The sequence below is a fragment of the Diadema antillarum genome, unplaced genomic scaffold (genome assembly GCF_040938485.1).
Source record: "Diadema antillarum isolate AM-2024a unplaced genomic scaffold, OU_Dant_1.0 scf00000030, whole genome shotgun sequence".
Lineage (NCBI taxonomy): Eukaryota > Metazoa > Echinodermata > Echinoidea > Diadematoida > Diadematidae > Diadema > Diadema antillarum.
This window is the reverse complement of record NW_027270919.1, coordinates 2012785-2137500: the sequence shown is the minus strand read 5'-3', so window position 1 is coordinate 2137500 and position 124716 is coordinate 2012785. Positions and strand designations below refer to the sequence as shown.

General features: G+C 38.5%; 1 protein-coding gene and 1 long non-coding RNA gene across 2 annotated transcripts in view; both read left to right on the top strand.

Annotated features, from left to right (window-relative positions):
- The first annotated feature begins 13193 nt into the window (after positions 1–13193).
- Positions 13194–91010, top strand: LOC139740786 (uncharacterized). Its single transcript, XR_011711588.1, has 4 exons — positions 13194–13439; positions 66647–66960; positions 79030–79214; positions 89728–91010. It is a non-coding gene; the product is annotated as an uncharacterized lncRNA (long non-coding RNA).
- A 27742-nt stretch (positions 91011–118752) lies between these two features.
- LOC139740776 (ficolin-1-like) overlaps positions 118753–124716 on the top strand; it is an 8267-nt gene continuing 2303 nt past the window's right edge. The window contains exons 1-2 of the mRNA XM_071651352.1: positions 118753–118884; positions 120127–120388. Of these exons, the coding sequence (XP_071507453.1) occupies positions 118858–118884; positions 120127–120388 (289 nt within the window). The 5' untranslated portion in view covers positions 118753–118857. The remainder of the gene's footprint in view (positions 118885–120126; positions 120389–124716) is intronic.

The following is a 124716-nucleotide window of genomic DNA, read 5'->3' as shown; positions in this document are numbered from 1 at the left end:
TCACAGGAGGTTGAACCTTTCTTCACATTTTTCTTATTGTCGTCACAGAAATCATCGTTGACGTCTTAAAGTAATGTCACAAATCACTATGCACTAAGCGACAATTGGTGTCCATGTCAAGATGAATATCCTTGTAATGACAACGCTCACACATTCACACCATGCACCATGTACACAGACGCAGACATACACACAAGATGAGAAATGAGGGGTTCAATCAGACTCAACATTAAAAATCTTGATTTATACTTTGTTTTCATTGTGAGTTCCGTTTAGAAAACAGGACTCTCTCTCTCAAACACTCTCGGAGATACCAAGGCTGATAGGACAGAGGCCTCCTCTCATAGTCAGCGTCATCAGTGGGGAGCTGTTGGCGTTTAGTTACCAAGGCGTATATAGGCCTAAATATGTTTTATACTTTCTCTCTATGGACATCTGCTTGAGATGTAGAATGATAAGGCACCTGCCCACAGACACTGACAGAACAAAGCAAACGAGGAACCCTCCTAAATGTGGCTCGTTTTTCTGAAAACAAAAGGAGTGGTGTCATGAAAAAACAACAACAAACAAAACAGAGAGGTTGAAGACATCAATGCTATTATCAAGTGTTTGAGTCTGCCTAATCGCGCCCTGAACAAAACAAACATGGAAACATTATGTAATTTAGAGGTCGCTCACAATTTTACAAGGGTCTCTTCTAGTTGATATGCATTTATAAATTCTGGTTATGCAGAGTTACATACGAAATCTTTCAATTTATCAAATGGATGATAAGATGCATTCCTTTTAAGTTCCACAAACCAAGATGTTTCTTCGATCGTTTATAAAAGCAACTATGGGGCAGATAATAATCATGCTGTAGCTTGTTTCAGAGAACTTGCAAAGTTATGTTTGATATACATATGTCATGCAAGTTCTATAGATACAAGTTTGTGACACAGTTGAGAAAGTGGGGCCCCAATTTTGGTCACCTTATCCACTTCCTCTCTTGTTCGATTTTTTTTTTAATGACGATGTTACCGACCTCTATATTACCCATTAATTTCATGCCCAGAAAGTGTTCATTTCTCGTGAGAGACATTATAATATATTTGTAGAGTTTGCCGGAATTACTGGATCATTTCTGTCAAGCTTTGAGGCGGGCGCCGAATTAGAGCGAGCAAAACTCTAAGATGTTTGGCGTGAAAAGGGTTCCCTTTATAGCGTCAAAAATAATCAAAAGTGTCATGCGGAGACCTTAACGAGGGACCATTTTTCCACTTCAGTTATAATACTTTGATTGGGAAGAGCAAGAAAAAAACAAAAGCAACAACGTAGGATCATGATACACAGCTTAAATGGTTAATGACGTAGAATTTGAGAGTATTCATAAGGACAAAAACCTAAAGACGGCAGGCGAGTAACCTTTGTATTATCGAATACGTGCGGCGCCTCACACGTCTAGGCGAGAGTTCAACGTCACTATAAAATGATTCATGATACCAATGCTCTTAACGTCTACTTAAAGCGGACCTTCATATTATACCTAATACTCACTGCCTATGTTTGGAGTTGAATCATATAAACTCACGTGATTGAAATGCACTGTTGTTTGAACAGGCTTCAAACTAAACGTCACCGCGACGACGCTTGAACAAGCACATTTTCATTCAACCAACAGCTGATCAACAACAGAAAAACAGTTACTCGTAATGTCAGTTTTATCTTAGATTTGCTGTGGCTTTAAAAACTAAACCATCTTAACTTCACTTACACTGGATATTTGGGACATGTGTTTCGTACCGATACTATAAGGTTCATTGTTTCATGGAGATTCATGAAAGGCCTAGATATATAATTTTTCTCGATTTGACTTTTTTTTTCCAAGCACCGGAAGAAATAAAAGTAAATATATTTTTGTTCAGGTATGCTTAAGGGAACGGTCATATTTGGGCGACCTATGACATTTTCAACCTGCCCTCATGATTTTGATGCACTGTGTTATCACAGTGAGACAGCCTCCCTTCTGTCCAGCTCTCCCCTCCCCACCCACCCTCTCCCTCTCCCTCTCTTTCTAAATAGTCAAATTTGCAGGTAGATTGGACACGGAGAAGAAATTGAATAATGTATATATATGAATAATGTCAGTCAGTAAAAAAGAACAAAGAAATAAGCACTTTTCAAACATACATTACTGATGATGTTTCTGAAATGTAGACTAAGAGAGAAAAGAAATGCGCTATGAAAAAGCATTGAAGCAAAGCGCCAAAAATCAAAACTTAGCATCTAATTTTTTTACTTGCCTCCGCTCTCTCTACAGGCGAGCAAGAGGAAAATTATTGCTCATATTCATCAGTCTCGTCCATGAAATGAAATCCCCATCTCTTGCGTCCTGCATCACTTTTTTTTTCTCTATCGGTCGACCAGACACCGGATGCCGGTGAAATGGGGACTTTAATGGGTAGAAGCGGATGCGTTCATTGTGGTCAAGAAATTGTTAGCTCGGGTACAGGGGTAAAAATGAAAATACAGAAAGGCGGGGGGGGGGGGGTTGGCGTGGGTAAGTTTGAAAGGAAGGGGAGGGGGATGGGAAGGAGCATTATTACCACTTTAACAAGAAAGCATATTTTCAATTTCATTTTCGATGCAACATCTTGTATTTTTATATAATTTTTTACATTATTCTTTGTTATTTAAGAAAGTGAAGTTTATGCCGCAAATCTTTAGGTTTAAATGGAAAAATAACATAGAATTTAATGGAAATTGAAATTGGAATTGTACAATGCTCTACTTTCTCCGTGTTCGCAATACTAGCAAAAGTGTTGATGACGTTTTACAAAACATGGGCAGCTTATCAAGATGAGAATGCCTCCTTGAAGAAATTGTATAATTCAGCGCCGCATGAGTTGTAAATATGGGTATGAACGATTTGTTAAATAGGCGATTACAGCAGATTCTGCACCGGACGATTTTAGATCTGAGCTTGCGAAATATTCCGCTTGTAGTTTTTTTTTTTAGATTCATGGAATCTGCACCTTTATATCTTTATATACTTTATTTCATTTGATTTTATTCTTTTTTGTGTTTGTGTGAATGGTTTGCCTTGAAACCAACACATTGTGCTTATGTGGGTGGATTAAGCTGCTTAAACACGTAGAAAAGAATAAGTCGAATTCAACCGATCATGCTGAAACAAATAGTAAAACAGCCCACGATGAATTCAAGTGGTACAAACTGTCTCATTTGTAATATCCGACCACCCTTTTTTATTCCATGCTCCCAAGAACAATGTGGTTTATTTCACTTTTCAAAGATACTCCAATGATCTACAGAAGAGCAGGAAGTAAATGTTGCATTCGGAAAACAAAAATATCTTCATTGATTTTTCTATGAGTGAGTCATTTGCAAGATGTTACCAGCACTCAAACTAGGACCTGTGAAAATTTTCCATCCTTTTGGTTCACTGAAATAAAGAAAGAAAAGCCGAAAATGCAATGATTAGCGAGAAAGTGACTTGTATAAGTGCGATGTTATGAATAGGTTTAAGCGAGATACATGGTTAAGCCGTTCTTATAAAGGGGAATATCAGTCTGTTCCAGAAGTCAAGACGTAATGTGCTATAGTCTTTCATGCGGCTTTTGGACGATATATTATGGAGTGTAAACCATGATATACGACTTACAATAACGATGAGCGGGGACTGTCCATGAATTATTTCCGGTCTCTTTTTCTTTGGGGTGAGGGGGGGGGGGGGGGGAGCAGTCAATGGCTACTAGTGCCCCGAACCCATCATGCGTCCAATCGCCTCAATGATGTTTTATGGTCCAATCAGTTCGGATCGCATGTTGCAACAAGCGCGCTCACCTCGCCAAAAACTGAGATGCTTTTTCGCTATAACTTACAATTTACGTTTTAATTAGCCATGATTCATCAGCCAAAGAAAATCCCTTACCATCCCCCAACCTTTTACAGAGCAAATTGAAACTCAGGATCAGTTTCGCAGTGGCGGATGGAGGGGGGGGGGGAAGGACCGCCCTTTTTTTATTTTTTCAAATGAAAGGGGGCTGCGCCCCCCTCAATTTTCGATTGCAGTGGCACCAAAAAACGAAAACAAAAATGCACGCACTTACCCGAAAGTGGCACCAGAAATACTCACCCCCTCCCCTTTACGGAATTCCTGGATCCGCCCCACTTTTCCCTTTTTTTTTAAATCTTTGAAGAAGCAGTCACAGGTTTTTAGACGAAAGCGATGAAATCCTAATTTGTGAAATGACAATGTTTCTAGGAAGGAAAAATAAAGTCCTTTTTCTACTTTCTCCCTTCCCCCACCTCCTTTCCCTGCTCTCCTATTTCCTACGCTCCTTCCGTCGTGCATATGTTTTTTCGTTTTTTTCTCTTTTTTTTTTGGTTATTTTTGACGATGTTATTGGGAGTCTTTCTGATGAAGTCTTATTTCTCGCTTATGCTCTTCAAATTTTTTAAAGTATGTTTTCCTTATTTGTTTGTTTGTGTGTGTGTGTGTGTGTGTGTGTGTGTGTGTGTGTGTGTGTTTGTGTGTTTTGCCAGATTTAGCTCAACTACAACAGTCTGGTCCTTATTTCCGAAACATTTGAAGAAAGCGAAATATGTATGAATGACGAAGAAATGAAATAATTAAAATCAATGAAACTGTTTAGGCTATCAATAGATAAACACACGACATATTAATGTTTAAATGAAGAACTAAGTTCAATTTGCATGCTCTGATGTCACTAATGATTAGCAGATTCAATGAATAGACCTATTTGTATTTCATTTTTCGTGGCCTTTCATAACTGGAATGAGTGTAAGGAATTATTCCATTTGATACTTACTCATATAAGTAATGTCGTGCAGAATTGAGCCATTTTCTTTTCTTTTTGAATTGTTGAAACAGTCTCATCTAATGTATTATTTTGTTTATAAATGTTTTATACATTCCTTTGTCCTTTTCACTTGTGGTGAAACAGTGCATTGTATATCCTTGTACTTGCACAAGTAATGGCCGAGAATTATACGTTTACATTATTTGATCTATGAAGAAATTAAGTATGTTATGTAAAAACTACAGATAATACTGATTATAAAAGACACTGAAGGTGAGCATTCAAGTGTATGCTCTGTCTAGGGGAAGGTGCGTTCTAGTGTCTCTTGTTAATCGTCTTAGAACGTGCGCAAAGATTCAATTCGATTCAATTCAATTCAATCATAGTTTATTTCCAATCTACGAAAATCAAAACATAGTGCAAAGTGTACAGGTCATGAAATGATATTATTCAAACACTTACAAAAGATTCATGTAATATACGAGATAAATTATTGACAGATGATATAAAGGACAGAATCTTATTTGGAAGTTTTGTTTTCTTTGTCGAGGTAATCTGAAGAAAAGAAATAGTAGAAATGTTTTTTTTATAAGATATGTGACACATTTTAAGATATTCTTTTGGCCACATGTGTGATGATCAGGATATATGAATAAATGCAAGTCAGCATGCATGTGCACTGCATAGTTCCCTTAACTTGACGAAAAGCTGTTAAAGGAACCAAGTCCTAAAATTCTTGATACATGTAGACCTACATGTCCGAGAAAAAAAGAACAACAACAACAATTACATGCCATTTTTTTCTTGCTCGCAATATCTAATGAGAACGACGTAAAGGAAAGAATGGAATTAATCGCCATTTTTTTTTTTTTTTTGTCGATTAGCATTGTAAGAAGCCCAATCAAATTTCGACTGCCTTTGTAATGCGGATTACGCGCATGATATATAGGACATCGCTAGTTAGCATCAATCACCTGCACTATGTGTTTGTATCTTTTTCACTTTTCAAAAGTAGTTTATTAGGTCATCTGTTTGAATTCATTCCCCAGAGTGATGGATCGGCTGATGTAAGTGCTAATCAGGAAGGTGGCTAATACGCGGTGAAAAACCCTATGTTTACTCTCCTGGCATTCCGTTATTGAAAGATGGCAAAATATATGCACAGAGGAGAGCATTCATTTGCCTTGTAGATGAAAACATTTATTAAAATATAAAAATAAAACAGATAGAGGGAAGACAGAAGAGGAGAGAGAGGGGGGGGGGGAGAAATGGGGTCCCCTTGGGTATAACTATGTTTGTGTGCTTGCATGACTCTCCTGCACAGAAAGGTGAGACCTCCTTTCACAGTGCTTCGTTTGGAAAGAGCCACGATTGAAAGAAACACACAAGTTACTGGATCAAAAAGGTTTCAAGTTCATTTTTGGAAAGAAAGAATGCACTCTCTATGACAAACATATGCACGTTCCCATTTTCCTTACATTCTGTTCTTTTATATTTTGGTGTATATTTCTGTGACAACGGTGTTTTTTATATACTTTGTTTAATGCTCTGTCATTTCCAACATCGTATGTAATTACCCACGGCAGACTCTATATAAAGTTTACTGCCATAGCATTAATTTTCACTTGCAGATGGGAATATCTGAAACACAATGCATTCAGACACACGTTGTGTATGACTGTGCAAAAAATGTTTTGCTGAAAATGGAAAAATAAATGAAATTGAATGATGATAACAATTATTTTGTTATAAAATACAGAAACTATGTCTAAATAGTATACTACGCTGCAAGAACTCTTGGTGTATATTTTACAGCACTGTTCTAAATAATTTGAATAGACATATAATAATAATAATAATAATAATAATAATAATAATAATAATGATAATGATGATGATAATAATAATGATAATAATAATAACAATAATAATAATAATAATAATAATGATAATGATAATGATGATGATAATAATAATGATAATAATAATAACAATAATAATAATAATAATAATAATAATGATAATAATAATAGTGATAATGATAATAATAATTATAATAATAATAATGATAATAATTACAATAATAAGGTCTTATTTACCCAGGGTAGCCTCTTCAGTGTTGCCACTGCTCTACCAGAGGGCCCAGCCATTATTATTACCCTAGCGTTGCCAGGTACCCATTTATCCACTTGGGTCGAGAGGGACATGGTGGGCAAAACATCTTGTCCAAGGACGTCAGCACTGGGCGGGATTCGAACTCGGGTCCTCCGATCGGGAGTCGAGAGTTTTATCCACTATGCCACAGAGCCCCCACTGCCACGGAGCCCCCTTGAATTAATCCACCGCACTAATTTTGCTCAACAGCATAAATAAATGAAAACGAAATGAACCTTACTATAATAAAGCGACAACGTAAGGGGAAATAAATGTAGGAGGCCTTATGAATACATGTAGTTTGGAATTTACCGAGGACAGGTGCCTTATCTTACCTCCCTGTTCACCAACAGTTTAAGGAAATTGCCAATAGGGCACTCCCAGAAGGCTCATTGCTCACAAGGGCTTAAATATCTCCATCTTAATCAATCAAACATACTCAATCCGTCTTAATAACATCTTAATCTAATAAATCATGCAGACTATGTTTTTATTCGTTTATGATTTTCTTCCACGTAAAACGGAAAACATAAATAACTCCACATTAGAAAAGATATATTTTCATTTTGATTTGAAGGTTTCTGATGACTGAGATTTCCAAATATCCAGTGGTAATTTATTCCATAATCTAGGGGGATGTACAAAAAAGAAAGCAATCGATCACATAATGTTTCTTTTGCTTCATGCGGGGAATCTGTAATACCATTGATTCTTGTGTGCTGCGAAGATTATGACCATGCGTTTGCGGCTTTATGTTCAAATAATACAATCATGTCTTCAGGAGCAATACAACTTTACTTTGTAGAAAATATGATTTTGTTAGATTCAAAAGTGAAATAAATATGTTAATGATCAAATTCGTTAATTTTGTTACCGTCACATAGTAATACCGAATCATGTTATTGCCTTACGTATTGATTGAATGGATTGAATTGATTGATTTAGGGGAAAAAAGGAATACTGGAAAAGTGCATGTGTGGCGAATATGCGTGTGTGTACGTGTGTGTGTGGGGGGGGGGGGGGGGGCTATTGTTCTCTGTTCTTCGTCTTTGCTGCGATTAATCTACGAGGTCGTTTTAACACTCATGCTTATTATGTCTTCTTGATGGTTTGCGTTCGCCTTCGCACGTTGACATAAAACACAAGGAAGAGAGGATTTCAACCTAAGTATGTCATTGGCAGATGTTTCATAATGGTTTCTGCATTGGGCTTACATGATGGTCCCATGCATGTATTTTTCTTCATGTTACAATGCTGGTTTGTCATTTGTTACTTTGCAATTATGACTCGGGTACGGAAACGTTATACGTAAACTGTATTAGGGCTCGACAGTTAGTGGTGGCCCGGTGTCACTAAGAATTAATGTCGGGCCACCAAACTTCAAAATAGGTAATCTTCGGGTGGCTGAGATAGGGCATCTCAAATGAAAAATAAATGTGTACAATCCCTCTTATTCCTGGGCGTGGCCACATCATTTCGTTTTTTTGGGTCATCAAAATTTCAAATTCAGAGGTTATTTTTCTTTAACTTAAAGTCAAGCCCTACATATATTGCTAGGCAAAAACAATAGAGTTATTCAAATCGAGACGATTGTCTGAAATTGAGTAACAAGAAGGGAGAATTGCTGTGAAAGTAGAAAACATGCTTAATTATGAAACTGTCATTTTAGAATTCATGAACGTTTTTTTTCAATAATTTTACATAATCCAGTTACCTATCTAAGATTCTTATGTCTGTTTTATTGTAATATTCGTGTTGATTTTGATAACAATGCTAATAACAATAATGCTAATGCTAATGCTAATAATGCTAATGCTAATAATGCTAATAATGCTAATAATAATAATGATAACAATACTAATAATAATGATATTAATAATACATTACATTTGTAATGCACTTAAGTTAATGTTTCTAAGCGCTAGGGGTAAAGACGAAGAAATGAAAAATGAGAGACAATAAACAATTTTTTGTAATGCAGGACTTGACATTTTTAATGATAGGAGCTATTTACTGATACAACTCTACAAAATGTCGTCTCATTTAGTCAAAGTATATCAGAAATGACTCTTACAATTATGGTTTACTGGCAAATTTCCGATGCTTGCGGTAACATCGAAAAAAATATCGTGTATGCTCGATTTCGTCAGAACTTTGTCAGAAAATATATGCATAGGAAAATATGTATTCTGTTCTGTCATTTATGATTACATGAAATAAAACAAAGCAACTGTGGCCTAAGCTGTGTCCATTTGAAATGTTCTGTTTTCATCTGTAATAATCTTCTTTGTGGTGGACGGTCCTTTAAAATGACAAACAAGGGGCAAACTTTGCTTTTTTGTTGTTTCTCAAAGACAATCCTTACATAATGCTCTCTTCATCCATAAATAGAGTTTTAATGCGCCCAGTGAGATGAGAAAACGTGATAATCTACCTTCTATATCTCTACTACTCCATTCTCAATACCCTCAGGGACACCTAATTCCCACTATGCGACACGGAGCTTATTTGAGTTAAACTTCAAAACTGTTTGCTCTGCGCAGTAGTGGTGATTCCAAACACCGTTCATTTCCGATGGTCGACACATATACACTTGTATCCACTCATGTCCCTATTTGTCGTGTACGCAAAACTGTCACGTGGTCTGCTTGTCCGATGATTGGCTGGTCCTCTGTCAAAGCGACGAGACGCTGACGGCAATGAGGGATACACAGCAACCACTCCGTGCAAATCACTGCTCCTTATCTGTGTGTGTGTGTGTGTTTGCGTTGTGTGTAGATTTGCGTGTCAATGCCTACCCCTCTTTCATCTTCTACCTCCCTCTCTCTCCCTCTCTCTCTCTCTTTCTCTCTCTGTCTATCTGTTAAGTGGTTAATACAATACAATATAATACAATATAATTTAGTGTAATATGATATAATGTAATATGATATAATTTAATAGAGTATAGTATAATATAATATAACATAATATAATATAATACAATATAATATAATATAATATAATATAATATAATATAATATAATATAATATAATATAATATAATATAATATAATATAATGTAATATAATAAAATGTAATATAATTTAATAATAAAACATATATATAATTTAATACATGTATAGACAGAAATACATAACCGTGTACATGTATATCAAATGTTAAGAAAGAGATAGAGCGAGGGATATATTATAGAGAGACTAAGGCAGTTAGCCCATAGAAGTGTTTATGCTAATGAGTGCAAATCAATCACTATGCAACAAGAAAGCAAGAACACAAACACACAATCACACGCCAGAAAATACCATGGAATAATTTCTCATGTTCAATTCCACGCCATCCCCTCTGGAGTTCTGGATAGAAGTGCATGACTCTCTCTCTCTCTCTCTCTCTCTCTCTCTCTCTCTCTCTCTCTCTCTGTTTGTTATTTTCTCTATCTCTTTTACTCATTTTTCCCCTCAATGCCCTCCTCCTAAATAAACTCGACGCATGAACCAAACATCCGTTATTTTTGTTATCTATGGACCTTTAGGAAGTGAAGAGGAACGAGGAATGGGGGAGGAATGGGGAAACTGGCGTATTTCAGTTTCTGGCACTTTGACTTTCGCTGCTTTGTATTTGCAATAATGGCAATTTTCCGTTTTATTTTCCTATTCATCATTGCGGAACACTAGTACTTCTTTGAATTGTACCCTTGTATGACGTCATCAGTCGTTGATGGTAGGGGCTGAGGATACAAGCCCCCGACTCATCGGCGTGTACAAAGGGTTTGTTTGTGCCAGCGCAAAGCAGTGGAAGGAGATCAGACGAGAAATAAACTGATACCGACTCAATCTCGAATGGGGGAGGTCAAGCTCAGCGATGCTCTTTCCAAATATAGTCAAATCTCAATAAACGCTTATCGATGTATTTCCGATTACACTTCTGGTCTCACTGCCCCCCTCCCCTTTCTCTCTGTACATGGAACAATAATTTTTCTTTCTGTCATCTCAATGATTGGGTTGGTGTGGGTATCACTGTAGTAGTATGCACGCCACATTCCTCTCTGTCGTTTCCAGCTTTAACTATCGCGTTCTCGCTATTCTCAGTAATCGTAATTGTATTGTTATTGCAATCGTTTGCAATGTGGGTTTAATCATATCGGAATTGCTTGACAAAAATTAAGCGTGACTAAAGAAACACCAGGAATTTCATCCGGAATCCCATTCGGTTCTGACAATGCTAGCTAAAATCATAAAGTTTTTCTCAGAATTTGAACCGCTCTCCTTTTTTTCATAATTTTTCCCCGATTTGTGAGGTTTATGGCATTTATGATATGCAATACATAGCTGTAAGAACATTGCGGCATATCAAGTTCCTAAAACGACTGGAATTTGAAAATGGCCTTTTTTTTAATATGGTTCGTCACCATATAAGAATAGCGTGGAAATGAAAATAATGACTTTCTTTGCATTTATAGCTGTTTTATCATTTTATTTTTGACAATGTTTTTTTCTTGTCATTTCGGTCAGAAAGAGAAGAAAGAAATAGAAAGAACGTCTTTGTACGGAGAAATCAGGAATTAAAAACAAAACAAAACAAAACATTACAGCCATAGAAAGACACGACAGTCTGCTCATCTCAGAAATTGGAGTGAAAAACAATGAATGTACAGACAAAGTTTCTCGGGTTAGAACATGAGGTACCCCTTTATCTTTGTTTCATGGGATACATGGTGCAGGGTTGGCGGAACGTCTTTTTGTTTTCTTGGTTGTCTTTTTTCAGTTGTGTCATTCTCTTCTTTGAGTGTGTGTGTGTAAGTGAGTGTAGGAGGCGGGATGGGGTGAGATAGGAGTGTCCTGCCAGGGAGAAGTGGAGGGGGGTGGGGGATGCTCGTGGGTGGGTTGGTTGGGTCAGGGGTCAATGCTCCCCCACCCCCCCCCCCCCCCCTTTATACGTTTACTATACTTATTTCGTTACTTCAGAAAACAGTGCGCTGCGTGACATAAATCTCACACACAAACACACACACACACACACACACATACGCACACACGCACACACACACACACACACAAACACGCACTCACAAACAAACACACAAGCATACAAACACACAAACGCACATGTTACCGGTATCACTCCTGGTTGATTGCGTCATGCATTGGTAAATTTCTCTCACAGGCAAATACGGTGATGTATACACAAAGAATCGTGTCTGTTGTCATAATGGGAGTGACGCCGCACCAAGCAATTGAGCATTCAGAACACCACTGGCAACAAACACCCTATGTATGAAGCCCCTTGGAAAACGAGTGGAAACCATTTCATTTCACTGTAAGCTTCTAATCTATCTATATCACTGTCTGATTCAATTTCTAGTGTTGTTGGGTTTTCTTTCTCTCTCTCCCTCTCTGACCTCACTTTGTGTTGGTCGGTCAGTGGGGTGCGAGATACAACTTTGAAGAAAACAATATACAAGATTTGTTTACCTGTGATTTAATTTCTCAGTCATGTGAGTGTGTGTACAAATAGTTATTAGTGTAGAGTTGAACCTTTACGTAACGGACAACTTTCAGTTACACGGGAGGATACTATGTGGTGTATGAGCTAACTCGAACGCAGCATTATCAGTCAAATAGTAATCTCATGAATGAATAGACATGTACAATTTACTTTGCATTAAGTTGCTTTCAATTTCAATTCAGTTTTTTGACACACAAAAATAGAGGTATTAGGCGATATAAAGAACAAAGTTGCTTTCTCATGCACAGTCATCACATTCACTATCGCGTAAATCAATGATATCCAAGAAGCGGTGTGATTGGAGTAGTATTTTGGACACATTCCAGTAAGCTGTTTCAAGTACTTCTGACAGCAGTGAAAATGTGATATGATTATTTTTCTTTTCTTTTCAATTTCATGTTTAAGTCTTCTGTGTTTCTCGCGCTGCAATAGCCATGCTTATCGCGGATTTATCATGTTCGTGTCGCTGTCAATCAAAGTAAATCGGAGCTTGTTATCTCGAGAGCATGTCTACCTATTGACGGATACAGTCATTGTCTCAGCTAACAACTCCTTTCCATAAAGCTGTAAACTATATCGTGGGTTCGTGCTTCTGATTGGTCACTTCGTTAGCCAATGATACTTCATCGCGCAGTACAGCCGCACATATGTCGGGAACACGGGATCGTCGCCAGCACAACTAGAAGAGAAAACGAGTACTGCGATGGTTAAAGCATATTAAAAGACAGCGGTCCGCCTGCAAGAAGTCGCAGAGGAGAAACCGAGCTGAATAGGGCAGAAAACGGCCAAAAAATCCCGGGAGAATACGAGAGAATCCTAACATCGTTGAGACTGAGACACATCTCTGTTTTTTTCACCTCATTACAAAAGACCCACAGAGAAGTATTCTCGCGAATGACGGACCTGTGCAATTTTCATCGCAAACTTCGTGGCATATAATCAAGACTGGAGTAAACGGTGAGAAGGAAAAAAAATCTTTCGATCAATTTGTGTGTGTGTGTGTGTGTGCTCTTGTGATTTATCGATACTTCACCCTTAAAATTCAGTCTTTGCATGTCTCTAGACTAAAATCAACTTTTAGGCGTTATTTGCTATGATCATAGTGCATGGATATGGAACTACCGGGTGAATCTTGTGAGCGTCTGTTTCGCTCTGACTGCCTCGAAATGATTGTGCTGCGATTTTATGATGAAGAAAAAGAAAGGTTGCATAAGTTTCTCTGAAATATACTTGCTTGATCAGCATCTTCAAAGATGACTTCAGTATAGGAATAACCAGACGAATTAAAAAAAAAAAAGGTCTTACGCCGTCGGTTTATTGACACATAGGCCAATCCATCGTACTGGTTAAGGGAAAAGATAGATGTACTAGACTTATGCTTATGACTGAAATGATTGAAGAGAAAAGGAAAAAAAAAACAGCCCATGAATTTATTTTCGATTCTTGTCGTTCATATAACTATGATGAGGATCAAATGTCCTTGAATCATACCTTTTCTTAACTTGTATACGAGCTGTACTTGGCAAGTGTGGATTTCAGACTGACCTATATTGGATGCTTAATGACGTACGAGTTTGTGGGGATTCATTTCTTTTCCTTTCTTTCTTTTAATCACCCTGTATCGTGCCTGTCCCGGAGATGATTAATTTTGATTAAGGAGGAGGAATTTGTTATGTCAAGCCATATTCATCTTGATATGTATTCTGATTGGTTAAATCGATACAACAAACGTATTGATGTTTGTGTGGTGGTTCGCTGTGTTCCCCTTCTCTCCCCTCTCTCCCTCTCTCCTTCTTTTTCTCTCTATCTCTATTTCCCCATCCTGTCTCTAAATCTCTCTTCTATTTCTCTCCCCTCCTACGTAATGAGCATCTGTCAAAAGTTATTAAAGGAATAGGCTCTTCCATGTCTTCTTGCTTCTTGAATAATACCCTATGGCTATTTCTCAACGATTCGCACTTGCTGATTTTGGATGTTGTAAAGATGAAAAGGATGTCGTCTGGTCCTTGCAAGTGAAGTGAACTGCAAAATGACATTGAAATTGCCGTATCAACAGCATTTTAAGGCTGACTACTTTGCACAATGAGAGCTTCTCAGACTTTGTTTGTTTCATTTTGTTTGTCTGTTTTTTTTTTGTTCCCAAGCTTTTTCAGGAATCTAATTGCAAGTTATCTACGCAAGGTAGCTACGAACTCGCTTCCTCCAGTGTCTCAGTCATATCCCTTTTCAGTCTTTGTATGTATTTCTCGTTTCATTATGTGTCATCCTTTTCAGCTCCAATTTTGAAAGTCCAATACCTCACGCCCTTTTTTCATGTATGAACAACCTTCTGTTTTCCCCTCTCGATATCTCCCTGTCCGAAGACAGAAAAAAAAACACACGAGAAAGATATTGAATAAGAGGGATATATTGGGCGGAAATCCTGCGCTGCAAGTTGTACAACCGTCATATTATCACAGAGACATGCTTGGAGCTTTTAAAGAAGCGAAGTGAGGATTCTGTCACGATAGCTTTCTGTTGTGTCCCTTTAAACTCGTAAGAGCGAAAAGTCTGAAGCTCCTGACGTGTTCATAATTTTTGATAGAAATTGCTTCTTCTCAACCACACAGACGCAATGTTGTATATTCACAAGAACATTAATCACGTAGTCATTTTTTTTCATTACTGCAGCCCTAATCTCTCTGGAAGGCTCTTCCACTAAGGATCCAATCAGCAGAATCACTAGAAAATTTTCAAAGCATCTGAAGTCATATATCTTCGCATCTTGTTTTGGTTGAATATTTGTTGGATTTGTTTCTATATTTTCATAATCTCTCCCTGTCCTTCAAGTCCTTTCTACTTTAATATGTATACAACTGCATGTGATTCGCTCTATTTGTTCCTCTGCACCTCATAATAAGTCACTAGATCGCATTACATGTGCAGTATCTATTATCATCACTATTAGCAGTCATGGCGAATACATGAACTCTCTGGAAATACACCCTGCTGACCCTGCTGAAAAGAGCATCACCCCACAGTGTGACACGCAATGTGGAAGACAGTCAGTCAGTATGAACACGTGTGAATTCTTTTCACACTGTGGAATTCGAGCGTTTTTACATTGTGCACACACTGTGACTCATCAATCCATAGTGTGATACAGAATATTACTATGTGAACACTTTGTGAAAATCACACCACAGTATGAAATCACCTTCACACTGTTGAATTCGAGCATTTTCACAATACAGCAGTCAACTATGTGAACACACTGTGGACACTCTGTGGAACACTGTGTTCTTTTCAGCAGGGGAGAAGCAACGGAACTAATTGTAATACACATCTCATATATCATTCATTAATCCTTGTAGAAGGAAGAGTTATGAAGGAGCAGTGTCGTGCTGTCATCATGAAAAAGAGATGAAATTAAAAGAAGAAGAAGAAGAATGCAAGCCGAGATTGGAAAATGTCAATCCTGTCTACGTCGGCTTCAAGTTTGATTAACCAGTAATCGGGCTAGATTTGTATGACTTAGCATGCATTCAAATTGCATGCATTTGTTTTCAAATGACACATGCACATGGATTAAGAAAGGCATAAAATACTTGTGTTATTTACTGCTGTTTACAGCTATTCTCTGTCGGACAAACGGTCCTCACTAGTATCAGCAGTCTAGGCGGACATGCATGATAAAGTTATTAACTAAGCTGTCGAGAAAAAAAAATGTTAAAAGACCTGAAGCAAGGCTAACAAGAGCTCAACTTACTAAGAAGCAAGGGTCATATGTGATACTGACATCGCTCAAGCAAATGATACGTCGTCTGCTCGGTTTTTTTTTCTCTTTCTCAATCTTGTTTTCTTTCAACGAGTAATCTCACTCTTTCTCTTATCAGTCTCTGATTTTCCGAGGGGGGGGGGGGTAAATTGTCGTTGTTTTTGTGTGCTGTCTTTCTGTTATGCCTCCCCCTTCGTGATTCAATATTATCCTATTCTTATAGTCATCTTTTTATTACAAAATTGTGTGACTATGGCAACGCATTCCACAAGAAAGGTGTGACATTTGCAGAGAATCGTCGACCTTGTCACTCTTGTCTTCCAGACTGCCGGAGCTACTTGATTTTTTTTTTCCAGAGGCAGCAGTAGCCTTTTACATCTTGCAAATATCCAACAAAATAATAGATACGGTATCGACATGTTTGGCAATGATAAAACTCCTCATATTGAGTATCGAATACAAAATCTAACACTTATTCATTTCATTTTCAATAACCATGCGTAATGTCATTGCCACGAATGTTGTAGCTGTTTGTGCTACTGATGGGCACACTTATTGTAATCTTTTCCCACCCGTTAGAATTTCTCTTTCAAGATATCAATGCCACAAAAATATCTACAAGCTTTTAGCAACGCTGGGCACTCCCCCTTTTCCATAAATATCCTCTTTATAATCTGTATCATCTGAACTATTGAAATCTGTGCTTTGGTGAAAGGTTCTCGGCTGCCTCAGCGAAATCATCAAATATTGTGACTGTAGGCTCAGAGTATGTAAACGAAGATTCTATGGCATCCACTCATTTTGATTGCTGTTTGTGACAAGATTTGGTATAGGTTGATAGTTAAGGTTGAGCTTGTTTGCAATGGGTTTCCGAGTGTTTTTGGCGTACGCTCTGAGAGTAGGTTACCATACGAGTAAACTCATCATGTTTCATGGCTTTTGAAGGTTATTGAAAACACGAGTACTCTCACGTGATATTCAAACGAGATTTCGTTGTCGCATGTATACTACCAAAATGACGCTCATGGGCTTTGATTTCAGTGAAAATCACACTGTCCTTCTAGCTGTGTCAGTGTTAGTCCAGGCCGAACAAGGACTAGACCGAATGCGGTCCGAAGTCGGAGTAAACCCACATGACTCCATTTACCCTGCCCGAGAGTTCTGCCCTGATCCTTACCTTACGCTGAGCCAGTCCCTCACAGTTTGCACTATATGACCAGGCTACAGTCTTACTATGGTAATGAACAAGAAAGCGGTAGAACAAACTAATGACTTAATCTTATCTAAGTTGTGTATGCTGTAACTATTGCAAACGTCTTTGATGAAACTGGATCGGGACAAACACGGATTTTGAAAAAAAAAAATCGGTTTTGGTGTTTCGATGCAGACAACCACTAGTAATGTATAGTTTGGAATTCTAAGACTATTAGGTTTTGACAGGAAAAATAGCTATAATATTAACCTATGATTTTTGAAAAGACGAAAAGCCTTTTATTTTTCCAAAACACAAACCAACCAACCAACAAACAAACCCTCATTCGGCACTTTTCTGTGATACTTTATGAAAGTAATTAGGGTGATCGGTCACCATCAGAACTGCTCATGGTAGGCCGTTTCAAATATCATAACGACATTGAAATGGTCAGGGCTGATATTTCACATAATTGCACTATTTTCATTCATTAAATATGCGTTTTATTTTACTGCCTTTCACCGACCCTGTACAGTTGTACCTGCTCTGACTTGACTCAGCCGCTAAATGAGAATATGCACACAAAGTTTAAAATGAAACCGATGTTAAATTCGATCGTGTTACGTTATAACTCACTGAATCCTTATATTGGTATGGAATCTGATATTTGATTATGATCTGTTATGATCCAAGAACACGTTGTGTTGAAATCACGTTGCTTTTTTCTAGACATGGCAAAAAAAAAGAGAGAGTAACCGCATAAAATGGTAAGCCCCGCCCCGTCCCCCCAAAAGACCAATAAAAAACAAACAAACAAACAGCAGCAACAACAAAAACCAGAGTGAATGACAGCAATAAAGCTATAGCTTAAAGCTCGAAGTAACAGATGCGGTACTTGTAGTTCTAGAATTCATTACCCTACATAATAATTTGAACGTAGTTATTACAGCATATTGAGTAAGATTTGTGGCAACATCGTTAAATCTGTTTCTGTGAGCGACAGTTTTGTCGAGCAAGCGAAATTTCGATAGAATCATTTTGGTGAAGCTTACCTTTCTTGAATAAAAGCTAGTCCAGTAAAGTGTGGGAAAAAATCCTATCCAAAGTTTTTGTCTTTTATTCCGCAGTAGCTAATCAGACAGCAGCCCGTTATGACGCACGGAGAAAGCAAGGCTACTTTGTTTTGAGGAATGTCTTCGCATATAAGCCCATCTATCTCTCCCTTATTGTCTATTTGTCTGTCTGTCTATGTTTCTGTCTCTCTTTCTGTGTGTGTGTGTGTGTGTGTGTGTGTGTGTTTCATTTCGCTATGTCTGACGGCTTATTATTCCTCTCTTCACCTATCCCTTTGATAGTCCTGATTAGCATCTCGCTGTATCATTAGTCATCTCACTTTGGCTAATTTTCTCTGAAACTTCCTGTTTTCCATTTTGTATCTCAATTATCCTTCATCTCTCTCTCTCTCTCTCTTTCTCTCTCTCTCTTTCTCATCCTTGAACATATTGTTTATTAGTCTTTCACATTCACTTCAAGGGATGGCATAGTTTTGGTTGAGATAGGGTTTCAGGTTTCCAACTTTTTTATAAGATAATGAGCAGCCTCTCCTGAAATATGAAAGAGCATGTAATTCTGAGAGGAATTTAAAGTTTATTTGATTAAGATTGGTTTTGAAATGGCTGAGATATACAAAAATCAAAACCATCCTAATAAACGATGTGACCCAGCTTGTATTAGGAACGCTTCGTTTTACTTTGTTTTTGGATATCTCAGTCATTTCAAAGCTGATTTTTAACAAATAAACTTTCATTTCCTTTTAGAATTGTATGCTCTTTAACGTTTCATAAAGTGGTTTCTAAGTATCTTGTAAAAATTAACAGCTGAATCGTCACCTCAAGCAATACTATACTATTCCTTTAAGTTCCCTTCACTCATCTATTTATCTGTCGAGACGCCTATGTATATCTCACATCGTCTCTGATTCGTTTTTAGAAATGTTCATGTATCATAATAAAATATATACATAATTATACAAACATGATAGTATAAAGATACGTATATGTATATATCAAGTATATTGCATAATATAGGTTCCATATCTTTCTTCTTTGCCCCCTTCCTCTATGTCACAATCCACGAATATCTTTTTTTCCCAATCAGACATGATGGAGTTGTGTCGTACTCTTGCTTGATCCAACGTCAGTCAGGCTACTTCGAGGTTAAGCGAAGGTAGATTGCATATTTCGTTGTATCGCAAAAGAAGAACAGATACAGAAGGAATAATGCAAAAATAAATCTTTCCTCGGGTGTCAAAAGAGTGCACCAGAAGACGTTGATCAATATGTCAATCATATTATATATATGTAATATATATTTTCAATCATAATTGTACCTCAATGAAGCGCGTCCGTGTAGCTTGTCATGAGACATTCATAAGACTTATAAGTTCAGGAATCTTTTGATTCAATTCTGTTAAAGTTATTGTAGGTAAGAATAGTTTTCTGATAAAAGTATAATGTGAGAAGATGAAGACAATGGCAACCGTCGTTTCAAAAAAAAAAATCTAATTTGCCTACATGGTCATAATGGTTATGACGAATAGAACGGTTTTGTGCGAAAAAAAATCCACACCTTTCCCATAACTTTCCATAGATTACCCAACTCTCTATCATTTTTTTTATTGAGTTTCGTTGTCTTATCTTCCGTCTTCTGTTCGTAACAATGTTTCAGAGACTTATTTCAGACCATACTTGAAACCACTTGATTATGGACAGTGTGAGGATTACATATTAGCAATTGTGACAAGAGGAATGGTAATAATAATGATGATTATTCAATGATAATGAAAATTTTTTGATTTATTTGATTTGATTTCATTGGTTCCTGCATTATATCATTCCTCATGCAGATACATACACATATATCATATACATTGATGGTACCATACATATAAATGGATATACATAAACATTAAATGCTAACAAAGTAAGTTTCTTCATTACCTTTAGAATAATTATACAACAATACAGTTTCTTCATTGCCTTTACTATGTACAAAAGAACATAATATGTTCTTTTGTTGATATTAACTGATATTATCAGTGATGCAATGAATAACGCAGAAGGGCTACAGCTTAAGCAATGCTTGATTTGCATGCAGCCCTCGAACATAATACATAACATATAGGAAAATAGGGGAGGGATGACTTGCGTAGAGATAGTATAGGAGAAAGGAGAGGGGATGGGTCTGTAAATGGTAATGATAAAAATGATAATGATAATCGTAACTGAGATAATGATACTACAATTAATATCAATGACAGTGATACTATAGTGATAGTTTTGAAAGTATTAGTAAAAACCAATAGCTGCAGAATTAGAAGACTATGGGCTGGAACGTTCCTTTAAATAAATCAAAGAAGGCCGGTTACATATCACATACTCAGCTTACCTAGCAATATGCAGGTCGGGTCATCTTAAAAGCACCAGAGGTTAATGATTTTATGTTTCTTTTTGAAATCCTAATTGCAAACACGAGGGAGGAGTTCTACTTACACCGATATTTTTTTACTATAAACCTGTCTTGTCTGCTTCCGTCTAATCAAAGCGGAAAATGTGCTCATTACAGTGACAAAATGCAGTCTCCGATGAATTGGAGTGTTTTCACGATTGTAGTAATAAGCGGCCGAGAATGAGTACACTGGCTGTATTTCCGAGCCCGCATCGCAAGATATTGCGTCTCTCGAGTATCGCAATTAGGATCTCATTTCTATCTCACATTTCTATGCTCATTAAGAAGAATGTATTAAAGTGCGGAAACAGCAAGATTAACTGATAGAAAAAAGACATATATATTATATGGATGAATGAAATAAAGGCAGTTGCATTGATTGATCGTCACAAGAGAATGTGAATCCAAGACAGACAAGTCAGACAGGTGGGTTTTTTTTTTCCTTCTCTTGTAAGGGTAAAACTTCTGTTCCCCACTAAGATGCAGATATACGCTTAAAGCGCGATATAGCCAGTCTCTCGGACATGTACGAAAGCTGTATAAATCGTTCATCTGTCAAAATTTTGTGCAATTTTAGACCGTCAACTTAAGCTACAACTTAAATCCGTTGGCTTCTTAAATTGACAGGGAATTGTATGTCTGAGTTCTAAAGATGTAATATGTTTTCTTTCATACTTTGCATATAAATGCATTAGCGGGTACTTCCTTTGGGACGTAAACCCGTAGATATTGCAGATATTATATGCTCAAGAAATACACACATATCCTAGAAACATCATACTTTCGGCCCTGGGTAGCATGTTGTTTTATGAGGAAATGTGCCTTTATGGGTATGGTTCATTACATTTATATAGTGTCATATATCAAAACACTTTCCAGGTAGCTCGCTACGATATGTCCGCGTATCGCATATACGACACTTGATGGCCGGGTTTACCCTGTGGTGTTGTAGTGTTCGTCTGCAATCTTGCTGATAACTTAGTTAACTGTACCGAAACACGATTATTGGCCACGTAAATGTGTGTTTGATATTTATGTGCGTGTGTGCATGTGTGTGTGGCTGTCTGTCGCTTGTCAGCCTGTCAGTATGTGCATGTGGGGATGTGTCTGTCTGTTTGTCTGTGAATATTTGTCCATATAAACGTTGTGTTTGTTTGTGTTGTGTGTGTTTTTGTGTGCACGAGTGCCACTCTTTGCCAGTGTGCTTCCGCTAAAATTCATAGTCAGACTGATGTAGTGGTATTCAAAATAATGCGCATTTCACAGGCATTATTGCAAGTTTTTTTTTCATCCAACAGTAAAGCCCCTGTTCCACTATGCCGTTCTCGCCACGATTTGACAATTTTCTCAGATCGGGAAGGATCGGGTAAAACATGAGCCGATCTGAACACAGTACGATGTTAGAACGCTCTAAGAACGCTGTATTTACGACTAACATGTGCTTGCTACGCTCTTACTACGATGATCGGGAAAGAGACATTACAATCTTTGGCGCTGCAGTTACGCTTTAGAACGATGTAACTACGCTGTCAGTGCAATGTTGCCGATGTTATCAGTTCTATTATTTGCACGCTGTATTTACGCTCTGAACGATCTATACGATCTCATCACGCTGTCCTCCTGTCCAGAGAGCTGAAAAGTGTGCGATGTGCCGCGATGTACCCCGATTCGACTGCCGATCCTCAGTCAGTCAACTTATTAGCATGCAGTACAGTCGGAAACACATGTCTGTCGGCTTCGTCTCGTGTGTTTTGGACTGTTCAAAATTCATGGTGGGAGGAAAATTCTATGAGTGCCCAACTAAATAAAGTGCATTGTTTGTTTTATAAGATGGTGACATGATTTAAATTCCGTGGCGTCCATTTTTCCAAGATTCCCAGGATTCCCAAATTTACCGGGTACAAGCTAACTGAACGGCACAAACAAATAATTACAACGCATTTGTAATGCTGCATTGGTAATGTAGCTGAGCTCAGGTGACCGTGCAGTCAATTGATATTACTCTTTAAGCCCGGTAAAAAGTAAAGTTGGGCATTCAAGAGAAATAAAAGACTGGTCACGTGATAGCTCTCAGCTAATCATTTGAATAGAATTTGAATTTAGTCCAGGGACGACACGAATGATCAATACCCCTCCTTGAGGATAGTTTAAAGGATCGACAATGAGATAAGACAATTTCTGAGAGTGTTAGTAGAGTGTACATGACAATCCCACACCTCCTGTAGGTGTAGGGTCCAAATCACATCGATGGGCCTGACGACCATCTGCATGTGTGTGAACATTCCACACAACTCGTAGGCATTCTGTGGCGTTCAATTTTACTTTCCGAGTCAAAAGAGTGATACTTAATAGTGTTATCACAGTAGTCTTTTCTGTTGTATCTCAATGGATAAGACAACTTGGACTCTCACTTTTGAGATGGCTGATTCGAATCTCCGCAGCACTTTTACTCCTAGGCAAGGCACTTTATATCCTCATTGCCCAGTCTCTCGGAGTCACCTTATCGCCGTCATCGGTTAATCAGTTGCTTAGCTAATAAATGAATCTTTGTTGTAGGTCCGTGGATAGCCTAGCATTCGTTGCTTCTTTGGCGGCTACGTAAAAACAAAATACTGATTCGGCGATTATCTTCCAGAGTCTTACCTTGTATTTTAGTTGCAGATATCAGAAATCTTTTGCGGCTGATCTCCAGACTATACTGGCATATTTTATCGAAGCAGTATACTTCCTATGTTGCTGAAAGAAAATACGATGCCTAAAGGGGAAGACAGTCCATTGTCGTCATCAGAGCCATGTGAATGCTCGGGATTGAAAAGGAATGCATGATGAATTTAAAAGGATTCCAAATACACATCTCGTAATAAAGTATATTTCTTTATGAAGCTCACAGAAGGAAGCAGAGGTTGATTTATGGGAATTTTTTCAATCAATAAATAAATAAATCAATCAATCAATCAATCAATCAATCAATCAATCAATCAATCAATCTATCTATCCATCTAGCTATCTAGCTATCTAGCTATCTAGCTATCTAGCTATCAATCAATCAATCAATCAATCAATCAATCAATCAACCAACCAACCAACCAATCAACCAATCAGTTAGCGTCCCTATTGGTAGACTGGTTCTCTAACGAATCTAAATTCATGGGCGTTTCGCCTCTCAGAACCTAGAAACAATTCAGTCTCCCAGATGTACCTTTTCTATGCATTCTGAACAACTTTTCATAGATCAACAAATAAGAGAATGGCTAAAATTTGGCAATAATACTATTTGTATGTTATAAAGCAATTGGTCGGGCATGTCATCATTCACCTCTCTACCGGGTACTGGATAAACCTAGCATCTCATTTGTCTATTCAACAAGCGTGATGTGTCAAGCAACTTTGAAAGCAATGCAGTCAGCATTATCTTCACAAGCCCGTCACCGCAGCCATCCCATCAAGTCCGAGGATAATTTTCCTCGAGATATGATTATTTTCATCTTACCCTTTAAAAACTCGCACCTCTAGATTTCGCTGCACATGTTTTATTCTGGAAAGATGGATCTAGCGCAAATTTCCAATATAACACAAAACAACAGCAAAAAAAAAAAAAAAAAAAAACACACACACACACACACACAAAATATGGTGCCAATTTAAACGAGGTCTGAGTTTCAATCCTCTTAAATGTGTTTTCCAAGTAAAGAATCATTGATAAACATAGCAATTAAGAAATAAAGGTACATAACAATAACAAATAAAGGTACATAAACGAGTAAACAGATAAATCTTTATATAATTATGTACTCTACCCTATCAAAGCTCACAATGGATGCCATAATTTCTGTTAAACAGATTTAGACCAGACCACAGAAATGGCGTTTTGGAACTTGTCGTGTTAAAAAGACCCGGTAGCGTGATGGGATACCATGCAATGGGCATGATGAAAAGGCTGGCTCGACTCGGATAGACTTCGGGATAAATCGGGAATATCCGTTACGAACTGGGTACAGCTTTATCCCTAATATTTATCGTCAAGTATACACTCAGCCGAAGAATGTCGACTGGAGCCGAACGTTACCGAGGAGCGTACGCTTCGATGCACATTAACTCGCTGAAGGGCAACTCTATTCTAGCAGGTCTGCGTTTAATTGTCGTGGCTTTCGAATGCACTCCGATGGGCAGCAACTGGAGATCGATTCTATCGGACTAACCTTCTCTTCCCTGCCCACGCTGTCGGGTCTTTAAGTAGTCAGCTAGTACCTCCATGGCTGAGGCAACGATACGTTTATATAAAATATGTATTCATGATTTAAGACCTGCTGCAAAGTTTTGAGACTCTATTGTAGTATACATGCTCGGCACATCTTCACTATAGCCTTGTTTGCGATCGAGAAGCTTACACAGTGTTGAAACCTTGGAAGTTGACAAGTCAACAAGTTGATTGCCTTCGTGGCATTTTCTTTCTTTTTTTCTTTCATTCTTTTTTCTTTCTTTCTTTCTTTTTTTTTTGCTATCACGCATATCTCCTGTGAATACATTTTTTCCTCCTTTCTGTGAAGATGTATCGATCATTTCTTTCTTTCTTTCTTTCTTTCTTTTTTTTTTTGCTATCACGCTTATCTCCTATGAATACATTTTTTGCCTTCTTTCTGTGAAGATGTATCGATCATTAAGAGCAGATCAGATTCAATAAGCGTGATACTGGCTAAATGATTTCTGAAACCTTGAGTGAAAAACCTTGAAAAAAAAATCCGCTCCTAAGAAGTGGGATAAATCATGTTACCGGAAAGTATGCAGCACGAAGCGCACTTCACTCATTATAAGGGGGAGAATGATTGGGCATTGCCTGTTGAATAACAGCGTGATACATCAGATCAATCGCGTCACAAAGAGAAAAATGATGTTATTCAATCACAGCAAGCATTTCTTCGAGGCAAGGAAAAAAAAAACTAGAAAAATATGCGTAACCATAGCTGTAGAGCTGGAGCAATAAATATAAAAGAAAGGATGAAATAGTGAGCGGAGAAAATGTGCTTCCCTATTGTCAGGGTAGATCTTGAAAACAGGAGAAAGAGCGCTGCCCACAGCGTTTCGAGTTTTCCGTATTGTCAGCCCGTGCACATACGCCATTACCCGATCTGACTGCCGACACCCACACTCCCGACATCAATGTCGTAGCAGCGGCGAAATATTGTTTACCAAGAGTCATACAATCTATAGTGAAAGTGTAAACAGCGAGGAGATGGTAACGTTCCACAGGAGATACACTCTACAAGAATGAGAGAGGGGGGAGGGGGAGGTGTATATAAAGGGAGAGAAGGGGTGGGTGATATACAGAGGGAGGGAGCTGTCCCACACTACCCCACTCATTTCCTTTTTGGAAAAAAAAAATGCCCAAATTTTGTTAATATACAGTTTGTTTGTGTATTAAACATTATAATGATCTTTGCGCCCACTATATTCATAAAGCAATATACATGTTTCACACTCCCTAATCAAGAATATGCCGGCAACTTGCGTTTATTATACCCACTCAATTACCTGGTTAAATGAAGAAAGGGGTATGTGGGGTAGATGAAGATGACAGGGAGAAAGTTTATCCATCATCGCATGTTCAACATCGTTCATTGCCCCAGAAAACCCGGCTTCCAGAGATCCCTGTTCTATCACAGCATTACCCAGGGTGACAACACACATGAGACACGAAACGAAGTGACAACAAAGGAGTAACACAAACAGAAATACATAAACTCCAGAAAGCAAGTGACAAAAGCAATTATTGGCAAACAAAATGATGGGGGAATGTATTTTTGGCTCGTTATAACAGGTGAAACTCGCAGGTCAGTTGCAACCGGTCATACGATCTTTATAAAAAAGAACAAAACAAAACAAAACAAATCGTGTAATTATCTAGATACGGGCATTGATTAACTCGTTGACATCGAGCTTCTGACAGCTTTTAACGCTATCGTCGACGCGATCTTCCGCGTCAGGGGAAGTCGTCGACGATCACGGATCCGCTTTGGAAACCGTCATCGCCCCAGGCTCGACAATCGCCCTCCAAGTCGCTGTCAAACCAGCGAAGTTGATTGATGGCAGAATCAATAATTCACGTACTGGAGGGTTCCTTCGGAAGTTTCCACGCTTGTAAGACACGTGAGACTGCGTTTTATAAAGAGCACTACAAAATAAATGGGAAGTGATAACTACACGTGCATGGTGGCAAAGCTTATGTCTCAGCTCTCCCGCAAAATAGATGGGCAAAATTTGCCTTTTTCATTTCGATGCAGGCAAGCATTTTAACATAATATACGAGCAGAAGACATCCGTTATTTATGGCTTAATGACCATGTGACATTATAACACTAAAGAAAATAAGACAACATATACATGATATGAAATGTTATAGATGTTCTAAACATAAGCAGAACGCAAGCAGAAATTAGATCTTCCCTTTTATCAGTCACCTTTTGAAACTTATTACAGTATTAATCTATTTCCAATGAACTTTACGTTATTACTGTTTTCTAAACAGACAGAAAATTTTGATGACACTTTCCTTTAAAAAAAAGAGCAACAGTGATGTCATCGCCCATTTCTTTTCTGTTTTTGTTATTTTTTTCTCACTTTGTAACCTCTTAGTTTCAGCTGTTCAGCGTCACCGAGATTATTATTTGTTGTAAAAAGTAGCGAAAAATTAAGCACTCGTCGTTGTGGGTGAGGCACTTTTACAACACAAACATTACCGATTTACATTAAACTGGTAGTGTTGTCAAACAGCTATGTGACTGTAATTGGTGTCATTAATGATCATTATAGTGCCATTATTGATCATGATAATGTAATATCTTCTCTCAGTGGAATATAGGCGTACAGACTAAATTGGCAAGTAAGGATCGTCGTTTCCGATCCCAACTGGTGGCGCACAGGTAACCGCGATTTGTACCGGGAGAGAGCAAGGACTTTATGGGGCAAAATACATGAAATGGATCGCTCATTCGTCTTACTCATTTTCTGTTTACGTTCTTCTTTAATCACCGCCCAATCGACCTCGCTTGCCTAATCGCTAGAGTGCATTGCAGTCTCCCCTCTTTGCTGATTACGACTTCAGAAGAAAGCTATTCGTATTAATGTCAGCATTTTTTGAGTTTTTTTCTTTTATTGCTGGTGTCCGTTGAAAGTCGATGTCGCCATGCTGTTTGACTAATTTACCGCGCACAATCTATCGATTATTGGTCAATTAGTCTTTGAGAAAAGCGGTGGAAGACTACGTCAATGGCTCCACCTTCTGCCGGTGTCCTTACGTACGCTGTGGCGGGAAATATTATTGTTTGTGTGCTCATTCAAATATTGATGGATTGATTGTTCGGTTTGGCGTTTGTGATATTGGTAATACTTGGTGTTGGGAAAAGATCTGAAGGTTACACACTAGGGAACGAATGAAATGAAAATGCAAAATAAACATAATCACAAGAGTGAATGATGAAGAAACTTATTTACAGTAAACATAAATGTTGGTCCCAAAAAGGCAAAGCGAATACGCAACTAAGTACCTTTTGTTTAATGAGTTCGAATTGTTTAGCATTATCCTTTATTTTTCTGTGTATTCATGATAAATCGCAAGAGAAATGGGACATGTATTTGGTTGATTTATCGATTATGATGTTAACATGAAGATAAGATATCATGTATAACTCGAAGTGTTTAGCATTATCCTTTATCGTATATATATATATATTCATAATATATCGTAAGAAAAATGGGACACGTTTTTGGTTGATTTGTCGATTGTGATGTTTACATTAAGATAAGATATCATGTACAACATTGGAAAACAGCTAAAACGAATGATTGCATCAATCTACAATGCTCTAGTCATCTCGGAGTCCTTGAGGTGCGTGGAACGATTAAAGCGTTTTTCCGTCACAACGCCTCTTTTGGACAAAAGTGTGAGCTTGGTGTTCGAGGTTCTTCCACTCGCATGAATCTTGCGTCAGAGCGCTCCGCGGCCTTGAACACTATACCGGCGTCGACTGTAGCCCAAGCAATCTCGTATTACGTCACAACAATTTAGTGCCGCTCCTTCACAAAGAAACAGACTTGAACGCGGCAAGCAGGCAAGGAAATCAATAGACTTACGATTTTAGCTCCGCTAAATGGATCCGAGTTGGATGTGAAATGCCATAAAGGTTTCATATTTCTCTCTAACCCTTTTTCTACTTCAGCGAACGGCGTTTTATGGAGAATAACAGCGGGGAACGAAGGCGGGATTGCCATTGGAAAAAAAAACAGCGACAAAGATGGCTAAAGGGTTCGATTAAAACTGGTATTGATCTGCCGTCTTTTGTTGCTTCAGAGCAAAAAATAAAACAACAACTAAAGACCCTAACACCGCATCACAACAAGAGATATTGCCGGTATTCTAGACTCGCCTTTTTCCGTTTAGCATCTCGCTACTTTTCTTGAAAACAATGTAAAGTTGAAAGATAAAGAGTTAAAAGCCCGGATAAAACAGGAGGAGGAGGAGGTTGTGGTGGTGGGCATTAGAACGATCATTGTCTGACAAGGATTTCAATCTAAAAAAAAAAAATGTATCTACATCGGCACTATATCCTCCTTCAAAATGCTATGAGGCGATAGTTAAACATTTAATTTTATTCATTTTGTTCATTCATTTAAGCACGGCAACATTCTTCAGTCCAGAGACTGTTCTTCCGCAGGTCCGTGCAGATAAAATACAACATAAACATACATGTATCAGAAATGAAAAACAATGTCATTGTTAGTTGGTTAAAGTACACAATCTAATTTACATGTATATCTATTACAATTATCATTTCCAAGGCAGAATGATGGAAAAAAAGGAAAGGATCATGATATCAAATCAATGACTGCATTTAGTGCAATGACCTATCCGTTAGTGTAGAAATCTGCTTCCTGCTTATGAAATTAGCTTATAATTGAGGTCACTAACACAGCTGCACTTTTGTTGGGTAACAATCGCCCATTGCCAATGTCGTTTGGAAGTAAGGACGAATTCTGTTTGTACAGACATGAAAGAGAGAGAGAGAGAGAGAGTTAGATAGTATTATCTCTGTTGATATAACTTCACAACACATATCGCGTAATGATTGTTGAGAAATGGTGGTTAGCTAGAACTGAGGCACTCGATGTCACAGTTAACCTCTACTCGTAATTTGTGTGTTTGGTTGTTTGCTTCTTTTTGTTTTCATTTTCCATCTGAGAGGATGGTTTGATAGCCCATATTCAGCGGAACTAGTTGGCTCTCCATTGGGTCTAGTTGTATGTAGGGAGGGGGGGGGTGAGGTGACCACTTCAACGGGTTATGCACCCTGCTTTCTGCGATGACTGAATGAAGCGGAAACTTTTACGTGCGTAATGATGCACAAGGAACCTCCATTTAATGTCCCATCCGAGAAACAGTGTGTTTGACTCTTACTATAGGAGATATCATGATAACACACAGCATCACTCAGTTAGACTCCTTTGGATTCGAGCTCAAGCCTTTCATTTCGATTGAAAGTCCTGGCGGATATGCTACGAACAGCGAACTGAGCTACCACTCTGCCCATTGATATGCATGATGTGTGCGTAAACGTGTGTATAAAATGGCGTTTATGTATGCTTGTATGAGTGCGTGCGATTAATTACACCACTCTCTGAGTGTTTGTCACGAAGGAACATAGAATTCCTGCGTTCGAATCGCTCCTAATGCGATCGTCCAGCCTTGCACAAGGTGTTTCTCTCTCAAAATTTCCCTTCAGACACGAATGTGAACAGTTAACGCTCAAAGCGTGAGGTAATTGGAGTGGTTAGGGCTTTCTTGGGAGCTACTTCGACAATCACTTATTCATTAATTATCGGATAGGTAATTAATTATTATCAAGAATTAGGACTATCAAGTCATTATTATAATAATGTAATAATAATCTACTAGCATTCCCTGATGTGTTAATGCAACAAAGCTAAAATTCAATATCACCACCTATGGCACCTTCCCCTCATCCTCCTCCTCCTCTTCCTCTTCCTCTTCCTTCTGCTACCTCCCCCTCACCCCTTTGAATTACATTTTGCTTTGCACGGCACAAGAGAAAAGGAAAAAAAAAAGCAAGTCAACATGAGACACTGTTGAAACATTCATCGGAGCAGCAGATAACCGTTGTGTCCACCAGAATGTAACGCGAGTCCGCCTCCCCAGTTCTCTGATGGATCACGGCCATCCCGGCGAGACTTCACATTAAACAATGTTAAACTTCGTTCTTCTTCAATTGCCGGTTGTAACGAATACCGCGGCTGGATTGCGTTTCCAACAAATGAACGATAAAGATGAAAAAAAGAAGCCAAATTCTTCCCTCAGAATCCCAGTACCGTCTGCTAAGGTCAAAATACTCCTTGGCAATACCTGTAAAAGAGCTATTCAAATTGGTGACGAATTAGCTAGGCTGAGCTTACTGCATGGCAATCTACGCAAGCGGAGAGTTCGCAGAGAAACCATGACTAAGTGCATGCTTCTGTTATTCCAGTGACTTGCCTATCATGGCTCTCAATGTTAGAGCGGAGATCATGGTGACATTTGCCAATATTGAAAATTATGGTTATGTAATTACATTTTGGAAATTTAGGTGAAGATAAATGGGGTTGAACACCTCTTTTCGGCGAATCATTTAATATTTTGGTTGTGATCTTTAAATAAAGCACCATTCGAAAACAGTACAAATTACGCAATGAATATCAACGGAACTGATGAGTGCGTCTCTTTGTGTGTGAATGACATTTATATTCGTTTTATTGCTAATTTGGATGCTGATATCCAGCGAAATTCAAATAAAGAACATCATATTTTTTTTAATGTATGCTCCTGTGGATATGTTTGTGCCTGCGTGAGTGTGCTAATGTTCTTTCCTAAAGTGTATGGTGAGCGGTGATATAGATCCCTGTAGATGAGTACTATGATCGTTGAACAACGCGATCTCAATTTAGAATTTCCCCATCATTACTGTCAAACAAGCCTGAGGGTTGATCGGCATCCAGTTTATTCCAGCGTCCCTCCTATTCATTAATCAATTCCACTCCCGCATCATTCAATTGTTTAGATGGTACGCCATCGGCAATCCTTTCTACCCCAAACTCCCTGCCTCTCGATCTCTCTACTTTTTCTTTGATATATCTCTAAAAAGTATGCTACTCAAAAAAATAAAGACTTCTTTTCATATTTCCCAAGGTTTAGGAAAGAAAATTACACTTGTTATCTTCTTGTAAAAGCCCACGAGTTTCACCCTTCTCTCGATATGGGTCTCGCTAAACAGCCCCGAGTTAGTGTCCTCATTTTCCTGAAGACGTTGAGCACTGGAAGTGTCTATACAGTCCAGAAGGCATTTGGTTAGTTTCGGATTACCTCATGTTCATCGTAAGCCAGTTGGTTCTTTCTAGTTTCTTGGCATCCTCGGATGTTCCATTTTCTTTTTCTGCCCACCCATTCATGCAAAATTTTGCTTTGTTTCATTTATTCAAGAAATGGCTCTTTCTCTAGCCCGAGGATGTTATGTAATATTAACAAAACGACCATGAACGTCTCTCTTTTAGCTACACTTGTAATTCCACGCGGCTTTGGTGTACCATGTTCATACTTGGTGTAAGTCTTTGGTATCAACAATACCGACCTCGTGACATACTTCCTGTTTTCTTACGGAAGACGAAGAAAGGCCGTGAGTTTTAAGCCGGAACGAACTTGGGGGATGTCCAGCGGCATGGCACTGGCGAGAAGGTGTGCGGAGCGGCTCTCCCTCGGGCGTTGTTCTGTGCAGAGCGTGCCTAACGACGTGTAGACATGCGATCCGACTGCAAACCCAGATCATACGCTTCAGATTTCGCCTCCTGTTCTTGTACGTAAGTGCTTGGTGTAATCAACAGCACGCCGCGATATTGAGGCCTATGACGTGCGGCAGGGAATGGGTAAACATTTCCTCAGTCATCGGATCCGCGATGTGTTTGCCTAAATGAAGAGCAAAACGGTCTGCCTCTTTACTGCTTAAGGAGACTTTAAGCCGCTTCTTTTTTTTTTCATTCCCTCACCCCCACCACCTTCACATCTACCCAAGATTACACTTAAAAACAGAGAACCGTATTGTCTTCTTTGGACTATTGCTAATGACCAGAATATCTTTGTCTATGTCATATCCTAAAAGATGTCATCAGATGAATATCGCCAGATATTTCAGCACACGATCTTTGAATTGTCCTTACAATTAACATCGCTTAGAATTAGTATGACCCTGAACACCGTTTCAACAAATTTACCAATATCACAGCAGATGAACGTAGATTATTCTTCTCATGAGAGCGGTGTGGTGAACCACCTCTTTTATTTGAAATACGGAGAAGATTAATCATGATGGCTTGTTATAGCACTATTGTATAATTATCTTGTACCGTGGCACAGTGGCTAAATTCTCCTTGTTCATAGTTACACTCGCGTTACTGTGTCTGAATCTAATTTTTCAGACATTTAACAGTTTTTCCCTTCAACCTTTTTCGACCAACCTTCCTTTCAAACTTCTTTTCTATTTTCGAACATTGACAAGGGCTGTAAGATGGAAGGATAACAAAGCACGTCATTGTTTAAACTTTTATGTGTTTTGTAACAACTGATCCATAATAATCTAGTGGCTGTCTTCAGATAACAGAAATTTAGTCTTTGTTATTACCTTTTTTTTTTGGGGGGGGGGGGGGAGAGGGGAGTGGGTGCCCCAGCCAAACAAGCAACTAAATTACGAATGAACAGAACATTGCGCTAAATGAGAGAAAGTTATAAAGCCGTACCCACTTACATATGAATAATAATGCATATACCTAGAATTCGCACCACGTATTCATTGAACTTCTTTCTCTTTTCAGTAAAAGCATTATAATAAATGTCACGGTACAAATCAGGAGGGTTAAAATCTTAAACCCGAAGCTCTTCAAAAGTAACACTACTAGAAAGTGGACAGGGAAAAAAACTGTTACAAAAATAGTAGGCCAACAGCACTTATACATCACTGAGACCCCATCTGCACTTTTTTTTTTAAATCCGTGTATGTCAGGATACTGATAATTGCTCACACGCACATCCGAATCATCATGAGGATTACTCATTTACTCTTTTTTTTAAGTGTGAAGGAATCCTGTAAAATGAAATATTAGAAAGCGGCGTGCAACCATCTCTCCAAGAGTACAGTCTCAAGCCACTGCATCTTTATACTGTGACCCCTTGAAGAGAGAGGGAGAGAGATGCAAGAAAAAAAAATCAGACAGGCACAGTCAAACAAGCCAAACAGATAGAAATAAATGATACATAGATAAATAACTTCACTGGACAGATTGATGGATAGAGAATAAATGAAGAAGAAAAGAAAGGAGGAATGAAAGAAGGAGCGAACGAACGAAAGAGAGAGAAATATCTTTCTTCTGAGGTTTGGCTGTCACCCGTACACCTCCGCCGAGATTATTCACCACGATTCAGCCACAATGTACCCGAGTTGCTACTTGATTTATCGCTTATAAAAGTCAAAAAGAATCCACTGTTTACATATGTTATTTGCCAAAGATGCTTAAGTGCATTTTCCGACGGTGTCAACATCCTGATGCTGTTCCGGGCGCCCTTGGATCAACAGATTTATAGCATCTTTTGACTCTCATCTTAGTGGGCTAAGTGCGAGAGTATTTCTGTCAAGTCTCGTATAATTTTCCGTGTTTAAGACCTTGAGGTATTGTCGGAATATTGATGTTTCCAATGTGTACTGTCGCCGCCGTACATAATGTGTTTGGACAAAGATATTATGGACTAAATATAGTCTTCGGAATATCTTATCAATAGCGCAAATGGTTCGTATCATTCGTTTGCCCTGTAATATTTTGGGTATGTGTTAATAGAGACGATGCAGTTGATTGTTGAGATTATACAAGATTTGTTTGCTTGTTTGTATTTTTTTCAAAATGCATTGTTGTTATGTCGCTTTAACTTGTCAATTTGGCTTCGTTGTTTGCTAAGAGAGTTCTGTACTTCTCACCTTTGCGAAGATTGTCCTCCATTGCCCTGCCTTGCCATGAGCGGGTTGACAATACAAAAGACATTATCTTTTGGTGCCGCTAGGGAGGGCCAGTCCCCCGTCAATGAGGGGTTTCTATGGTGAAAATCGACGTCCGATCTGTCACTCTCACCAGCGTTCTCAAGGGCAACAGAAGGCTTCCCTACGTCTCTGGGTGCCGGGCAGCTGACCTTTTGCGCACCAATCGCACTGATTCCGCGGGAAGATTAGAAGCTGTGAAAATTCTAATCGCCCGCAGATCTCTGGCGAAATGAAAACCAAATCGTTCTGAAGGAGAAACACAGCGGATATCTCTGATCGACCTCTCTTCACGTAGTACAAGTTTTCCTTGACTTGATCCAGGAGACGAGAGTACAGCGACGCGTCTTCTTGCGATCCGACTGGCGTCGACGTCCGAGGTCATCGATGAAGGTGAACGCCATGCGTGCAGCGAGCATTTCTTTATTCAGTATAGACATTGTTTCATCCGGTATCAATCTATAGAAGTTATGTGAGGGAAAAGGACGGTTAGGATAAAGATGAGAACTTGTGATGATAAAAACAAACATCTATATCTAATTACCGTCATAGAAGGAAGAACAGCACAATGAAATATCATAAAGCGAGATGGGAGAGTACTCATGATAATGATCGATCAATGCCATTAATATCACATATCGCGAAGGAAATCGTTGGGAGAAGTAGATGAAAATGATTTTGTGAATGTTCTTAGGCATTAGACTGATCAAGATAAGTGGCTTAAATGGATGTACCATTACGGCAGGTTTATAATTTCTCTTTCTTAAGACCTCAGGTGCCCTATCAATATCACAATGCGTGTACTATCCAGCGTTTCTTTGGATTTCTTCAACGTCGGATAATTTTCACAAGCCCTGAAGGATATTTCTGGGGTTTGGGATATGGTTCCATATTTGCATCGATTACAGAGAGGCTAAAAACTCTCTCATTGTGCTTTACGGTATAAAATTACAATATTAAGTGGCTGCATTAACACAGATCACTGTCAGTTGTTATCGAAACGGTATACAAAACGTTTGACGTTGTCATATCACATGCGTGGGTGATAAAGCTGATAATTCGCTACTTCTTTTAGCAGGCTAGCCTTCTACCTTCTACCAGTAAAGGTATGTCATGCAACGTGATTGAGGAAGATTAACTGCGTGGTCATCATGTCAACGTACTAGCATGTAAAAAGATACTCATCTCCTTTCTTTTTTAAAGAAAATGTTACGAAAGTGATGGAAAATACAGAGGTGACTATTGGCTTTTTTTGGCAATTTCATCTTTTTTTGTATCAATATATTTCTATCAATATTTACACAGCACACTCTCTTAAAAGCAGTCGAGCTCTCACATTCAGAAACCGATCGCTCTACTTTCCTTTCCTCAAAAGCAAAGTCGCGCATTTGAAATAAACTTCCAATTGCGAGCATAAGATATTTTATGTGTTATGATGAGCCTATTTGGGGCATTCAACTCTATTTTTATGTGATCGATTTCCTATTTCTTGCGCTCAATTTAGTGGAGAATATAAAATAGATTCATGAAGAGGATGTTTTGAGGGGGAGATGGGGACGAGCGTTGCCTTTTTCTGATCAAACAAGCACACATGAACAATCATCCAGCGCTACTCCCACGCGCAAAAATCTCAATTTTATATGTTTTTATGTATGTTATATATTAATGCTTTTATCAAAGGTTCTGTATAGTATACAGTATATGCATGTATTCTTCAATACTAAGATATTCATTTTTTAAATAAATTCGAAATGATAAAGGTTAGTAAACAATGCCGCCAAGCAACATACCATATTTGTAACATATATAATAGCCCCTTGGTGAGGACATGTATTAAAAAGACAATAGCTTGTGAGTTACCATACAATGCGTCCATTCAAACACCGATTAAAAACTACATAGTCATACAATCTCAAATATGTAACGCAATAAGGTATCAATAAAAGACAAAAAAGATGTTCATAATGTTTGTCCTGTGGTAATCCTCCTCAACATGCTCAAAAACCTTCGAGGCTGACAGAATTTCTTCGAAGATACAAGCACTTCAGTCATCTCACTTTAAAAAAAGGAGTGATTACAGTTCAAAGTTTCAAATGATCCGGTACTTTTATTTATTGTTCTGTTAATTTACGATCTCCAGCCGAGCGAGACAATAATATAGACTTGAGCCTGACGGTATTTGACATTGAACACTCTTCTCCTGGGAGATGATGTTGGTCCACCCTACTTCCACCCTACTGCACGAGGTCTCACCTCCATCAGTGTAGGTTCATCCCTGCCTGTCGAGCGGATTCCAGGGTCACCGACTCCACGTTTCCATTCTGGACCGGCAAAAACCCCTGAGTGTAGATTCAAATGCCACATGGACCGTTTCGGTACGTTGAAGTCAGAATTTGCTGAAGGCAAATATGATGACATGAACCCAAGTTGGATCCGAGGGTTGGTACCTTCAGGAAACTGATGACGTGCGAACGAGCCTTATCATAAGATCAGGAAGACTGAATCGTCTGGTGGGAATAACTGCTCGTACTGACGAGCTGTTTCCCCTAGGGAAGTCCCGAATCTATCCTTTGTCACAGTCTTGTTCGATATGGGATGGTGTACGAGACCGATATCTTCAAACACCATGAGGGTCATGTTACAGTTTCTCCCACGCTGTCCATGTACCACACACCTCTCTGGAATGCCACGGAGTGCTCCGCCAAAAGATCGTCGGGTCCAGATGTGCTCATGGGTGGTTTCTGGGACAAAGATGCTACGGAATCTGCATTCAGCTGCTGTTGAGTCATCAGGGCAGTGAGCTCTAAAACATGCTGCAGACGGTTTCTGATGCTGTTCCGATTTGTGATGTTTATCCCCTCCCTTTTCCAGCTTGTCAAGTCGACCATTCCTCAGACAGGTTCCTCCAATTTACTTGCTCGATTTATTCCGAGGGTGTCTTCCAAGTCAATGCAGTTAAGATTATTGTTCTCGAATGTGCTAGTCAACTTCTATGTGTTGTAACACACCTGTAGCCTACGCGTTGAGTTGACATTTTATCCTTATGCGGTTACAACTGAGAATGAACTGGTAGACCCAAGGCAAATATCGTGATAATAGAGCCAAATTTAGTGAAAAGATTCATACCAACCCCAAGGTAACTAAGTATTTTAATTCCTTTAAGTTGAATGCACTTATTCGGAACAGCGTTGCCTTGTTAGGGATATGTATTACCGACGGGATCCCGTTGTCAGCTTGATGTGAATGGAATGCTCATAGCTCATAATGCATTCGACTATTTTAGATTTTAATGACGATAATTATGTACAATTGATTGCTGAGATATTGAATCTGAACTTTGAATTTGAAAGCTGATTCACTGTTGCAGGCGTGAAATGCATGAAACCGAATGCTTTAAGTGCAAAAATAAATGGCAACATGAAAATTGACCGGGAAAACTTAGAAAAGAAACACCTGCCAAGCTGCCTTGTCTGTCCTATCTTTTTAGTTTTATGCCTCTTTGTCGCCGCTTCTCTCTTCGATAAGTTGACATCAGAGCCTTTTTCTTTCTGTTTCTTTTGAACGTTGCACATTTCACCATGCAGTCCCTGAAAAAGTGTGACTTTAGGTATGAACGTCTGGATTCAGAGTGCAGTTAATGCGGCAACCTTGAAAGCAGGGCGATAAGGACTCCATGTTTCATTGGAAAAAAAAACCCTCAGTATTGAAGTGTTTAAAGAAATGTAATGGAGAAAATGCAAGAATGTGAGACTAGAAACTGTAACAGGAAAGTGGCACTTAAATGGAACCAGTGGCCACCGTGGAGCACGATATGTCAGTCAAGGACACAAGGATACTGCATCTACTGTCTTTTGCAATCTCGTCGAGGTGTAGGGTTGCCTACTGACATTGGCTGACAGTATGTCAAAATCAAATCACACCTTTCCCTACCGTTTGAGGCTGAAACAGTCCAATCGAATCTCTAAGGTTTGAATAAAGAGAAAGGTTGAGAACCTCGCGAAGAACGATGCCAACCGCTACCGATGAAATCGCTACCGGATAAAAAAAAGAGAAACCAACCCCAAAACAGAATCGTACACGAAAAATGAGAAGATGAAAATTTTGGAAAACAATCTTCCTACGCTGGGTGTAAATTGGACGGACAAAAGTTGTTCGACGGAGTAGCATTTTAAGGTGACGGAATGAAATTAAGAAAATCAGAAATCTCGAAAGTATCCCTTCCACGCTTTTTAAATCCCTTGTGTACTGGAATTACGTTTGAACGCGATGAAGTTTATCAGAGGTCGGTGACAAAAGTACAAGCATACACAAACACACGCACACGCACACACATACACACAAAATGTCAGATATGTGAAACATTTAAAGGGGCATCCCAGATGATTTTCATAATTTCCCACCATGTAGTACATAAATCGACCACTCCGTGTATCGATTTGTGGAATTCATTGTGGTCCTAATGTGGTCCAAAGTCTGAAAATAAATTACACCGAACAGCGTTGATGACATAGGAGCTTCACATATTTCAGAAATGTAGCTGTGCAATTGCATTACAATACCATTTGCTTAACAAGTTCACTTGTGTAGAATGTATGCATACCTTCTTCTTTTGTTCTGCTTCCTCGAGCCCCAACTCATGCTTTCTTGTGGTGAGGCTGCCATGTCATCATCCTTGTTCATTGCAATTTCTCGTAAATTTTGGAAACATTATTATTCCTCAACCCAATCACTACAAATTCTGATACTCTGAACTCGGTGTAACTAATTTATAGTTGTTCAAATGTAAAAGTCTGAAAATCATCCTTAGGTTTCCTTTAAGGATTTAAGGAGAAAGGAAAGGTTACGACTAACACACAGAAACACAAACACACACAGCCATACACGCGCACACACCTGATTATAAGCTCCACTGTGTAGAAATTAGGGCAATCCCTGCTATAACAAGAAAACAAAAACTTTATCTCTCAGACCTATCCCTATAGTGTAGCCTTCGTGAACCCGATGTCATTAGAGGTCTCTCATTTGTTCGAAATTGGCATCGTGAGTACGTGGGAATGGATTTGAAGGGAAGTTGTCTGTAATCATAGCGTAAAATATACCTCTGTCCAAAACGAGGTCACTGCCGCAAGACAGTATTTTGCTTTATTCCTGCTGTTTTAATCGCACATCAACCGTGGCCGTCATGACGCACATTGATGTAATAAAAAAATCGTCTGGCCTGGTCTGGTGGACTGCACGTTGTTACACAAGTTTGTAAACAGTGATATTGCCAGCACAAACAAAACGCACTAGCAAAGTAATTATCCTGAACAGTACCAATTATCTTAAATGAGAAATAGGACTATATCGTATAATCTTTATAGGTCAAATATGTATCTCCTTCCATCGACCATCTTTTCAGTGGTTTGCGCTTTGCTTCTGATTGCATTTGTCTACTACAGAGGAATGATATTCTTATCTCACTCTCTAGAATGAATTGATTGCTTATCTCACATGAGTGGAAAGCTGATATATAGAACCGTAACCCTTTGTGTCCTATGAGTGCCCATTGGCGCGGAAAAATCCATAGCACTGTATGCCTTCTCCACACTCCTTGGCATGCAAAGGGTTAAGACGGTGATTTTTTCTCGCATCGGACGTCATCCGGCCTGTCATTTCAAAATGCCAGTCGTTAGGGAATCCATCAGTCTGTTGACCTCTCCGTAGAAACCATTAGCGAAGCCGATAGCAATGTTGTAAACTCCGTCCCTACGGCAATACGCCTCTCAAGCTCAAGCAAAGCCACAACCTCGAAAAGTCATATAGTAATACAGTACGCGAACACGTTGATATGAGTATAATTAAAGTGGTTCTGCTTTGCACACTTGTTCTACAATTCCTCCCAAAACCACTAGCTGCAATACTGCGGTAGTGACTGTCAACAGGTTTCCCCACCTTACTGTCAGAGCTGAGAGTTTTACATCTGATGACGAGGAGACACACTGACGAAAGCTGAAATTGCTCTGTATCAAATAATCTCAAAATAATGACTTGTTTTGATCATTATACATGTTAGCAGAATATCATCAAAATTTCGATCCTAAGCAATGGTACAGTCTGATGCATGGAACCTCTGTAAAAGAACAAAGTCAGAAACTTTTCTAGCAACACTTCGTAAAAAAAAATCTTGGTAACTTAAGCATATTAAGTAACGGAGTAATAAAAGCCGATCACCAAGTCTAGAGCACAACCCTGCCTTAAGCGGCGAATAATTCGAGACGAAAGTCTGTTATGAGACCCATATCACCCCTGGAATCTGCTCGCATTGAATTAAGGACTTTTGACATTTGTAACAGATATCTAAAGACCATGATTACTTCAAACAGAAAAAGCTGACAACGCATAGTCATATATGGCATCAAATTTACGAGATAATTGGTTTTCGTATTGGTATTTTCCGTGTAATAGTGCATAAAGTAATTCGCAAATATGCAAGACGAAGTTGTAAGACACAGTGGGAGTTGAAAATGCAAAGAGAAGATCAAAATAGCTGTCATGACTGATGAAAATAATAATTCAAAATGATAAATAATGACAAAATTTGCAATTATGTTCAAGTCACCTCATCTATAGTAGGCCTACCACATTTTGGACGAAAGCTCATATCATGCAGGATTTTGTGGAGGAGAAGTTCCCCAACAATTGCACTCAACTCCCGACAATGGAAATATGCAGATACTCAGTCGCTTCTATATGAGTCTATTTTCCCATAATGTGTGTTAAGCTAATAATAGATGTCTGAAGTTAACCTTTCGCTTTGCAGGTTATTTTGTTGATTTCGAAAAAAACACATGCATTTTCCTAGGCGTTTATGAAGGTAATGGCAGCCGAACCTCACAAATATTTACCTGCTCTAAATATTTGTCGCCGGCATCAAATTGCCCGAGACCTTCATGGCTGATAGCATCATCTGTGATTATGTTGTGAGAAAACGATTCAATTCCGATAAAAGTAGATTTACCGCCTAGCTGCATCCAACCTTTCATCTCGACTCATCAGTCATAGATTACAGCACAGTGCACGGCTGTGACTAAGGAGATGGTGAAAAGGTATGGACTGAGCAAAAATATGAGCTTGATTTTTTTTTCCAGGATTTGTCTCCCTATTTTTCTGTCAGGTTTATTTGTTTGCCTCTTCTCCGGTATTGTTGATGCTTTCCCATCATTTGTTAGTATCAATTCGAGGAAATGCTTTTGTTTTTCCTTTCAATGATCGCTAGTACCTTCTCTTCACGAGTTACGAATGACAAAAAGAAAATCCATCATATGGTGATGCAAACTTAGAGTACTGTTTTTTTCGTGCTGCCCCAAACTGGGTATTCCTATTTCTTCTTTTTTTTTGTCGGAGATTCTCTTTGCATAAATGCAATCTTTGGAGTTCACCGTGCGTTTATCCGTGTGCTCATGAAGAGATTTTGTTTTTGTTTTTCCAAATCAATGATTTCAGCGTCGAGCTGCTGATTGACAAGCAGCCCTTCATTGGCGTAACTAAGCACAGATCATTCAGTGTTTCGAGTAATAGTCATGATGGAAATCAAGGGCATATATAATCGAGTGGGATTCGAACCCACGACGTCCTAATTTCTGGACAGACGTCGTATCAAACTCTTAGAATGCCGAGCTTCCGCCGGATAGCCAGTGATGTTTACTGTTTTCCCCCCTTTTGTCACACAGGTAATTCATAATATGCGTAGGCACACCCATATAGGTCTATCTCATGAACCGAGCAATATATGAATTTTTACAATTACTTTTAGGCCTTCTTTATAACATCTAACCTTTTGTCATTGTTTTCCTTGCGTGATTTATTTTGACTTCCATTATATCGTCGTTATGTTTCCTTTTATTCGTCATCTTTATTCATTTCGCATTCTTTGATTGCCCTGTTCAAAGTTGTAAATACAAAATAGAGGATTTGAGAAATTGATTTATCGTGTATATATATATAATCATTCATGAATTGTGGAGGAGTTTGTTTCAAACTAGAAAAGCATATCCATGTCACTTGAATTGGGTCACCCCTTTCCGAGAAACAGACATCGTCTTCTTTCCAGTAGTGGACTTAGAGTGAGAGTTTAAAATCAAACGACGTCTATATATCTACAAGGGCCACACTTGAGCGAAGCTCTTTGTGTTACGCACTCGCTAAACCTCATAGTCAAGAAAACCCCGAACACCCTGTAAGTGTCGCATATTTGTTCGTCTCCGAGGCAAATAGCTTTAAGAGTATAAATAACACCTCGCGCTTTCTCAATTGCCATGGAGTCCCCGCTCTTGCGAGTTGAGGCGTTTACCGAGACAAGGGGAGCGTTCGTCATGTATCTTCGTTTACTCGCACTTATTTGCTCTAAGATTTCGAGATGCAGTCGGTCTGCAATAAAGAAAACAAGCATCCGCTATTGTGGCGCGATGCGTTATGGTGTACCCGATCTCGGAATATCTTCGTCTCCGAATGTTTCTGCTATAAGTTTTCTCCTTCGAATCCTTTCCTCTTCTCTCTCACTATCTGTCTCTTTCTCTCGCTCTCTTTCTCTCACTCTTTCTCTTTGCCCTTCTCCCTCCTTTTTCCCTCTTCCTCTTTCTCTTTCCCCTTTTTCTATTTGAATCTCTCACTCTATCTTTATATCTCGCCTTCTCTATCTCTATCTCTCACTCTATCTTGATATCTCTCCTTCTCTACTTCTATCTCTCCCTCTATCTTTATATCTCTCCTTCTCTATCTCTATCTCTCTCCTTCTATATCTCTATCTCTCCCTCTATCTCTCACCCTCTCTGCCGTGCTATCTCTCTCTTTCTATCCTCTATTGTGCCTCTTTCCATCGTTATCTCCGTTGCTATATCCCCCTAGCTGGTCATTGAGAAGAGCTCGAACCGTCATGGTGCAACCACGTCATCCTCGCTGCAAGAAGTGACAAGGTTTTCGCGAGTCATCACTAGCGAATCTAGATCAAGAGTATACGTCCACAGTATAGGTTGGTAAGTGGCGACCCTAATCACAGATTCATGGCCATAATTTTGCCTTACAAGTCTCGAAACTCAACATGATTTTATCTCAATGGGATCGAAAGACCCTGATTTGTATGTGAGCGGATGTGCGTGTGTGCGTATGTGTTTCGGCGAAATCAAAGGGAAATTACCAAACCAGAGAGATGTGTTATCTTACGAACCAACAAAAGGGGAGTAACACGTGCTTCAGTGTCTTAGAAATAGGATAAATAAACAAACAAACAAACAAACAAACAAAGAAAGAAACAAAAACCTCTTTATTATTCCTCCAGTAGCCAAGACACTTCGTGTGATTCATCTATTTTCTTTTTATATCAACCCAGCAAAGCGTGTTTATCTGTTGCTTTAATGATGTAGTATTCATTTCTGCGAAACTAAAAGGTGCAATGTTCACTTTTAAAAAAAAAACCTGCTTACAAGGTAGGAAGCCTCCCGTTTATATACTTCTCATCAGTATGCATCATGCTAGGATAAAAACTGCATAAACTAAGAGAAAAGATGTTCATCACTGAATGAAATCAAGGATACACTGCAAAAAGTTCGGTGTTAAATAGTGAACACCGAGCTGGTGCTAAATTTTCGGTGCTCATTTATGGTGTTAAATTAACACCTCCGGGTGTCATTTCCAAATTTTAAACTGTTTTTTGAAGAGTTTCTTAGTAACTGCACTTCTTTTTGATTTTTAATTAAAACAAGACGATCAAGAATTTTACATTAAAATACTAGATTTTTGAAAATATGTGAAAATAAATTTACACCACAGTAACACCAGCTAGTGTGGTCATGGTGGTCTCTTATTGAAGCTGGACGGGTTCTAAACCATTGATATTAACACCAACAAATATCAAATCAACACCATGGGGTGTCATTTTTGAATTAACACCAGTACAGTGTCAAGATAACACCAGGTATAGTGTCAAATTAACACCACGAAGTGTCAGGTGAACACTTTTCAACACCATCACAGTGCATTTTCTACACCTGTGGGTGTGGTCCTCTATTGAAGTTTGATCGGTGTTAGATTTAACACCCGTGGTGTTAAATTTAACACCGATGTTTTTACAGTGTATGAAGAGGTTATGAAAATATTAGTGCCACGTAATTATTGGTCTTCACATCTGTTAAATGGCAAGACCATAACCTGGAAGAGTGCTGTGTGTCATGCCAATGTCTTGTGGCAGCACGGTCCAAGAACAAACCCAATCTCTTTTCCTCCCAGAATTTGAGAATGTGCAACGTGGTATAAATGGGTTGTCGATACCAGTTCTGTTGGAAGATATCATCTCTCAGAAGAAGCTTCTCTTCATTCAATGCTGTAATGAGACAAAAGTAGTTTGGCGAGTAGAGCACAGAACCGGTCCGATGACTCTTTTTTTGTCCCTTCACTTGGGGCATATGCGTGTTTCCTTTTCCTACTCATTAGATTTTCATCTCCCAAGTGTACAAACAGCTGGTATCACCTTTAATCTGGCTACGTTATGAAATTATTTCCAATGAGGCAGTGAATTTGGTCACTGTGATTTCCTTTATTGCCAATAAGCCCTTCCCGCCTATCATTCTCCCCCTGCCAATAAACGAGAAAACCGGCAGGTCTCGATCCAGCCGTCTGTCCACAAGACATGCTCTTGAACTCGGCCGCAAATAACCGGAGGTGGTGATGAATAAACTCTACCTGTTACTTTACAGATCTCCTTGGGGGAACTAATCTTGATCGCTGAGAGTTCTTTTTAGGCCACCATACCACCGCCACTTGTTCCCTCACCTTCCATCATATGACCAGGCTCTCTCACCCTTACCCAGCTCCCTTACCCCTCCCATGCAATAATATAACTAGTGCTGAATGTGAGTGTCTCTCATTCATGGTTTAATATCAATGTTCCGTAAAAGTACAAAGGTTTGTTACTCATTTTGTTTAGGTTTTCAGTCTTAATTTTTATTTACTTTCATTAAGTCTTGTTTTTGAAGACTTTTCCCTATCAAAGTCAGTGCTCTGGCTTCCCGGCTATCACCTCCTCTCGCCAAAAAGCGAGACAACCGGAAGGTCTCGATAAATAACTGGAAGTATGGATTCCATTCAGTAAATAACCTTGTCAGTATGTACTTAAATTCCAATACGTCGAGAGCTCAGTAATATCTTTTATGCTTTTTGAAACTAAACCGAAATCAAAACGAAAGCGTTAAAGAGTCATAATACATTTAGTCACTTAAGTTCAATTTTATCATTTTACAACACTTCCCAGCTAAGGCTGAATTTTACGATCAACTGCGATCAAAATTATGAAAATGCGATCAAAACATTTCTGATGAATTTAGAATAGAGAGAAAACATGAATCCTAATACAAAACATAATCGAAGTGAATACAAGTATTGTCGAAATAGTTATCTAACATTCAGACTGCATTGTTTGACACATTTTGTTTCATATTCTCTGACATTATTGGACTAGGGAAAAGCAATGTTATCATTTCTATTTTTGTATCATTATCGACTGAATATTTCAGCAAATGGGGAATCACATACAGATGATTTATTTTCTGACTGTAAAATTTTAAAACTAAAAGATTTGTATGCATTTCAACTTGGCCAGTTTATGTTTAATTATAGTAATGATCAACTTCGTTAAGTATTTTATGATTTTATTTCACCGAAGTAGCCAGGTGCGTAATTAACTCATCCGACAATCAAATGAATTCCAAACTTCGTTTGTTGAGAACAGTGCATTCTCAAAATTTATTCGTTTTTCAGTGGGCCACTTTTCCATTCTTCTATTTCCTCTTTTGTCAACCTCTCAAGTGTACTCTTTTTCTCCTAATTTCTTATGAAATTGTATGTATAGTTGTTATATACTACATGACGTTTTATTAGGTATTCTCTAGACAATTATGAAAAATAATTTTATAGTGTATATTTTGTATTTGTTGCGTTTTTGTGAACGAATGGATTGGAAATAAATTTCAATTAAGAGGAAGAGATACTAGTAGATAATTTTCATGACGGATGGATAATGAAGGGACAGAGAGAGAGAGAGAGAGAGAGAGAAATATTATGATAATATTATGTGCTTGTGTGTGCGTATGTAAGTGTGTGTATGCATGTATATATGTATATATATGTATATATATATATATATATATATATATATATATATATATTTAAGTAACATTGAACGATTGATAAATGGATAGAGGTCGAAAGAAAGAAGAGGAAGATTGAGGTGAATACAGGCACATTCCCCATATCTCTTCATCTCTTCTAACCTGCTTTGGCTCTCATAATGTTACATAGGTGTTGACAGTTCCATCTCACCTCCGTAGACTGGTGTGAGGAGTTTTTTTTTTTTCTCTTTCTCTCTCTCCTTTCAGTGTTATTGGACCACTTCGATGTTGGTCAAAGTATATAGCGCTAGGAAGAATTAAGGCTTTGATGACATTTACTCACGTTACGGTATAATTTGATACTATGAGTCGTAATTCTATTAGCCCCTCTTGATGCATTTTCCGGATCACGTTTTTTGATGGTGAGTTTGTGGGAACAAAAGCGTCCTCCATCCAAGGTTTTCGGTGACATTATCGCCCCTAAATTTGACTTAGCGCACGGGGCGGGGAGATCCGATGTCAATTAATGTTACATTATAGGGCGGGGAGGTTGATAAAGAAGAAAAGCAATCTTCACTTGTTTTATTGCAGCTCCAGTGACGGCGAAACTTGCGTAGTTAATATGATAAGAAGGGAATAGCTAGATGCATTTAATACAGACGGGAAGTGGTGAATCACGTAAAAAATTCTATTAACGAGGCCTGATGATTCTGGCTCGTTCGGCATTTGCATTTCGCCCTGCTATTCTGTCTCACATGTGTCTGGTAATTTATGGAACATGTGCATCTAGAACTCGAAGTCATGATCGTTTGGTATTTTCACAGATGGGACCTGTCATTGAGACCATCTTCAACGTTAATTCGCGGCTCTTGTTGAAAAGCCTACGCACTTGATTGTTCATCAGAAAGAGATTATTGGTGTTAAATTACGGAAAAGAAAGAAGAGTAACAATAATTAAAAAGTGAAACAAAAGGAAGAAAGCCAATTCAGAAATAATGTTCCAATACCTATTCCGATATCACATTCGATATCACATTCGATTGAAACTTTTGATACTCCTTCAGGAGGCCATAGGACTATATAATACAGAGTTACTCCTTTCATCCAAATTCATCTGTTATATATTCGTATTTGATACTGTACAATTACTCTCTTTCAACATCTCACCAAAGATTCAATAGTGGCTTTGATTTATTTGAGGAGAAACAATGTCATGTGAAGTAATCGATACTTCATTCATCAAATAAAAGTTACACTGAAATATCAATGAGAATGCTAGGAAAAGACCCCCCCCCCCCCCAAAAAAAAAAAAGACGAAGAAGCAATAAATAGATAAATAGATAAGATTAAAAGCACCAAGTAATAACTCTGATAAGGAGTGCAATTTGGGAGCAACATTGAGTCATCGGAAAAAAAAGCTTCGTGAAGAGAATGCCTACTTTATTGGTGATTGTGACGTATGTGATGTTTTTATCTTTCGATACCTGTGCTCTTGATATCAAATCGTGACTTCATCCTGCGTATCAAAACCACGAACAGGAGTATGCTAGAACACCTATCCACACTTCATTGTGTGATATGTGCGATATCTTCCCTATCATTGTCTTCACGTCACTATTATACAAATAGTGCATGCTTTACCATGCTCCATCATGCAATTAGGCCCTACTGGAACGACATATGAATTAGCCCCTAGTGCTGCTTTGTTTCACCGAGGCCGCAGGGCGAGGCGAAGTGGAAACACACCAGGGATGATTTAGTACACTTGTATGTGGAGTTCTATAGTCCAGTACTGGTGCATCAATAGAACATCAACCAATGATTGTTACAGTACAAAAATACACACCTCGGTCTACATCCATTTTCCGGAGGTCAAGGACCTAATAGATCTAGACCCTACTATCTGGGCCTCATTTCATAGAAGATGTTAGGATAATAATTCTTGCTGGAATGGCAGCTTCTCATAGCAACAGCCAATCAGGAAGCTGGCTTTTTATCATTACCATGACAATTGCCATTCCAGCAAGAGTTGCTTCCATATCAATTTTTAATGAAATGGGACCCTGATTTTGTGCAAGCAGAGTATAGTGATGATATTGTTTGCGTATAGCCGTGCATATTATGTGTAGTGTTGAGCAGACTTGCCTATAACCTGCGTTCTTTCTGAGTCATGTGCTCTACGTATACTAGTACGGTGTACATTGAATGGCTTTTGCCCGGCCCTACGGCCCCTCGCTGCGTATCGATGTGTAGACAATTAAAGCGCAGGTACGCTGTGAGTGTTTCAGTATAGGCAGACGTGCACTATGCCGAAATATTTCTACGATCACGTGATGCAATCTAACCAATCCAACGCATATCACACTTGACCTATCTACTATACACGCAAACAGAGGCCGGGTGGATGCTATCTCCAGTAGATGGTAAGTTAGCGAGGAAATGTTAGCCTCAGCATTATATTTGAAACCACTCTTTTTTCCTTTTTTCACTATAAATGAATTACTAACTTTGCGTTGAACGTCCAATTAATATTTATGAAATACACTCCGGGATACATATTTGAGAAATAAACCCTGGATACGTACGGAAACATAAGGTCTTGACAAAGTAAAATGAAACATAAAACCTAATTTACACAATCTGACCTATATCTTGGACTTTTGTAGACATAAGAGATGGGACATCTTTTTAGACTTTAAAGTCAAATGTCAATCAATTCGTCATAAAATCAGCATGTGTTTGTTTTTAATTTGTGGTCAGTCTTCAGCCTTTGTTTGTTATATCATTCCATGTTATGTGCTTCTTTCATGCTACAGTGTCCATACAGAGTGTGCATATATATACTGTTTTTTTTTTCATTTCCTTTCTTCTTCACTTCTTTCACTGGTCCAGAAATCATGTTCACAATGGAAAAAAACACAAACAAAGACAGAATATAAAGTGTTAGATACAATCGTACACACACATATACACACTCACAGGTAGGGCCTATGACCAGTGATGACAGAAATTGGTATTAACGCAGGTGAGACACGGGTATTGTTCCATAGGGGCGGAGTTCTTGACGATACAGATTTAATTTGCATTTTCAGAACACACACACACACACACACACACACACATGTACACGCACTTCGCTTTGTTAACGCTAGAAAAAAGCTCTTATGAAAGTAGATAAGAAATATTGGCTGAAGTCCAGAACGTGTACAATGGCAAATTTACCTGTACAAGAAATGCACAGCACATAAAAGACAACATCGAAATGTTTTTCATCTCGTCCCGTACATCAACAAGATGACATTTGTGTAGAAGGTGACGGAAAGGTATTTCATACTGAGCGGATATGAAAACAACTGACAATCTTACAGAAACCCTCATGACACTACATTCGGAGGGGTAAGAACGAACAGCTATTATGTCTTTAAGGGATAACAGTGCAATACGTGTTTTCCTATAGCAAAAAAAAAAAAAAATGCTATGTAATCAGTTGCTGTTCTCGTCGTTGTTGTTTAATTCATAGTTAATTAATTCATAGAATAAAGGAAAATGCTTCATAATAACCCTTTGGGAAGTCCCTGATTAAAGCTCGCCATAGAATCTAAATGCTGGTGAGCAAAACAAATGAATCTTCCAGCTACAATCTTACTGTAATATTTTTTTGCTTATCTTTGACAAATATATCTTTTACAAAGTTAGGCGATGGAGAGGGGTAGATTTAGCTTTCTATCCTAGCGAAATAAGATATAACAATAAAGAAAGATTTCAACTTAGCTTAAATTTATGAACCAAAACACAAACGTCAACATGGTAGTCGATTTACCTAATGAAAAAAAAAAACACTGAATATCTACCCATCCTGTTAAGCTTTTGAATGCCCTCCAAAGTGATTTACTTTTTTTTTCAAAATTGCAATTCAGCATAATCATCGAAATTTAGATCATCGTATGATTCTATTTTCTAAGCTAGACCCTTCGTTTATCTGCTCACAAATAGGCTACATCACAAGTTACATCAATTACTAGCTTCAATCAATCAATCAATCAATCAATCAATCAATCAAATCAAAAGAGGTTCACCAACGTACATAATTTCCCCCTCGTTTCACTAGTCAATTATGAAAGCGGCATCGGGACTAATTGGTCTGCTCTAGCGTACCACTACGTAGGTCAAAATCTACGTCACACGTCTTCACGCAGACAAAACCGAAGATATCGTGGTCTTAAAGGGATGGTACGGTTTCCGTTGAGGGGGCTTCAGGTTACCAGCATTTTTGATGGTGACTTTTAGAGGAAATGAGAAACCTCTCATGAATTATGAACGAGTATAATAATTTCAAAAAGTGTTTAAAGTTTATTTGATGAAAATTGTTTTTTTAAATGGCTGAGATATCCAAAACAAAGCAATCCTTATAGATGATGGGACACGACTTTTATTAGGATTGCTTTGCTTTACTTTTTTTTTTGGATATCCTAGCCATTTTGAACGGATTTTCATCAAATCAACTTTGAATTTGTCGTAGAATAGTATGCTTTTTATCATTTTGTAAAAAGTTTAAAAGCTGAGTCCTCACCTCATCCAACACTATATACCATGCAGATAAATAGATGTCATATCGAGAAAGTCATCGACCGTTTCTGCGCTTTATTGAAGTACAGGTATTGACAGCATAGTGAGGAAAATTTGCTTGCCCAATGCCTGAATGCACACTCTTTTAAAAGTAAGATACGTAGGTGATGTGATAACAATTTCGATTTTTGTTAATCGATGATAAAATGTTTTAATCATCAAAACCCGATACCGTTTATTAAAAAAAATAAGGAAAAAGAAAATGCCTTGAATTGGCTGCAGTTCACTAGCCATCCTAAATAGGTTTTATTGAAGCAGTCACTGCCCAACATATAGTCGCGCTCCCTCCCCCTACTACCGCCCCCCCCCCCTTGTCATTCTTAGCAGGATTACAAAAAGCCCACACACTTTAATCGACAGTGCGAATGATGATGGGAAAAAAAGAGATATGAGGAAAACTTTGCTCTACTTCTCAACCCCCGGTCTTGATATAATGCTTCTTGATGATACTTGTCTCACTTTCAAAGTGTTCTAATAGCCACCCCTCCCCCACCGACCCCCCCCCCCAAAAAAAAAAAAAAGTTCTGCCGGTGTATAGTTTTGTAACTCATGGCGAGAGTTCTCTGACTATACAAGAGACAGACTACTCTTGGAAGTCTTAGGTAGACAAGGTGAGTCGGCCGCAAAGAGTCTTTAAGGGGTAGATTGTATCCTTGAAGTCTCCGATAGCCTCGGTGAAAACATCGAAAGTAGAGTAAAAGAACCCCTCCTGAAGATCGGAAGGCCTCAGCAGGTGCATCGGCTATCGTTGGAAGAAATGGAAGATGAATAATGAGCGATGACGATAACGGTCGTTTAAGTAGGCGGGCGATGATAAAAGCGCGTCAAAATGATACAAAATAGATAACTCCATCACGCTTTACCGTGGATGAAGGTTGTACTTTACTAGTATTCTTGTCCCGGACTGGACATGCACAGGAAACGTATTGCAATGCACAGATTCTGAAACTTACCCCTATGTACGGGATATTAAGCCCAGCCGGCTTTGATATAACGCACATACTGGCCCGATTTTGTTGTTGTTGTTGTTGTTGTTGTCGTCGTCGTTGTTGTTGTTGTTGTTGTTGTCGTTGTTGTTGTTGTCGTTGTTGTTGTTGTTGTTGTTGTCGTTGTTGTTGTTGTTGTCGTTGTTGGTTTGCATGGAAAAGAATGAACCTATATGTATGTGTACATCCAGGCGTATCGGAAAGAATCTCACATCCGATGTTGAAAACGCAAACAGGAGTTACGAGCTGACGAGGTTACGGGGGGGGGGGGGGGATAGCTATGCTCAATATTCCACACTAACTTGTAAATGAGCGTATTAACATTGATGTTAAGGCGGTTATCTACGTCACTGTTAGAGCACTGTGCAGAGGAAATAAACATGTTTTCGTACAGTTTCACTATCTTGCTGCATATTTTTCAGATAATTTCGACTTTGAGAGTGAGCACGTACAACAAAATGTCAGTTTCAGTTCGTGTTGGTCTACGCGGTGAAATATTTAGAGACAGAAGGGTGGATTTTTTTTTCATTTCAATAAAGAATTTACAGTACAAGTAAAAAAAAAAAAAACCTGCCTTACTAGTTTGTTCATTTCAATTTTACATGATTGCAAACGTTAATTTGTCTCCGTAGCTTTTACATTAAACTGATGATAATATAATGAGCACTTTGCTTTCCCCCGGGGGATGCCTACTAGTTTTTGTCGGTATGTCACTTCGAATTAGGTGAAATTAAGTGGAGTAAATCAAATCAACGTCATGCACCAAGGATAGATAATATGCCTTTTTTTGTAGTGTAATAGCTATCTCCATTAAATGAAGCTTTCGATTGACATGCGGTGGTTTATATTTGTCGGTGAAAGCCTGCAAACACGCCACAACCAAACGACCATCGTGACCGGTGCAAAAATAAATGCTTATCGTTACTTTATACCACTTGATAACAGTTGGGAATGACACAAATATTCTTTAAAAAATATGAGTAAAATGCAACTTAATAGAAAACTGCCTAAAGGGCTTTAGAACGGTGGTCATTTTTAACAATCTAAATTTCAAACACTGTGGGCAATGTTTGCAATGTTAACACGTGTGTTTTGGCAAGATGTTAAAAGCTAATGCTTCTCCCCAAAACAATATTTGTTATCAGAATGGGGGGGGGGGGGGGAGTTTTATCGTTGTCATTATAGGTTTTACTTGCTTGATTAATACCTTGCATCCACTTTCTACTTGCTCCTCTTGTGTCTATGTGTGTGATTATGCGTCTGTGTCCATCTTAACATCTTGTGAAACTTGTGTATTTTGTGTTCGAAGGAAGTTTGTATACTCTCAGTCCTCGAATGTGATCATAGACTATTCTTACAGGCAGAAAGGTCTTCGAAATATCTCTGATTATTTTAGGCAGTAAATCAAGATAAAGAAGGAGTACCCATTATACGGTAGAAGAAAAGAAGAATGTTAAAAAAAAAGATTCTGCAATTTTGTACCAGGGAGGTTTGCGCACTCTCCCATGTACAACTTCGAGAAGATGTAGCTAACCCGTCTCCACCAGATCGACAGGCTCGGTGAGCAGAAAACCAATATGGATTTTTAATGCTGTGCGCTTGAAATGCTTAACAACATCACAGCGTTCGATCGGGCGTGACTAAGCCGCCTCTATAAGACCATCGCAACTTAGCAAGAAGCACCCCCTCGCCTATGCCGTGTCGATCGACTTCGTTCATTATTTCCTTCGCTCGTCAAAAAGACGCATAGCCCTGGATAAAGTCATCACCATACAACCCTGGGCCAAACGTGCCATGCTTTGTTACGGAAAAGACATAATGCGAATAGTTGCAGGTATTTGTTCTTAATCTAACGTAGTGGTCAGTACTACTCCGTGTTATGAAAGTAGGAAGAGATGAAAAGATGGAAATTTAAGAGTGACATGTAATGAGACAAAGCATTCACGTTGAATTTTAGCTTTTTTGAATCACGAGATACTGGAAAGGAACACTTAACACATCTTTGTTCCTACCGACTGGAGGGTTTTTTTTTTTTGTTTTTGTTCTGTTAACCAGTTTTTTTTACCAATCCCAGCAATACATGGCATGTACGTCAAAAGCCAAATGGAGAGTATATGATATCTATCACTGTGAAACTTGAAATGAATGAGACTGTAAAATGCTCAAGCAACATGTCCTTTCTTGCATCCTTGCAAAAATTGTGCAGGTCCATTTACCTAAAGATACCTGGATATCGTGTTGATCTACAGAAGAATGTAGGTAAGAGCGCATGTCTTCTTGACCCAACGGGTGCTGTGCACAGCCATACGGTTGATTTGGTGTTCTCATAGAAGACAATAAGAGATATATTTCACTGTTAAAACAATTTTGGGAACCTCCGTGTTATACATGTAATTACAAGTCTTAAAGGCATGGTTTTATTTAAGGAGCACCGAGGAACCTACCTACCAAGATGCAAGATGGAGTACATCAAATACGGTTGGATATACGTATACAAGCATTATTCTGAGAACCGCCTTATACTTCACCTTTAGTCACTCAGCTCTCCCCCCGCTCCCCCGGCTAACTCATTCACGGAGGAAGCGTGTACGTTGAGAGGGATAACAGTTTACATTGGTCTGCGATCAATCACAGAAATAATCGGTCGGCGTCGAATGCAATCACTCTCACAACCTGAGCTCCTTGGTCATTGATGAAGAGCTAACGCGGGGACATCCCAGACGGTGTTTCGTTTGGAATACATCATGCCATTCAGGTACAACCACTGTTCAGAGTTTTCCCCCAAACATTACTGGCTACCAGTCTCTATGACAAGATTCTGAAAGAGGAAAAGGAATAGGCGGAGGAGGAGGAGGAGGAGGAGGAGGAGGGGGACGAGGAGGAGGAGGAGGAAGAGGAGGAGGAGAAGAAGGGGGACGAGGAGGAGGAGGAGGAGGAAGAGGAGAAAGAGGAGGAGGCGGTGGTGGTGGTTGGGAGGGAAGGGAAGGGGATGAGGAAGAAGCGGAGAAACTGCCTGATTCCCCACAACAAATCAATCAGATTCTTAGAATGAGACCTCGCGGAGAATCGCCCAGTCCACAAAGACTATGTGGAAGGGAAGCCAGCCCACTCAAACGGACTGGACTGGACTGGATATTATAAGGGCAAGCGAGATTCTAATCTGATGAACTGGCAGGAATTACTTAGCCATGAAAAGAAAATTCTCTGAGTTCATCACACAATGGAAAACAATGGACACAATCTGGGGCAGCGATGTATTGCTCCAGTCTGAATTCGTGAAATTCTTGGTATCTTTTCCAAAAAAAGGAAAATGACCAGGTACGGGCATGACATGGTTTTTATCTCTTGCCCATTCAATTATTTAGCTTTCTTGGATATGAGTTGAAAATAAGGAGGGATATGACTGGCTTGAGTACGAATAAACAGTTAACAATCTTCACTCTTTTGAATTTACAGAGGGCAAAAAGAGAAAGAGAGAGCGAGAAAGTGAGAGAGGGAGAGAGAGAGAGATAAAGGACAAACCAACCAACAAACAAGGAGTGACACTCGTGCCTTAATCGTTTTGGTTGAATTAATGGCTTTCTAAAATCTAAAAACTAAAAATGACAATTGATATGTCACGAAGTCGAGATGCATTAAGAGATAACACGAGATAATCGTTTGTAATTCCTCGAACAGTTTCGAGGCAGACAAGAGCGCATTAAGATAGTTCGCTTGTAATTTAGGACGACTCTGTTACGTTCGTTTCTAAATCCATTCATTCGTCCCTTTAGGTAACCACTCGTTCGATCTTCATTATGCCTTTTGTGAAGGAGACTTCGAGAACGGCCAAATATGAGAATAAGAGAAGGATATGAACTGAACTAATAGGATGGTTTATACACTGCAAAAAGTCCGGTGTTAAATAGTGAACACCGAGCTGGTGTTAAATTTTCGGTGCTCATTTATTTTATTGAAAAAATGTGAAAATAAATTTACACCACAGTAACACCAGCTGGTGTGGTCTCTTATTGAAGCCGGACGGGTGTTAAACCATTGATATTAACACCAACAAATATCAAATCAACACCATGTGGTGTCATTTTTGAATTAACACCAGTACAGTGTCAAAATAACACCAGGTACAGTGTCAAATTAACACCACAAAGTGTCAGGTGAACACTTTTTAACACCATCACAGTGCATTTTCAACACCTGTGGGTGTGGTCCTTTTATTGAAGTTTGATCGGTGTTAGATTTAACACCCGTGGTGTTAAATCTAACACCGCTGTTTTTACAGTGTATCCGGCCATTTCGCGGTCATTGTTGTGAGTATGTTTGTTTGTTTTCTCTTTTGCCATCTGTTTAATGTGTAGTTGCATACCCTTTGGGTCCATTATCTTAACCATAGAAACTAAAGGTTGCCAAAAGCAAGTGAATTTGTATTAAACTTATAAACAGTAAGGCAAAAATTTTGCTGCACACGTGACTTAGAGAACAAAAGTTCTGCTTCTGCGCCTGCAGTTGAGCGTTGGGCCTAAAAGTTTGATTGATACTTCCAGGACCTTTGTAATGCAAATGCATGTGAACATATATTGGTTAATATCTATAATACATTGAACATCTATCATATGTGTCGTATTCTATGAAAAGAGTTTTCTATCACTTTTCTTCAGATTACTTGGATACGCACAAAGAAAAAAAAATGTTCAATATGAAACTTAGTGGAGGCATGATAATGCAATGCAAATTGATATTACCATAATATTGCATCTACTTTGTGCCCTGAAAAAAAAAAAATCCATACAGGTTTCTTTGTGCGTTCTAGTCCCCAATGTTTATGCAAGACATATCCAGCAATCCAAGACTCCACTATTGGGCAAAAATGGTGTTGTGCGCATGCGCGAGACATCTGTTTCCGTAGTCCAACCCGGGGGGAGGCGCCTTGTGAACATTACGTGCACGAACGCAAACGCACGTAAACGGTTGCCTGTATATGAATTGTCATTTGGAGAAATAATTCTATCGGTATTAAAGCAATACAGATAATATGAATGCCCTAGTTTAATTTCTAAGAATACAGAGTAGGGAGGATGACATATTGGTCTCTTCTTGAAATGATAACCTTGTTCCTAATCGATTTCGCCCCATAGTTGTAAGAAGTAGATTATGCCGGTATTTTTAGTAGAGCTTGCGGGAATTTCTTCTCTAATCTATTTATCAACATATTTCCAGAAGTCACTTAATAGTTTAATGTGCTTTTAATAGGTACGCGAGGACAAACCACACTTTATTCGACGTATATTGTGACTTGAGTTACTTTGGGTGATGTTACGTAATAATGACCTCCCTGATTCTGGCTGCTATTAAGATAAAAGCTATTTTACGAAGGTTTTTTTTTTTTTTTTTTTTTTTTTTAGTTCATGTCACTTTAAGTATTTATCAGGTGTTCTGATCGCATTCTTTTTTTGTGTGTTGTTGCCTTATGTTTCTTCATTTTGCCTTTCTTCTTTTAAGTATTTTCAACAATTTTGTTTTTTAGAAAGTGCCTGAGGCGCCAGGGTAATGAAGTAGGTGTCCTTTAACTTCGGACAAAAGTAGCTTGTTTCCCAGACAAGGAAGAGGAGTATGAAAGTAATGGATGCCTCTTTATACTGAAAGGCGACATAGCCCTGGTACAATGATGAATCCACTGGACACCAGAATCACGGCCAGCCTATTAAAACCCGTCCGAGATAGTTACCCATCTTAGGCGAGACTTAAATATTATCCTTATTCACACATCTTTAGAGAAGAGTATAGCGTCAAAGCCAGTGGGGTGAGTCATTGTAGCCAAAATTTGTTTGGCTTGGGAGTAAATCGTGTGATTTCTTTCTCTTTTTTTTTTCTTCTTACATGTCTGATACGCTCTCGCACAGGAGGGCTTCCCTTTTCATCGAAACACCAAAATATCCTAAAGAAAACGTGTTATTAGTCATGCATGACGTGTTATCTCTACCTCCATGATCAAACCTCCACTCGTATACGAAGAAGAGCTGATGACGATGACCATGACTTACGGAGAGAGGCCTGACCTGATTTACAACCCCTACCAGACAGATGCTTACTAGTGACATCATGACATGTAGAACACACAGAGCAACAGAGCATCTCCTCCACTCGGCTCACCCATCTCCCTCCTCTCCCCTCCCCCCTCCCACCCCTTTGGGGAAAAAAAGAGACTTTGACAGAAAGTAGCGCTGCCAGTGGAGCGCTGCGGTAGTAGGACCTTCCCAATGACTCAGGAGTCACGTGTTTACTTCGCCTAACGAGCGCAGCGGCGCGCTTTCTGCTGAACTGTTTACCCAAAAGTAGATGAAGGTTAATTGATAAATGATCAATGGAACCAGAGACCGTCATATACACTACTCTATCCCCGGATCGCAGCACGAAGCGTGTTAGCAGTTGGTATGACGTCTGATGGACGGGGCTCTCGAGGCGGGAAGGAAATTAACACGAGGCAACGAGGGATCAGATTTAAGAAACTATCAAGTACTCTGATTTGTTCTTGAATCGGAAGCTCTCACATCCGTTTCGCTTTTTCTTCAGCGTCAATGATGGAACGTCTTCCTTCTACATCCTCCCCCTCCCTCCCTCCCTCCCCCTCTCTCTGTATTGTCTAAATAGATACATTATTCAAATCAGCATTAAATGATGATATACATTGTACGTTTATATCAAATATTTTTTTTTCATAGTGTTACTAATAATACTTCTCGCTACATCATCAACAATAACTGGAGAGTCACCCTTCTAGTTTTAGATTCTCTATATCCATGGCAATGGTGAACAATTTATTATCCATTTATTGATACGTGCGTATTTATCGGAAATGTGGTTGTGGGAAAATAATTGCGTGCTATAATGTGGGCTGGAAGTTGATGTAATTTTGGTGAAAGTGATTGTTTCTTCTACCTCCCCCCCCCCCCCCTTTCTCTCTCTCTCTCTCTCTCTCCCTCTCTCTCTCTCTCTCTCCAAGTTGGGATCTGACAATCAATTTTGCAGTTTTCATATGTTCAAAATTTCTTTGCGACATGAAAAACTGTTTGCAACAATCGAAACCGTTTGCGGATTTGATTGCAACTTTTTACGAAAAGGAATGCAAATGCTGATCTAACATTCGCCGCCTAGGGAGATACGTAAAGGTGGCCGCACAGTATATGCGGTTTTTTTCTTGCGACTGCTTGCGGTTTCGAGAAGTCGCACGCGGTTCTCGGCCGTAAGCGACTTCTCGTGATTTGGAGGCGTCCGCAAGCCTTGCGACCTCCTTGCGGCTGCTGTCAAATTTTGAACATGTTCAAAACCTTGCGATCGTCTGCGGTTGTCTCTGCGAACCCTTTGTCGCGACCGGCTGAAATTCCGCAAGCCTTGCGGTCGTTGCGCTCACACTATGCGACTCGATGATCGACTGCAACTGCGATCAAAAAACCGCATAGTGTGAGGCCACCTTAGCTCCCTTGAGGACTCAGCGGCAATTACAAGGTTACTCTCTCCCCCAGAAGTGCCATAATGTGAATAAGGCTGCCGTCACTGTCATTCGGCTGTGATCTTCACCGTCGCTTATCCCTTGCCCTTACTCTTGACTGACTTTCCCTTAAGGTATGTCTTCATGTATCGAAGTAATCGCACTGTCTGGTCTGAAAACGGTACATGAATGAATATGGACTGCATGAAATACTTACAGTATACAACACAGTATAGGTGGACGAGGCACAGGGACGCGCAGACACTCCAGTAAAATTTTTCAGTAGTAATCATTGGTAATTGCTATTATCTGTTCGGCGACCACTTGGAAAATGGTCAGGTATCAATCTTTAATTGGTCGGCAACTGGTTGCCAAGAGCCAGAAATAACTGAAAACCAGTCCGAAAGAGGTTGCAGATCTTTTTTTTTAATCTGACCAATTTAAAACCAGAAAACCCCTTTCTTCAATGTATTGTTTTCTTCCGGTTTTCCATGCTGCACCGAAAAGCTGTAACCGACCAAAACTGGTTGCCGACCGCCGACAACCATTTGCCGGCTTAAAGAAAAGTAAAAAACAAAAAAAAAAAAAACACACAAAAAATAAACAACAACAACAACAAAAACACATGTGACGACCAATTGCCGACCAGTGATTTCAGAGGTTGTAGAATGGTCGGCGACCGGTCTTCGCTTATGTGTAACCAGGGCACTACAACGTTTACTCCGTCGGGTAAGTCAGTATGCATATCGAGTTCAGGTCAGAAACAGGTCCGTCCATACCACTTTTATTGCTAGCACTCGTCAATTTACAGTAAACGTATTCAGTAATGATAAATCATATGCCTACTTTTTCTTCTCGGCACATGGGCAAGTGTCCTTGCAAAAATACTATTTTAAATGGGGTCATTTAATGTAACTTTCTCCTCTTGAAATGATACTCTTTGAAAGATCATAATCAAATTCAAATTTATTCAGAGTTTTTAACATTGAACATGTCATAAATGAAATACAATCATTTTTTATCCCAATATTCGAAAAAAATGAGACGCACAATTCAAACATTATTATGTAGAACTGTCATCTGACAACGAAATGGAAAGACATGTTGATTTACGGCTATTCTGGATAGAGGAATAAACATTGATGTCGCTGAATTATGGTAGAATGTATTTTTGCAGTTGGAATACAGAAAGCTGTGGTTAATATAAGCAAATACATGTAGTTTGAAGAGACGACAGTCTGAATAGAAAAGGATTATAGCGTGATTATGTGCAAACTGCAAGAAACCAAGTTATCCATTACTCTGGCGTTGCATTGCATGATAGCAATAGATTGTGTGGGTATAAAGGAAGGGGGTGTTTGAGTGAGTGTGGTGAGGGCTGGTGAGGATGTGTGTGTTCAGCAAGCGCGCGGCACGATGCTCCTTTTTTGTGTTATACGCCTGAATATGTTTGTTGAATGGGTTTATGTTGAATAGACTCATGATAATGGAGTGTGATTAAAAAATAAAATCAGATGCTAGGAACATTACGTGGTTAATATCAGGAATCGAGTAATCATAATTTGATAGGATGCGCCCTTTCATTGTGGCTGTGGGGGGAAACAATGTGCAGGATTAAATTTGTTCCGACAGGTGATTCCATACGTCCGGCCTGTCTGGTCCGTGGTGTCGGGCAGATCTACAGGCGAGGAGCAGCTTCGGGTTGATCATTGCGATGGCGTGTGGGGTACATTGTGGGGTACGTGTGGGGTACGAGTGTATATTGCAATTTGAGATGAATGTATCTTGAAAGAAATGTAATAATTTGTTGATGTACTTAAACACAAAATAATAGCAGTAATAGTATTAATACAAGTAATTGTAGGTGTGAAGATTCAGTGTTTCCTTCCCTTATTTTCACAATTTTCTCTTTCTTTTGGATTTTTAAATGGTTTTCATCTCTTCCAGTAAAGTATTATCCCTGCTAAGAGAACGCAGTGTCCCACTATGTGTTCACAATGTGTTCAGATAGTCGACTATGTGAAATCGCTCGAATTTAACAGTGTGAAGATGATTTCACACTATGGTGTGGTTTTTACAGAGTGTTCACATAGTAATGTTGTGCTTCACACTGTGAATTGATGATTAGCAATTTGCTGACAATGTTAAAACCCTCGAACCTAACAGCGTGAAGAGATCTCACACTGTGTTCAAAATGTGTTGACACTGTGTTTCACACAGTGGGATACTGTGTTTCACACTGTGGGATACTGTGTTCTTTCCAACAGGGACAGCAGGTAGCTTATTACTCTTAGTCGCTCTTGTAGTCTCTCTTCCACAATATGAAGAAAAACAAATTTATTCTGTTTTCTTCTACATCCATTTTTATTTTTTTCCATGCCCCCTCCTCCCCCCCCCCCAAAAAAAAGAGAAACGTTTTCTTCTATTTTGGATTTTATTTTTTGTCCGAAAATACTTATCGTCTCCGACTTGTCAATTAAAGCCTTAGTTCTCTCAATGTCAAGTGATTTTGTCTTGCAGCCAAATCTATTCGGCCAATTAGTATAGAGCATTGATTGTAAGCTGTGTCTCTAGTAATAAGGGGGTTCCTATAGGATTTTGTTGTGAGTGAAGTAAGTACGAATTGACAAAAAAAAGACATGTGGAAAATACTACAGGTCATTAAGATGGCGAAATTAGATTGCGTATGGATGATTTTTGGTCAATGAAAGTGCTCACGGAGGAACTTTAATGCATGATGGCTTTGACACGATTGAAAAATAAAGTTTACTTGGAGATATTGCAGTAACAAACACCAACTTTAGATGGAACCCCACGCCCGTGATCGATATAGCATCATGCTCGCATTGCAATGTCAGGGCGTTACTGACGACATTCGCCAATAAGCGAATTATTGTGCTGATATTGAATTCATTACGGGGGCTCTGATAACCTCATCGAGTCACAATATACCTCATAAACGGTCTGTCCTCGGGGGCTCGCAGCGGCCACAAACGCCGAAACACCCTCTGAGGAAGCATCTGAGGAGTGCTTCTGTTTGTGCCCTATCTCTCTCCCATTCATAGAAAGGAGAGTAAATTGCTTAACTCTGATTATCTTAATGAAACCGCGGCGGACATGTACCGCCAGTATATGACGCAGTCCGCGCTGTTTGCTATCAACCAAAAAATGAGTAGGCCTGTCTTTCCGCTCGCCCGCAATCAACTTTGTCCGCTTCGCCCCACCCCCCCCCCCTCATCGCTATCTGTCTATCTGCCCCCACTCCACCCCACAAACTGAAACTCGACACAATGAACTCCGAAGGGATGTAGTCATGGGTCTTTGTGACAGTCTCTTTTGTCGGGAACACACGTAAACACGAAAATGAGCTGTCGGGGAATTTTTGATGATTTTTTTTTTCCGTAAGAGAAATCTATATCCATAGCCAGCTACAGTGGGCGAACGTGAATACGCGAATACAAGGGGAATATATGGAGACACTGTCGTTCAAGAATATGTTGGGTGAATTGTTTTTTAAGATCCTCCCACCATTTTCCATTCCTCCCCCCCCCCCCTCTCTCTCTCTCTCTCTCTCTCTCTCTAGTCCTATCATTGTTTCTTCCCGGTGTATCGGTTCCTACGCACAATTATCCGTCATAGAAAGGATGGCTGCAAAAATCAGTCCATCATTCAGTTCATTCGGGTCGTGTAGAATATGGGGTGAATAATGGATAGGATCAAATTTACCCTTATAAAGACTTTTAACTGTCAGTGAAATTTCACTCCTGTGCTTACTGGAGAAGCGGAATGATTCTCAGTGATCGGGGGATTAGGAAACACTCGGCGATAAGGGCTTTGCACTTGAGGTCATCAACATTTATCTTTAGGCAAGTGTCTTCCTTCTATCTCTATCAGTCTATGCATATTCCACTGCATCTTAAAACTACTTATCGAAATGATAAAGGTCGTGGTTGGCAAACGTATGACGCATTTTCTACATGTTCTCGTTTTGTTGCTCATAATCACACAGGCCGCGAGTGTTATATAGCAACGATATTTTCTCCTGTGGAAACTAACTCTTTGCTAATCTTTTGCCATCTTCTCGAGGAGATTTCAGTAATCACAGGAGGCATATTTGCAGGTAGACTATTCTGGAGATTTTCTTTTAATGAGAGTGGTGCTCGGAATTTGAGATAGTGACTCCAACGTCGAGAAAATTAGGGTTACCGCTGGAGATTTTACCGAGACCCAAATTAAAACTTACATCGGAATTTTAGAGGTAGAGGAAACAAGCTACACATTTATCGTGACTAGGTCCATTGTTATATATCTCTATTTATCCATTTCTCTGTCTCTTTCTATCTTTTTTTTTCCACACATATTTATTTTCGCAGAGATAGATAAAAGAGAAGCAAGTGCGGGGGCGAAGGGTTCACGCCTTTTGCATTATGTCAACAGCCTTTCATTCTGGAATAATATAAAACGTAATAGTACCCTTTTGTTATCACTGCTTGTACGTGTGAAAGAAAGAATATTTCGGCTTTACTCGATGAAATGTGCAATGCTGCGAGAAGAAGAGAAAACAAAACTCTCTTCTTTTTCTTTTTCTTTTGTATCTCCTTCCATTTCCACTCATTTCATTCGTTACACTCTTTGTTGCATGGTCGCTTCCTGACTTCGCTTTCCGTTCTAATGTTTGTTTAAAACTTTGTTATGTATTCTGTTTTATATCTTGTTCCACTATATATTTCTTAGCCTTCTTCAATATATTTCTCTCGCCTCTTATTTGATTTTCTTTCTTTTTTAATTTGATTCCTTTCTGCTTTGGGTCAACGACAGGAATCTCAATTTACAAGGTCGTACGGTGCATTGATTTTATGCGTAGATAGTAACAACAGTTACTGGCGTCAGTATAGAATTCATTCAAGTTTTGAGCAAGTATAATCTGACAAACTAAAAGGTTATACTTAAAGTTTGTCTTGAATGTATTCTGATCCAAAAACGTCTTCCAATTTGATATGAGTTGTAATGATGGAGTTCGATAATGGGTTCGTTGATCCGTGCTGCTAGTAAATATGCATGTCAGGTGACTTTTGGTGATCTTTCCTATCTTCTGAAAAGTTTAAAAACTATTTTTATTTCATGGGGTCAGAAAGGTTGATTCGTGTAACTGCGATAGTGACTGTCGTATAGTAGTAGTAGCAGCAGTTGCAACAATCCCGGTAATATAAAGTTTGAATACTGAGAGTAATGATAATGTTAATAATGTTTCTACTCCTATTACCTGGACTACTATACAACAATTAGTATTAATTGTGACAACAATTATGTCAAAAATATATGACGTAACAATGATAGAAGTTTTACAGCGTTGTAACTCCTCTTGCAAAGATGTTTAATTTGTAGAAAAATATCCAAAAATATCAATAGAAGCACAGCTTGCAGTACTGTTAAGGACACAAAAAGAGTTTTATATCTAAACAAAGGTATTATTGGATTTAAAGCATTATTGAATGTATTGAATGACTGATCAAAGTGATATATTACTTCGAGTCTATGGAGTGTCCTAATGCTAATTGCTGGAAAATTTACAAAGACCAAGAATGGCCCTGTTGTTAAGCGTGTGAGGATTTTCTTGTGTTTTGGCGCTCCTTTCAAGTATTGTGACTGACTGAATCTGGCTGCTCTAAGCGGAACAGGGCTTGGTTGTTATGGCAACGAGATGACGTGGCTTGTTTTGTCATGAATTACATGGCAAATATAACTTGTGAAACTGCTGCTTTCAAATTCACATCAGGCAGGACGGAGGAGTTAGATTATCCCGTTATGACAGTGATCACTCATTTTCTTTATTTCACTCTTTCACTATCTGGTTCATATCTAAAGTATATGCCTACTGCAACAGCGAACATGAATGTGATCCTCCACAAAAATCTCAAAATTTGCATGTCAAAACATGTATTTTGTAAATATTGCAATATGCTCTAAAATTTAAAATAGGGAAATCCGTACTATAACTTGAATAGTGAAAGGGCTGTCAGCTTGCTTGATATTGTTTGTCCCTTTTCACCAACTGTAATGCTCTTTAACTTTGATTATTTAATGAGGTATACTCAACTTTGTTTGTTATCGATATTCTTGGGGGGTAAATAAATCTAATTTCATTTCATTTTCACTTCCATCTCATTTTATTTTATTTCAGTTGATTCTATTTCATTTCTTTTCGTATTGCCACATTTAGCTTTGAGACAATCACAGTTCATTCTTATCGCTGCCACATCAATGGCAAGGGTTAACTTTTCGTACGAGTTCAAGTCTATATGACAGTGCTGTATACTCACTGACAGTATTCTCTTCTGTGTCTTATGTATCTCTTTCAGAAGGATATTTCACGTAGTTATCAAGGCAAGACCGAGAAAGAAAAGACAGCGAGAACGAAACACAATATCCGGTTCTGCAGCAGCTTCTTCCTTCCATCAACGCGAGACAGCTGAAAGCTCCCTCCAATTTATCCATCATGAAATCTGGATCAGTACTGCTCCTCACTTTGGCAACGGCGTGCTTGGTCTTACTATTACAGAGTACGGGTGCGCATGCGCGGGCTTTCGACATGGACCTTCTGGACGAGAGGGAAACGGAAGGAGGTTACGAAAAAAGGGACACATCACTCCGAAACACTCTTAAATCATTAATGGTAAGACAAATTTTCCCATTAACGCTCCTACAATTTCGGGGTGTGGAAGGTTACTTGTGATGTGTTGGAAGGACGCCTTTTAGAGCTTTTTCTTTTTTCTCTCAAGAGGTAAACGTCCCACAATAAACTCATGCCTTTTGTGACCTTTTTTTTCAATCATTATTACTTGAGTCAACACATCTCCCTCTCTCTCCCTCAGTGTTTCTATGTACTATCGGCCCACGAAAGTACTTCATCAATGGAGTAGTTGAAAAAAAAAACTTTTGAAATAGGCACATTACAATGTTTTTTTTTCTAACAAGTGTACAAAAACTTAAACAAGCAAACAAACAAACAAATAAACAAACAAACAAACAAGCAAGCAAGCAAACAAACAAACAAACAAACTACAAAGGCATTTCGCAAGGTTAAGGTGAGATAGTTATCTCCGATAGATTTTTTGTGGTTCATCTCGCCAGATTTATTCCATCATGTTTTGATGAAGTAGCTTTGGAGAGAATAAAGAATTAAAGGAGTGGTCCCAGGAGGGGCATCGGGAGGGTTTTTAGGAGATATTTATCTTCCTCGCGGTCAGATGTAGAGACATGAATTCGATGATGGGCGGAGGGGAGAGGGGGGAGGAGAGACCAAACCGGCGTTGATGAGATGTCAACATTATGCGCTGCTCGATCGCCATGGCGGATTCGCGCCCGGCGAACTGGAAGTTATGGGGGGCTGCGCGCCCAGGAAACGGCACATTACAAAATGTGCACGGCACCACGATTCCGGCTTCGATCACCGGCTGCCTGCGCGCCCCCGTAAACATGAGGGTGGTAAAGTGCAGTGTGAGTGGACGGGTCGCCCGAGAGTGAAGTGTGAAGCCAATGCCCCCAGAATGTCTGTAACAAAGAGGGATGAAAAGGTTAAGAGAAGAGGTCGGGACTGGATTGGGGGCGGGGGAAGAGGTGGAGGGGGTGTGAACGGAGGAAAGGAAGAGGAAATTCATTATGTTATGTACTATGTTGTATAAAAGGTGAACGATGTGGGGGGGGGGGGGCAAGCAGTGCTTGGAGAAAGAGGGAGAGGTTAATATCTAAGGAAGATTAATAGAGTAATAAACAAAACGTACTTCATTATTTCTTTAAATGCACTATCGGTCTCCTTGACACGCGCACATACACAAACACACACACACAAACGCACACACACACACACAGACAAACAAACACACAGACAAACAAACAAACATAAAACACAAACACACTCAGGACTCACAGCAAGACTCTCATCTGCCCATGCATGCAGGCACCTTCGGGCTTTTAGAGAGATAGATACAGACAGATAGACCCACACAGAGACACTCTACAGCCACGCACACTGTACATGATTGAATGTTAACTATGTTTAAATATGAGCATATTTTGTTACATAAATTATGTATAGCAACCACAACTAAGTATTTACCCTATTCCCTGAAAGTAGGGGAGGGGAGAATTAAAAGACTCTCTGTGAAATGAGGCAAAAAGGGAACCCCTGGCCCAATCCTTTTTTTTTAAGCCATCAAACTTCAACAGCATGATTGTATGTTTTGGTGCTCTGTATGTGCTATGTGTGATGATGCAGCTGTATAATAGAAACACAAATGAATCTGGCATTAGCTGCCGTTTGCTTGTTACTTGCGTATAGCTTTCATCAATGAAACGTGTCGTTACTCGTCGTTTTTTTTTGTGAACACAGACAAAGGCTAGAGTAAAATGTTTCATCATAAAATTATATCTAAAAGAGATGGTTTATATATTCATCTGTCAATATGAATTATATACATAATAAAATACCCAATTTGCTGTAAGAAAGTGGCATAATTGCAAACACTTACGCAAATTATACCGGAAGAAAACTTCCTTGCTTACCAAGTCTTCCATTAACTTGCACAAAATCTTCTGCAGATTATATTAATTTTTATATTTCTTTGTTTCCTTGGAATCTGAGAGTAAATTACATCCTTCGCATCTGGGCACTGTTTTATGAAGAGTTATAATTGATTACATGGTTGATTTCTATGGTGAGTCTATAACAGCCTGTGTGGTAAGAAAATTTATAATCGATTGTATCTTTTGACAAAACGGGGCCCTGGTTATGTTGAAGCTAAAATAACCTTGTAAATAATGACATTAAAGAGGCAGCCACTTGTACTTGCTTACTGATTTGTTCTCTTTTGTCTTCACACCAATGGGAATCTAGTGAACCAAAGACATCATCGTCTCATCTAATTTGCATAATGTTGTTGCGATCGATATCATTGATCGATGAAAACATGTACAAATGATAAAATTCCATAACCTTGTTGTTTATATCGGATATGATTACATGTCCAAGGATTTACTTTGTTGTTATAACTCTATTCATCCAAATCTACTTCAAAATAAAGTGGATTTCCACGTTAAGCTTTGCCTCAATGTCCACTCACAGACCGTTTGCATGTCGCCAATTCCTATACCTCGTTTTGTCTGATAGTGTTTAACACGCCGGTGCGGCCTTGTTTGATATGCGATGTTTAGGTGCGAAGACTCGACGTTAGATTGGGGCCACATGAAATAAAATAATTCAATAGGAGGCTAAATCAAATTAGTGAAAGAAGAGTCAGTCCTTGCCAAACGAGAGGAAGGGGAAACAAAAGAGAAGGAGACGGTACAGGGGCTATTTACCTCAAGGTACAGGACGAAGTGCGTCAGAACTTGTCCATTGTACACGTACGATATGATTTGATAATGCACGCCAAGAAGTTCTTCTCAAACATATGACGCTTGCATATTTATTGTTGCCGTCTGTGTTTCTTTCCAAGGTCTTTTTTTTCTTCATCTTTCTCTTCCCTACCCCATTTAGTACATTCATCTTTTCTGTGTGTTTGTGTAAGTGTGTGAAAAATCCCACGCGAGCCACAATCAACATATTTAGGTATTCTTCAGTGATTTCCCCAAATATCAATCACTATAGTTATTATTATCTTCATAATCATTCTTCCCCAATTTTTAGTATGTTTAGTTCTCCTGTTTTCTTTTCAATTTACTCTTTTCTATATTGCATTGCCTGATTGAGTCTTGAACACTGTTTATCAATGATATTGATCATAATATAATTTTGATTATTGTAACAAATCCTTAGCTGTCCTCTTACATTTTTATTAACTTAGAAGCTGTGCATTACTATTCATTTTCATTAAAAATTACTTCTTTTCGAGGACATTGAACTTTCCTGCTCAATCTTTTAAGATGTTACCGGGTATTCCTTTTTTACATTACATATTATAAAGACCTTTAAACTATATCAATTTTCTTTTAATCCTTTTTTTTTTGTTCCATGATCATGAGACGGCTGTAATGGTATTAACATGGGAAGGTTATTTTTTCTTCAAAGTTGGAAGGTGTTGGCTTGCATTTCTTCATACAATTTTCTAGCTGTGTTTATATGCGGTCGTTATATAAATCAATATACTGTAAGTCGAAAAAAAGAACACTTTGAATATGGTAAGTAGGATTTTGTGGGAGATTTTTTTTTTATCAAGAGGAAAAAAAAAGTTTTAGGGGGAAGAATAAATTTCTGATGCCATAGGCTTTTGTGCTGATTTTGCTTATCCAACGCATTCAGGAAGACGAATGCAAATCAGACTCCACATTCATCGTGTTCCTATTTAAGTAAAGGGGGTGAGCTGATGTAATGCCACATGACCGCAATGAAGGTGGTTGAATCACACGTACAGGAACCCATCTTTGAAAGGAGCCGGAGAAACAAACTCGGCAAGCTAAACACCCACGGCCGTGAGAGAAGAAGGAGAAATAAACAGACCCGCCAGAGATAAAGGGCAGGAAAACATTTCATTTACACTGAGCGTGAAAATCGTGTCAAATCGAACTTTCCCTTCAAACACGGCCATTTATTTGAAGGCTAAAAACAGCCCCACAATTGACTTCACTCAATACTGCTCGAATCTATAAGTTTTGGCTGTCCACTGCCAGAGCAAACTACACAATGATTATCTTAGTAAACGTAAAGGGACAACAACGTCAGTCTTCTCCTTGTATATGTTATACATCTCTTCAACCACGTTTCATCGCCAATTCTCTCTCCCTCTCTCCCCTTTCTCCCCTCCCCTCTCTTCCTTTTTCTCTCTTTCTCTTTTCTGCTCTCTATCTAGCCCTTAGTACTCCTTGCAGTCATTGTTCCTTATATTGATTTCGGGATGTATCGATGAGTGGTATCGTTACTGGGGAGAAAAATGACGCAAACAAATTCTGCAGCGACAGGAAAGCTGAGATTGAAAGCAAAGAGAGATGCAAGGGCAATGTTTCGCGCTGAATTTCTCTATCAATGTATCTCCTGTCGCTCTCTCCATTCCATTTGACTGTGACGTCAGCAGTCAAAGCGATTGTGTTCATTTACAATTAGGAGATTGTTCCTACGGAGGCCATGCACCCTCGTGCACGTCGAATGAATAATATTTATCCGTGGTTGATGTATCTCTCTATTCACGGGAGCATTGCTCGATTTAGTCAATTCTCGGCAGACCGTTCATCATCTAATAGTCTCCGGAATCTATGGGGCTGTGATTGGTAAATAAATAGAACAATGCTGGCAATGAAGCGATCTATTTTATAACAGGAACATGTCTGGGGTACGTTTCCATTCGTCTCATATCAATTTGCGAAAGCGAACCGGACGTTCTCTCGACTCTTGTCGCTCGAGATTTCACTCTGCCAGCATCAGATATGTCATGCCGTGATACTTCTCTGAGAGGCCGCTCTATTTCAAAGCAGAGAGCCAACAGTTCTTGAGCTACTAGTATATGCTCGAGTTCGTACACATGGACACACAAACGAACTCAGAGACACACGTACACACCTGCTGATATCAGAAAATATAATGCCAGCATTCCCATAGGTCATAGGGATACAGAGCGAAACATGAAATTAGTTTAAATCCGATTTTACTCAAGCTCTTACTGACTGTTTATCAATCGTCTCGGAATCACTAAATCCACATAGTATGTTTGAATGAAAAACATGGTTCCTTTTTAATTTCACATCCAATCCCAGGATATATACCATGTCCACTTTACGTCAGGACCTGCTATTCAGGCCAAATAGATTTAACCCCTTGAGCCCTTTAAGCCACACTCTGTGGTTTACTTTTGTAATTTCGTTCTCACAAACTCCATCATTCATTGCTTCTGAAGGTAGACTTAAAACTCTACAAATTGATAATACAAACCAACAAGACGAATTCCCGCCCCCCCCCCCCAAAAAAAAAAAGAGGCGCTAAAGTTTTGTGTCAGCTCTGAAGCACTGTAAGTTAAGCAACATACAATAATAGTACCACTATTCTCTCTCTTCAGGGGAAGATATTGTCCATTTTTTGGTAATGGTAGTGTTGGTACAATGCTCCTCACTAAAACAATTCCCCCTTGAAGTGCCTGTAGACATAATTGAGTACTTGAATACAAGAACAGCGCAAGTCCAAATTTAGCTATCAGCTATTATGGAGATCCCTTTGGAAGTTATGCAAATATAGATAATCATTGACGGTTTTACATTCCAATTTGTAGACATAACATTCCCAGAAGGGAAAAATAAAAAAGCAGTTATGGTATTACTTGCTGTTTTTTTTTCCTCTACTGGATTTGGGTTTTTCTTACATTCAGGTATCCAATTGCTTACTTGCAAGCTACTCATTGCACGCCGTTCGTTCAATATTCATAACCTATAGTGCATTTGAAAATTTGCCGTTGACACTTAAAATCCCCAAAATACAAAGAATACTGAGATCAGTTAGTTGATCATAATGTATCAGTGTTACATTTTCTTCTCAGTCACGGCAAGTTATGTTTCAACGAGCTAATATCAGTTTTTGTCTGCAATCCTCATTGGTTTTTTTTTTCTCTTGAATGTTCTAATCCCTCTAATCCCTCTATTGGTACGTAAGGCAAATCATAATCCCCATCATTACGTCATTCCTTCAGATTAGTCTCTTTTCAGAGTTCGGATCTATATTTTCTCAACTGCATTACGCAGTTTGACCAGGAGTCCTCAGATCTTTGATGCTAGGTTGGAATTGTACTGAGTATATCTTGTGTCAATTGAAGTACTTGCGTCATTCAAACTACTTGCCGTTTCGAAATATAGGATATTACAACTGAAGTTTCCTTTGTTCCTCATGTTGGAGGTTCGCGATCTTGAAAAATAGAATTCATTATTATAAGATATCATACGGGAGCAATACAATTAAACAGAAGAGGTTTCATGGTGAGATTTTTTTTTTTTTACTTCTCATCATTCGGTCAGAAATCATCAGTTTCGTGAAGTAATCAAAAACATTATCCACATGGAACGAGAGGCATCACTGACTGCCTCTCCAACGCTTTTTCGTTTGTTTTGAGTGCCCTTACAAAACGGAGGTGGAATGCTACGAATTTTATATTGCAGTGTAATGTTAGAAGAGAAGAATGTAAGTGTACACTTGATTTTGGGCGTGTCTAGAACTCGGCTACAAATTATTGTGTTGTATAAATTGTCTGTTGCTATATCTTTATTCGAGTCTGGATTTCGTAATACCATATCATGCAGCTCTACGAAAAACGTTCCCCTCAAACGAATATGATTATCAATGCTATACCATCGGTTCCCTTTGTCGGAATTTACAGGACTGTACACATTATGGATATATTCTGTACGGTGTTCACCACCAACACACGTTTCTAAACGATTTTCCTTCGCATTGGACAAGAAGGAGAGGGGAAAGATACCAATAATATCTCGTACACACTCGCAGTATTTGCGCATTGTACCCTTCATTGATTTTATGATGCCATATGGAAACACGATACATTGTACTTTCGTCAGTATTCATTGGGCTAAGTAACTGATATTTGAGATTGGTTATTCTCAGGGCTTTTTTTGTTGCTTTTTTTTTTTTTTTTTGCAATGAGAACATAAAATGGCAATCACGTATTATCATGGATGTGCTCGCACGTACCGTAATTGTAATTTACGTAAGTGCTTTAAAATGTCTTTTTCATAACCCACACCCTCCCCTAATCAATCTAATTCATATCTATTTTTCTTTCAAAGTCATACATTTTGACCTCACTGTTTTCGTGTGTGTCTGCAAGAATTTGATAAAGCCAGAACAATTTTTCTTTTTTCTTTTTTTTTTTTTTGGGGGGGGGGGGAGGGATCTATCTCGACAGCGAGAGTTAGGGATTTTCCGCTAGTTTTTGCACAATCAAATAGAATGTCGGTCAGCAGACCCTCTTTTTCTGCGAGACAAAAGATTTGTCACAGGGTAAGCTACTTTGGAACATTACCATTCTGATCGAGATAGATTTTTTTTAATGTTAATCAGAGAGAGTGAGAGAGTGTACATAGGGAGTTGATTGGTCGTAGCAGCAGGTTGCCCTTAACCACTGAAACGGTACGATTTCCGGTTCCAAATTGAAGAAGATGTTGAAGGGCAAATGCCATGGAGTCGTATACCCCCCCCCCCCCCATCACCTTTTAAAAGAGTACTTGCGTAAGCGTTTGAATGTCAAGACAAGGAATGATAACATTATGTGTATTTGATTGGAGATAACCCCCCCCCCCGCACAATCCCGAGAACTAATTTATAGCATCAATGATTTTTTTTTCTCTTACCAGAAAATACAAACTCTCCTTCTGATTGCACGATAATGATAACAATGTTGTAATGTGTAATTATCCCAGTAATTCAAATTTTCAGTAGATTTTAATTCACCGTCTTTAAGCTGTCATTTCTAGATGTCATTACCGTCCTTGCTGTAAAATTATCATTACGCCATGAAATATGCAGCACACCGATCAATGACTGTGTGTGCTTCGACTAACACGGCATCGTTGTTCATAGACAGGGGCTGCCTGGTAGTAATTCGATAAAACCCTAATCACACCGGCTCCATGTTATGACTGGTTTGTTTTTGGTGGGGGTCGTCGAAAATAGTGACAATGCTTGCATCAATAGCGTCATTGCTATTATAAGCAATCACATACATGAATGGGAGAACGAGAGTAGCAATTGTGACGTAAAGAAAAAGGCCAACAAACTCACAAAATCTCTGAGTGCATACAATCAGAATGACTAAAACGGGCTTTGCGAACTCTTAGTGCCGATTTTAAGTGACGATATTGTGGCTGATTTGATTTGATCATTCGAACAATATTCATACCGTCAAAACAGCGTAATATGATTATTGCCAATGCTTTTCATTTTCTAAAGGCCAGTGATATAACTAGGAACTGTTATATTTGTATCGTAATCTTGTATACGATAAAAGTACACACAATGCATAGAGAGGGTAGTATATCACTACACAGTGTGATCGCAACAGAAATCATCGATACGGAGATGAGTCAAATGATTTAAAGATGTACACTTTCGGGAAGACAATTAGTAATTTTCCTTTCATATCTATTATCCATGTCATTATGCAGGCAGTATAATTTGGAGAGGATTTCCACAGGATGTAAAAAAGACGAACACCCGTAACGCTTTTCGGAATTCATTACGAAAGTATCTCTTATCAACACTGCAAAAAGTCCGGTGTTAAATAGTGAACACCGAGCTGGTCTTAAATTTTCGGTGCTCATTTATGGTGTTAAATTAACACCTCCGGGTGTCATTTTCAAATTTTAAACTGTTTTTTGAAGAGTTTCCCAGTAACTGCACTTCTTGTTGATTTTTAATTTAAACAAGACGATCAAGAATTTTACCAAAAAAAATTTTAAAAATGTGAAAATAAATTTACACCAAAGTAACATCAGCTGGTGTGGTCTCTTATTGAAGCTGGACGGGTGTTAAACCATTGATATTAACACCAACAAATATCAGATCAACACCATGTGAGTCTCATTTTTGAATTAACACCAGTACAGTGTCAAAATAATACCAAGTACAGTGTCAAATTAACACCACGAAGTGTCAGGTGAACACTTTTCAACACCATCACAGTGCATTTTTAACACCTGTGGGTGTGGTCCTTTATTGAAGTTTGATCGGTGTTAGATTTAACACCCGTGGTGTTAAATCTAACACCGATGTTTTTACAGTGAAATAATGTATAAATGATTCCCTATGAAAACCTGTAAATAATGTACATTTAACATTGCTTCTCTGAATATTGTAAATACGTTATGAATAAAATTATAATTTGTATCGTTGAAAGGACTTGCCTCGACTAGCCTGCGCGCTGTTGCCGGTCCTTTTCTTCTTCTTCTTTTTTTTTAAACCAAAACTGTGTTTTAACTATATTGACTGTTTTGACTATAGTGAGCATGTTTGTTTGGTAAATTCATTTCATTTCATTTCATTTAAATGATATGTAGGTCCTACAGCGTCTGTGCATATAAATGACATATGAATCGATATTCATTTTATATAACTTTGAACATGATTACGTTGCGACAGTCCTCGCTCATAGCGGCACACACACACACACACACACACACACACACACACACACACGAACACACACACACATTTTAAAAAAATGCATTAACGGGCCTCTTCATGTCCATTTCCATTCTACGAGCGTTCTCCTTTTACCGGTATCGTCTCAGGGACATTATAAGAGCACGGCATCACAGTCGTCTTCACTCAACGCAAAGTGATGGATGGAGTGGAGCTGAGTGTCATAATTAAACGCCGGTCATTGTAGATGCCATGAGCCCTAAAGGAGGGTGGATGGGGGGGGGGGGGGGGGGGGGGGGGCTCTTTAGTGAAAAGATGAGTGAAACGGTTGAACAGCGAATTAAAGTAGTAAAGAAGCCCGTATTCCATTCATCGTTGTTTTAAATCCCCACTCTCTCATCTGTCAACATCGTATAAAGTGGGGGAAAGTGACAATAGATGCAATTGCAAAGAATATTTGCCGACCGGAATGACCATGCATGGCTGCTATAGGTCAATAAATTTGACTCTTAATTCCACGGTCATGATCACTTGATTCACCTGACTCTCTTGTCTTTCAATGACTATAATCCCCGGTAAGGTATAGCATAGCGACACAGCCTAGACATTTTTGCTCCGTGGTGATCTCTACGCCATCCGCCAGATTTCTGACCTACTCGATTTTAAAACACTCTAACTTTGATTATGTCGGCCATAACTGGGGAGGGGGGGGGGGGGGGTCTGAATAGAATGAAAAAATGTTTCACTCGGTTATGAGATGAGTCATGTGCATTGCTATGTAAATTGACTATTGTTAGACACACTGAAGTCCCCGTTATGGCTGAAATAAAATGAAACAAAACAAAACAAAACAAAACAAAGCAAAACAAAACAAAGCAAAACAAAACAAAGCAAACAAAACAGCGCCCAACCCAAGCAGGTCTATATAGGCTGCAGGGACGCGGCAGTGTTTGGCTGAACTTTACCTATCAAAAGATATTCACTTTTACAGCGTTTGCTGAATTGCAGGAATGGTCACAACACAAAGTAGCCCTTGGAGCATTATGATTGTAGCAGAAACAAATTTTATTTTTATTTTTTTTTTCATTTTTTGTTAAATGTTTAGAAATCAAACTGCTATTAAAAAATCAGAAGTTTCACGTTTGTGACAGGAAGTTATCCATTAATTTCTGTTATCATAAAAATGTTACTTTTCTTACTGTTTTTACCACGACCAAAAAAAATGATTATCATATCTTAGGTAATTTCGTTTCTTTACATAATGATAACAACAACAACAGCAACAATAACAATGATAGTAATTATTATTGTTATTATTATTTTAATGATCATAGTGATAATAATAACAACAATGATGATGATGATGATTATTATCATTATCATCATCACTATTACTTTTATTATTATTATTATTATTATTATTATTATTATTATTATTATTATTATTATTATTATTATCATTATCATTATTATCATCATCATCATCATCATCATCAAAATCATCATTATCATTGCTATTATTATAACCACGGCGATCATCATCATGTACAAAAACCACTGCAATAATTTTTAGCTCCATTTCTTAGTTATTCACACGAGATTCTTAAGTTGGTGCTTGAGTGATTAGGATTTAGAGCCAAAAGCTTAAATCCTCCTCTAGGATACAACCATCATTAACGCCTACACAGCTGGCAGAGAATCCCTGAAATAATCCGCACAAAAAGAAAAAAAAAAATATTCTACAGCAAATAGGTCAGCGATGAAGACGAAGAATCATTTTTCTCGGACATTAAGAAGGGATTGATCTTTTAGGAGAATCCTGAAGTTGCAGATTAATAACTAGAGGAAATAATATGTTCGTCTGCAAATTACGCGGCATCTATACCTTAGCCAGGTAATTGAGACCATATGCTCGACGTCTCATGCTCTGGCAAATTAATATATTGCACGGCCCAGATGATTGTATATGTGTTGCATCGAAGGATCTATTTGGTGCTTTCTGGTTTTCAGTGTGTCTTCGAGTTGTGTATCAATCTATCCCATTTTCTTTTTTTACAAAACCATTGATTATTCTCTGTTGATGTATATCTCTGGTTGAAAAATAGAACTCGCTACTATTGAAGATCTTTTATAAAAGCGTTTTAATGTAGACTTCTTGAATATATTTTTATATAATATGTATACTTTAGTTTGTTTGGTTGGTTTTGTGTTGTTTTTAATTCATTTTTGGGGGTGGAAATTTTGACTATTGATAACAATGCTTTTATAAGGTTGAAAATATTGATACATTGTAAGTGATGTGCATGAAACAAACGGAGATATATCCTGTACTATGATGCAGTAATGCAATTTCATTCATATGACTAGTGTGCCTCACGCTTGCCTTTATGTTTACTTCAGAGATGATTTTATCATAATTGTGTTTCGAGTGGCAAGTTTTCTTTAGTGCAATTTTAGTGAAAAAAAAACCCTCCCAAACAAACTGGAGGATTGCATAGTGCAAATCAAAGGGGAGAGAGAAAAAAAAAAGTTTATCCGGATCTCATTGCAACGGGCCTTTATCACAAAAGGAAAGGGAAAACGAAAACTGTTTCATTTTTCTTCGTTCATTCACAGCGCAAAAACCCAGACGACAGACTGTTTGGCGCCGATCCCGTGGAGCAGAAAAGAGGCGGTTCGAAATCCATCGACTACGCCGAGGATATGGTCAAGTTCGCCCTCTGGTGTCGACAGATGAAAATCGACTGCTAATGCGTCCTGTGTTTTTGTTACCCATCTCCCTCCCACTTTTGTTCTACAAGGTAAGATATTCGCTCGATATTCGATATTCGATATTCGATATTCGATATTCGATATTCGATATTCGATGATGCTGCTCTGTGCTTTGCGTTCGTAGGCTGATGTAAATAAAGCGTTACTTTCTTACACTGGGTTCATTGGGTAGATAGTTTCATCTTTACGGATTGGGTTATTCACTTGCTAAATCGCTCAATGAGAACTCACGGGCGCACTCCCACCCCCCCCCCCCCCCCCCGCGGCATGTCTTAACCTTTTGAGTGTTTTCAGTGTCATTTTGGCACAGAAAACCCAATAGCATTGTACATACTGTCAAAAATCCCAGGCCCACAAAGGGTTAACTAGTCTACGTTATGCAAGGCATTCTGCATCTTACTAACACTCGATTTTGTACAAGAACAACAACAACGACAAATAGGAAAACAGAATAATTATCAAATTACACTTGGTCATTGCATTTGCGTTTTCCCGTTCACTCATATGTCTTTTTTTAGTTTACAATGAAAGACATTTCTCTCCGAAGAAAGTGATCGACCAAGAGTGCTCTTTGAAATGAAAAGTGACATTTAGGAATAATAACCTCAAAGAAAATATCAAATTGCATTCGAGAATATCGATGGAATAATCGTCATTTTGTCGGATTCATGGGTGTGTGTTTGTATTTGGTCATGTCTTGTTTTGTTTAGCTGTTAGCACTTTTTCTTGATATAACACGACAATTGCCCTGCATGGCACTTCACCGTGAGTTCATCTCCACGTTCTGACACCCCATTACAGAACTTATCGAAAGGAAAAGAAACGATCATCTATAAATCTGGCATACCCAACAATCTTAGGTTTCTTGACCTCATTAACTTGTCATATCCACCATATTCTATCTCACACGTTTGACCGCCACTTCAAGTTTTATGCTTATAGTCCTATTCATTCGCGGTTTCTGTCCAGTCTGATGGTTTTCTATTCTATTTATACCTCTCTATTTCCGTGATGTCATATTCCGTAACAACCAGAGCAATCAAACTTTTACGATTATTGTTGTCCGCTTCGGTAATTTCTCTATCAATCCCCCCCCCCCCCCTTCTCTCACTCTCTCCCCCTCTTTCTCTCTCTCTCTTTCTCTCTCTCCCTCTCTATCTATCTCTATTGCTATCTCTCCCTCCCTCTTTTTTTAAACCTTTGTCACTTTCAACCCATTTAATCTTAATTAGCGATATATGATTTGTTTTACAACTTCGACTTACGATTATTGGTGGAGTTGTATCTCCCTTTCTATCTCTCTCTCTCTCTCTCTCTCTCTCTTTCTATCTCTTTCATACACACCCACTCTCTTTGTTTTGTCTCTTGCACTCAACCCGTTCCCTAGTAATTAACAAATACAATTTGTTTCATTTCGGGATAGAGCAAGAACACTCGGTCGTTCGACGATTTAGGCCTCCATAAATAACATTTCCTCTTTAAAAAAATCAAATTACCATTTCACCGATCAGGAAGAGCAGTGAAAGAATGAGGAAATTATAGAATATAAAATATTCCTCCGACAATTGGAACCAACTGACATTCTGAACAGAGAGCATACTTTGTTTAACAGCAGTCATAAACTATATATATATATATATATATATATATATATATATATATATATATATAAAGTTACAAGCTAGCTTACATAAGATTCGTTTAAAATTGCATATTATGCACGACTACCGTGTTAGAGGTTGTATTCCTCGCGATTTTCCCGCGTACAAAATATATTAAAGGGAAGATAAACCCCAAGAGCAATGTGGATTGAGTGAAAGCAGCAAAGTTAGTAGAACACATCAGTTAAAGTTTGAACAAAATCGGACAATCGATGCAAAAGTTATGAATTTTTAAAGTTATGGTGTTGGAACCGCTGGATGAGGAGACTACTAGAGGTTATGACGTATGAGTGGACAACAGTACCAAGAAAATATAAAGAAAATACTACAAAAATCCATTTTTCATGAAAATTACAAGTTCCATCAACTTGATATTTACATATGTTAAGGGTAGCAATTATTCCCCCTGCTTTCTGAAAGCGGTTGGTCCATTGCTCTTTCATAATTCTAGGAAAGTGAATTTTTGTTGAATTTCCTTTATATTTTCTTTGTATTGTTGTCCACTCATACGTCATATCCTCTAGTAGTCTCCTCATCCAGCAGTTCCAACACCAAAACTTTAAAAATTCATAACTTTTGCATCGATTGTCCGATTTTCCTCAAACTTTCACGGATGTGTTCTACTAATTTTGCTGCTTTCACTCAATCCACATTGCTCTTTGGGTTTACCTTCCCTTTAAGTGTTGGTGTGTGTGTAGGTTTGTGTGCGTGTGCGTGCGTGTGTGTGTTTGTATGTGTGCGTGTGTCCCATAATTTTACTTAATGTCAATTCAGATTATGATTTATCCTGCCTGTACAGACGAATAATTGATTCGTTATCAGGTCTAGATGTATTTCTTTTCCAATTTGTTTTTCTTTCATTCATGAAATCATATGTGTCATTTTTTTTTCCATTTTTTTTGGGGGGCTGGAAATTCAAGGAAATGAGTTTTTGACAGTAGTTAGTGATCAGTTTTACGCTGGTTGAATGCCACAGGGATTGTTTTGCCGCTATACCGTGTCTATTACGAAATTCAGTGTCGCGTAAATCTGTCAGATAATTATCTTGCATCCTTCCCATATACTTTGATCGCGTGTAGTCTTTCAGTTGGACATTTTTGTAAATACATTGCCGTAATGTTCATACTCAATTCACCGCGTTTCTTTCTATATGTTAATACCTTTGTACTCCAAATCAGTGTGTTAAACGTCACACTCTTGATGATTATGATTTTTGGATTTTAGAAAGAGAAGGAATAAAGAGCTTCGTGGAGGTTGGATTGCCTGTACGGAATACAAATTAGCGACGCGATGCGTCGTGTGGCGTCGTTCTTGATGAAAATTCGACCCGACCGATCGCTACGTACGGTGCTAAAATTGGCAGTCGATATATGTGAATGTCATCGCTTGACTCACGAGTTGGCATTTACCAGAGATTCTATCTGTAGGATTATTGCTGACGCTAAGCCGATTCTCTCTCGTCCATCCACGGACGGTCGGCAATCATAAGAGATTGGTTACCGAGACAGAATACTTTGCTTAATGGAGACAAGGGAAAAAAGATGAAGCGAGCCCCCCCCCCCCCCCCCCCCCCCATGAGTTATTATCCCAAATGCATTCAGTTGAGCTCGGCTGTTTGGTTTTGTTTTATATACTTTTTAGTCTTCATTCGTGTTTTCTGCACAGTGCGAGTGTGAGTTTTCCCCATTATTATTCGCTTGAGTTCAATAAACTATCTCCAACATCTCACGCCTTTATCTCTACCTAATCCTGTAAGGATTTCTGTTCTATTTCCAAATCGGCAACCGGACGGTAAATGTTCATGGCTTGATTTTAACACAGTGCTCACCCACGCTGACAAGTAGATAGACGTAATTTGCAAACCCTTGCTCGTTCTTTTTGGGTACGTGAATCTCAACTTCGTGTTCAGGACATCTGCAAGTAATTTTCGGCATCATGTTTACCGTTGTATTGATTCGCTCATCTATTTATAAGTGCACGCAAAGTCTATCGCTTTAACACCGACATCATTTCTTACCCTTTTCCAATGATTACGAAATGGTCTGTTGTTGACTGTTGTTAATCCGAAGACGCGCCAGTCGCATTATCATTAATTCTTTATATTTGTCTCTTACGAAACACCTATTTTATCGCTTAAACATTTTAAAGTTTCAAGATATTTACATCTCACAAACAGACATATTCATGCACATGTACGCAACAAATCAACTTCCCCCATTGTTCCATAACATAATTATTTCACTTGATTTTCATTTTCATTTCTATTTTAATAGTTCCTGCATTATCATGTCATGTTGCAGTATGACATGTACGATAATATCGAGGAGTTATAAAGCATAAATAAAATGTTCATTTGGAACATGATACTTTACATTAAGACGTATAATAACAAAAAATTTTTAAAGAAATTTTATCAGAGATATGTCGAGCATTAATGTTCCTTTTCAAATGTTCATTTACATAAATCCCAAGAAAGTTAGTATTTTCTATTTTTAGTACTGAATGATTTACAATCCACCACGATATTTGGATGCTGCCTATCATTTTTATTCTTCCTATTATGAAAATGGTTAAAACAAGCCTCTCTTAATTTCGGTGATAATCTATTGCTCTTAAACCATAATGGACATTTTCATGCAGCAATTAAATTTTCAAGAGTTCTCAGGAGTGACCGAAAATCTGAATTGGAACAGACCACATTGGTGTCATCGGCAGAAGAGAATATATTGCAGAATAACAGAATATAATGACAGAGATAAAACCAACCAAATCAAACAGTTGTTCGTTAGTTCCTTGCCAAGGTATACATCAGATCGATAACGTTTTGTGGAGGTATTTGGAGATGAGCAATTATTAAAATGTAACATGTCAGCTCGACAGTCTATGCCTCACAATCTTCGTTCATACAGAAAGAAAAATTCAAAAGGGAATTCCAGACGATTTTCATAATTTCACATCCATGACATCATATAGTACATAAATCGACAGCTCCATGTATAGATTTATTGATTGTATTGTGGTTCTTGAGCAAAGAAACCAATACTCTGAAAAAATCTTAAACTAACTACACTGAACAGGAGCCTCACATATTTCATAAATGTAGCAGTGTAATTTAATTGCACCTGTGTAAAATCTATGCATGCCTTCTTCTTTTGTTCTGCTTCCTTGAGCCCCAACTCACGCATTCGTAGGATGAGGCTGCCCATGTCATCATCCTTGTTTATTGCAATTTGTTCTAAATTTTGGAAACATTCTTATTCCTCATCCCAATCACTATAGATTTTGAAACTCCGTATTCAGTATGACTAATTTATAGTTGTTCAAATGTAAAAGTCTGAAAATCATCATCATTTAACCAGAACTTCATTTTACGACCTCCATGAAATCCAGAGGAAGCTAACTCCTAGCAAAAAGACAAAATAAACTAATGGGATATGATTTTCTCACTAATTGCGAAAGCTAAGAGAAAGAAGAACAAAGGTCAGTGTAATGAATCATAAAAAGTAGATATTTCTTTTGATAAACTGATGTCGCATGACGTGTTTATATCACAGCAAGACTAATAGATTTACTCAATAATGTATGTAAGAGTGTGTGTGTGTCTGTCTGTCTGTCTGTCTGTCTGTCTGTATACTCATAGCCTTCCACCCGTTGAATTAACCAGAGCTCCTTGAAGATGAGACTAGATTGACTTGTAAAATCCCAAGGTGATATCAGTTGGAACTTTTAAAGATAGAGTTGTTAAGGTGTCATTACGCTGCTCTAAAGGTGATTACACGGAGATTCCGGGGGCTCAAATTTAGCTGTGAGTAGGCGGGTATTTTCCCCGGAGATTTTCGTCTCTATTCAGTCTCTGAGACATGGCTTGTAGCGGATGGCACTGGGATAGAGCGGGGAGGTTATTAGCTTCTCACCTGCTCACCTCAGCCAAAATAGTGTGAGGTTTTTTGTGCACTCTTCCCTTCGGGTCTCTCTGTACTTTCTCCCGACATGTCCAACGCTTGCTGCATTAAAACACCGCACACCATCTCGGTGCGGAAGCGTTGCATGTTTGTGCCCTATTACGAGGTGTTATGATGGTACATTGTTGTTGTTGTTGTTTTTATTGTTTTCTGTTCTTCTTCTAAAACAATTATCTTGCCGTCTTAATGCGACATACTAGTTGTTAATTATTGTCATTACAAGCAGCCAACCATGCAAAGGCAATCATAACAAAAACAAAAACAAAAACAAATCAGCCCAAGCCAGGAAATGCCCATAAACTAATATGTTCTAGGTGCTGTAAACTCACACCCACACATTCACATACTTCCGTTCGATTGATGTCTGCTCTCAAGTGAATTCAGACTCACAGTGTGTTTCGTAATTAATTTAATCGAAGCAAATTCGTCTCGAATGTTTTTGTCAGGTGTCACAGGATGTATCCTTGCCAAGAAACGGAACATGGTAAAAATCTTAACTTATGTTGATTAGAAACATACGAACAACGGACGAACCTTCTCACTGCAAACAAAGAGGAGCAAGCGAAGAGCTAGATGGGTGTACCAAGATGTAGATTATTCTCCAAGCAGAGGGAGCGGTGTTTTCCTATATATAATATACAACAACGAGTAGGCCCTAACGAATGCTGCGCCAAAATGTTAAGGTCTGAATCCATAAACTGTGTCCATTGTCTAGGATCTTCACCCTACTTTCACCCAACATCCTGCAGCAAGACGATCTATGGCTGATGTGCGAGTGGATTTTCTAGCTCTCGTCGCCAGCAATTTCCGATCTTCAAAATAGGCTTTTTTTTAGCTCGAAAAGATAACAATGATAATAGCAGTGATTTTATTTTGTCCCTCCTTATAGTCGATTGTTGTGCTGGGTTTTTTTTTTTTTCTTTCAGTGAAGTGAGAGTAGGAGAGATGGGGAGGTGGGGTGGGGGGGAGAGAGATAAATGGTTAAGGATGAGAAGGGGAAAGGGAGGTGGTAATCAATTAACAAAACGTACAGGGCTCGTGCGCCGAATAATTGAATTAGACAGTCTCAACGATTTATAAGCTTTTGCGAAAAAAAGAAGATAATTGTGACAGGGATTTCTAGTGACATACGCAGAACGTTTAAAGCATCTATTGCTTACTTTCATAGATATAATAAAATTCCTTGGGGGGGGGGGGAGATAGGGAATTACATATTGGCAGGATCACCCCCCCCCCCCTCCCCGCTTGATTGTACAAGCAGTAAAAGTTTAAGTCACGAAGATCTGCAACGATACATAAAACTGCCCTTGAGCTTTCCTTTTCCAACTACAAGATGCAGTGCAAACTGCTGTTTAACCCAAATTCAGCGTGAAAAGCTATTCAAACCATAATATTTGCCCATTTCACTGACATATCGAATGTTCGCACAGTATTTTTTTTTCTACAATGTCTTATCATTGTCAAGCTATCGTGGTCATTATGTACGTGAACATGGTGAATGTTCACTGCAAAAAGTCCGGTGTTAAATAGTGAACACCGAGCTGGTGTTAGATTTTCGGTGCTCATGTATGGTGTTAAATTAACACCTCCGGGTGTCATTTCCAAATTTTAAACTGTTTTTTGAAGAGTTTCTTAGTAACTGCACTTCTTGTTGATTTTTAATCTAAACAAGACGATCAAGAATTTTACATTAAAATACTAGATTTTTGAAAAAATGTGAAAATAAATTTACACCAAAGTAACACCAGCTGGTGTGGTCTCTTATTGAAGCTGGACGGGTGTTAACAGGGGTGTATCCAGGATTTTTTCTGGGGGGGTCGTAATCAAAATTTTTGGACCTTTGCCTTTGCGAGGGAGCGGCGCGACCGAGCGGGGGGAGGGTGTGGGAGGGGGGTGTCCCCCCTCCCACGGTAGGGAGTTTTTGAATTGTGTATCTTAAAATGGGGCCATTTGGTGCATACAAAAGTGACTTCTTCGGCATGGCAGTGCGGCTTAGAAATAAGGTAAATTATGGCATATTAAAACTAAGTTACGAAATTTACGAGGTTTTTGACAATTTGCTGGAACACCGGTCACTTTTTTTCCCTGTTGTAGGCCTATATAGAGTAAAAAAGCCCTCAAAAAACAAAAATGTCTTTTACAAAAAGTGGACCTTTTGAAAATTTGGGGGGGTCGTACGACCCTCCCGACCCCCCCTTGCATACACCCATGGTTAAACCATTGATATTAACACCAAAAAATATCAAATCAACACCATGTGGTGTCATTCTTGAATTAACACCAGTACAGTGTCAAAATAACACCAGGTACAGTGTCAAATTAACACCACGAAGTGTCAAGTGAACACTATTCAACACCATCACAGTGCATTTTTAACACCAGTGGGTGTGGTCCTTTATTGAAGTTTGATCGGTGTTAGATTTAACACCCGTGGTGTTAAATCTAACACCAATGTTTTTACAGTGTTCACACGTCAATATCAATAATACAAGCATTTGCATTCGACGCCTAGGAAATCCCATGACGAGGGGTACAATGGAAGTAGGCCCCCTCGTGCTCATGATGGCGAGACACATACAAACATATTACCAGAGTGATATCGCGCACTTCGTATAGTGTTAATGACAAACACGCCTTATTTAGTTAGTCTCAGTACTCCTCCGTGATAAAATGATGCAACTTATCTCTGACGCGAAATATCTTCAGAACTGTCTGATTTCCCCAAATCACCACATTTATTACAATATTATGCAATGTCTATCTCAATGACATGATTTACCCCTTGCGGTCGCCATGTTAATGCATCAGAAGCGAAAAACTGATGTGACACTCTCGTTTCTATTCCCCTCTCCTGTCCTGTCAGAGAATACCCGGTGCAGTCTTAGTGCCCATTGTCGACAAAGCAGTAAATGAATTTCAGAAAATATAGCTGTGTGTTTAAGGACAATGGCAAAATGTTCGACTCTTTGGGTCTCCTCTTCCATCGCGCGGTAATGTCAGAGTATAATCCCACACGTATACTACCATAAAGAGGAACTGCACTTTTAATCGAGCTGATGTTGTTAATAAAAAGTAAAATTATCGAAACAGTAAATTTGGACAAAGAGTTACAACCATGGAATTTGAGCAAACTAGCAATATTGATCATAACAGTAATTTTGATTAAGCATGCATGTTCTTGCCTACATGCGAATAATTCATCGCATCTTTCAATTTGCAACATAGTATGATTGTTATGATAACCCTATCTAATCAATGAAGCATGCCAGAACTTCAACAAAATGAAAAATATTCTTGGTAGTAACCCCCTTTGCAATACATTTAGAATGTTGATGACTCACTTAAACAAAACCAAATTGCAAACAACATGGGGAGAAGTCTTTACCTTTAAACCGCAAGTCAGCTCACAATGAGCTCTTTCGGTTAATAATGGCGCCGTTCATTCCATGGTGTTCGATTGCAGTTATCGATACTGCTGGGAAGACGATAATGAGCTGGAATATTTCAGCTGGGTAACGAATCGATGTCTAAAAGCCTATGTGGAATTAAACTCGCAGCGTAACACGAGCGACCCGGCATGTCACAGCGGCTACGATTGGTAATATTTCTTTCATGAGTGAAACGAGTAAATCGAAATAACAGCATTTGAAACAGTGCATGTTGAGAGGTAAATGCACAGCCCAATGGGCAGTTTGATGCTTCTTTGTATATTCGGGTGGTTTTTATTTCTGTTCGAGGAACGCTCTTTGTCCAATTCGCAGGAAACAGTGGTCTGGGTATACTTATACTGGCAAATAAGATTGGTTTGTGAACGCCGTATTGCAACAGTTCGCAGTTTAAACGAACGATACCCCTAAGTGTCATTTTCCTATCACGTGGTAATCCACTTTTCCTTTAATTTGCAATTCAAAACCGACGAGCGCTCGCTTTTCACACGATTACATTGCATTTCAGGAGTGCTAATTGTTTTGTCCATGTTCACGTCTAGTACGGCACATTAAGCAATTCTGAAACGCCTTACCGGCTGCCTACACTGTGAATTTTGACTGTAATTACGCAGACTGGTCTGCCGACGGTGTAACTCACGTCGTATCTTATGTAATAAATAAGTTCCCGTTGACATCACGGAGAGAACACCACGACTATACATCCATAGAGAATTACCAGTAATACATTTTCAGTGTTTTATGTAATCTTAGATCAAAGAGAAAAAAAAGGGGGGGGGGGAGTGATGGCAGTGAGTAGTGGCGAGAATATTGACTACTTACCGCGAGCTCCGTTCGGCTGTAAGGTCGTGTTCCAAACAGTGCCGCATATAATTCGATGTTATACGATTCTATGATTGCGTGCGTAACAAGAATGCGTGCGAAAAGATTGAAGGGCGCAATGTGTGAATTTCTTTAGCACATCAGAGATATGAACCCTTGAACACAACATTTTATTAACTATTGTTTGGATTGGATAGTGGTTATGTTTTGTTCGAGGGAACATCAGCTTCTTGTCAACACGCGTGTTCGTTTCCTTAAGAATCGTCTTTGATAATGTCATATCTTGTATCTTCCACATCATATTCTATCTGATTATCATTGATGCAAACCTGCAAATGTGGGAAAAAAAAAAGAAACTGTATTCCCTTAGTAAACTTCATTCAGTCTTCGGTAACAAGTCGACTTCCTCGAACCATTCATGTCACATGTTTAATTCTTTTTGTGCTAATGAGTAAAATGTGCGAAAAAAAGAATAAACAAATACTTTTAGAAACGAAATTTATATGGCACGCAGATGGTTAAACATAGTAAAAGCTGCCCTTTTTTTTCTTTCTTTCTTTTTTGGTAATTAGAAACACGACAGTCGTACGTTTAACTGACTCGATTGTTTTCTTTCGTTTGTTCTCTCTCTCTCTCCCTCTCTGTCTGCAGATTCCATGTGCCCACAAATGCGTGTAGATAGACTGTTTCAAGCCACATGCAAACCTAGCTGCAGATTGGAATTCAACAAATCACTCAACAGATCTTCAGCCTTCTTTTAGAATAGCCAGGGCGCCCTCAGGAAACATCACTGGCAGAATGGTAACTGCGCTCGTGAAATCAGTAAAGCGCCACCTAGCGAACGGCTTCATCATCGCGCTCTCTCCTCATAATGACGTCACACCAAAAATTACCCCCTTCGTGCCAGTGATTGAGAACTCAACAAACACTTTAACATCTGTAAAAACTTACGATCTGCTCCAAATAATGATCCTTGGTTAGTTCTTATCCTGTACATCCTCAGAAGGACCGAAAGACAATGAAAAGGGAAAATTCACCTCAGTAGACAAATGTGCAGCTGGAAATTCAGTGGCTACTTGATGATTTTGTTTGTTGGTCCAATCTACTACGTAAAACCAGGGGATGTTAAACAATTGCACTTGACGCAAGCAAAGTGTTCTTCTACAGATTCATTTCTGCAGTTCACAGAATAGTAATGTTTTAATTCTCGAAGAACATGCTGATTACAAGTAATTATGTACTTGGTAATAAATAAAATATTTGATCAATATCGATGTTTCATATTTATGATGTTTATAATGTAAATGTTTGATGTAATCTATGCGTAGTTATCGGTATCAAATATTTTTCGTATAAAAAAAAAGAGGGAGTATTTTAAAAGCTACATAATGGCCATAGATAATATTTCTCGACCAACAATAAACCGAGTCATCACCACGAGCTGTTAATTAATTGTGATGTTATTTTCCGTTATGACACAAACTCATCCGCACTGTAAAAACTCGGCAAAAGGAGAGGGAACGGAAATCGTTATAGAATCATTACTGTCTGTCAGCGAACTCACGCTAGCAATGACTAAAAGGGAATCCATTTTGGTTCTAGTTTAAGATTGAATTTAAAAGAAATTTTGTAAATATTCATGTGCTTATACTGCAGTTATGATTACACTGATGGTCTTTGGTGTATCTTGATCATGTTTGGACAATGTGCTTATCTTGTTAGTCTTTAGCATAGAGTCAAGGAGAATTTCACTTGTGTATTTGTTTCCTTGCAAGCATTATTTTGGCATGGTCACAGCACATGGATCTCAACTAACGGCAGTACAAGGGAAATGATTATTTCCTCGTTTGTAAATTACGAATTGTCTTTTGTGTCAAGAAACCACAAATACGGAAGATAAAATGAAGGTTGAAGAAGCGTCCTCAATACATAGTGTTTATACCCCAAATACCCAAAATGAATAAAAAAAAGAACAATTAAAGACAAAGCCGATTTTTCATTTCAGGACGTAAAAGAGACGAAATTTCAGTCAACGATCTTCTGAAATTTGTTTCTGGAAATACAAGGATCATCATTGCATGGATCCTTCTAAAGTAATGAAATCGGCAGTGATGGGGCATGCAAATCACTTCATCTTTCCCCTGCCCTGCATAAAATATTTCGATATATTTCTAATTAATTACCTCGTCATCAGGGACGTTCGTCCACTCCCTCGTATAACGCAAATTCATTTTGGAAATCAAATGAAATTAAAAAAATGCCATGCTAAATGTGGTTACAGTAAACCTCAATCGCAAATAACATTCCTTATAACAGAAATGGCTCTGCGATTTAGGCAATAAGGCAAGGGAATTCCTCCTATTTTCTGCCTGGTAAAATGTTATTGAGTATTGAGAATATTGTGAGTAATATTATTTCGGATTTAAGAATACAGTGCTTAGTGTGAGAATTTACACTCATAATATTACATGACAACGAAGTTGTTCCTCGTGTTTAGATGGCGAGGTAACATAACAAAGCATAACATAGCATAACATAACATAACATAACATAACATAACATAACATAACATAACATAACATAACATAACATAACGTAACATGGCATTATCATGTTCCTATCTAAAAGTTATGTAAATTTCGGGCCTGCTGAACTTTGAATTCAAACTTTGTTTTCTCTTTCGATCCAGTTTGTCAATCTAGCCTGCCTACGAGGGCCTTAGACGGCCCTATCATGTCGGACTCAAACCAGTGCAAAAGAGTTTAATCTGTTTTTGTTTTCTGACATGTTATTGTTGAGTGCTAATGATTTTTCTTTGTGTCAATGTTTTCATTATCCATGATGGAAAATGTTTTACTGTCACACCGAGATAGGCAAGCCCACGTATCAAGGCGTAACAAACAAGATTTGGATAACAAAATTAAATGAGTGTCGCCATGTACATTTATCGCAAGTTGGATTCGCTTACGAAGTATCTTCACTGTACATTTAGGGGTAGGATGGGGTGGGGAGGGGAAGAAGCGAAAACTACAGCTTCCTAGAAATCCTTCTTTCTAGCTGTTTGTTAGGATAAAAATTTCTGACAATCTCACTTTGAGAGTGATTCTGCCCTTACCATTTCGAGAAGAGGCCGTATTTTTGATTTGTTCTGTTTTCGCTTTAATGAAAATGGGTACAGCTATAATCATTTGAAATCTTAACCTTACTTCTCTGCTGTACAGAAGTCATAGTTTACAAATTTGCCACGACTGGTCCAAGGACCCAGGGACTTCAGTGTATGAAATAGATAAGATGTTTACGAGATTCCTGTAGATTATAAGATGCGCACTGCAGAAGCACTATCATTGCCAATGTGAAGCCATGGAGCGTGGGCAACCAGCATATCAAAGGCAACTTGCAGGAATGCACAATGTCTTAAGTTTTGGTTATTTTTCTAGCTAAGGGGAAGAATGAGACAAGCTATCAAGGCCAAGCATTAGACTCGAGATGTTTCAAAGAAGAACTAGCTATTTCGTCGTTTTCTTTCTTATATATGTAAGGCTGTGTACCCTTTAAAAATAGCCTTCTGGGTGGCTGAGATAATCACGTGTCCATGGAGATCATCCGTTGTCAAATAAGGTTTGTGTCAAAATGCACAATATACCTGCCATAGTACGCGTTCATAATATGCATGGTGAACAATATTTCAGACCAAATCCCGCTCAAAATAAGATAAGTGATTATGCCAAAACAGCCCCACTAAAAGTGCAATATTTTATTCAAAGGAATATACTAAACAATCTGTGCATGTAAATCCCGAGTTATTCCAATAAAAGGAAAGATTTTTTTTTTTTTGTATGAGCGAAGTTGGATACCTTGCTCGCGATATTCTACGCGTTTCTGTTTTATTTTGGTTAAATATATATAAGCAGTGGAAATAATGTTTCTCTTTAAGGTTTTCAAGATTGACATAATTTCATGCCTTTCCTTTTATCAGTGACACTATATCTTGAGGCAATATTGTTACTGGTTGATGATAATTTTGCCCCTTTTGTTGTAGGTTTGCAATTATGACCATGATTATCATCAACATTGCAAGTCAGAAAATGTGATCATAATAATATGTTGAGTGATTCAATTACGAGAAACATGCAAATAAAAGTTTTATCTTTAATCCAGTTGTACCTGTGTACTTTGCAGACAGTCATGGTCTTGAATGAACCAAATTCGGACGTTCAGTGGTCGAAGAGTGCGCGGCTGAAAGATGAACCTAACAGTGCCTTTTACTCAGGTTCTTTAAACTACACTTCTTCCAAATTCAAGTTACTTTAATTGCATTCTTCTCTTTTCTTTTTCGTTACGATATTACTACAAAATGCAAAAATAAACCCAAAGGAAAACGAAAGCAAAAAATACAATATAAATTCATTGGTATCAAATAATAATTATACAAATGAGGTAAGGCGAGGATATTTTGATAACGATACCGATATCATGATTACGATAAAAATCATTTCCATCAATTTGTTGGCTTCCCACTACTACAATTCCTTTATTATGTGCCATCGGAACGTTGCAACAATAAAATGATTGTTCTTCAATTCTAAAGTATTCCTTTCGATTCCAATATTAAAGGATTCCAAAGTATTTCTTTCACCTCTAAAGAAAAGAAATTAAGTAAACATATGCATGTGTGCAAGTTAATCTGTTTATGGAAGACTTGTGAGGTGTGGCATCAACATTATTTTGCCCTATCGATAGTCATGACCGATATTACTGCTTCGTGAAACATTTACATTTTCGATAAACTTCTTTTTTATTTTTACCAAACTTTCACCGAAATTTTTAACTCACATTTTTTTTTATTAGCGGCAAGTTGAACAGGAAATGGAACGTCCCTTTCGAAAGGAGCAGGAGCGCAGATGTGTGTGTGTATGTGTGTGTGTGTGTCTGTGTGTGTCTGTGTGTGTGTCTGTGCGTGTATGTGTCTGCGTCTGTCTGTCTGTGTCTGTCTGTCTGTCTGTCTGTCTGTTTTGTCTGCGTGTATGTGCATGTATGTGTGTCCTCACGACGCGAGTTATGTTTTTATTGTTCTCTTGATGTGCTCGTAAAATATCAGTCATGGATTTAATACTGTGCCAAGCTTCATCCAGCGCCTCACTCAACATACTCAGTTACAAAATTTCCACAGAAAAGTCAAGTATTATGAACAAATGTAATGACATACAATACACACATAATTATGTTGTACGTGTATTATAAAAAGCAAATAGTCTTTTGCATTACGAGATAGCAATTAAATAGCTTTATTTTTGCCAGATTCGTAAACATGAGACCATATCATATGTCTTTCACGGCTGTACAGGAAATAACTGCCTCCCCTGATTTTTAGGATACATGCCATGTAGCCTACAGACAATTTTGTTATGAGTTGGCATCGTTCTGTCTATGCATGGACGGATATCCGCAGCTTGAAAGTTTAGTTTTGTATCACAAAGTGTCAATGCACTGTTTTGCAATTTGTAACATTCACCCGCTTTGTCCCCCCCCCCCCTCACATCTCCAATTAATGTCCTTCGACAAGAGGCCCACAGCCAACATTTTGTCAACGCAGATGTGCGAAAACAAGTAATGTACTTGGCACTTGGTATAAAATCTTCAACTCATATTACTGCTAGCTAAACAATAATGACATGAAGGATTCTAGCTGCTGTTTTTTAAATATTTAGTGTAAGTTTTTGGGCCTGACAAAAACTCTACGCGCGTTGATGTTGAGTCCGAGTTTAGCAGTAAATTTTGACAAGTATGAAATTACTTCTTTCGAGTCCCTTGGTACGCATGAACAGTCATAATCCACAGTGCTCAAAGAAGCCTAATGGCCGAAAGAAAAACAAATTATTCTTGTTTAAGAATTGGTAAGATAATTACAAGCAACAAAAATGGTGACAATGAGCAGATGCACGTTTAAAGGACAAGTTCACCTTCATAGACATGTGAATTGAGTGAATGCAGCGATATTAATAGAACACATCAGTGAGAGTTTGAGGAAAAGCGGACAATCCGTTAAAAAGTTATGAATTTTTGAAGTTCCTACTGAGTCACTGCTGGATGAGAAGACTACTACAGCTTGTGATGTCACATGTGTACAATGATATAAAAAAAGTATAAGGAAAATTCAAGATATTTTCCCCTTTCTCGCATAATAAAACAACACTTGACTTCCCTCTTTCAGAGAAGGCAAGGGGAATAATGTTACCCTTAACATACGTCAGTGACGAGTCGAGGAAATGTGCACTTTTTTCAAAAAATAAAGACAGAATAAACTGACCAGAAAGAATATAAATTATTAGTGGAAAAGTGAGCAAAGAAAATGGGATTCCATCGGGATTCGAACCCGAGACCTCCGGATTGCTAGACCGGTGCTCTACCGACTGAGCTATAGAAAGCCCTAGTGCAGTGTTCGTCCCAGAAACCCTTAATTCTCAATGCTCGGGTGGTCAGAAGCTATAGCAGTGTGTTTGTGTGTGACACACACGCACAACACTTGAACCTGGCATAAACCCGAAGGATAATTCAACTTGGGGATAAATGCGAGGGATCACCGAAGTGATGCAGCTTTTTGAGTTTGTAACAAATAAAGACAGAATAAACTGACCAGAAAGAATATAAATTATTAGTGGAAAAGTGAGCAAAGAAAATGGGATTCCATCGGGATTCGAACCCGAGACCTCCGGATTGCTAGACCGGTGCTCTACCGACTGAGCTATAGAAAGCCCTAGTGCAGTGTTCGTCCCAGAAACCCTTAATTCTCAATGCTCGGGTGGTCAGAAGCTATAGCAGTGTGTTTGTGTGTGACACACACGCACAACACTTGAACCTGGCATAAACCCGAAGGATAATTCAACTTGGGGATAAATGCGAGGGATCACCGAAGTGATGCAGCTTTTTGAGTTTGTAACAAATAAAGACAGAATAAACTGACCAGAAAGAATATAAATTATTAGTGGAAAAGTGAGCAAAGAAAATGGGATTCCATCGGGATTCGAACCCGAGACCTCCGGATTGCTAGACCGGTGCTCTACCGACTGAGCTATAGAAAGCCCTAGTGCAGTGTTCGTCCCAGAAACCCTTAATTCTCATGCTCGGGTGGTCAGAAGCTATAGCAGTGTGTTTGTGTGTGACACACACGCACAACACTTGAACCTGGCATAAACCCGAAGGATAATTCAACTTGGGGATAAATGCGAGGGATCACCGAAGTGATGCAGCTTAAAATTCTCTTTATATTTTCCTTATATCGTTGTACGCATATGACATCATACACTAAAGTAGTCTTCTCATCCAGCAGTGTCTGTGCAGATACTAAAAAAATGCATAACTTTTGAACGGATTGTCTGATTTTCCCCAAACTTTAAATGATGTGTTCTACAAATATTGCTGCATTCACTAAATCCACATGTATATGAAGGTGGACTAATTGTCCTTTAAGTCCGAGTGATAGAAAAGGATCTAAACTATTTCAAATTTGATAAATACATGTACTAGGCATCTTTTAGGTATCTCATAAAAAGCGGAAAATGATCACGTCATTTTAAAGACTCCATTAGAAAAAAAATGCTTCAGTTGCTTTGTGGGCTCACTTACAACGTCTGACACACGTACAACATGCGATGGACTCCATTCTTTTCTTTTCTTTCTGCCTATACACCGCGAGAGGTTTATATATATATATATATATATATATATATATATATATATATATATATATTGTATATAGAACTCATGCCTCATGCCGAAAAGGAGGAACGGTGAGAGGAATAATGATGTCAAAGCTACGCACCGATTTCTCCTTCCTTTCTCATATCTCACTATATATGCTTCTACCAACAGCCGGCATCGTGCGACATCTACTGTCTTCTTTGTCTCAATTATATCATTCTTCCCAAGTTGACAGAAGCGTTCGGTAAAAATATCAGCATCATCCCACTATATGTTTGTTTGATAGATACTTTATTTTCTGCAAATCAATATACATAAGTTACATAATCATGAAAATGCAGGAAATATACAAAGTAAATTAAACGCAAAGTCGTTTGACTTGCATAAACCACGATACATACTAAGTACATAATCATGAACACGTAGGACGGGAAGTAAATTTAACACAGTCTTTTGACTTGCATAAACAACGATATGAAAGAAATTTAATATACAGTATGCATGTCTATGCAGCAGTGATAAGAATAACATTTATAGTTAAGAAACGATTATGCAGAGGGCCGCCATTATAAGCATTGCTTGAAAAGATGGCCGGCCCGAGGAAAAGATAAGGACGTACTAAATTCGTAACAATATAAATTCTGCTGCGAAGGTAGCAGGGGAAAATAAACTCTGGTGTGTGATGGTGGTGGTGGTGAATGTGTGTGCAGGTGCTTGAGGGTGCACAATAGCAGATAGGCTGGAATTTAGAATAGTGAAATTGGTTTACTGAAAGAGGGGACGATATGCGCTGTTGCTATCAGGAGACCAACATTAGTTACAGATTTATATAATTTATTTGTTTTTAGTTCATATTTGAAATATACTGTAATAAAATGTACTTCTTTAAGTTTGCTTTAAATGAAAACAAGGAGGCACACTGTTTCAACTCCTCAGGAAGAGTGTTCCATGTATCCGGACCTTGATGTCTAATCGACTTTTGAGCAAGTAAAAGCTTCGGATTACTTAAGTGAAAATCATGGGAACGACGGGTAGGGTATGAGTGAATATGGTCATTGGTTACTAGGGTATTATGAAAAAATGGTAATGCATTTCGAGTGTGTTTATACATAAATATGGCAGTTAGGTATAAATGTATATCATGGGCCTTCAAAGTTTTTAGGCGATAAAATATGGGGTCAGTGTGAGCCAAAAAATGTGAATGTGTGCATATACGAAGAGCCTTTTTCTGGAGAAGAAAAATTGTGTTCAATTTTGTTTTGCTACTGTTGCCCCATACAATATTACAGTACATTACATATGGTAAAAATAAAGTGTTGTATAACATGATTAAAGTTTGATCATTAATCAAATATTTTATTCTTCTTAAAACACCAGTTGCTTTAGATATTGCTGTTGTAATATTCTGAACATGAGTATTCCAAGTTAGATTGCTATCTAGGGTTACTCCTAGGAACTTGGTTGAATGTTTCTCAGCAATGTTTATATCATCAATAAAAATACTTTGAGGAAGGGTGGGTTGGGATTGCAACGTATGAAAGTGTATAAAACATGTCTTATCAATATTCAATGAAAGCTTATTACTTCTAAACCACTTCGAGATGTTGCTTAATTCCGTATTTAATGTGTCAACCAGTGTTACAATGTCCTTGTGGGAATAAAAAACATTGGTGTCGTCTGCAAATAAGATGAAATTTAAACGAGGAGAGGAGTTGATAATATCATTGATATAAATCAAAAAGAGTAGGGGCCCAAGGATAGATCCCTGAGGGACACCGCATGACACGTTTGAATATGTTGAGTGAGTGAATTTAAATACAACATATTGTTTTCGATGACTTAGATAACTTCTGAACCACGACAGAGTAATCTCTCTCACACCATAGTTATATAATTTTTCAAGTAAAATATCATGATCAATAGTGTCAAACGCTTTACTAAGGTCCATAAAAACTCCAATTATGTGCTCCTTTTTAGAAAGCGCATCAATAATATTATCAACAGATTTAATTATAGCATAATCGGTAGAAAATCCTTTCCGAAAACCAAACTGATTCGCATTTAGTATTTCATTTTCAATCATGAACGAGTGGAGACGCTTGTAAACTACTTTTTCTAAAATTTTCGATATTGCGGGTAACAATGAAATGGGTCTATAATTTTTCACCATTAGGGGATCTTCTCTTTTATGAATGGGGATAACTTTGGCCGTTTTGAAGGAGTCTGGATAATTTCCGTTGAGTAGGGATAGATTGAATATATGGGTGAGAGGGGCTGCTAGGGGGTAAATTATTTTTTTCAACAAATTCACACTTAAATTATCAGACCCACAGGATTTACTACATTTCAAAAATCGAACAGTATCAATAATTTCCGATTCATTAATTGGAGTAAAAAACAAAGAATTTTGATTACTTTCAAATAAATAATCTTTATAATTCTTTGTATCATTTGCAGGAATAGATGCTGCTAAAGAAGGACCAACATTAACAAAAAAATTGTTAAAAATATTTGCAATTTGGTCAGGATTAGTAATAACATTATCGTTATGAGTAATGCTGTCAGGACATTCCGTAGGTTTCTTTTTGAGTATTTCATTAACAGTCCGCCAAAGAGCACTTTTATCATCCTTATTAGATTCGAGTTTATTTGAAATATATGATTTACGTGAGACTCGAATCAAGGTAGTTAATTTATTTCTATATGTTTTATACCTTTTCACATTTTCAGGAGTAGGTTTTCTCAAAGATATTTTATAAAGACGGTTTCGAGTGAGAATGGAACGTATAAGGCCTTGAGTAATCCAGGGTTGCCGAGCTTTTTTCCTTCCTTTTCTTTTGGGAGTTAAAGGAATGTGCTTATCACAATAATCTAATAATTTTTGTAAGAAAATTTCATAAGAAGAATTAACATCTTGGAGTTCAAAGACGTCATTCCATTGTTCTTCAAATAAATCTTGATTCAATGAATCAATATTATGTGGCGTTACATTTCTATGCATTTTCAAATATTGTTTGGGTTGGTGACGTATTGGGGTTGTTACAGATTTATCATTTATCATAAAAATTGGTAGGTGATCGGATATATCTGAGTAAATAATGCCGTTCGTACAGGTTTCCGTTATTACGTTAGACATTATGTTATCTATTAATGTTTTGCTATGTGTGGTGTTATTTATTCTGGTAGGTTTATTGATGTGGGGATGCATTGAATTGGAAAATAACATGTCGTGGAAATGGGTAGGTTCCAATAAATCTATATTGTAATCTCCCATCAAGAAAATGGATTTTCTCTCTCCAAAGATTTCATTAACACAATGGTCGAAGTTATCAAAAAAAGATTGAATGTCATTTTGTGGAGGACGGTAAATAGTACCAACTATAATATTTTTTTCATTTTCATTTAGGATTTCAATAAATAAACTTTCTGCTTCCTGAATACACAAATCAGTTCGAATTTTAAATTCAATTTGATTATTGACGTACATGGCAACCCCATCTCCTTTGCCATACTTTCTATCATTACGAATAAAATTGTAATTTTCAATGCCAAATAGGTCCGGGGAATTGGTGTGCAACCATGTCTCGGTAACTCCTATGACGGAAAATGGGAAATCATTGAGGGAACTTAAAAATAATTCAAATATTTCAAAATTTTTATTTAAACTTCTTATATTAAAATGAATTAAACTGAAATTAGCACAAATCTGATTTGCGGTATTGAAAGGAAATTGACTGTTAAATTCGTTGATAGTGAAATATTGGCTTGTGTGGTTCACTAGCTGTTGGTCATCTATTCCAAAATCAAAATCCATTTACAATGAGTGACATTATGTGATAACTGCATATCGTGGTGCAACGTGGAGTGCAGTGCATATCGTATGCACGGGGTGTATCACGATGAGGTGCATCGGTGCGTGGTGTGCTGTAACAAACTATAAAGGAGTAATTGAAACGAAATACTTAGAGCCAGAGTCAACATGATTACGTTACTACTAGTAGTCATAAAAAACAACAACAAACAAACAGGGGAACTTAGCTATAAATCTGTGTATAAATGCACATTTAACTATTATTCACCTCATTGAGTCCTCAATGCAAACTCTACCAAAACTCCTGCACTGGATTTACTATCATAAGAATAGAACATAAAATCTGGTTCACCTGTAACACACAAATGGAGCTCTTTGATAAGGGGTGTGCAACGTTGAAATGCGGTTATTTCAGATCATCCTGTATAATAATTGCTTTCGCAATTACACCGCATGCATACCAACCATTGACATTTTCTAAAGTTTTCGCTTTCGATGTAGTGCAGGTGTCTAGTCCAACATACAAAGCGTCACTTGTAGTAGTTTGTAAAATGAATCACCGGTTGTCTGTTGACCTGTGAAGAGGCCTACACTTAACATATTAAGGGTTAGTGACACTCCGGAGCACACCGCAGGGCCAACACGGTCAACCACCGGACCCCCCCCCCCCCCCCCCCTCCACATGGTTTTATACCATATGAAAGGAGCGGAAGGGGGCCCGGCAGCCAACCACGCCGACCCCACAATGCACCCCAATGTGCACCATACCTTGACAATATATTACATCAGTAGAGGAAAAAGAAAAAAAAATATTGGGTTGCTATGCGCTGAATAAACTGAAGCACCATCACTTCGGCAGTTGACAGGAGAAATGCGGACATGCGTTAAACAGTACATAATGGATGGGCCTCCGCATTGCTAACGACTGTAACAGTATGTACGGATTGAAGTTGGGGTCGGATAAAAGACCGATTTGATTCTGCAATACACCCTACGACTATCAAACTTTGCCTCGTAAAACAAGAGAAAGAAAAAAGAATACAGACTTTACCATCTACTACGCAAACAGTTCGGAGATATTCAACATAGAAACTGTTCGCAAACAGTTTGGAGATATTCAACATAGAAACTGTAGTTCATAAATACACCCGATTGTATGATGTAGTAATCAATAATGTGAATGGATACAATAGCGAGAAATTATAAAAAAAAACGCCGAACTGTGCCGTTGTTTAATTTTGTTTTGTTTTCAGTCTTGTCTTTGGGGCGACAGTAGTATCAACACATATGCTAGGTTAAGCTCACTAAACCGAGCGTCATACTAAAATTATCTATTTAAAACCTAATCACTGAATAAAATGTGATACCAATCGACCGGGGCTCAAGCTCTATTGCGGATATAGATAACCTGTCGACCAGTGTTTACTAAATACCTTAAAGAGGCAAAAATGTGTCCGATACCTGCCCGTACTGACTCAATACTACGTATACCAAATTTTTCATACTGAATTGACTGCTTAGCAACAAGAAAGATAATGGCAGTCGGAGTTTTTCTAATACGTATTCAGATCGAGGTGTAATCGTGCAACATCTGGTAGACAGAAATTACCTCTTGGTATTTGTGCAAAAAGTTAGAATGAGCGCATTGACCGCAGTGACTCAGTACTGTGTATGCTACATCTATGATACTCAAAGGACTGCCTATATAATCACAAGAATAATAATGACAGCTGGAGCTTCTTTTACACATATTTGGAGGCGTTAATCATGTATCAACTGGTGGGCAGGATTTTGTCCCTTGGTATGTGTACCAATAGTGAGAATGAGGGTATTGACCGTATTGGCTCACTACTATGTATGTCAGCTTTTTCGTATTCAAGGATTGCCTAGCAACAAGAAACAACAAACAAAGATAGATCATGTAGATATATACATACCAGAGAATGACGGAAAAAGTTGAAAGAGATGTTAACACTGACAGATTATCATCCATAAATGGGGCAAGCCGGAAACAATCTCGGTAGTTATCAGGGTAATTGGCTTTAATTTTACATAATGCCGCCTTTCTCGCCGTTGGTCCTCACTCAACTGTCAGTCTGTGTTCATTCTTGAATATATTTCGCTTCACACTACCAAGGAAATGACGTCAGTCTGTCTTTGACTGCGTCCATGCGTAAACTTTGTTTTATTCCTCGATCGTGAATTTATATCGTATGCGAACTTTATATCACACACTGGACATAATTGGGATCTTGGTCCAAACTCAAAGTACATCTTGGCGTAATAGGCACCTATGTGGGCGAACTTTTGACCTATGATTGACCCTCGAAGGCGGAAATTCTGGAAGTTTCCGTTTCTAATTTCCTCGAGAATTATGTGTCTTTGTCGAGTCTTGTTCATGGACAGTCCGCTTGTCCGTCATCTTGAATATGTATGTGGAATTAGATATTTGCACAGACTGCTGTTATTAGGCCTAAAACGAAAAGTAAACAAACAGCGGAGAAGAAATTGGGTCAAATTTTGTAAACGCCTTATACTGTTATACTCTCAACGACACCATACAGGACAACCGGACAAAGAAAGTCGTCCGGAATCAAACTCGTAGCTCAAAACAACGGAGCTGCCTCCATTAATATGCTTGCGGAGCATATTCACGACTTTAACAAGCAAACAAATACATGTTTGCAAAATACATGAAATACGAATACATGAAATGTTCATTTGGCATCATTTTACGTACGAAATCGACGAGAACATCTCCATTGATGTCGAAATTACTTGACCAGAACCTGCGCACAAAGTCAAAACGTACATCCCGACACTCTGACAACGTCTGACGCTCATTCTTTAACATGCATTTCTGGGATTCCCCTAAATACTCTTTCTGACCTCTTGCGTTTGCTCGGAAATGTTCTTGAAATTTTAGTTGAAGAATCACTTTTTGATATTTATGAATAAACGGAACACAAAATAGTGTCATGTCAGGTCAGTCGTATAGTGTAAGTGTTTGTTGTTTTGGTCACTTGTCTAAATTAAGCATTGACTAACTTCACCAAAAAAAATACCGTTTTTTCATTAAAAAAAAAGCCCATGGCACGTCTTTGTTCCGCACAAAGCAGCCAAAGTTGCCTTCGGTTTTCTTTGTAAGAAAGTCACTTTGTCTGATGGTTGTCTTTTTTGCTGTTGTGATCACTATATAGAACTATACCTTTTGCGGTGTGGGTCCTTGAAGTTTCTACATAGGGCAGCATCAAGAGCAGTATTAGAATACCTATACAGGATGAGATGTATCCTTCCTCAAAACAATAACGAAAAGATCAGTCCATGTACTCACTAACGATACACAATTGTCGATTGTGTACACATGTAAGACACACTGACGAATGATAACTATTTTTTTATTTTTTTGTGTTTGTTTCTTTCTTTTGCATTCTATTGTATTTTCTTGTTTTGTGGTTTCATTGTGGTTTGTATTGTTTTGTTTTGTTTCTTCTTTTGCTATAGAGGGTAATCGTATTTCAATTTCGAGTTTTTATAATGAAAGGCATTCTTTGAATTTTTCACAACTTGGCCACATCTCAAGGAGAACCTATATGAATTCAAAAATATTGGGATCATTTTGATACGACGAAAATTATCTGACACATTTGACAGGCCTGTACAAAGGTGATTTCTTCTTCCCCTTCTCCTAAGGTGTCATCAAATCAATATATCCGTTTACATTTCAAAGTGTGGGGTGGCCCCGCAGAGGAAATGCTATTCGCTAACGAACATCTTTGATGTGTAAATATAGGCCAGCATCAGCCGTACATAGGTCTGGTTCTAAAATGCCAATGATTATAACCATTGCCGATTCTTACCAAGTCAAGGGGAAGGCTCCGAAGGAATACGAAAGAAATGCATCGAACTATGGCACTGCTCCTTGCCACCTTCTAAAGAGCGTGTTCCCACCCCGTCGTGATACTCATAGCTTTACAAGAGAGCTTAGACGTTTGCGGTCATTTCAAAACATTTCATACAGGAGTCATTCAAGTTTACAAAAATGGATTAGGGCCATGGAAAGTTCAATTTTAATTTGAATATTTAAGCAATGCAGTTTTACCCTTCTGTTTAAGAATAAGGTCTTAATGAGGTCTAATTAAGTCTTTTCAGGCTTACACGTTGGCAGTCGAAGACAAAATAACTTAATTTAATTTCAAATTAACTTTGTGTTTTACTAACCTATTGAAAACGGGAAAGACTAAAGTAAGAATTATTAAATGGCTTGTAGTTTCAAACAAAGTTCATACAGTATATACAGCCTAATTTAGGCCAATTGATAAATTGATAATTGATGATTATCCGATAGAAATTGAATATTTATATATGCTAAAATGAGAATAAGATGATAAAAAAAAATGCTTGAAAATCAAGAAATTTGATTCAAAATAAAAGATTCCTTGTAAGATTTCAAAAGCTTTGAACTTAATCTCACAATGTTGACACATATACTCCTGTTCAAAAACTAGATACTGCAGGAAAGGTGTTTTATGTGTATGCTTGAATTCACAAGCAAAGTAAACAAACAACAACTTCCTCCACCCCACCCCATCCCCCCTCCCCCCCCCCCCCCAAAAAAAAGTTGATATTGGAGATATCTATCAATACGGAGTATGTGATCGTGAATCAAGTTAACATTGAATTGTCCGAAGTGAAATTAAAAGCTGAAATAAAGGTTCTATGTAACCACATAACGGTCTGTCGCAAACTCACTGGCAGATGTGGAATATTGGTTCTTTTTCACATTTTACAAAACAGTCTACAGCAATCCTCTGATTTTGTTCTAAGATCGGGAAGTTGAAAGAAAAATATCTTGCATAAACAAATGAATTCAAACACGCACAAGTTGAAGATGTCATAAGGGCATACGTCAGCAAAAGAAATCAAGTTCACTAAGATAATTAAATGAACTTAAGAGGGAACAATTTGATAGAATCCATAGAGCAGCTGAATTTTCTATAATTGTGTAGTCGTTATTCTATATTACGGAAAAGCAACGTTAAGATTTTTGACTTTATTCTCTTATGATGAAGCAAAAATGTTGATGTAAACAGCAAATTAGTCACTGAAAAAAAAACCCGAAAGGAATGAACCAAATTCATTTAAAAAAAAAGGATCAAACTAGCTGCCAAGATGTGAAGTAAGTAAGATGAGTATATAGGGATATTGGCCTGGCAACACACACACACACACACACACACACATATATATATATATATATATATATATATATATATATATATATATACATATATATATTATATATGTATGTATATATATATATATATATATATATATACATATATACTGTATGTATATATATATATATATATATATATATATATATATATGAGATACAATGTATGACGAGGGAGAAGAGGGTGAGTGTATAGCTTGGAATTATCATCCCTAAATACTGCTCCTCCTTCTTTTCTCTTCTTTTTTGGAATATATATATAAAGCTGACATCGCTGGAAGTGAAGAGGAGGCCGAGATACCCAAAGAATTGCTTTGATCCATTCCCAATTAAAGTACTCTAGTCTCCAATGATCCATGAGCATCAGATATGAATATTCCAGTTCAACTCAGCTCCCCTCCTCTCTTTTGCTTGCATGGCATGAATCTAAAATAAAAAGTTCTATCTTTGTCTCCTGATTTAAAATCTTGTCCTAATCAGGCATTTTGCAGATTCCTACTCGCACTAGCCTAAAGTTGGTTATCACCGGTGCGTTTTAAGTCTAATCCAGCGGGAGCAGAGCTTGTCACTTTCAATTGCCCGTATATCCGCCTCTTACTTTCCTGCCTCCACTCACATTGTACTGCTTTGTTTGGCTTGGAATCGAGTTGAGTTCCGCTAGTCTATCGGTCAAAAACCTTACTTCCGATAAAAAGCTGCATGTATCACTACACTCTCTGTGGCAGACACGCACTACGCTTCGGCTGTGATCAAGGTTACATATTAGAGCATACGTAACTCTATCATTGCATATCACTTTGAAGAATTAACAACGCTTTACAGGATCTATGAGTGGTTTTGGCGCGAGGTCTTGGAGGAATGATTGCTTATGGACGTCTGAAAAAAGAAAACTATCGTTAAGTTTGGAGCAATTTGTACCGGAGAAGAGATCAATCTGCCAAGACTGCCGCCGTTACGGGTCCTGGCGCGCGTTCGCCTCAGTGTGCGTCGAGGAAATCGTGTGTAGAATGTCAGCTTCGCTCGCAGACTCGAAAAGTTTCTTTAGAACTGACTGACACGAAGGCATCATGGACCCGCACGGTATGAGAGTCATCCTTGTAGCCGTAGTTCTGACTGGCTTGTCGAGGAGCTACGCTCAAGATGTTGGCGAAGACCTGGCGCATGGTACACGCGCGAGTGGCGTAGCCACATCAGCAGACGTGGACGTGGTGGACGTGGAAGACGTAACCCACGCCGCCGTCGTCGATGGCGAAGCTCAATCGGACCATAGCGTGGATAGCTCAGAACGGTTTGTATGTCGGCCGCACATTACCGTCCAGGTGCCTCCTTCCCGACCTATCCGACGTGGATGTAACTGCAGTGACGGCGCAAGCAGTGCCGAAGCGGAGAAACAAACGGCGAATCTGGTCAGGCAGCTGCAGGAACTGGTGCAATTCTGCCGAGCGGGTGATGGCGGTACCCAAGGGGGGAGCCAGACAGGAGCTAGGGAACCGATCGGAGGCAGTAGAGATGGTAGTCGACAAATATACGAAGCCCTCACTGACTTGACGACCGTCCTAAAGCGATTCCAGACTCCCGGGATACCCGTACCAGGTGGGTTGTAATCTTAGACTAGGCACAGGCCTACACTTACGCAAGGCTCTTTCCACTCTTATGGTTAAAGATATCATGATTTACACATAGACACAAATGGACATTGTTCCCTCATCCAAAACTATGATGAATTAAATTTTTGCTTCCCGTTTGTATCTGCACAAATGTCTGTTTTGCAAACATCCTACTCCACTGCTCCCCTGGATGTCAGCGCGGGATTTTCCTTAACGAGAAATGGAGGTTACATGATTTATTACCTGAAATTATGACAAGCGTTGACACTTTGATAATGATATGGCATGGTTTGGCTACCAATGATACCCTTCTCGGGTCAAGCATTCTTTCCTTGCCCCCATTGAAGGACTCAGTCACAATTATTACTGCAGCATATTGCCTTAAGCTTGTCAAATGATGTCAATTACACAGTGCAGGATTCACACTAAGAATCGTCAGTGAGACCCACCTTTTATCAGGACCACGTTGGTGGGCTTTGTTTTCGGGTATCACAGCCATTTCCTACAGGATTTTCATCAAATAAACTTTTAATTCCTTGAACAATTGTATGCTCTTGCATAGTTCACAATAAGGGGTTTCTTATTATCTCTCAAAAAGTTAAAACCTGAATCCCCATTTCAATCAAAACTGAACACAGTGTCTCACAGTGTGGTCACATAGTCGATTGTGTGAAAACGCTCCAATTTAACAGTGTGAAGGTGATTTCACACTGTGGCTTGGTTTTTCGCAGAGAGTGCACATACTGATGTTCTGTTCTGTTGAATTGATGATTCACAATGTGTTCATAATGTTAAAACACTTGAATTTATCAAATAGTGTGAAGAGATTTCACGCTGTGTTCACCATGCGTTCATTCTGTTTCACAGTCAATATGTGTTTCACACTGTGGAACACTGTGTTCTTTCCAGCGGGGCTATACTATCCCTTTACGTGCAGACAACAGGTGAAGCTAGTACGATCAATACCACTCGCTTTCATATGCATGTGTTGTGACTATATGTTACATAGCAAAAGAGGAATAATCTCTTTGTATAACCAAACATATCGCATACATTATTTTTAAAGAGAGAGGTACACCTGTCCAGTCATGTAAGGTGTTGTTTATATTTTCATTAAAGAATAACCAGTATGTAAGAGGACGTGAGTAACATGGATTTTTGATGCTCACTGATTAAGCTGTATCATTAAGCTGTATCACGATTTCAGACACGCGCATACTCAAGCGATATTTATTCATGTCCCCTGAATCCATGCAAATACTGTGCATCATGAGACAAGGCTGTATGCTGTAATGCTTCATGTTGTCGCCCTGTCACCCTAGAAAACAGGACACGATTATAACGCGCTCTTTCCGAATTTGGGTTGGCTTATGGAACCTCATTTCCGGTTGAGATGCGCTTGTAGGCTGGCTTCGAGCTAAACCTTGACTGGCGGGAGTATGACCTTGTAAACCACATAAACCGATATGATGTTTTTGGCGGAAGTAACCCTCGTTACCGTTTCAGCTTCCATGTGAGAGACAGTACATAAACACGTGCAACATATCGCCTCAAACTGGCATCAGATTTAGCAGATTCCATGCGTTGAGATATTCCATAACATCCTCTTTTTTCCCCTTCATGTCATTGAGTTCATACATTTTGTTCAGTTGCCAAAAGTTTCAATTCATTTCTTAGACGCGGATGAGAAATAGAATGGAATTAATTTCTTCTGGATGAGGGTTGACTTATGTCAAATTGTTTGAATCCTAAGATTTGACCCTTTTCGTACATTTCCCCTTTATTCCTGCGCATGGGATTCGACTGTTTAATTTACTTGTCACTTCACATCTGCTTCTGACTACGTGAAGGCGTATAGATAGTAGTCTTTGCCTCAAGACGTTTCAATATCGTTATCGAAGAGCTGAGAGATGGAAAGCTTATTTCATTCATCTGTTTGTTATCCTTTGGCTTAGCCAGGCATGCTTTGAGTATGTATACTTACACATATCATGCATGCACGTTTGTCCCCTCCCATGCCCCTATTTGGTCTTCAACGCCTGCCTGCCTGCTTGCTAGCTTGCCAAGTTCCCGCCCCTCCCCCTCTTTGTATCTCAGAATTATAAAGGGTGACTGTTGTAATATGTCATGACAGGGAATGAGACGGTACACTATGAAAAATGAAATGGCTTGGAATCATTATTTTAAATTTTTCCACTCCTGCTCCGACCTTTTTAAGATCTTAAATTTAACACTCAAACTGTTCAATTCGACACTCCAAGTATTTAACTATCATTTCAGAAATGGTAAGTCTGACATTTTAGATGTTGAATTTAGCACTCAAAATGTTAAATTTAACACTGAAAATGTTGAACTACCATTTCAGAAGTGGTAAACTTAACATTTCGGGTGTTAAATTTAACGTTTACACCAGGGTTGGAGGAGTGACAACCTTTAAACTGTTGATTCACAATTTCACTCGTTAGAATGTTTGTTGTTGTTATGGTTTCGTGCTGAAATGAAATCGTATTTGTTCGAAACTTTGATGAAAACTGATTAATAAGTCTTCGGATGATATTTCGCTTTCATGAGGATGACAACCAGTGATAGGCAGCATACAAAGTCTTTAAACCGAGTTCATTAACCCTTTCCGTGTCATGCACTATGCAGAGTCTTTAAAACGTGACGGGATTTTCTGTGATGATCAGCACTTAGAGCACGTCAAAGGGTTAAGCTAAGGAGATATAACAGACAATCCATTTATTCATACTAATCATGCGTTTAAAGTTTCATATTTGTAACTTAACTAAAGTTATTGCTCAACGGCAGAGAGAATATATATTTATACATACATTACACTGGGAAATTGGCAAAATCAAATGACTAAGAAAAGAATGTTGGTTGTTTTTAGTATGTTCATAAGTGTTGATAGCCCAAAGCTCATCAGGGTTGAAATGTCAGATATCGCGAATACTAAAAAGTAAAGCTGTTTATTAAAAGTTACGTTGTTGATCAAACATTTCAATTGAAAATATCTTTTTTGGAAGTTTGATTATGAAGTTGTTGCAAGCAATTTATAGTAACTATTTAGAGCTCATTAATTCTTTTCGTCATTGGATATTGAATCTTCATTAGTACTGCGTGGCATAAGATCATAAATTGATTTCTGGTAGTTGATGAAGAATTCAGTCTGTTTGAAGAGATTGTTTAATTGCCGCAATACGTTTTGAATATTTCCGGAAGTATATTGAAACATTATTTGTCTTGAAACCATACACTCCCCGTCTCTCTCTCTCTCTCTCTCTCTCTCCCTCTCTCACACACACACACACACACACACACACACAGACACAGCCACACAAACAAACACACATCATAACACACACAGCCACACAGACACAAACACACACACACACATGCACACACACACACACACACACACACACACACACACACATCATTACACACACGCACACACACTTAAAATATTGCAAACGTTCCCTGAGATGAGGTCTGTCTGGGAGTGTTACGCCATTACAAGGGGACTGGCTTTGCGCGGTGTCATTCTCGTGGCGCGGCGAAAGAGCCGAGTGCACGACATGCCGTTTTCTTTTTTTTTTTTCTTTTTACCTTCTTGTTCTCGCAACTATCGTAGTCGCTATCATGTATCAACACCTGGAGGTTAAAAATCAAGCCGTTGGGGATAAGGCGTGGGTAATTGAGGAAATCACTCCGAGCTAATTAGGACCTTAAAGCGGCGTGGAAAAACAAAAGAGGCGTTCGGAGACTGCTCAGCGGATTGCGACCAGAAGTCGTACATCCTGTCGAAGCGGTTGTCCGAGACTCTGCGCACTATACTGCGGATTTTTCGATATTTGAATAGGTCTTTTTGAGGACACTACGTGATTATGCTTATTATGATCAAGTTATGAGACAGGCAGTGTAACCAGGGGCACTTTAGCGCATGGGAGAAATAGAAAATACCGCTCAGCGCTGTATATCATTTGCTATAATTGCCTTCAAATTTAAGACAAACAAGCTCATTAAAAGCTTTGCCTGGGGAAAACGTCAGTACCGATGTAATGCGAGCTTTTTTGTTTGTTTATTTGTTTGTTTGTATTTTGTTAAGGAAATCCACTTTTCAAGCGCTGCTTGATATTTAGGACATGCAGAAACCTTTCTGTGCAAGCGATCTTGCATAACCGGGTTCAAGTCTTGCTGGGTACATTACATCATGTAAACATACCTGGAAAACGCGATTTACCATGACCTTTCTCCATTCTCGGTCCTGGTAGTTAAAATGGGTGTCTGTATGATTATATAGCTAAATTGATATGGCCTATTGGTAAAGCAGTGCTTACACTGAAGACGCTACCTTGGAGATTATGAGCTTGCAAATATTTGTCCAATAAAATATCATGATGTAAATGTCAGTGGAATGGACGTAAATTGAGGTTAACCATTATGTTAAAGGGATGGTAGAGTATTGGTGGAGATGAGGATTGAGCTATCAACTTTTTGCGAGAATTCGGAAACCACCTATAAGATAGCATAGAGCATACCATTCTAAGAGGAATTCAAAGTTTATTAGATGAAAATCAGTTTTGGAATGGCTGACACATCCAAAAACAAAGTAAAACAAATCGATCGTGATAAAAGTTGGGTCCCGCCAGCCTTTATTAGGATGGCTTATTTTGGATTTTCCAGCCATTTCAAAAGGAAGGAAATTTAAAGCAAGCTACATGTGGAATGCGCCTACATCCTATGCAATGTATAATGTCATACTTGAAAGCATTGTGTTTTTAATAAAGTACAAGCAAAGGTTATTATCGGACAAAGCATGCATCGAAACAACAGGGCATTGCTAAAGGCTGAATTAGCTCATACACTGAGTGATGATGGAAATCGCTGCTATTCTGGTTTACATTTTGTTAGTATTTGAGAGCAACCGTCTGGACCTGAAACGTTACTAAACAAAATGAGCATACTATATATATATATATATATATATATTATATATATATATATATATATATACATATATTAATTTTGTCCATGTCAATACAGCTAATCATATCATACAAGGGACACACACATCGACAATAAACACGGAGAATGGAAAAGAGAATGAGAATTTATGACTGAGAGACATTGCATGAGATGAAGATGATGGTGACATATTTATAGAAATGAAGAGCAGAGAGTCGCAGCTTACTTTCATCAATCACCGATTAACCTTCTTCTTTATGTTACTATGGATACACGCCACCAAATCATCTCCATTTTTCGAAGGATGTTCATCCTTTCTAAAGCAGGTCATCTCAATCATAGTGTGCTAATTCCGAGATGACTTCGTTTCCAGAGTTTACCAACGCTTTCGTTCACCCTGCTGTGTCCCTGTTAGTGCCTGCAAAAGGACGCTCATGATTGTTCGCAGCGGAAATGGACCAAAAACGAAAATTAGAGGTCAAATTGTTTGCTTCGCAAAAGTGACTTCTTACTTTGCAGCACTATGTTTTGGGTCTTTTTTTAGCTCTCTCTAGTTCCGGACAAATAGCAGGAGTGTTGTTTCAAAAGCGCAGCCCGACAGTTATCTACGGTTTTTTGTGTGTGTGTGTGTGTGTGTGTGTGTGTGTGTGTGTTTCTCATTCTTTTTCTACTCAATGGGCCTTTATGAATTACTGTTAATCATTTTGGCCAAATACGAATAAATTGAGGTCGACACAAGACTCCTAACTGGTTGCAGATAATATTTTTGTTTGACTCATAATTTGCTGAAAGGAAACGAAAAATTCAGTTCAATTCGACTGAAATATGATTTGCCAAGTTACATTTTGTTCGCTCTTTATAATGCTTATATTTTATCTGTTTTATCTTATTGCAGTTCTATTTGGGGGAAACACGTATTCTTGCCATACTCAAAGACTTTTTATACTACAAAAGAAAGCAATTCGAATTTGTACAAAGTCAGATTATAGAGCTTCAACATCTAAACTTTTTAAATCATTACACACTCTTAAATTGCAAGATTTGAATAAAATTCAAATATGTTCCTTTATGCAACGTTTCCATGCTAAAACTCTTTCACCTTATTTACAAAATATGTTTTCTGTGAACTCTGATGTACATAATTATTATACAAGATCGTCAAATCATCTTCATCGATGGCGTTTTTTAACCGATAAATCTAAATATTCGTTACGTCATACTGGTCCCGTTTTATGGAATACGTTAGAATTGAGCAAATTCAATTCACAGTTTAATAATATGTTCAAAAGGCAGTACAAGAAGTTATTGATTAGTAAGTATTGATTGGATTATTATGTATGGATGTATTGGTCTTTCTTCTATTTGTATGATGGTGTTTAATGTTTTTCTCTTTTTTGTTATGATTAATTTGATTTTTTTTTTAAAGTAATTTTCAAATGATTATAACGCGGAGTATGTGCAACATAACAAGCCTATTCTGGCTTTCTACGCGCATACCATTTTCCGGTCAACCAAACACATAATGTTAACATGAATTCCACTTTGATATTTTTTTCTATTCGCCTGGCATAATCCAAACAAGGGATGGTTCATATTTTTGACCGAAAACAAAATAACAAGTAAACTCATACGCAAGAAGAATTTCTAGAGCGAACAACAACAACATAGTAATCTACTGTTCGAGGGACAGTTAATATTTCAATTTATGGCTGCGAAAAACTTCTAGAGAAATTATAGGACTTCTGATACACTTATCCGTATGGTTGCCATGGTAACTAAGTAAAATATTAGTGATGTTATCAAAGGTCCTTCCACGTGTATTCAGTCTTTAGAAAGGACTGGATTGTTAGCCTCACATCAGACAAGATGTGGTCTTCACCATGACGTGTACAATGTACTTGACAACTGGACTAAATGAGTGTCAGCAAAACAGATGCCCGTTGATTATTTTCAAGGTTTTGATAAAATAATTACCAGTCACCTTGGTAATTTGTTTCTCTCTCTTTGTCTCTCTGTGTTTTTAACAGTGAAAGCAGGCAGATGATTTAAAGGGGTGGTATAGTCTTGGTTGAGGTGAGGATTTAGCTTTTAACATTTCGCGAGATACTTAGAAACCACAATTCTAAAAGGAATACAACGTTTATTTGACGAAATCGGTATTGAAATGACTGAGATATCCAAAATCAAAGTAATACAAAGCGATCCTAATAAAAGGTGGGTTCCATATTGGGATTGCTTTATTTTGAATATCTCGGCCATTTCAAAACCAATATTCATCAAATAAACTTTTGATTCCTCTTAGAATTATATACTTTGTCATATTTCATAAGAAGTTTCTCATTATCTAAAAAAACAAAACAACACTCACCATCAAACAAAGTTGGAAACTTGAAGTCCCATCTCAACCGAAACTGTACCATCCCTTTAAAGTATATACGTCAGTGATGACAAGTGTTAAGAATGGATTGTTTTAAATTCCTTTGTAAAAAATGAATTCACCGATTGACTGTTGAGGAGGGGGAAGAAAAGGGAGAGGATGAAGACGACGATAAGAGGAAAGAGGAGGGTAAGGAGGACGAGGGAAAAAGACTAGACAGCCACTAGTCATACTGACTACGAGTCACACTGCCCACGATTCATAAAGCCCACGAGACATACTGCCTATGAGTCATACAGCCCACGAGTAAAACAGACCCGAGTCATACAGCCCACGAGTAAAACAAACCCAAATCATACAACCACGAGTCATACTGCACACGAGACACACATCCCACGAGTCACACTGCTCATGAGTCATATCATTAGCCCTCGAGCAATAGACGCAAAGTGAACAAGGCCCACGAGCTCGACACAAAGCCGAATAAGCCTACTAGCTACACGGTCCTCAAGCTACACTATAGGCAAATACGGCCAAGGAGTTAAGCACTCGGCAAATAAGGCCCACGGCCTTGACACTAGCCAAACAATTCCTGCTAGTTCGACACTAGGCAAATAAGGTCCACGAACTCATCATTACTTCAAGCCCATAAGAGTTTATGGGCGCTCACGGACCTTTTTTTTCCTAATGTTTAGATTCGGGCTTGATTAATAGTTTCTAACTCGTGTTCTACTACGTGTCAAGCTCGTGGGCTGTATAACTCTGGGGCTGTTTGACTCCTAAGTTAATGACCCATACACTTTCTCAATGTCTACCTCGTGGGCTGTATGACTCGTGGGTAGATCGTGGGATGACCTGAGAAGGAAAAGGGGATGAAGAAAGAAAGGAAAGAGGAGGAAGAGAACGATGAGGGATTGGACAATATGGACTGGAAGGAGGAGGAGGGGAGGAGTAGAAAAGAGTTAAGATGAGGGTGAGGAGGGAGAGGGATAGGCGATGGAAATTATAGGAAGATGAGCTGGTGGAACTAGAGAAAAAATAATCGAGTGAGGAATGAATGTGTTTGAAAGTTGAGGGAAAGGAATAGGAGGAAAGGTGGAAGAAGATGAGGTGGTGGAAATGGAGCAAGGAGAAGAGGAATAATGAGGAAGTTTTTGAGAAGGAGAAAAACAAAAGTTAAAGGTAAAGGGGTTACCCATTGGGAGCAGTGATTTTAAATTCTTTTCGAGTTATCACATTTGATCCAAATTTGTAAGTCAGTTGTATCAATAAACATCCTACCATATAAAATTTTGCAATAAAGCCTGAAGAATAAGCAGATATCGCTATTTTTCTCAATAAACCATAACTGTAGACGGTTTATTCTGTTTTATCATAACTGTTGTTCTCACTATTCTTCAACAAAACTTTACATTGATTATACTGATTAACATTTTTTCCATTGGATATTTCTATTCATAACTCACATTCATAGAACTATTTTGAAGCACTAAAGCTGGGTTATTGTTTCATCTGCAACTAAATGGTAATGCCTTTATGACGAAGGTATTTCTCGTAAAGTGGCACGGTTTGTGATTAATCTTACATCTGTGTGACTTTGATCGTTGTCGCTGGCAACTCTTGCAAGGTAGAGTGAGTAAAGGAAGAATGCCATGGCAAATATTGTAATGCGCTGAATATGGTGATGACAATCATCATTTCAGTCATTACTCAACGACAAATACAGAAATGTTCAACACCTGGACCATATACTCTCCTACACTTTCCTACTGTGTATATCATGTATATTTATCTGTTCTATTTCCCTATAAAGCAAACAGAACGAGGTGTATTTAAATTCAATTCAAATGTATTTTCATTAAGACAAAGCATGACATACGCTTCAATCTGTTTTGTGACGTAAGAATAATGTAAACAAAATAATGTAAAAGGAACAGAGTACCCGGTATACAATAGCGAAATTAAATCATTGCGGAGAACAGTTATGTAATGTACGAATAATTGATGGACCCACTGTAAAGACAATGCATGTAATAATTTTATGGAGCCCCACCTCTGAAGACTAAAAAAAAGTGTTGGAAATTTCTTTCTTTTCAACCCAAAGATCAACAGGTCAGAGGAATATTTTCCGATTGTATTGAGGTTTAGTCCGACTTTGTTTTTATTGCATGGTCAGTTTTTAATGCAGTGTGCTAAACCCAAGTTCACAGCGCAGACAATCACACGACCTGACATCCTAACAATTGTTTCCATATCGCTTCCAAGTAGGTCATTATCCTGTTTATTGAACGGTAGTGGGGTCAAAACATGTACGACTGAAAGGGTGAGAAGCACTGCATGTCATTCATTGTACAATGTAGGCCTACAATGTTTGAAAAGGGAAATTAAGCGACAGCCAAGGGTATGTGCCTTATCTACACTCCCGTTTTGTTTTGTTTTGTGCACAATCGATGATCAAAGCTTGTGTCGTGAGCCGGGAATGCAATGCTCTTATACGTGATGCGCTTGGGCATCTTTTTTCATTTTTTCCTCTTTTTTTTGAGATTTGGTGGTTTGAATAAGTCGTCAGTTGCACTTTACCAGTATATTTCAATTTATGAATTCTTTTCCTCCTCTTGAGGACCCAGTGAAGTAGCTCTTACACGAAGCTGTACGTGTACTCGCTGCATTTCACTACTTGGACGCTCTTTTCATGATTCGGTTGTGTATGTCAGCCAGTCGGGCGATGTCCAAAGATAATTCGTTATTCCGAAGATTCGTTATTCCGAAAGTTCGTTATTCCGAAGGTTCATTATTCCGAAACACACAAATTCCGAACACCTACATGTTGCTTAATCCCAATATCTGTGCAGTTATTTCGAAGGCTCGTAAGTCGGAAAATTAGATTAGGTCGTTAATCTGAAGGTTCGTTCGTCTGGAAATGCAATAAGGTTCGTTATTCCGAAGGTTCGCTAAGAAGAAAAATGAAAAAAAAAATGCGTTATGCGTGTAGAATTTATAATATTATAAATAATTTCTCGTTTTGGGGAACAAGACCTTGTTATAAAAGTGTGCATTGAATATGAAGATGTGAGTAAACTATTCTATTAAGCTGAATCGTTGATTAGAAATGGGGTGCGCGATAGCAGATAAGTTTACTAAATTCGTTCAAATACACCACTAGGATTCTCAATTCACCTGTCGGTGCAAAACATATTTCAGTACTTAGAATCCAGTTGAAAGGTTGCAGTTGATGCTATGACCAGGACTCCTCTCTTATCAAGTTTGAATGTTAACAACATGATTTCCTGGCGAATATACCCAACTGTGAAATCGCTCTGCTCGTATACCGTGACTATGTTTGTCCGCTTTCTCTGCTGACTTTTATTGACTAATGTCTAAGTGCTCGTCAAACTTTCCATACTTTCCGGCGTCGATGACCTTTTAAAGGGATGTCATAGTTTTGGTTGAGTCGAGGTTGATGATGAGAAACCTCTTATGAATATTCAAGAAGAATTTAACGTTGATTTGATAAAAATTGGTCTTGAAATGGATGAGATATCAAAGTCCTCGTAAATGATTTCTTAGTATCTCTCAAAAAGTTAAAAACTCAATCTTCATCTCCACCAATACTACACCATCACTTTAGGCCTTTTCAACACGCTTATCTGATCTATGCTTCTTGTGAACCTTCCGCTTGGACCACAAACTTCGACAGGAAGATGAATTAACCTGTAACGTCATCGCTATCAATCTGGTCACTATACATGAACAACGTTTATTGGTTTCTTACCGATACACGATGCAACCGTTCAAACAAATATAGTGTACGCAAACATTGGAATTAATTGCAACTGATTAACAAATTGCCCAACATCGACGTAAAGAACACGAGGACCAAAACAGAGGATGAAAATTGATGGTGCCAATTTACAAGCATATACGTGTCAATTTTTGTCTCCTCTCGCTTTCCACGAATAATCCAGGATCATTAATCTCGCTACCCAAGGACTGTTCCGAGGTGTTATCTAGAGGAGCCACTACCAGCGGGGTCTACACGATCCAGACCTTGGACTCGGGTAGGCCGTTTCAGGTCTACTGTGACATGGAAACCGACGGCGGCGGCTGGACGGTGAGTATGGGCTGACACCTCGTGACCGCCTACTATACTATCTTACTGGTCTTGCCGTCAGCTGGCGCTCGCTTAGAAAGAGTCACTTGTGAAAGTTATTGCAGTTCATGTGATAAACAATTTTAGTTGTGACCACAATGAAAAGCCCACATCACGAATGACTGAAGCAGGACGTACCCCCCCCCCCTCCCCGTATTTGTTTACTTTTACAAACAATCAAACACGCGGGAATAGAGCCTTCTCTTTTGTTGCCCACTTCTGTGGAACTCGCTTTACCAATCCAAGTTCGGAATTGCGACAACCTTGAAACCTTCAAATCTGAACTAAAGCCCTACCTATCCTTTTCAGCAACTTTGTGAATAATGTGCGATGTATTGTTGGAGCGGGGCACCTTTGAATGTTCTTTGCAGACAAACGGCACTATACAAATTCTGTTTATCATCATCATCAACAAACAAACAAATGAACAAAAAATAACATATGTGTGCCATCTCCTTATATACAGGCGTTTCGAAGGTACTGCTAGGCAATTGTTCTGCAAATTTTTAATCAAGCGTAGATAATCTGATATCATATCTTGACGGATGCAAAATATATTTGACAGAAAAAAAATTTTCAGTGTTACTCACAAATTTTCAAAGATTTCCAGTAGTTCGAACTTAAAAATATAATGATAATCCGGTCGTTGTAGAATGTTGAGTCTTGAACTGGCTTCGAGCACGTATTGCAAAGTGGATCATGTAAATAGAGATCAACAATCAAAAAACAGACAAACTGAAAAGCAATCGTTCAATAAAAAAGAGATAAAAAGTAATACATTGCGAAATTTCGGCTGTGAACGACCTCGGATAGTTTTTCCAAGGGACCCACGTTGACTTCTTGCCATTGCCTTGGATATATTTCCCTTCAAATTTCGTGTAGATTAAATCGGTATAGGGTTGACGACGCAGCTTTCATTCATCCGTCTTTTCAGGGTTAAAGCACACCTTGAGCAGATGAACAGTTACAAAGCAATACCTTGGTTGTAACTCACTTATTTCATTCGAACTTGGCATTCAGGTGTATCACGTATGTTGATAGTATCACCCTCAGATTGTTTACTTTTGGACTAAAGAAGAATAACGCCTTAGATGTCCCATCCCTTTCAAAAAATACGATACAATACAACAATGAGAATTCATGTTTGATAAGGCAATACCTAACGAAATAGAATTTGGTGCCTTTTTCTTCTTGACGTGACAGGTGTTTCAGAAACGCAAGGATGGATCAGTCGATTTCTTCAGAGGGTACGCCAGCTATAGAAGGGGATTCGGGGATCTGAACGGCGAGTTCTGGTTGGGCAACGACCAGATCCATCGTCTGACGTCACAAGATGAATACCACCTTCGCATTGACTTGGAGGACTTCGACCTTGGAACGGAATTCGCTGAGTATCGAATCTTCAGAGTGTCAGACGCGAACGAGGATTATCGATTGACAATCGGCTCGTACTACGGGACTGCTGGTAACAAATTTTGACTTCACTTTCAACTTGTTTTCATATTTCTCAATGAAAAATACATCAGATAATATAACAAAGTAAAGTGATGCATAATATCCAGCTAGGATGCACAATAAATATTTGGAAACATACAGAACATTGCAGTCATTCTTTAATTTTTATGAAAGTTTGAATCTAAGTATAAATGCTAAAGAATTATGATGCAACCTACTTAAAGTGAAAACATAGGACCTAGTTCTGGTAAAGGTTTGAGAACCCGTTTTGCACTTATTCATTTTTGCTTGCAATATATCGAAAGAGTCTACCAAGACACTTACCTGATTGACGCGATTTGCCGGGATGATAAGTTGTTGGGTTTTTTTTTTTATAGTATTTTGAGATCAAAAGTGTAGGATAATAAAAGTTGGTATACCGACTTTTATTCCAGAAGGATCCAGCCTAACTCGGTCTCAGGGATAACTCGAATAACAAGAATATCTTGTTATTACAGCGTTATTCCACACATTTCTTACGCATACGTGTACACTTTGGAGCGAAATTTGACAGTTCTGCAGGCGTACAAAAACTATGTTTTCTCTTTTAGAGCAAGCAATCATGGCTTCAGACAGTCAGACCTTGTTTACTTTGTGCGTACATGTATTCGTTTGTGTGCGTCCGTGTGTGGTTTCGTGTTTTTTAGTATCTTTTTTGTTTCTTCTGTCCATGGGATTGTGGACAAGAGATTCACGCAGATGTTGACGAACCTTCATGTAAAAAAACCAAAAAAAAAAAAAAGTCTTTACACATGCAAGCACAAATACCTACTGCAGTAGATTTGTGATACATTGTCACAAGATAAGTGGAACTCAAGTTGACTAACTATTCAAAAGGCAAGTTTTCAGGCTACGGCATTTCAAACATTTCAAAACAGGACAGATACGCGCTTCATAAACATATATCAAAAATATATCAATTATATCAAATATTTAAAAAAAAGAAGAAAAAAATCCTCCCGACTCATCAAGAGAACGATATTACGTACGAAATCGTTTACCAGATTTTACGTTACATCGCTATGTGAATAGATGCAGCGCAATGTGTATCTGGCCCCTTCGTCTCTTCGTGCACCTAATCGCGACCACCACATCACCGCGCGTGCATACGTGATATATAACTAGTGTATACCTGCTGATGCTTAGGGTGGGATTTCACGGAGCACGCGAACGATTTGCGAAGGTCGCGAATGGCAAAATCTAGCATTCGCATTTTGGTCTGCAAAAGATCGCCAAACGAACGTGAGGGTTCGGAAGCGTCGTCAATTGTTTGCGAATGTCGTTTTTACTTCGGCGATGATTTCAAAAAAGTTTGAAATTTTCTGCGAACCTTTTCCGCACACTTGGTCGTGATTTGCTCGTGAATTGTTCTCGAAAGTGTCTTTAAAGCCTCGTCAAATGCGCAAGACCTTCGCAAGACACGCGCGATGTTCGCAAAATGTTCGTGAAACCCCAAACAGACTCCGAAACTTTGGAGAATGTCTCGCGTATGTTTCGCGTATGTTACGCGAATGTCTCGCGTATGTTTTTCCGATCATTTTACGACTTAATCGCAAACTGTTCGCGTACCTTTTGAGACATTCTCGCGAACGTTTAGCGCACGTTTGGGGGATGTATAACCTATACGTTTTCTACAAATAAAAATCGTAGCATACACCTAAACATCAAACAATTGTTAACAACTATAGTAACAAAAGAAATTAAAGACTAGCAAAGAGAAAGAAATGTTTGATATACAAAGAAAAAATCGCAGAATACACTTAGAATTAATCTAAAGTATGTAAAATTTCATTTGAAGTATGGAGATTATGTGTTGGAGGAACTGCAAAAAAAAAAGTCAAAAGTGTAATGCTTTACTAGTGGAGATACGTCCTAGGGGGAAAAATGTAGGCAAGCACACGATAGAGAGATGAGAGAAAAAGAAAGGAGAAATAGGGGAAAGAAAAAAAGTCAACTCAAGACAGCTTCCACCTCTCCTTGGGTACATTTTCTCCCATGATTATTGAAAATTTTTCGTTGTTCGCATTTCCGTCGCGTGTTCTTCGTGTACGTAACATGCTGTACTTCAGCAATGATACACACGACATTCGCACATACATCTTGGAAACTTCGCACAAATTGCGCAAGAATAGTTTTCGGCTTCATTGTCGGAAAACATTCGGAGAAAAACTCTTCCGAATGTTGGATTTTGTCATTCGCGTCCTTCGCAAATCGTTCGCGTGCTCCGTGAAATCCCACCCTGTGCTGGTGCCCGATAATTTAAAAACAAGAAGCAATAACGTACGCATATTACCGAAATGCACAAACACTGTAAAAACATCGGTGTTAGATTTAACACCACGGGTGTTAAATCTAACACCGATCAAACTTCAATAAAGGACCACACCCACAGGTGTTGAAAATGCACTGTGATGGTGTTGAAAAGTGTTCACCTGACACTTCGTGGTGTTAATTTGACACTGTACCTGGTGTTATTTTGACACTGTACTGGTGTTAATTCAAAAATGACACCACATGGTGTTGATTTGATATTTGTTGGTGTTAACATCAATGGTTTAACACCCGTCCAGCTTCAATAAGAGACCACACCAGCTGGTGTTACTGTGGTGTAAATTTATTTTCACATTTTTTCAAAAATCTAGTATTTTAATGTAAATTTCTTGATCGTCTTGTTTAAATTAAAAATCAACAAGAAGTGCAGTTACTAAGAAACTCTTCAAAAAACAGTTTAAAATTTGGAAATGACACCCGGAGGTGTTAATTTAACACCATAAATGAGCACCGAAAATTTAACACTAGCTCGGTGTTCACTATTTAACACAGGACTTTTTGCAGTGAACAAACGTAAGTTGTGTGCGGAATACTAATAAATGTCAAATACCGTAAACACTATTTATCATTTATAGGTTTTTTTTTTTCTTCTTCACAGAAATAATAACAATGTTACAGATATTTGGTTGAATGAGTTAATGGAGCAAAAACAGATAAACAAAAGTCATTCAGCCGAGACTATACCTTTTGGGGTTCCGTCTAGCCACAAGAATTTCAGAGGAAATTCGATAATTATATACCATGCCAGAATTTATACAGCTAGAAGCAAGACAGATTACAATTTATCATTATAGAGAGAGGCAACAACAACAACAACAACAAAGCAAAAATCCAAATAAAAGAGTTGTTGTAAATCAGGACATTGACTCAGAAATAATGACCAAGTGAGAATAGTGGAGAGATCAATCAAATGATAAGCCAGTTATAAGCAGTAAAAATGGCGCGAAAATGATCAAAATGGCGTCCTACGAGATGCTCAAAAACTGTTTCTGCCTCGTTAATACAGAGACGTCCCTCACGTTATTCTCCTGGCCTTCGCATTGTGTGAAAATAACGAAGACTTGAATTTGTACTCCAGCTTAGAAAGGAACTCATTCACTTTGTCTATTGTGTTCATTGATATATAGCAATTATGTTTTTTACGAAATGTTTTGAGCGGAAAAGAAAAACATACAAGTGATATTCCCCATAAATTCACAAGCAGTCATACCTATTTTAATATTGATCTACTAGTGGAAAATGATCAAAGGACAATTCAACTTGGGGATAAATGCGAGGGATCACCAAAGTGATGCAGCTTTTTGAGTATGTAACAAACGCAAACAGAAGAAAACTGACCAGAAGTGAATATATTTATTAGTGGAAAAATTGGGCAAAGAAAATGGGATTCCATCGGGATTCGCTTATTTATCTATAACATATTCGTTATGTCCAGGGGATGAGATTTATATAATAAAAGAAAAGAAAATAGTTATACGTTTAAAGGGATCGTACAGTTTTGGTTGAGACATAATTTCAGGTTTCTAACATTTTTGGATGAGATAATGAGAAACCTCTTATGAAATATGAAAGAGCACATAATTCTATGAGGAATTCAACGTTTATTCGACGAAAATTGGTTTTGAAATGGATGAGATATCCAAAAAAGAGCGATTCTGATAAAGTGTGGGACCCACACTTTATTACGATCGCTTTGTTTTACTTTGTTTTTGGATGTTTCATTCATTCCAAACCCGATTTTCATCAAATAAACTTTGAATTCCTCTTAAAGTGGTATGCTCTGTACTATTATCATAAGTGTTTTCTTGGTATCTCGCAAAAAGTTAAAAGCCCAATTCTCATCTCTACCAATACTGTACTATCCCTTTAACATTTTCTGATGGACTTCTCATTCTCTTTTTATCAAAATGTTTTCCTGTCCCAAAGTTTTGATTAAGAAGCGCAAGGTAGAGCTGGGTATTATTAAAC